The sequence below is a fragment of the Diadema antillarum genome, unplaced genomic scaffold, assembly GCF_040938485.1.
Source record: "Diadema antillarum isolate AM-2024a unplaced genomic scaffold, OU_Dant_1.0 seq00001028_RagTag, whole genome shotgun sequence".
Lineage (NCBI taxonomy): Eukaryota > Metazoa > Echinodermata > Echinoidea > Diadematoida > Diadematidae > Diadema > Diadema antillarum.
Window position 1 is genome coordinate 872,494 of NW_027271862.1, and position 144,179 is coordinate 1,016,672.

Sequence of the window (144,179 nt, forward strand, 5' to 3'; positions counted from 1 at the left end):
ATCAGACCACCAGATTTTTCTTTTCCAGTTGCCACTAAAATGAGCTGAACTGAACTGAAAATGTGCGCAGCTACGAGGATGATGTGAGGGCAGACAAAAAGGATTGCAAAAAGACTTTCCTTTAAATACATTATGACCCCGGGATTACGACTCAATACCAATTTGTAATTCAAGCTGGCATGATCCTACTGCCGCTTTAAAGTCGATTCTACGCCCATAAGTATAAATTCATCCACGTCATGAAAACGTCACTCGATATTGCAAAATTGAATCAGTTACTACCACAGATAGACTATCATTCATCTTCTGCAAAGAAAAAAAATACAGAGGAAAAAACACTTGCCTTATCGGCCAATTCTCCTTCGCCTCATAGTTGTAACCGAATCTTTTACGAATAACAAGACATCTTGAAATATTTGGAATATATAGTGTTTACATTTAGAATCTGCAGAAGATAATTATGATTACTTCTTTATAGTTACCGACTACTGTAACGATTTTAACAGTTCATAACATATCGTCGGGTTAAGTTGTAAAATTTTTTATGTCATGCTCATAACTATATTAGGCTACTTTTCAGTTTTAAAATCCGAGAACCCCGTTCGTTTGTAAATCAGTTAACCCATTATCAACGGCGAACTGCTAAAAAAAAAAATGTGGAGAATTCAGAATCTCAACTGGAAAGGATTAAAGGACAAGTCCACCTTCATATACATAAGGATTGAGAGAATGCAGCAATATTAGTAGAACACATCAGTGAAAGTTTGAGGAAAATTGGACAATCCGTTCAAAAGTTACGAATATTTTTAGTATCTGCGCAGTCACTGCTGGAAGAGAAGACTACTACAGTGTATGATGCCACATGCGTACAACTATATAAGGAAAATAAAAAGAGAATTTCACAAAACTTTACTTTTTGAATAAAGTGCACAGTTCTTCGACTTGCTACTGACGTATGTTAAGGGTAATATTATTCCCCCTGCCTTCTGAAAGAGAGAAGTCGAGTGTTCTTTTGTTATGCGAGAAAAATTGAAATATGTTGAATTTTCTTTATTCTTTCTTTGTATCGTTGTACTCATGTGACATCACAAGCTATAGTAGTCTTTTCATCCAACCGTGACTGAGCAGAAACTTCAAAAATTCATAACTTTTTAACGGATTGTCCGATTTGCTCAAACTCTCACTGATGTGTTCTACTAATATTGCTGCATTCACTCAACCCACATGTCTATGATGGTGAACTTGTCCTTTAAGCTTGAATAATTCCTTCCTGGGATTCAGCAGTTGACTCATGTTGAAGCATATTTCCTGTGAAAGGAATATACTACGTGAATTCATTTGATAACGATGATGCTGTTTTGCATCTATTGATATGTTCATCATGTATAACTTCACAACTCCAAATCAAATTTTGCTATCTAGGAAGTTCCGTCTGAATGCTATATCCAGCAGCAATCTGGTACTACTTTTAGTTATCATTATACACTTCTGTACATCTGATGTGAATTATTGTTTATCTCTGTGGATATGTGAACATTTCGCTTAATGCTTTTATTTATCGTATTTGCCTAACTGTATACACAGTACGTGTCAATTGTCCGTTAACCTCAAGAACCTTTATGCGCACGCACCAATGGTAATCAACTATTGCGCCCTCTATCGTGGGTACAAAATATAGAATATTTGATGACTTGCACAGCTAATGACTCATATATAAAAAAGGGTAATTATTTCTGCAGGAACCTGTTGTAAGAAGAGCAGCGTCAATGTTCTAACTCTTGTGTTTAGCGTATAATTGCAATTTTACTTTAAGCATTATTGAAACACATTTCGAAAATAATATGAAAGTGCAGAAAGCAATTGGCGAGTAATTTCATTGTTACAGAACATGAGGTCAAAAGAGGTGTTGACTGTTACATTTGGAGAGATATTTTCTGTTTTCACTGTGAAGCTTTGTCGCTTAATGAAGTCACATTGAAGTTGTTGTTTAAGTTTCAGCTTCAGTTTGATTTCATTTGTCCACTTCTTAAAATATACAAAATGCGCACAAATACACATTGAGAATGACAAAATCAGAGACTACTAATCCTATTCGTAATATAGTGGAAATGTACAATGCATAGCTCAACATATTTCAAATGTACAATTATATATACACCTGTGTTAGAAGCTATCTAATATAGGCCGGCTAGGTCGCCTATAAATCATAATAAATGAACTTTTCCTTTTAGCAATATCAAGGATATCAAGCAAAAGAAATAAGTATGTGTATTTCATTGCAAGTCGAATCTTAATCTATTTGTAGGTGTCAGCAACGACACCCGTTTAGAACCTTGTTATCATTCATTTACCACAACAATACTAAGATACTCTGCTGCTTCGATGATGCTGTTATAATGTTTATGAGCAATTATTTCGCAAGATATCACACTCTGAGAACAAGTGATCACTTTTTGGAAATCATATCGAAGGCTTATCCCAGCTATGATAATAAAACCCAATATCTATGGAGAAAAATGTAATATCTGAACGTTGCCAAGTTATTTGTTAGATCTTAATTGGTTGTTGTGAATTAAGAGAACTGATCATCACTTCTGCTTTTATAAGTATCAGATAAAGTTGCTAGCACTGTATAAAGGATATGTTGTAGTTTTTTTATTTGACTTTTGACCCTTTTATAAGTTAATGCATAGAGTAATTTTCGAGGTATGGAGAAAAAGTGTAATTTTTGCATTGAATAGTAAATTGTTAACATTTAAACCTGTCTTTGACCCTTGACCTTTGGCCCTATTACCCTAAAATTCACAAGAGAATCACTGTCAGGCAGAACATGTATAAATATGTACTAAGTTTCAAGATACCTTGAACCACTTCTGAGATATGGAGAAGTGCAATTCAGCACTTTCACTTGATCTTTGATCATTTGACCTTTGACCTTTTTGGCAAAAAAAAACTTCCCAGAGAATCTCTGTTGGGTAATTACTGTACATGTATACACCAAGTTAAAAAAAAAAACCCTGCAGGCATTACATAAATAAAAGGGAAAAAGTAACAGTTTGAAGAATTGACCTTGACCTTTGACCCCCCTGACCTTAACCCTATTAAGCCCAAGCTATTTTGACCCCTCGCAGGCCCAAGGGGGGGGGGGGGCACATTGTGCCCCCCCTATATAACTTTTTTATTATTTGATGTATCATCGTCATATTTGGCACATGGGTAGAGTAACTCATACTCTACATGACCGTACATTTGAATTTTCTCAAGGTCACCCATGGAGCGCGCTATTTTCCAAAATATAAAGAAATACATAGGAAATATGCTAAAAACATGATTTTTCTGTATAATTTCTTTATCCTCATTATATATGTCTTATTATAGACCCATCATTTTCATATTTGTCACAAATGATAAGCAAGTGGAATCTTATGATTTGTTACAGTTGAAATTTCTCAAGGTCACCACATGGGGGCGCTATTCATGTCAACATAATAATACATTATGAGACCTGAGATGAAATGTTTCGGATGGGTACATGTATAGTTATGACACTTCATATTTGCATAATAGTGGAATTTCAAGATTGCAAATTGATAATATGATAAACTAATGATATTAGAGGCATAACTTGGGTGAGGGAATCAAAATAACACAAAATAGAAGGGCAATCTTTAGAAAATATTATTTTTTTCAATTATCTCTATTATATCTATTGTTTTATGCCTTTGTCTCATAAAAACAAAGGAAATAATAAGAAAAACTTTCCAGGACCATAATTACTTCAAATTTTGCTCCTTCAACAAATTTCAGCCAAGAAACACCCATTTCATCCACTGTAATGCTGTTAAATAAAATGGGAACAGAAAAAAGATGCAAAATCTGACTGACATGGTTGTCAGTTTATGGTTACCATGGCAACCAGCAACATCAAATATAGCTAAATTATATATCAAAATGTTCGCAATAAGATCTTAGGAAAAGTCACCAAATTTGGTTGAAATCGGATAAAGGGCGAAGGAGTTGCAAATGAAAATCTGGTAGGGGGGGCACAATGTGCCCCCCCCCCCCTTGGGCTTTATAGGGTTAAGCCCCATGACCCCAAAATTCCCATGATAATCACTGCCTATTTACTGCACATGTAGGGCCTACTACGTTCCATGAAGATACCTTGAACCATTTCCGAGATATGGAGAAAAAAGTGACATTTTCACTTGACCTTTGACCTCATGACCTAAAACTCTCACTAGAGAATCTTTATTGGGCACAACATGTATACACTACTAGTAAGTTTCAAGAAAATACCTTCAGGCATTGCACAGATATGGGGGAAATAGAGACATTTTGAGCATTAAAATGACCTTTACCTTTGACCTTGAGCATATGCACCCAAAAGTTGATAGGCATAACTTCACTCCTTCATACATGCCAAATTTCATAGGATACCTAAAAAGTTTTTTTTTTTTTTTCACGTAGGCTGTCCACAAAATTGATTACAGACGGACGGAAGGACGGACAACCCGAAAACACAATGCCTCCGGCACCACTTCGTGGCAGAGACATAAAAATGGCAAAGTCGGATTGATCATTATTATGTTGTTTGTGCTGCCCTCTTGAGGTGCACATACAACACAGGGCCGCTGATGGGGAGGGGGATAGGGAGATGCTGGGGCTGCACTCTCCACATTCATTTCTCTCAAGATAAAAATAAAAGAAAAACTTATGTAAATCGAAAAATAAAGAAAAAGTAAAACACACACAATAGCTGCACTCATGACTCACTGCTAGTACTGCCCTCCCTCCATTATTATGAAACGCCCGCGGCCCCTGTATTGAGCTGTCTGATTCATAACTCACTAACGTCTACGTATATGACCACAAGCGAAGGTGAAGGTATGCGATACATTAAATCTTAACATCTTTATACGACATTGATGTTATAAAACTGTATTCCGAAAAAAAGAAAGTTATGTATATTCCTGCATTTACCGAACTTCACGCATGCCGCATTCTTGAGGCTGCTGTCCCTGTTGGGTTTTTTACAAAAAGAAAGTCTTCAGCTTCCTTCCGTGACACTATAGTAACATAGTACACATAGTAGTTACTAATATTAGTTACATTTACTATTGATTCATTTTTGTTCAAATTGCTTATGGTCTTCACCAATCCTTTGATTTCTAATGGAATGATTTAACACAGTCCTAATACAATGCATTGATTTCGTAACAAAACCTGTATTTTTTAGTTTGGACAAACAACCTCTGAGCATGCCCTCACTGTGACACATACGTTTTGTACTGCATGCTAAGCGGCGTTTATGTCAATCTAGATCATGTTCAAAATGAAGCGTACATAAAGTACTTTGCCAGTTTCAGGCTGCCGCTAATGACAGCAATTGTGACGAGATATTCTTCCTATATAATAGCATAAAAAATCAGCAGCACGCGACAGCAACAAAAATGATGAAAATCAACACATTGTTCTTCATTACTGCAGAACCTCTTCGTTATAGTGACTTTTGTAACGACTCTACGGATCGAGTCACAGAGCCAAAAGGAGACGACTAGGGCTGATCAGAGTAATGTACACAACCATGACAAAGGAGCCCGCCGTTCTCACCATGTATTAACGATTTTTGTTTTCATAATCTCGAACTCCCTTTCATCCTCGATCGAGTTACATACCGAATTTTGCACGAGTGAATACACATCGCCTACGTACATGGATGCAAATCAAAAACACATATGCCTCTCATTTTTTTTCTTAGCTGCGTTGCCAATGTGAGGGTGGTGTATTGACAGTTTCATATAATTTAAAGGTTATGTCATATCATGTCCCCTTCATACATCGGGTCAAGATAAAACTTAGCCTCTGAGTTTGTATTGGGCGCGGTTTATCTACCTTGGGCAGGCTCAATTTATCACATCTAGGTAATGAGGTTTTTAATTGTTTATTGAAGGATATTATGAACATGAAAAAAATGAATTTAATGTTCATTTGCTTACTTCAATGCCGGTATAGGGTTACGTGTTAATTAGGAGTGCAGTAGCTAAGTATGACTCCCGACTCCCAATCGGATAACCCGAGTTCGATTCCCGCCCGGTGCTCGCGTCCTTGGAGAAAAAAAATGCCTTTACTCGCCACGCCCCTCTCGACCCAGGTATGATTACAAATCCATGGGTAGGACTTACCTGGCAACGCTAGGGCAATAATAATGGCAGGACTGTGTGGTAGAGCAGTGGCAACACTGAAGATCGAGGATACCCTGGACAATACAAGGCATAATCAAGAAGATGATAACGGTACTGACAACTTCACATAATAATGTTCGAGCAGGATTTGAACCTACGACTTCTGATCAGAGTGTTTTAGTAGTAGGTTCAAAACCACTAAATATGTACAATTTAGTGAAATACCTGTCGCAATAGTTTTACCAAAGAAAAAATAAAGCATCGACCGATTGTCATAAGTTTCGGGTAATAATTACCGTTAGTACATTGTTAACTAGAACTGCCGAGAATTTGAACATCCAGTTATGATTCTTTCGGAAGTTATGCATTCATAAAGATGGTAAACCCGCCAAAAACAGCATGTCGCAAATTAATAGTTTTGCCGATATGTTACTATTATGCAAATGAAAGCATGATCTTTTTTCATTAAAACTTGTTCTAAGGCAAATTAAGTCATTTGCCAACACGTTAGAATGAAAAGAAATATAATTGAAAACTATTCAGTTGAATTATTTTACAAGTCAAAATTGTCGCAAAGGCCTGTGAAACATACGTTACCATGATTTTAAGTTTTCCTTTAAAACATTCCCTGGGGTTGAAATTGTGAATTATCTGTCCTAAAAACTTAGAAAATGTCTCGTCCAATGCTGTAAACAATAGTTGTGCCACCTGGTTATCTGCTGCAGAGAAAAAGCTTTAAGCACTAACATGTTTCAGACCGTATGGTTAAGAAATGAAACATACGTTACCACCGCTATGGAAAATTAAAAATGAAAATGTTACAAGGAAGATACCAAACATAGGCATACGGTACCCCAATCTCTCCACTGAGTTTTCAATTATGAGCCATTACTAATCGCTTGAAAAAGTCACATCGAAGGTCAGATTTAACTTACGTTACTGAAACATACGTTACCCCCGAAAAAAATAATCTTAATTAGATTCACTAACATTGCAATCATTCATCGATAACAAGTGCTATCTAGAACCATCTTACTCCATAGTTGCTTAGAAACAGTCCTTTCGACAAAATGGCGCATCACGTTGACGACTCACAGGGAATGGACTGCACGAGATCTTTCTCAGTATCTGAGCGAACGGTATATATATTTTCAAAGTCATGTTTAGCGTAATTACGTTCAAATATTGGTACTTTTTTACCATAAGCAAGTACTTTGGTGTTTGCTTTGTCGAGGAGAATAACAAGTTTACATCTCACTCAGATATTTATACAACATTAAGGTACCTAAACATAGGGTCAATGTTGTAACGTAGGTTTCACTTAAGGTAACGTAGGTTTCAATTTTACATCTGCATGTACACTGTCGTACTTTTCACCAAAGCTTTATCCTAAAAAAAGACTAATATCCATAAATAAACAGATGAAAAACACATTTCACTTTTAGGCTCGAACTAACCATTCTTTTTTGGCGATAATCATTGTCAATGAGGCCCTGAATACCCTGGTAACGTAGGTTTCAATCGCTCTATCAAAATCAATCCAATATGTATGTTAATGATATATGAATGATGAAAATAATGGTTTTCATTTTAATTATCATATCATTTACTTCAAAGTTATAGTGATTGTAGTCTACCAAATTCATTATGTGACACTTCATTCCTTGAAATTAGAGGTAACGTAGGTTACGTAATTATGTAAGAATATCTTATTACTGATTTGCAGTATAGATTTTCTTATTTCTCTGTGAAGGGAATCTTATCATTACTCCTTGGGTTCCAAGAGGTCAAAATGGGAAAATCAAGAGCCAAGATTCAGGCCGATTACTGAAGAAGGAAAAAGGAAAAGATTGGAGAAGAAGCCTTCCTTACTCTCTTAAAAAATTGAGTGAAAATATTCACTCTTCATGGAGTGAATACAAAAAAGAGTGAATTTAGAGTAAAATTGGAATGAATTTTGAGTGAAAAAAGTTCATTTTCACTCATTTTGGGGTGAGCTCAGGGATCACTCGAAGATTTAGGAGTGGTCCCTGAGGTCACTCTAAAAAGAGTGAAAATGAACATTTTCACTCTAAATTCACTCTTTTTTTTATTCACCCCGCTAAGAGTGAATACTTTCACTTGATTTTTTTTAGAAAGTAAATCCGAGAAACAACGTGTACAAAAGTATTACGTTCCTGTGGAAAATTTTAAGAGTTGGGAAAACAAGAGCGCAGATAAAAAAATGAAAGAGTTAAAAAGCACAGAGCCTTCGGCAAGAAAATAAAAGAAGACTTAAACCGATCTCAGCAAAGGGTGAATGAAGGTGATAATGTCGACTTGATTGACAAGGATTGACAAGGAAATTGATTCACAAATTTAAAAATTTGCTAGTGATGTATACTTATGTATGCTTTACAATGAAAGGTACTGGATAAAAGTGTTGGCTTGTAGACATCAAATTGAAAGGATGAAATGTATGTAAATTTCCTTGTTTATGCACCGAAAATCATTCATAAAAGTTTCTACCCAATCTAAACTCTTCCGAGATATTAATGAAAATATGATGTTTAACCAAGAAAATAGAAGAAAGCGTCATACTAACGCTCTTATACCAAATTTTATATAATTTCACTTTCATACAACTTGCGACTTTTGCATTATTCTCTCCTACACTGGCTTACCCATTATACCTTGTTGCCTTTTGCAGAAAAATACCAGATTGTGAGTTTACAGTTGTCTTTTACAATGATGTAATATACATTGAAGACATTTTATATGTCACCGAACTTTTATTCTATGTAATGGAAATAGAAGAATTGCAATTTGTTCTTCTGACATTTCTATGTGTTTTCCATTGCCTCTTCCACCCCCCCCCCAAAAAAAAGAACAAAACAAGGGGGCATCCAAATTATGAAAGGTGCGCCTTTTTGTGTTTATCATTGTTGTCTTTATAGACTAGTGTGTCATAGGTCAGTTATACTCTCAATCTAAAACCGTGAGAAAGCTGTCTATTTACGTGACCACTCTTAAATTGTTCATAATTCTGTATTTTTGTGACTATTACCAAAACCATGCATTATTGTTGCTTAAAACTTACCATGGCACATTATTGAATAATGTGCCAAGAAATCTGTACGTTTTAAGCAACACTAATGCATGGTTTGTTCATTAATGAAACTCGTGATAATCATGCATTATTAATCATAAAGCAGTGCTGGTGTTTGCATTTTAAACTTCATGGGCTCGCTGTGATTTATTTCACATTGTTCACTCTTATGCCTGATACCTTATTGATGTAAACTTTGATATGCTAAACAGTTAAGTGCTGACCAGCTTGTGCACTCACACTGTGCAATGTTGTTTGGCGATGCATCATTCTTTTTTAATGCACTTTCCAATGCATCTCCACTTTCGAGTGATAAATATTTCAATCTGGAAACATTTGAAACATACGTTACAATTGTTTAAAGTACACACTGATACATTTAAGGGGTTCTTGACAATGTCTTTAGTGACTCTTATATAAATGCATTCCTTTGGTTTTAAACAGGGCACTTCAACAGGTAATTTTGCAGTGAAACTCATAATATTCAGACAAAATAAACTCTTGAAATTTAAATATCTTATTCCAATTTTTCATATTAGGCCAAATGTATGGTAGATTATACTATAAGGACGATAACCTCAGACGGCAATTAAATAAATCTGCTTCCAGAAGTACTGAAGGTCTTGCAACGCTGGTACTCTTGATATTTATTAGAACTCTTAAAATTTATCTTCTTTTTTAGTGTTTAATATATTTATGTAACATACGTGACTCATATGCGTAACAAACGTTACCAAGGTTTAAACAGTCACATTTTTATTTGTCATATGGTTATTGAGATTATTTGAGAATATGTGTAGGACAAATCCATCTAAAATCATTTGGCAGTTTTCTGCAAGTTCTATGTGTACGAATAAAAAGAATATAGGAAACAATCTAACTTTACATAGTTAACAACCTCCATCATATCTATCAATATCTTAATTCACGGTTACAGTAACTCATCAAATGAATGAAAAATATAGCAGGCACATTGAAATAAGAATGGTCATATCTTCGAAACTATCCACCAATAGAAGGATAGTTGCATTGTCCATCCCTAAACAGAATGAATATGGTCAAAGAAAAATAAGCGCAGTAACGTAAGTTACAGTGGTGAAATTTTCATGTTCAGCTTCAAATTTCAGAACATAAAAAGTTTGCAACATTTGTTGCTCATTTTTGTTTAAGTTGAAATTCAGTGTATCCTCTAGCAATTTTTCGTTGTCGGAATGTTTTTGAGAAAACATTATTTTTTCAAAATTTCAAAACCTGAATTGTACATTTTTAATGGTTTTGGCCCAGTAGCCATGACCGGTAATGAGGAGGTCGCAGGTTCGAATCCTGCCAGAGTATGTAGGCTATGCCCGTGATTTCATTTGTCATGGCCACTACTAAAACACGCATCAATTCAGTACTTATTTACGTCGATGTAGGGCAATTTGTCAATCAGTTGCAATGAAAACAACTTGACGCAAGAATTTCATCAAATTGAATGATTATGCCATTGTTTCGTATGAATTGTTATATAGAATCCAAAATCTATATGTTTACTCATTTGATAAGTGTTTATCAAACGTCCACTTCCTTATCATTTCCCACTAATTGTTTCATAACATTCAAATTTTATATATTGACTTATTTTGATAAGTGTTTATCAGACGCGCACTGCCCTATTGTTTCCCATGGATTGTTTCATAACATCTTATTTGATAAGTGCTCATCTGGCGTGCACTGCCCTATTTTTTACCTTGAATTGTTGCATATAACATCCGAAATGTATATGTTGACTAATATGATAGTTATCAGACGTGAGCTGCCTTATAGTTTCCCATAAATTGTTTTATAACATCCAAAATTGATATGTTGACTTATTTGCTAAGTATTTATCGGGCATGCACTACAATGTTGTTTCCCCTCGAATTGTTTCAAAACATCCAAAATGTATATGTTGACTTATGTGATAGTTATCAGACGTGCACTGGTTGTGACTTTGCAGTCAAAGTGTATAAGAAGTTAAGAAATGCAAGATGCTTGAATATTGAGGAGTGATACCCCAATCAATATCACTCATGATTCGTCTAAACCCAGAGAGCTGTCTTTCAAGTGGAATGGGGGAAGGTGCATATACAATAATTTCTCAGTTCGGCTACACGGATGTATTAACCTTACTGTTTTTTCAGGAATTACGGAAGGAAAGTATTTATGAATATGCAAGCCAGGAACAGTTAGATCATCGTTACTCTCAAATTTGTAGGTCTCTTTACAGGCTACACAAGATATTGGCGTGTGTAAGTGGAAACAGTCAATGACAGCATAATGTGAATTCTGCGCCACGATAATGCTTTGATGCTGCCCATAAGGTGTAGTAATTTTCAAAACCAGGCTATAAGAAGGAAAACCCACCTAAACAGAAGCTTTGGAGATAATGTCGTAGATTTTGATGTTTGAGAAAGTGAATTGCTATTGGCAAATAAGATATTCCTTATTTACTATATAAAAGGAGACAGATGCATGGTGAGGATGTGAATGCTCTTTTACGGTCTTTGGCACGGTCCAAATAAGATCGGCAAACCTAAAGTATAAGTACATGTATTGGGATCTTTTAAACAGTAAGAGTTGTCAGACTATAAGTGCAACCAATGTTTCTTTAACTGAGCTTTTACAAATTATGAATACTCATGGAAGTGGAATAAATCATTATCTTCCGGCGGACGGGCTCTGTGTGGATGCTGACAATGTGACAATACAACATGATTGTTTAAACGCACCATTACATTAGAAGGGGTTGAAATAATGAATAGTATATAGAAAATGCTCACGTATGTAGTAATGATTTGATACAAGATGATTTTTATTTTAATTTTCCTTTGGAAAATGTGCACCATACAATACCATAATTACACACATTTTGTATCAAAGATGCTCGAGACATTATGAAGTATCCAAATTATAGCAGAATTTTATGGCTGTAAACAGGATTGATTAGATGAATGACAAGGAGTTTGCATTTACATTTACATTTACATTGTCAAACCAAATGTAAACCTCATAATATCCTGGAGGAAAAGGTAAGTATTGTGTCTTGTTCAGTACATGCACAGGTGACTGCATGTTTCGTGGTTTGGATAGAGGAAATGGATCTACGGAATACATAAAGCTGAAGGGAAGCAGCCAACGAGGAATTAAAAGTTTCCTTAAAATCTGACCGACCCGGATAATCAATAAAAAAAAATGCATTGATGGTAATCATTTTCATATTTTTACACAACGAGGGATGAACAAATACACAGATGCAAGAACAAAACAAAAGAAATACAGCAATGATATACAAAACACTACATTACATTACGAAGACAGTACAGTACAATCTTAGTACTCGCTGCTTCAACGTCAACAAACAACTCAATTACTTGTCAAGAATGACTGCTATAACTTCTTGTGATTGAGATTGTCCTGCTGCTACTGGTAACATATCACCTTGTTCTACATATATGAATATTTATCAGAGTATAGTAAAAAGTTTTGCCAGGATGTCATGATCTATAGCACATCCGATATGCAAATATTCAGTGGACCTTTCTTGCTCTCGCAAGAAGTCTTTTATGATTGAAAATGAAATATTAAATGTGAATCAGTTTGGCTTTAGGAAAGGATTTTCTACCGATTATGCTATAATTAAATCTGTTGATAATATTATTGATGCGCTTATTAAAAAGGAGCACATAATTGGAGTTTTTATGGATCTTAGTAAAGCATTCGACACTATTGATCATGACATTTTATTTGAAAAATTACATAATTATGGCGTGAGAGGGATTACCTTGTCATGGTTTAGAAGTTATCTAAGTCATCGAAAACAATATGTTGCATTTAAATCCAGTCATTCGTTCCATTTGAACGTGTCATGTGGTGTCCCTCAGGGATCTATCCTCGGGCCCCTACTTTTTTTGATTTATATTAATGATATCATTAATTCCTCTCCTCGTTTAAACTTCATTTTATTTGCAGACGACACCAATGTTTTTTATTCCCACAAGGATATTGTAACATTGGTGGATACATTTAACATGGAATTAAGTAATATTTCGAAATGGTTTAGAAGTAATAAGCTTTCATTGAATATTGATAAAACATGTTTTATACATTTTCATACGCTTCAATCTCAACCCACCCTTCCTCAAAGTATTTCTATTGATGATATAAACATTGCTGAGAAACATTCAACCAAGTTCCTAGGAGTGACCCTAGATAACAATCTAACTTGGAATATTCATGTCCAGAATATTATAACAGCAATATCTAAGGCAACTGGTGTGTTAAGGAGAATAAAATACTTAATTAATGATCAAACTTTAATGATGTTATACAACACCTTATTTCTACCATATGTAATGTACTGTAATATTGTATGGGGCAACTGTAGCAAAACCAAATTGAACACAATTTTTCTTCTTCAGAAAAAGGCTCTTCGTATATGCACACATTCAAATTTTTTGGCTCACACTGATCCCATATTTTATCGCCTAAAAACCCTAAAGGCCCATGATATACATTCATATTTAACTGCTATATTTATGTACAAACACATTCGAAATTTATTACCATTTTTCCATAATGCCCTAGTTACTAATGATCATATTCACTCATACCCTACCCGTCGTTCCCATGATTTTCATTTAAGTAATCCAAAGCTTTTACTTGCTCAAAAGTCGATTAGACATCACGGTCCGGATACATGGAACACTCTTCCCGAAGAGTTGAAACAGTGTGCCTCCTTGTTTTCATTCAAAGCAAACTTAAAGAAGCATATTTTATCACAGTATACTTCAAATACGAATTAAGCCCGAATAATTTATAAGACTTATGTTGGTCTCCCGATAGTAGCAACATCGTAAGTCATTCCCTCTTCCAGCAAACCAATTTTATCATTCCAAATCCCAGCCTATCTGCCCCTGTGCACTCTCAAGCACTCGCACGCACATTCACCACCTTCACACATCAGAGTTTATTTTCCCCTGCTATCCTCGCAGCAGAATTTGTATTGTTTACCAATTTACCTACCTACCTTTTCCTCGGGCCGGCCATCTTTTCAAGCAATGCTTACAATGGCGGCCCTCTGCATTATCATTTCCTAAATATAATATTGTTATTGTAATCCCAGCTGCATAGACATGCATACTGTAATATCATTAATTTCCTTTTATATCATTGTTTATGCAAGTCAAACGACTCTGTTTCAAATATACTTTGTATATTTCCCATGTTCACGATTATTCAGTTTATGTACAATGTATATTGATTTGCAGAAAATAAAGTATCTATCAAACATCAAACATCTCTTTTATTTCCTTCCATTTTATTTCATTTCAATCCAGTCCATTCCAACCCATTCCATTCTATTTCATTTCATTTCATTTCACTTTTATTTCATCTCTATCCCAAATGTAATTACAGTGTAACATTTTACAAATATACCTAAAGTAATGCAAATAATTTCATATGATCAAGCAAAAGATATTTTGAAAGGAAATGCAATCATATTACTGTGTAGCATCACTGCATGTACCAAAATCAAAGTTGTTACAAAACGGAGGGGACTGCTGAAAAGATTAAAAAAAAAAAGAACAACAAATAGACAGCTTCGAGGAAGTTTCGGTAAGATATGAAGGCACAATATCTCCTGAAAATGTTTCCGATTGCTGCAACTAGCGCTGTATAATAAAATTACTGGAGGCTACATGATTAGCCGATTCCTTGCAGGAGTCAAAAGTTAATTACACGATGGCTCTTAGCGTTACGGCAGCTAGTCGAGAATAAAAGCTCATCCCACGTTTGTCTGTACGTGCTTCATTGGGCGTGACCAGTGACATCCACTTCAAATTTTGCGCGCACGAACTTCAAAGGACAACTGCCTGAATTCGATGTTATACAATTGAAAATATTTCAGTCACCATTTTTTATTGTCATTTACGTTGATGCGGTTTTGAATGAATGGAGGAAGGGAGGGAATAAACCAAAAAGAGCGACAGTATACACAAAACATCCGCGTCGAAATTACCCAGCCCGTGGCAATTTGCCCAAGCACATACATACATACATTATGCATACAAACATGCTTCCATATAAGTATCATAGGTCTTTGATTCAACAACAATTCTCATTATCTTATTTTGATAATTATATATTATGTAAAACCTGATTTTTTTTTGCTAATATGTTCCTTTAAGTTTATCACCATTTTTTTTTCGTCATGCTGTGATCTAATTTACCTTTAACACATTTGGAAATGCATGATCTGCCAATGGCCCTGTGATTATTGTTGGGGCTTACGCCAGCGTTCACAAGTGCCATATCTTTCCCAGCTAAAGATGCCTGCATTAGGCAAGATGCAGCCTCAGAATATCCTCAAAATGAGTCCTTAGACTCTTATCGACTCACACCGCGGTGTTCCCACAAGAACACAACAATAACATGTCTATCGTGAGTGGAGATCAACTTACAAAGTAACACGAACTGACTCAAGATATTTCTTTCAAAGGAATGTGGCCAATGTATAAGGCTATAGTAGATATGAAGATCCACTTTTCTAAGTGATTCGTGGAATCAACAACAATTCTTTATTGATGCATAATAATGCTTTCTTTGAAGATGAAGTCGGGGGATTAACGGCTATTGATGAAGCATATGATTTTGTTTGCTTTGCATGTCTTCGTTTGTTGTTTACATGGATATTTTACAAACAACATTCTGTCAAAATCACTCCGGCACCAATAGTAGTTGTCACATCTGAGTATTTGCTCTTTTAAATCAGTTTCGTGTTAACTCATTTTCCCAGTAATTCTATGGATTTGAGTGTGGATGTGTCATCCGATAACACCAGATGAAATCGTGAAAATACAGTCCTTCACACACATATAGAAGCACCCGGTCGTGTACAAATGTCACATACATTATAAATTGGCGATGATTCTGATAGAGAAGATAATTATACTCTTATGACTTTTCAATCATATTATGAAAATAATTCCCAGCTGCGGTGAAACCAACGACGAATCAATTCCTCGAACTTTTTTTAGATGGTCAACTCTAGCATTGTCTGGACAGGCAGCAATAAAATGATTAAGTCAGATCTGGCCAAATAAGATAAGAAGTAGACAGCTTTGTAAAATACATAGAGTAAGAACATTGGCAATGCCCATTACATTACAAGCTAAAACTCAGTTAAATGCTAAATTTGATTCTCTCTCTCTCTCTGTTCCTTATTTTCCTTTTTTTTTTTGAGGGGGTCATTTTGTTTTGTTATAAAACGTCCTATATAGATGATAATAACCAATAGAGGTCAGGTATGTATATATTCACCCCATTTACCTTGTGAGATGAATTGTCATATATTTTTTTCTTTTTCTGTTTAATTTCCAATCCGTAGTGGAACGTGTTTGAATGGTATATGAAGGCCATAAACATGGCGAATTTAGCTCGAAGGCTTACTTGTTCGCTGCCAACGAAAGGTCCCTTTTAACGACTGTCAAACAATCCAGGTACTATTGAACGCCCAGTAAAGCTTTATATGAAGTGGGGGAGTAAGGAATGAGATGAAGAATAGATATGAGGCGTACAATAAACACGGTTTCTTTTTATGAGTACGAAATTCTGTATTCTAAAGTAGATTCAAATCGAATGGCTGGTTGAGAGCGTACACGTGACCAGCTATTTATTTTGCCTAACACGTAATTTTGCTTATGACAGGTCATTAGTTAAGAATAATGACTGGTCATTAGCACTTTCACGTCATGATGCATGGTGGCCGAGCGAAATGTCATTATCTTTCAATATTTACGAACGATAAGGTGGGTTTATCAAACGACAAGGATTTAGTTAATCATTCACTTGTCTCATATTACTTGACTCATCATCATTTAATAAAGCAAATATTGTTCATTAATTTGTTTGGACTTAAGTTAATGAAAGAAAAATTACACACACCCGGTACCATCGAAGAAGTCTAAATGTGTGCACGTCACGAGTTCGACACCCATGAATCCTACAGCCCACGAGTCCGACACTACGCAAACAAGACCATTCACGATTTTGACACTAAGCGAACAAACTTTCTCCCTCTGCAGAGCTGCTTACTATTCTTTCTACCTTCATAAACGCCAATAATATGAGTATTTAAATTCATCCTATCAAACGATGGCAAAATGTCTTTGTGGTTATTCTTGATCTGAAATATCATAACATTATCATATCAATTATCAAAGAAATAACAAATCTAATCTGGAATGGATTTCGGGAAGAAGTTTAGATAAATGTGCGCAATCCATATGTGTAATTTATGTTGCATAAATACGATGAAAATTCCCCATACATCTTGAACTTTATTTCAATACAGGAGTAAATGTGAATATATTCCTCCCAAAATCATGTCAACATAAGTTTAATAGATCTGCCAAAACATATTTTCAGTGGTTGTACTTTGGTGTAAATGAAGCCGTGTAACAACTTATACACCCTGGAGAGTTCTTTGTTTATTCATAAAGTAATACGTCTTATACATGATATATTACTCTAATTTCTTCATCGTTGTAACCGAAAACACTCATACCATCGTTTACCAACGGATTGTAGGAGTTTGCAGGCCATTAACCAACAATGCGTATTTTTAAATAATATCACAGGAATTAATTTTTTTTTTGTCATACAATGTTTAATTCCATATTAATTTGGCATATCCACATTTTGAAATCTATAGAAGACGACTGACCACCAAGAATCTTCAATCTCATTTTTTTCAATTCAAATGAATTATTTTGAATTTTCTGCATTTAATATATATTACAAATGAAATACAGTCACTTCTTTTTGTTTTCAAGACAATAAAACATATTATAGTGTGTACATCCGAACATAACTAAGATATACGTGTACAGATTAAAGAAAAGAATAAGAGAACAAAAAATTAGATTATGAGAATGATATTATGAGATTTTGGGTTAAGCACTTGGGCAAACCTATATTGAATGTCTCAGAACTCGTTATAAAAGGATGCAAGAGTTGCATCATCCAGATTCGGATTGTCACATCAAAAAGCATTGGGCGGGCGGTAAAACAAGGTTTAGCCCCCGGCGCTCAGCCATGGGAACCTATCATATAATTCATTAACGAAGGGCTGCACACCTATAGGCTGTTCCACTTGTAGCCTCTAACTTTATACTTCGTATTTGTTTCACACTTTGTGTAATGATAGCACAAAAAAGAACCCAAATTACAGTAGTTCAGACAACAAGAAACATTAAATACGCATTGACACCAAAGAACCTAAATAATACATAGGTCGATCGTTCTTGGATAGACTGTTTGTTTCGTCTGTCATCAGAAAATGTATTTGATCAACGGCCTACACAATTCTGTGTAATGTTCATATCGGTGGACGTTTCGATGCGAAGTGGAGTATTTACTCTATTAAATCGTACCGATAGCTACTATATTAGGACAAAAATGCCACAAGAGTATTATTTCCAGACTACCATTATTTTGACCTATTGTTAACATGGCTCACTGCCTTCAGCCTTCGAAATTTGTTTTATTCTTACATTTTGTTCTTAACCATCACTCGCGGGGTCGCACCCCGCTGCCAGGATTGTGATATTTGTCAGCTTTCTGTCTGCTATAATTCTGCTATGACCCAGTTTATGATTGAAAAAGCGTGAACAATCTATCACCCTTTTGTTGATAATTTTTAAGTCGCATACACGTAGGAAACGCACGAATCAGTTTAAATATGATATCCTTTCCGGTCGCCTATCAAAACATGGTTGATGAGACTCATGATGACTGTATAATTTAACAAAAACATCCTGTGAAAGTATTGGTTGAAAGCCCATCAAGTATACGTCCTAGTTAATATCTGCATTGATCTATGTATAATGTATATGAATGTGTGTGTGTGTGTTTGTGTGTGTGTGTTTGTGTGTGTGTTTGTGTGTGTGTGTTTGTGTGTGTGTGTGTGTGTGTGTGTGTGTGTGTGTGTGTGTGTGCGTTCGTGATTCAACTATGGATTTTTGGTATCGCTTCGTGATTATGACACATCTCTTATTACATTCACGCATTTGCATCCTGCCACGCCCTAAACCTAGCGGGATCGGGAAAAGATGTAAACGTCATTTTGTTTTCGCCTCCTTTTTAGTAAGTCAGTGTGTGTCTGGACCAGGCAATTTAAACCCCATGACAGACGAATAAGGATGATTAAGATCTATTAAGATCTATAGGATCTATTAAGATTTAGCCAAGAGTTCTCTTTATTAGAAAAAAAAGACGCCGTTAACGAGGTGCGCAAACTTACTGCGCGTTTGCTAATTATGAGTGGGTTATTAGGAGCATTAAAACAAAGGTTTCCGCCAAGTCACCCAGAAAGGCAGGCTATTAAAACGCTCACTATGTGAATACGCCTATAAGCTGATTCTATGTACATGAAATCATCACCAGATTCCGAGGCGTGGCGCACTTAAGTGCGCCGGCCTACGCAGGAAAGGTTAGCGTTGCTCTTTAACCAAAGCCTCCATAGGTGAAGGCGAAATTCAAAGGCAGATCATATCTCTTTGTTCTGCCCCCCAAAATCCTTAATGGCATACAACGCCCAACCCTGTGGGCTTAACAATACCTTCATGGTGTAGTGCACTCTCTGTCAATCCATTGAGGTATACTTCTGTCGAATACAATCGTGTTATCGGCGGTATTGAAGCAGGCATTAGAATAATATGCACGTCAAGGGGAGAGGAAAAGATATACTGCGCAATGAGAGAGAACCCCCCCCCCCCAAAAAAAAAAGAGATTGAGAGAGGGTCATGGATAGATAGACAGATAAAAATTGATACAAAGACGGAAGAAAGACGGAAAGATAGATAGAAAGAAAGAAAAAGGAAGAGGGAGGGAGGGAGAGGAAGAGAAAGGTGAAACTAGACATGCAGTAATTATTAACAAGATACAGTTGTCTTTGAAAAATCATTCGAAATCCCATGCTAGGTAATTATCTTCTTAACGAGAATTTTCCTATGTCATGTTTGTTATCCTCGCAATTTTGTCCATTACCTGCATAAGATTCAAGATTCTTTATCATCTGTTAACATAAAAAAAGGTGTTTTCCAATGGCAGCGAAAATTGCATTTCCTCATCTTCCAGACATGGAATTAATTTCACGCCTTTTTCCTTTCCATCAAATTGGATTGTGTGAATTTAATCAGTAAGTTGGATTATTCACAATAATATCGTACTCGAGATTAAAAAAGTGATAAACACAGCTTTCTAGAAGTGATAATGTGTACGTTTTGAGTGAAATATGTCTAAAACTGACTCTCAAATCCAACAATAGAGTTCAGCTTGCTTTGTGTTGCTAACAAAATATTATCACACGAATATGGTGAAAAACTCGAAATAAAACAAAACAAACAAAAAACGGGCAAACCTCAACTAACCAGGTCTTGCAGAATAAAGGTCAGCATAGATCATGAAGTGCTAGAATAGAGAAAGAACTGAAATAGTAGAAGGAAATGTCACAATACCCGGAGACCTAGCAATTTTGTTTCTTTAATCTTTGATCTCCTGGAGATGATAGGTGATTTAGAACAAATATTTGAATAATGAATACATTTCTAGTGTAAATAATTGAATGAATAGAATTCTGCTGGTGAAAAGAAAAAAATCGGTAAGAATGTCGTTGGAAGATCTGTTCGTTACAGTATTGTCATTTCTACGCACTTTTTTTTCCACACAGGAAAAAAAAAAGTTGATAAAGGATGTGTGCCTAACTCGGTATCAACGCGGGCGTGTTGTTACGATCTCGAGTAATTGACGATGGTCTGTATAGGTGAATGGACTCCAGTACTCGCGCAACCACACCTCTGTCTCGCTCACTGCGCAAGATGAGTCGCATTAGGGGTGCTAGCTCTGATAACACACACACTAATTAGGGGGGCGATTTTGGACTGCCCGTTTAGTAAGAACAGAAGTGCAAGTCCAGTTTGATGTACACCGAAAGATTTGCTGTGAACGGACGAGAAGACTAGCAATTGTTCTTGCTTTGATTAGGGAACTTTACTATCCACCAGCACCGCGCAAAGCGGAATTGTGAAACGTCTGCAGGGCTTATTTTAAACCCGGACTATCGGCAGGGGCGTGGGATACACTGTGCTCCGAGATCTGCTGCAATTAACTCTCCGGCCCAGAAATGAAATTAATTTTACTCACTCTTCTCTGTCTGGCGACTCTGGCGTTGGCCCAAGGTAAGGCTTTAAATGAAATGTTTGTTCAGCTGAGTGAGAGAAAGAAAGGGAGGGGAACCCAGAGAACATAATATCAACGAAAGAAGCATAATTATATGTGTTTTTCTTTACTTAACTGAAACGTTTCTGTCTGCTGAGACTATCAATGTTCAGAGCGTCACTCTCCTCGACCTGCATTCTGTGCGTTCTGATTACGGAGTCTATACCTGTTGTTACGCTTATTTAACTCTGTCTTTTCTAATAGCACCCGTTTCATATAAAATGTTAATGATATTTAATTTTGAAAAAATATAGTGTAGCATTTTGCGGTAGTTAAGCGGTCATAGTTTCACTTGTTGCATAAATTATGGATAATTACAGCCATCTATAGCCCATTACTTTAGACGGATCGTTAACTTACAGTTTATGTTTTGGGAGAATGATAACCATTACATAATTACCACTATCGATAAAGACATGAAGCGTACATGGCTCACCAAAGATCGATAAATCTTAATCTTGGAGAGAAACGTAAATATGGAGAGTTCACATATAAACCTATCATAATTATTTTGCGCAACAGCGCAATTCTTCTGGATTTCCTTTATCGTTTCCCTTTCTTGCCTGTCCCTCTTTTATTATTTCATTTTGTGTCAAGTGCATGTTTAATGTTTCTATTGTGTACATATGCTCACACGCTGATGTATATAGTATATACACATATATATATATGTGTGTATATGTGTGTGTGTGTGTGTGTGTGTGTGTGTGTGTGTGTGTTTGATGTGTATTTGATACCGGTATACATCCATTCATTCATTCATTTGTTGAATGCAAACATAAACACATAATCTTATATTTCATTTTATTACATAATTAATGCAATATCCCTGTGCACTTTAAACACGTTCACGTGTTACTATTATTTATATTCTTTACTGTGATTCAAAGCATATTGCATGTCAACATACTTTCAAAGGCTGATTTTGAATCTTGTCGTTAATGATGCCAACGACTTGTCGAGCTGGAGCCTCGAAAGAGTCATTTATAGAACAAATGAATGAATGTTTCTCTTCTGAAAGCAAGGCACAAACCATATTATTATTCGGGCGCGACTGAATCAGTTTTTTGAGGTGATGCCAAATCTTGCGGTTAATGACATGAACTGTGTCCTATTAATGTTCCCTGTGTCATTTCTTGTATATGTTTGAATAATGTCTTATTTCTCTATCTGAGAGTGTCAGGTCCGGATTATGAATATGAAAAGCCAGGAAGAATACTTACAAACACATGCATACACATAAGAGGACACACACTCATTCTCAAGAGCTTTAAAAAACTAGTGCTTCTGTGTATGTATGGGGAGTGGTTAGATAGACCAGTGCCTAATATCCATAGAGCAAAATTGCTTTGTCTTGAGGTTCCCAGTTCGAATTCATTCGAGTGGATTAATAGGATTTAATTGCTCCCCAGTGGGCACCTGTAATATCAATGATAATGATGATTGTAGACATTCATCCACTAAGATTAGTAAGCAAAGCAGGCGCAATCAATGTTCCCGATAATATAGACTGTCTCACAGTTGTTGTTGTTGTTGCTTTTATTTCCGTCTTCAGATAAAAAATACACACATTACAAGTTGCATATACATTGCATATACGTACAGAAGAAAAGGGAGAATGCCCGTTTAGTGTTATTTGCAAAATATGTCTGTTCTTCCACAGGGTCCCGTGTTGCATGCATATTATGCAACGTGTTCATTTTTAAGCAAAAGTGTTTCGTCCAAATGTGTATATTTTTAAAGCAAAATCCAGGTAGACAAAAAATAGATGTAATGCAGTTGATAGGAAGTCTTATTCAGTTGCCATGCAGAATCCTAACATGTCTAATTTCGTGGATATTCTCTGCATGTTGGTATAATCACCGTTTCTGAGTGTTTCTTTGAGAGAATATAATTACTATCTTGCTACCCCGTAGTGTGTGCTGTTATTCATGCCTGTGCTTTTTAAGCCATTGAAAATGATCGTGCAGAGAGCGGCTACTCAAAAAAAGAAAAAAGAATACAACTTTATGAAACATGATAAGATAATTGATACTGTAGAAAAGGGTGCGTACTAGTACCCAGAAACCATTCTTCATTTTCTTTTTTCGGGAATAGAATAATACAGACTTCGTGTAACATGTCTTGATGATAACTTACGGAAATTCGAATAGCTTACTCTTTTTACTCATATTAAGATGATGATAAGAGACACACTAAAAACTGTGATAGTATAAAAAATGGTAAAAAACAAACTAAAGGCATTTGAAAACAGGGTCATTCTCATAAGTTGCACTTGAAAATAAAACTTTGAAATGTGCAAATACTTGAGCTTTGCAACTGATTGACAAATTGATTGACAGATTGACAAATTTACGTCGATGTAGGGCAATTTGTCAATCAGTTGCAATGAAAACATCTCGACGGAAGAAATTCATGAATTTGAATACTTAAGCTTTCTTTCAACTTGAAAATAGACGTTGGCAGTCAGAATGAAAACAATAAAAAGTTTTACGCGAATATGATGGTTTAAATAATACCTTGATGTTTTCAAACTAATCAGAAATTTCAATATGATTTCATTACGGCTTGGTGTGCTCTTCCTCTGGCACCGAGGACGAATTCTACTTGCTTCAATGACGTCACAGCTGTGAAGTAATTCTTAATCATCCATAAAATACGTCAACTCACTGAATTTCATACCCCCACATCAGAAACCTTCTCATATGTAAAGCAAATGCTATTTTGGACTGTAATGACCCTGTAATGAGACAGTATGTTTGGATGAAGGCTCGAAAACTTTAAGGACCGCAAAGACATTGTTTTGTTTTTCAATGAAACGCATACCCAACACACATCAAAAGGATTTCCTTTTTTTTTTGGGGGGGGGGGGGGGTGAGGGTGTATCTAGACATAGAAGATACTAAAGTGACATCTAATGAATGATTAGAATAATAATATGAATATGAATATACAGTCCAAAAGTTTTGTTTTGTAGTTTATGAAACTCTTCAAAAATGTCTGTTGGATCTAGGTGGAAGATGTAAATTTTGTAACATCCCCCTCATCACAAAACGGAAGTTGACTCTTGCAACACTTGAGGACTGATAAAGGAATATCATTAGAGAAAGTATTTAAGAGGTTTTAACGTACATTGAAAATGGGGAAAGTTAAAACAATTTATTCCCATTAGAGAAAGTATTTAATGCAATTTAAAAAAAGAAAATGATGTACAATAATGATCATATTCACCGTTACTCACTGGAGTTATCTAGATTCATGTTAAGAAAGCAAAGTTAAAAAGAAAAACCTACAAACACACTTTCGAAAAAAAGGGGTCAATATCAAATCTTACTCATCAATTATCTTCTTTTTTTTCTTGGTGCATGATTGAAAGAGACAATTGTAAACAGACACCAGTCATGAACACAAAGGAGGCATGAATTTTGTGCGAGCTAGTGACTTTTTATTTGCTAAGAGGAACGAATCGCTAGGCACAGGCTTATATCCAGACGACCTCGCACTCTGTTTATTTTCTCTTTCTTCCCGACCCAATCAGCAAATAACGATTGTTTCTTTGCGCAAATAGATAGGAAATTCCTGGTTAGGGCATTGACTAACTTTCTCTCTCTCCCTCTCTCTCCCCGTGAGAAGCAGTGGCCCAATGAAGTTGCAAAACAAGTTGCGAATGATGAATTATTTGGGGCTTAATCATTATGATCATGTAAAAGCAGCAAATCGCGTCATGCGCGGCAGAGCCACCCTCTATGGTGAGGTCAAATACGGGGCTCGCAATGCGAGTTGACACAGTTTTTCAACTTGACTGAACTGCCCTCAACTCTATTCGCGGCTAGACAATCTATCATAAACAGTTGTATACTACTCATGAGATCGCAACAAGACCACAATATTTCACCGCAGTATATACATCTAGAGGCAAAAGAAAAATAGGCCTAGAATTGGCCCAGCCCATATAATGAAACACACTTTATAAGCACACAAATAGAAACCAGGACTAGTATCAAACCCAACGTTGCATATAGCATCGAATCACACAGATTTCATTCGTATATTCATTGACCCGCACCTTTGCTTGGTCAAGCACAGAACGATCTCCATACCATCTGGTAACCATGGCAAAGGAATGTGAGCTTCTTATTTATGTAATGAAAAATGCCCACGCAAAGATAAACATTGACATTCTATTGTAAGCCTAAAAAGAGGTGACGGGGATGGAGCATCAGTGGGAAAAGGGTGCGTTGTAACTTCACGGCAAGTTGAATGCACTACAATAATCCGCCAATCGCATAATGAACTGCTTGGAAACAAGCCATGAAATATTTTTTGCTCTTATTTTATTTTTATTTTTTTTGTCTACTGTTCATTTGGTAAAGGCGATTACAATTACGACAAATATCCAATAAAGAGAATTATACTATATCTCGGGGTAACATTATCAAAGTGGCGCGTATAGGGGTGTAGCTTGTCATGAAGAACATTGTTCGCATCGAGGCCCTTTACATCAAAATGGTGAATGTTTAGCTTCAACGCAATGCACGGAGTTGAAGAGGAGCATTTTTAGACGTAAGGTATATACTTATTGTTCCAGGTTAGATTACGGCGCAATCTTACGTTGAATGTTGTTTCTCCACGATCATATCTTTCACCACTCTTTTCTCTCTCTCCCTGTCTAGCCTGTTTCAGGAAGTGAGCATCATTTGTTGTATGATTTTTTTTTTTGTTCTTTTCTCGAGAGGAGGGGGGGGGTGTTCACAGGGTTAGGATGAGAAGTGTGAAGTTTCACAAATTTCTCTTTGTCATGGAAATAAACATGTAGAAATATATATTCATGTACAAAAAAGTTAAAGTATATAATGTAGTACTAAAACAAGTTGTATATATCGTATATATATTATACATATGTATATATATATAATATATATACATATCATATATATACATTGACATAAAACATATACATACGCATATACATGGATATTCTATAGGAGTGCTTCTGAAGTGTGTATGACTTGCCTCATGGCTAGGCTAGGCTCCAGTGAAGTTAAAGGGACTGTACAGTACTGGTTGGGGTGGGGATTCATGTTTTGAAAATTCTTAAGTGAGATAATGAGAAACCTCATATGAAATATGAAAGAGCATGCTATTTTAAGAAGGATTCAACGTTTATTTGATGAAAATTGGTTTTCAAATGGCTGAGACATCCAAAAAAAGTGATAATAGTAAAAGGCGACATGCCACAACTTTAGGATCTCTTTGTTTCACCTTGTTTTTGGATATCTCAGCCATTTCATAACCGATTTTCATCAAATAAACTTTTGATGCCCCTTAGAATTGCATGCTCCTTGACATCTCATAGAGTGGTTACTGAATATCGCGCAAAATGTAAAAGCTAAATCCTCACCTCGACCAGAACTGTACATACCCTTTAAACTCAAATCTCCCAACTTGTGAGTGTCTTAATAACTCAATAATTGGGAATGTCTTTTAATGCATTTCAGTTCTATTATAGGGTTATATCAACTCCATACATATTTATTTCCGTGAAAATTGGCCGTGACCAATGTATATATATATATATATATATATATATATATATATATATATATATATATATTGAAACAAGGAAGGGAAAACTGACCAGAAACAATTGTAATAATAACAAATAGCGAAAACTTTGAGCAAAGAAAATGGGTTTTCATCGGGATTCGAACACGAGACATCCGGATGTCTCGTGTTCGAATCCCGATGAGCTTTGCCATGTAGAAAGGCGGCGATTTGGCAAACCATTTTGGTCGCGGCAACTAGCTGAAAAGCGGGCAGTTATATCAAGGAGAGATAAACAATAAAATCCATGTACACACTCATTGACTTCGTGGCTGTTAATACACACCTTACCGATTTCACGTCCGATTTTGTTCAAACTTCTTTGATATTGTCTTGTTTCAGTTTACTTTATCTTTGTAGGTCAACACGATTACTGAATGTGATTTCACATTTTGGACACTGTTCCACAACATGGCATCTACATAAAACAGCAACAAACAAAACCGAACTTCGCAGCCTGAGATGCAAAATATCACTCAACTTAGTGAGAAACACTCCAGTTCATCCTACTCCAAAATCTGTAAAAATGATTATTCATCCATTATATCATGTTATCAAAGAACAATTATCATGGTATTTATTTACACTATCGTAGTCCTTCCAATCTGGTCGCTCACTTTTATGTCACCTTCATAAACTGGTAATGTTAAACGGCTATTTTGGGTAACACAGTCAGAGACAGGGGCGGATAACAGTTAGTATGTGGGTTCGTGGAGCGCTTATTTGTAGCTCAAATTGATAACACCTGAAGGTATTCATTCCTATTCACACCCATACAGTTTTAGAGCTTGACAATCTCCCGCGCCTAGACAAGATAATCATGAAATGTACAGGAACATAATAGGAAGATGGATCTTAAAGGATGGAGCCATCTTCCAATAGTAAAAAGCTCTGTTTTTCCTCCAAAGGGACCCACATATTACACGCATTGTCTTTTCAGTGGGTCCTTCCGTACATTATTTCGTACATTACATCATTATTCTCCTTCGTGATTGATTACAATTTTTTGTCATTATAATGATATATTATTATGTTTGCAGCTGTTGTACATTCTGACTCTTTCAAACTTTACCGTTTACATTACTTTTGTAATAAAAAAGAGCGAAATGTTTTCTATAGTGTTCTGTCAAAAAAATAAAAAGAAGTTTAGATTGCATTGAAAAATCGTCATGGTGCTCTGCATTTACAAATTTTTCTTAAGATTTTATTAAAATGTTTCCTCTGTTAGTATTTACCTTCAGTATGACATGGCATTACATCTTTACCTTATAACCGTTTCGTACGACCGTACAATATGAAAATGTATATCGATGCATATGTAATTCACATAATTATGCCGACATATGTTACACTGTATTGACAATAGATTACATTATACAAAAAAGTAACTTCCCGTTCATCAAAATAGATTAACTTTTGAAAGAACCCATTTTGAGCAAAATATCTTTGCAGGACTATTTTTACACTTATTGACTAACTTCTGTGTGAAAATGAAATTGATTTGTTTAATCATGCATGAGTAAGCACATATCTAAGATAAAATAGTCACTTCAAAAGAAACAAGAGTAGCTTTTGGAAAATCTATGAAACATTCTGTTTCCGGTGAAAGTTAAAGTACTGTTGTTGTTTTGTCTTCCATTGCTTGACCCTCTGTATACTATTGTAACATTACACTTTAACATTTTTGCTTCATTTTTATGGTGTGTTCTTTCAGCCACAATACAACTCCCTCATGTTCACACAACATAAAATTATGTTTGGTAACAATATCGGATGCTCGTTCTTTATCTCTGAACTAAATGGAGTCTTCTTCTTTTTTTTTTGTCTCTACTGTAAGCAAAGGTCTCTCACCTCGCTCTCGTAAACCGCTGTTGAATACTAGTATCTCAGCTCCCATACGTGCTGTAAATAGCGTTGGTGAACAATTTTGCCATTGATGAGAAAGAGAAAGATTGACAATGACAAAATAGGAGGGGGGGGGGGGGTATGAGAATCAACGAAACACCAACTTAAGCTTACAGATGTATTTCCGCATTTTTATGTGAATTGTAGATTGCTTCAAGAGCAGAATCCTCATTCTACTTACGTAACCACCCAAACACAATAGCTAGTCTCTCACTACTACACACACATACACACACGCACACACGCACCCACCCACCCACACACACACACACACACACACACACACACACACACACACACACACACACACACACACACATTTACTCACATACCGCATTACACACTCACGTAAACTTATACAAAGCTGTCATGATTCAGACATGGGATGGGATACTCGAAGTTGAGTTCATAGATTTCCATCCTATCAAAGCAGGTATGGCTCCTACCCCCTCAAGGCTTTTATGTATTATCTCGTCAGTGAACATGCAACAAGGGATTGCTTCGTGTGCAGGTCTAAATACAAACACAAAGCTTGCTTCATCCGCTTGGGGAAATATTCCAAAATGCACCGACTGTAACACATGCATACGTCTACACCTATAGAATACCTACACATGCATACTAATTGTGGATCCTTTGTTGACAGTGACAATGAGCTGGAATGAATGGCTATGTTGCGGAACAAAATAAAACAACACCACACCCATGGATTATGATTATTAATTGGAATGTGTTGCCATGGTACACTGACAATAAAGAAAACAGCAGAACACAATGTTCGTACGTGCGTGCGGTGTGTGTGTGTGTGTATTGTGTGTGTGCGTATGTGTGTGTTTTGCTCATTTCAAACAGAACACCATTGCTGTACGACATTAGAGCAGTTGGCCCTATGGCTTTCTCTGCAGGCCATCCTGTCATAATAAAGTGGAGCTGGTTAGATACGCGCTCTAAAACCGGTCAAAATCAAGAGATGAAAATCAATGGCAGAGTTGTAAAGAACGGTCATGTTGTATACAATGACATATCCCCCTTTCAAATGTAAAACTGAGTTGAGTCACATCTGAGTACATCCTAAAGGTGCAAACACAGAATTGTTGTATCATATCCTGCCGACATGTTGCGTAAATCTTATATAACTCGGACTTGGTTCCATAATATCACAGGTTTGGGGCGTAGGCCCTACTACTTTGTGAACGAGGTAGTTCTGTAAGAGGACCTCGGGAGGAATCAAAGGGAAGAAAGAGGGTTGTAAAGGATTGAGCAATTGGCAGGGAGATGTATATTGCGATGGAGGTACGTGCAGGAGGAGAAATGATGGAAGAATCGAGAATATTTCGATAGATGGAGGGGTGACAAGAACCGGTCAGGTGGTATCGACATTTCGAATACGTTGACAGCTCATCTCCACCACGTGTGCTTAACATTTTAGATCAATCTGGTATACATTCTGCACTTTTTTAATATTGCAGATGTTTCATCTAACTGTTTTCATTTTTGCATTTTTAACTGTTATTAGTATATAGTTTAGTTTAGTTAATTTATTCTTTATTAGAAATCACACCCGTCACACAGACGGCCGGCCTAAAAAGGCCTATGAGTGATACATATACATCAAACATTATAAGTAATACAAAATATGTAAATGTATCATGTAAGACATACAGACAATAAAAATAATTTAACACAACAAAAGAGAGAATATGGTGGGCTAAATAATACATAAAAGAGATATTCAGTTGTGGGAATATAACAAATTGTTACGGCACGTTAAAATAAGGCTGGCAAAACTGGCTACTTGACAGCACAGTGACTCTGATGACATTAAAAAAAAAGAATTGTTAGTAAATATGTAATCGAGAAAGAAATCCAACAGACAGAAGTCTCCTATTACAGCACAAAAAGTGCATAGTGTATGTAGCAGCTGCGCTTGAGAATTGTACCTATATCATGATAATCAACACAGATTACAAAAAAAAAAAGTTTGCCAGGATACTTAAGAAATTTAAAAAAGATCGCATCATTTTGAATACAATTGAATGATATTCACCTTTGTTGTTCCAGTCCGTGATCATCGAATGGAATGTTTAAATCAACAACGTTCTTATTGTTTCTGTTTTCGAGGGGGTGTCTTCTACCTCTTTGTGAAAAATGATGGCAAAAAATGTTAAATTAATATGCCTGTTTTCTGTTTGTTTTTTGTTTGTGTGTAACCAATGGTTTAAGTCCGTCTTATACCCACTACGCTACTTATTACCGCCATTGTCATGTCAATCTTCATTCTACTGTAGACAAAAAGTGAACATTGCTAGACAAGCGCAATCTGTCTTTCTTGCCTTTCATGCTTGATGTATTTTCTGCTCTTATTGTATTGCTTTATTGATGGCTTTCTTGTGAAATTAACTTGAATCTAATTGAGTTGAAATGAATTGAATTGAACGCTGCTCAGGTATTTTTGTCCAAATAACTGGGGATGGAAACATCCAGTAGGATGGAGTCATAATTGGTGCTTGAGATACTTAGTAAACCGTGACAGTATATCATTACTGCACGTGAGTATTTATTTTCTTCTGACTTCCCTAATTCAATTCCTTTTTTCTATTTCCCCCCACAGAGCCCTGCACGCCGGATTACTGCCAGAACGGGGGCACCTGCGTCGAGCGCTTGGACGAATCCCGAATGTGTCAGTGCCCATCACATTACCATGGCGACACGTGCGAAACAAATGACCCAGGTAAGCGGCTGCAAATGATTGTCTCGTATGTTTGCCGTGCCTCATTTCTACTGAGTTGAACAAACCATTGAAAACTGAATGAAGCTTTAAAATATGATGAAGTACTTTGATTTATATATCATATTTTTTGACTTTGTAGTTTTGACTCTGCGGAGTTTTGACTCTGGAGTTTGTTTCATGTGATTAGCGGTATGGTTACCAGTAAGATATCGTTCTACACTTTAAGAAATGACGATTCTCTAGCAGTTTAACATAGCTACAGTTTTCATGAGTTATCTTGCTCTTTCAGGTACTCTCCTGACACCCCCCCCCCCCCCAACATACTTAGTTCAGAATTTTCCTAGTGACCTTGTTCTCTGTTGCCTCTGGCATACGATTGCTATTGCAGCACTAACGCAAATTATGACAGACAAAATTAATTGCACCAAATTGTTCGTAGGGTTATTAGACTCTCCTACTCAATTACTTAGGATTAATGAAAAAATAGGTTTATAGGGAAGAAAGTGCATGGGAGCTCATCCCCAGTAATTTGAAGTTTGACATCTATTGATAAGCCAGTTCGGGGTTCCAGTTTGAGCATGAACAGAAAAAGGTCATTTGTATCGAGAGACAGGTTGGTTTTTAATTTCACTGAGATAAGCATCTGTAATGTAAAATCCTTGGAAAATGGTGCCTGCCAGTACATCCACCTGACAGCAAACCTGGTATTTGGCAATGTTAACAGGAAAAGTTTGTTAATGTATTCAAAACAGCACAATGAAATGGATAACTGCTTCCCAAAGTGTTGATTGACGAACCATTCTGGTCACTTCATCTACACAGGTTCATTCTTTGTTAGAATACGAGTTCCATGAATTGCTATGTTGGGCAAGCTGCTGCATTATGTCGCTTTGAATAGAGTGAAGTGCCTAACCAAGTGAGAAAAATGAAAGGTCATTTGTACCCATGTGCACATGAGCTATCTCCGAACTGGCTTATTTTATCAAAGTTTGTGACACGTGCTAGCCGAACGTTTGGTATCTTGGAAAATAACTGATAAATAATAATTTAAAGAACAACCATCATTACAGAGCTAGCATAAATTGGATTGAATTTGGAAAGCATGCATTGTTATATAAATGGTACGGAGGGGGGGGGGTGGATGGGGATAATTCGTTATATCTTGCTTCATAGTCAGCAAGGGAACTTTCTATGTTGTCTTCAAACATGACATCCCATTGTGTTTTCCTTTAAGGAATAATGATAATAGCAGTAGAAGTAGTAGTAGCAACAGCAATTATGAAAATGATAATAATGATAATAATAATAATAATAATAATAGAAATAATGATGATAAAATGATAATGATGATGATAATAATAATAATAATAATGATAATAATAATAAGAGAAATAATGATAATAAAATGATAATGATGATGATAATAATAATGATAATAATAACAATAATAACAGAAATAATGATAATTATTTGCATTCAAATAGCGCATAGTAATCTAAAAGATTCTCTTACAGTCTGTAACGCGCATTGAAATTCTCCCTGTAAGCAGTTGTTGAGTAACAAGTAGAACCCGGACTTTGCAAAGTCTTCTGTGCCCCTTTTCCTTTTTTCTTTCTTCTCTCTTCTAGTACCGTGTTGTTTTGTAATATTATTGTTTCCTCTTCCTTGTATAATGTTGCGTCTGTTGTGTGTGTATATGTTTTTTTCTTGGTTTTAATTTATTTCATTTTTACATGAGTGGGCAATCGCATGCGCATGTGTGCATGTATTCACTGTTTAACATTTGAAGATTAGTCTGAAATTGTTTTTTTTTTTTTGTACTCAGTGATTACCGTTTATGATGATGTTGTTTAGCAACATATTAGGTTTTGAGTGATCTAAATAACACAAGCCTTGCTTTTTAGTGGACCATTTTTTTTTCCTTATTTCCTTTTCTGTCAACCTTTCAACGTATGCATTGATGTTCTTAGTTATTCTACTGAATTGTACATAAATATACTTCACGATTCACATTGCATTACGCATTTTTTTTTTCAAACTGATCAAACAATGTTATGGTGTAATGCATGCTTAGTATTTTGTTTTACTCTTTGTTGGATGTTGGATGGAAGATAGACTAAAGCTGAAATGAACTAAAATTAAGTGAAGATATACCATGACTTATACGCTGAGTAAAGAAGTTCATTATGATTTTCTCTTCAGAGAATTCGGAAATTTCAACCTCATAAAATCGAAAACTTGAAAAATATGCTAGCTATCATTTCTTTTGCAAGGTGATATCCAAATTGCCCCTCACACGGACCCTGTTAGATAATGCTTCAATGTACGTTTACCATTTCCTTTCAATTCTCTCATAATCAGGTCGAGGAAACTGCAATGAATATTTCTACAACCAAACAACGGGGAATCTCACCTCGCCTAACTTTCCACTCGAATACAATGATTTTCTTACCTGCAACTATATCATCTACGCCCCGAACGCCGAAAGGATCCGTTTGACGTTCAACTTTATGCATATTGAGCAGTTTAAAGACGTATTGGATGTCGGTCTGGGGACTGATATTGTTGCTGGGGTAATCTCCATCTCCATTGCCTTACTTCGCGAAAAATGCCAACTTGCAAACTGTATTATAAGAGTGTCAAACTGAAGCAAATGCATTTTGGGAAACAGTGTTTCAATCACAAGCCACAAATGATTGCGTCAGATCTTTTACTCGGCTTATGTATTGAAGTTTAACATTTAACATTTAAGGTGTTGCTGTCAAGCCAAGGCTAAGTTGAATTACAATTTGGAAGATGCTGCAAAAAAAAAAAAAAAAAAAATCTGCAAAACCAGCTGCATTTCCCCTTCTGATTGCCAGGCTTTGGTCCCGAAATGCGCGATGCGTGATGCATACCATACTGGCACAGCACACCACTTCCAATGCCACCCCAAGACCGAGCTATATGGGCAACCATTCGAGTGTATATTTCCCCTGTGAAACTATAGTATTGAAACATAACGACGTTGGAGCAAAAGACAATGATGCAAAGATTTCAACTTCATTTCAACAATTTTATCTATGTTCATAATACAAATTTTATGTCAAAGCGTACCGGCTTGATGAAATATAATTTATGCATATCAATATAATACAGTGCGTGTAAAAAGAAGGTAATCCAACTGTAGAGGGCTACGTTTTCATAATTGTGAGAGCGTAATGTTAGTTGAGAGGAAGGGGAAACTCTTCCTCTTTCCACTGATACCAAATTACGTTGACAAAATATTTAATGTCATTCATGACTGAGCACATGAACTTTACAGGCAATCAAAGGAGAACAAATAACCAAATGATTAAGTCGAGTTATTTGACTTGACAATGATGGCTTCCAATAGGTAAACAGATGCTAAATTTTAACCAAATAATTTAACTTGCCTCTGTGTACAATTTGTTGGAAAATTGGACGTGCAATTCATGACTATAGCTATTTCATAACCTCGTCTACTAGCCTACTCAAAGTCGATATTTTGTGAAAATCCCCACAATTCTGTTTGATTTGATTTGATTTGATTTATTTCCGCATTCAATCAGATACAAATTGAATATAAATTTCAAAAGCACAACGACAAAGAATAGCAAGTGAAATAAATCGATAACAGTACACAAATAGACACACATAAGTGATTGCATTGAGCAGTATACATACGCAAAAAAAAAACATAAAATAAAATATGCAGTATTTTTTCAGTAAATAACAGAGATAATTGAATGCAGAAGACCGTCATCGCAATCGATTAAGCTTGAAATGAATGCGCCACTTTTTTTTTTCACTTAACGTTCAGCATGACATACTGTGGAATTACACTGTAAGCCCTTGGTGTTAATGAATTATAGAAAGAAAAAAAATGCGATTCCGGCATGACAGGTTTTCTCTGACGATTATATTACAGGGTGGTCAGTACGAGTTCTCCGACGAGTACGATACCGCAGATTACGGATTACCCATCGTTCCATTGCCGGAGCCAATCACTTTTTTTGGCGATACTGTGTGGGCTAGCTTTTTCACGGACAGGAACATCGTTCGTCTAGGATACCACATCAGCTTTGCTGTTGGTAAGATTTACGTGTGTGGACTTGCCATGATTCTCTCTCTTTTTTTTCTTTTTTTTTGCCTATCCCTAGTCTTTTGCATTGGGTAGTTGTTTGGGAAGTGATGATGTAATATTTTTCATTCGTATTTATATATATATATATATATATATATACATATATATTAGTATAAAACATCCATAAGGGGAATATACGTCGGAAAACGAGGTATCTTAAGGGGAGTTCGTTCCAAAAGGGGAATTTTTGATTCCCCTTAAGGTTTGGACAATGTTTTTCAAAGCCTTATCATTGATCTGGGGAATCAGGACTACTCCTCAGTAGGGCAAAGATGGCGTAGTGTGTGTAGATTGAAGACTGTACCATCAATACAGTTTTAGGGGAGATTGGCAGCGATGCAACAAAGGGAAAAAAAGGTGGGTGTATATATTGAATGTGCATAGAAAACGGAACTTTTTGGGGAATTTTGGTATATCTGCTTTTTCTCAAAAAAGTTTTTCTTATTATTACTTACATACAGAATTTAGTGATATTAGATGCATTTTCTGCTCTTGTCAGTTCAATGCTGCATTGAGCTCATATCAATGCATAATTTTTCAAAAAGGACAATATTTGCATTTTTCCTGAATATTTTGATAATTTTTTAATCAAAATTTCCCCAACTATCATTTAATTGCGCATTTTCCCTTAATGCTGGAAATAGTGTTATATATATATATATATATATATATGATATTGCAAGGATGAACAGTATATCATGGAGAGATGCTGGTATGTGAAGCACACCCCTCCGTTATGACAGATTTCTTCCTTTCTTTTTCTTTGATTCATTCGAATGAATTGACAACGGCACTATAACTATTCCGTTCAACCACACAGTAAAACTTCTTGCACTTGGAATTCGCTTGTACGACCTTTGATAACAGCTCTTTCCTATTATTTTACTATAGTATAATCTCTCCTATTGGTGCCTTATTTTCATTTGAACACAAGAGGGCGGGTTTAGCGTCATGTTTGCCGGAGTGTTGATTTGATTGCGTAGAAAATTTTGTTGTGCTGTTCTGTGACTAGAATATTCTGCATTGAGTAGTATATGGACAAAGACGGTAAAGAGACAAAAGTTTCCATAAGCATGATTAGTCAATAGAGATGAACTTGTGACAAACACATTGATTTCTTGTCGTTAGGACAATGAATTCCAAACTGTCACAAACAGCCGATGCACGACACAAAAGTTCATCGAATGAAGAAGAGCCTTTATTATGCGCAGTCTATTTTCGTATCTCATACTATACTTCTGCAATAAATGTTCACAACCTTTTCCGTCTTTTCAACATATCTTAATTCAATTGCTCCCCCTTTTTTTTTTCTTTCTTTCTTTTCCGCAGATGATGACGCATGTCTCCGGGAAAGCTGTCCTATCGGATTCAATTGCGTGGATGGAAATTTTACCTACGAATGCGTTGGTAAGTGCTGCTGGTCGTTGACCATTGGTTTAATAACTAAAAAAGGTGTTTTGAGTTAATTGTCATATTATGTACTACCTTGAAAAGCTTAGGCTATAAACCTAATAGAAAAGGAGCGCTATATCCTAGCGTTAGATGTAAAAATTCGTTTGTTTCAGAAAATGCTGCACTTTGCTCAAGCACATCTCATCACTATTTTGTTTCTCTCTATGAATGCAGAAATCGATGAATGTCTTTCGGAACCGTGTAACAATGGTGGAACATGTATTGATCTAGTTGGAAACTACACTTGTATGTGCCCCGCAACTCATTCTGGACCTAACTGTAACACTGGTAAGTGTATCGTAACTATTGCGTTTGCGCTCAGATATTGCATATTGAGTTGGTCTTCATCCACGTAAAATCTGGGTTTCTGTTATGTCATTATAGGCATTATCTTTATTCATATTATCCCAAGAAAAAATGGTTATCAGTGATTCAGCCCTGAGATTCTTTCCATTAAGGTTGAGGGGATTAACTTTGACCTAATAAGAATATTTCTACCCCCCCCCCCCCCCCCCCCCCCCGCCAGTGGAGTTTGGGCCGGCACCGTTACATGCTTACCGTCAGTGATTGTGTGTTCCTTCAAACAGTTTTGTATACTAGGCATAGCTATACACTATTGTATAACTATAGTTTCCCCGCACACACAAAAATGACGCTGCCATGAAGTTAGTAGCAAAAGATTGTTTTAATTTTAAGCAGTTGATACACGTACTAGTATATAGATAGTGCAGTTTCATGACCCTCTCGGAAAACGCATAAGACTATAATATGTCTAGGAATATCTCTTATCTTTGAAACCTGGAGATTTTACGCGGTAGCTTTCATCGTAGTCATCACTGTTGTGTTGATATGTTTGCAGCACTTTTTCATCTGATAACACAGACACACACGCGCGCACACGCACACACACACACACACGTACATATATACACATATACAAAATCAAATAAAGTTTTTCTGTTCGGTGCATTTACATGATTTTATGTTACATGATCTATGATATTGCAAATAAGTTATACGTTCCTCCTTTCATCTTCTTTTTTCTGTCAATACGACTTTCTGTTATTTGACTTTCGGTTGTTCTTTCTTCCCAGAAGTTCTTTCTCTAGTTTTATTTTTATGTTCTTTCTCTAGTTTTGAATGATGATTATTTTATGTTGTTTTATACATTGTCAACTGCTATATACGGACTCATTGAAAACAATGCTGTGGCTGGTAGGTTTTCTTCAAAAAAAAAAAACTGGATTTAAATAACACACACACAACAAAACAGATATCTATAATGACTGCGTATTTCATGATGTATGAAACGGATGAGTTCTTCACCTTCACCTTGTATACAGTGGTCGATCCTTGCGTGAGTGACCCTTGCATCGCCAACAACACCGTCGTATGCGAGAACCTTGTGATTGCATATCAATGTAGATGTCGTGATGGGTGGGATGGCACCAACTGCGAAGTAGGTAAGTCAGGCCATGAGTGTGGACAGGATTGGAGTTTTAATCACCCATGGAGGATGACTATCAAATGCATGATCTTTGCAATGACACTCAACAGTTGGCAAAGTAACACGCAACACACACGCTCACACATTCTCACACACTTACACATACAGGTGAAAATTTCATGTAACGGTACTGTACTTTGAGTGGTTACAGTGTTTCCATCCGTGGTTCTGTAATAAACAACAAAGGGACAAAAGACGGATAGGATTAGTTCGGCTTCCAAAGATATTCAGCATGTTTAGTCTGTGCAGTTCCCAAAAGACAAGGAACATAATGATATTATTTCCACCAAGATATCGTTATGAAAAGAACGAGCTCGACATAGGGCTAAAATCATATCATAATCAACAAAGAAAGAAAATTCAGCGTAAGGAGATAACAGCATACAATGTAGAGACTGATTTTGTTAATAAATCAGTATTTGACTGAACATGTTTTCTCACTTTATATCATCCTACTTACAGTATCAATGTATTATGTCGGCTGATCAGCTGTAACTGACACTTTAATTGTCTTACTTAAAGGGTCCTACTAGTTGGGTAATATTATTAAAACATTTCTATGACATTTGCTCCTGCGACAGTTGCTCCGATGAAATGTCTGCACGTTAAGCCAAGCGTAAATTCTACCCCCAAACATAACCCCAACCCCAAACCTAATCCTCACATCAAACTAACCCTAAATCCCTATTAAAACACTAACCCTAGCCCTAACCCTTGGGAAGTTCCTGGAAAGTGCTTGAAAAAAAAAGATAAGACCGGAAAAGCTGTCGCAGGATCAAATGTCGTGTCACTATTATGATATAGAAGTGATGCTCCGAATGACGTTGTGAATACAGTGTGTATTGTATATCTATACAAGCAGTTTAATGGTGAACTCTTCCTTGTATATGGCGTCATTCAGAGATCGACGAGTGTGCCTCGGACCCATGTCTGAACGGAGCAACATGCGACGATTTGATTGCCGCCTTTGAGTGCACATGCGCGCCAGGTTTCAGCGGACCCACATGCAGCATAAGTACGTAAATTTGAGCAACTCCACTTAGTGTTCAAGTTAACTCGAATGAATTGAGCAGGATGATAACAGGGTTAATAAACTGCTTCACAACCGCACTAACGATGTGAAAGTCAATCATGTGTTGAGAAACGGAGGCATTCCGCACCAACTGTTTGACTCAAAGACTAAAAGAATTGTTTTTAGATTTCATACGACGTTAATCCTATATACCGATTGGTATATTCCGTGTTCTGATCCCTTAGGTTGCTTCACTGCTGTTACGTGTAGTCACCTTACTATTCCTTGTACCTACCTTAATATGTTGAATGATTTATGGTAGTCGCTTTCAATATTCGAAATTATATCATTGAAGACGATTATTTGTATTTCATTGTTAAACCAAATTTAAACTATTAAAGTAGAATGTGTTGAAGGAAAGGTCTGACGAAGAATGAAAGACGTTTTGCCTTCCTCGTGTTAACAGACATCGACGAGTGCTCTCCCAACCCTTGCATAAATGGAGGATCATGTACGGATCTCATTAACGGATTCAGCTGCACTTGTCAACCAGGATTTTCAGGGACAACATGTGAAATAAGTATGTTGGCTTACGTAATATTTGATACTTGTATTTCGAGATTTCTTTGACGAGTGTTTGGTGTACGACTTGTAAGACAGTTTTGTTTAAGGCTAGTGAAATATTTATCTATTTATCCAGATCTGTCTTACTTTCAACTACTTACAATTTTTGGATTTGTTGATTATACACATCCCATACTATTCTACTACATAAACACACAAATCTACCTTGTTCTCAGGAAAATGTCTTGAAGGGATGATATATATTATAGTTTTAGTTTAGGCCTATAACTTCAGGTTTCTGACTTTTCATGACATAATGAGAAACATCTTCTGAAATATGACAGAGCATGTAATTCCAAGAAGAATTCAACGTTTGCTTTGATGATACTGGTTTTGAAGTGACTGAGATATCCAAAACCAGCGATATTAGAACCACTTTGTTTTAGTTTGTCAGCCATTTAACATGTTTAAAAACCGATTTTCATCAAATACACTTTGAATTCATGTTAGAATAGTATGCTCTGTAACATTTTATAAGTGATTTTTAAAGCTCAATCCTCATCCCGCTAACACTATACCATCCCTTTAAACCAATTTGCATCCCCCCCCCCAGATATTGACGACTGTGATCCAAATCCATGTCAAAATAGCGGCGCCTGCACAGACCTGATAAACGACTTTGCATGCAATTGTGTTGCGGGTTACACTGGGAAAGACTGCGGAACTGGTATGTACTTTAAATCAACTCAGATATTTAGTAAGAAAAAATATATGTGTAAACGTTTATTACGTCTTTTGTATGGCTTATTCTATATCTTTCTGTATCTCTCTCTCTCTCTCTCTCTCTCTCTCTTTACATCCAAGATGTATTTATTTGTACAAAAAGATTTACAAATCCGACAACCGTGGTTCATATTTTACCTTACTTGTCGATATAATCCCCCAAAACCGTGTTTATCCTTGCCTGAAATGAAGCTTGAAATCAATGTTATTATGTAACAAATGGTGAAATACCCCCCCCCCCCCTTGCACTGTTTTTTTTAAAAGACGTTGCATAATTTCAGCAACATCAAATATAGTTTAACCTCTCCAGTAATGTCAGGCTGGCTATACGCTGAATTAATCTAGCCAATAACAGCCCTTTTACGTTATTATCACATTCTTTCTCGTTTTCTTTTTTAAGGAACTATTTTTTGTTGATTCATGATACCCTCAGTATCCCCTATTTGGCCAATTTACTATTTAGATATAAGTACGTGCGTTAAATCTTATAAAACTTTCCACTATATTTGTCCAGATATGCAAGGAAAGGTGCAAGTTACGATCGCTCTCGTGGATGGTGCATTCCAATGTCTTGTTAATCAGATAGTGCTTTAGCCTGTGAGGTGCCCACATAGTACAAGCACAGTCTTTTGAGTGGGTACCTCCACTTTTTTCGCAGAATGTATAAATATGTTTTTTTTAATGATAAATGCCTCACTTTGTAATGACTTCTGACAAATGTTATTCTTTGCTATGTGCAATTCCTTCAAATGCATATCGAATTTATACTTTTTGTACTCTCTGTTGAAAGAAGTGAAAATAAAACCTTTGAATTTGAATTTGAATTTGAATTGACATAATGATTTAGATGTCACTGGCAGAATGTTAATTGGTTTGAAAGTTTATCGTGAGCGTATCCAAGTTATCTGAAGTAGAATAGTTCAAATATTATTTTCAATTGTATTGCACATATCAAGATATTCTTTTGATCACATAGTAATGATCAGGGAATCATAAGTCAATACAAGTCAACATGCGTTTGCATATTTCTTTAAATCTAATGAAGTAAGAGCATTCCATTGTGCGGTCTTTCCCCATATCTAATTGTTCTTCTCAATAAATTGTACAGAAAAATATGGACTGTTTATGATTCACCAAGTCTTATTTGGTTTCCCTGTTCAATGCGCAGATATCGACGAATGCGCCAGTGACCCCTGTCTCAATGGTGCCACTTGTATGGACCTCGTCAACGGGTTTACTTGCACATGTGTACCCGGCTACACTGAAGTCCTTTGCGATGTCGGTGAGAGTTGTGGGAATTGCTGCTGCTAACACCCAAAACCAGTGATGCTGGGGGTGCATGTCTTGTGCAATGTGTACAGTGCGCGCGCGTTTTTGTATGGGGCCGTGCGTTAACTCCGCGTTAACTGTACTTGCGCGTTTGCTATTGCAGATGCCTATCGTTGATAGAAGTAGAGAGCCGAAAATCAAATGAGGGATAACACTGAATTGTCTCAGATTAGTTTGTCCTCAGTGAAATAGCTGAATTCATTTTTTTTTATTCTGTTCTGAACGCTTTATAACAGCTCATGACTAAACCAGTACTACTGCCCTCACATAATGAAGTTGAAGTTAGTTATCTATCTATATTCACATTCACAGGTATCAGAAAATAGCATGAATGCTAATCAAGTCCGATACCTGTCTGAAACAAAGGTTGTAAAAACGTAATAAGTGCAGTACAATAAACAGTTCTACAATCTTACATTTGTAGTTTGAAAATACATAAAACATGAACATATTTACAAGTATTTACATTACAAAAGATTTAAGTTGAAAACTTGACATGATAGTTCATCTCCTACAATAAGTATGAATAAATATATGTCTAAAATAGTGTAACTATGATAAGCAAGGAATATATATATATATATATATATATATGTACATATGAATATGTTGCTTTATGATATTCAGCTGTAAAATTGGTGACAGCACACATAATAGTATTTTTGGTATTACACAGCCAACAAGTGCGATTTTAGTGATCTACGAAATGAATATGTTAAGCTGCACTCCCGTATGGGTAGCGGCAGATCATTCCATAGAGATACACCAACAAAATGACAATGAAAGCTTTCCGTAATTGGTCTTAATTTTAGGCAAATTCAAATCTTATCTTGTAATACTTCGAGTATTGGGATACAAATGAACAATATCTAGAAGCTGAACGAGGCAGAATACCATTTATAAGATTGTATATACATGAACAGACACACAACTTTTGCAGTTGAGAAATATTGAGAAGCTTTAAATTCTAAAAAAAAAAAAATGGCATTGATGGACTTATAGAAGGGCTTAAAGAAATGACTCTTACTGCCATCTTTTGGGTAATATACAGGCACATTAGATTTGACTTATAAGTACTCCCCCAAACTTCTATTTCATATTCAAGATGAGGTTGCAATAGTGTCTTACACAGTGTATCAAGATATACCTTGGCACATAATGCCCTATTCAAAATAGTATACCAACCTTTTTCCTGAGGTTACTGTTTATCTTTTTAATGTGAGTTTTCCCATTTAAATGTTTATCAATATGCAGGCCAACAAAAGAAACAGCATCTACTTCTTTAATTCCCGTATTAGCTATTGTCGTTTTCCCTTCCGCTTTGACCGGTCGATGTCTTCCTCTAACAATAATATAATTTGTTTTTGATAGATTAATCGTCAATTTATTAACAATACACCACTTAGCTACCTCACAAAGATGCACATTGACTTGAGACACATCTACTCTGCCATCTTTGACTGGGAAAGTATGAAATAAATTATTGTCATCTGCAAAAATTTTGAATTCAAAGAAATTAATTGAATTAGGCAGATCATTAATATGAGTAAGATACAGTGTTGGGCCCAACACAGATCCCTGAGGAACAGCACAAGTAATAAGTCGTCTGCATGGGAGACATTTTTCCCATCATAGCTAACAAATTGATATCTATTACTCAAATAGTCTCGGGACCACTGGAGAGGTGTGCCTCTGTCTCCATAATGTTCTAATTTACTGCACAAGATATCATGATTTATTGTATCAAATGCTCTCTGGAAATCAGTAAACACTCCCAGTGTTACTCTGCCTTCATCTAAGGATTTTGACATCTCATTAACTAAACTAACAAGAGACAACTTAATATTGATGTTAATAATGATGTTGTTTACTTTGACACATTCCCCTTTGCCTTATTGGAAAGCTTTCTGGGGTTTCTTTCTTGCCCACTGGGTGACATGATTAAGTATTTCAATTGCTCTTTTCTTTTTTCTTTATGACCTTACTAGTAATTTATTTGTACTGTTTCAATAGTTACTTGTGTACTAGCAACGTTCACGTCAGATCGCCGCAGTACACGTATAAGAATAAGAACTATATACTGACATATTATGTTTATTTCTTTGTTCCTCCTCAGACATTAACGAATGCAGTTCCGACCCGTGCATGTTCGGATCCTGCAATGATCTCGTCAATAGTTACACATGTGACTGTATCCCTGGGTACACGGGAATGAACTGCGATATAAGTAAGGCACCAAGCACTCCTACTCCTCTCCTCCCATATACCCTTCTCATAATCTTCTTGTATTGCGTCTCATTCCCGTCCACGAGTCTTTCGAGATATAGCAGATATTTTGCACTACACTGGACTAAATATTACTTCCATGTGATTGCCAACCGCGTACTGTGTATATTAAAAGTGCGCTGAAGCAAGTGCCCTTGTGGAAATGAAATGAATGAATGAATGAATCACTATGCTAATGATGATGGTGATATTGATAATAATAATAATAATCATTATTATTATTATTATCATTATTGACATTTATTATTATTATTATTTTCATTATTCTGATAATGTATTATTATTATAAATCTTATCTTTATCATTATTATTATTATTATTATTATCATCATCATTGAATGATAATAATAATAATAGGAACAATCATCATACTAATATTTTCAAAATATATCGTATAAGAAATCAATGATTCATGGCTGAATACACGTTTAACGTAGCATTAAATCTGTTCTTCATATTCCATTATCAAGGTAGGAAATTTTCTTGACGATCGATGCCTTAACAGAAAATTGGATAACCGGTATTAGGATTATGTAATTATGAAACAAACATTAGAAAAAAGTTCGACAAAATATCACATTTACGTCACGTATAGAAACACTTTAGTTTATCCTTAATTGTATAGACATATATATTCAACCTTGTGTTAGTATTATCTGATGTGTGCTTGCCAGGGCAACTTTGCCTATGAATTCCCCGAGGGCATACCTATAGGTGAATCAAATTGGTCTTTTATTCGTGAATTCGTGTAGTACTCTTTCATTACAGTTATCAGGTGATGTGTCAATTTTTATAATTCTGAAAGTTTACAGCTGCAAAACCTTGCCACGGGATCATGGGGTTGATCACATAGGCCTATATAATTCATAACAGGTCCCAGACAAAACATGATACCGACATTATTTCCAATATGTATATATGAAGGGTTTGTTTGCAAAAACCGATAAGTCCATTTTTGAGGACTTTGAAGTACGATCTCTGTCATAAAGTACAAAATAATACCTTTTAGATGATATATTGGTCACTACATATAAAGGTATATTTTTGAAGTTAGGTCAAAAGAAGCGAACATTTTCTTATTATTCTCTTTATTTTTCTTGACCTTTAATCGCAAATATCTCCATTTGGCAAATATGGACTTATCGGTTTTTGCGAACAAACTCTTCATATCTATGTATCTTATGTATGTATGTATTTATGTGTATATATATATATACATATATATAATTATATATGAATTTGTTTGGTGTCAGTGTATGTATTTACATACATACATGTATATTTATGAATGTGTATTATGTTGTTTTTATTCCATTTTTTATACGTCTTAATCTTCTTTGCAATAGATATCGATGATTGTAATCCAGACCCATGCGTGAACGGGGACTGCACTGACGGCGTTGACTCTTTCACGTGCATGTGTGCTGCTGGCTACACTGGGACCCTTTGTGACATTAGTAAGGCCCATTAGCCATATAATAGAATTTTCATGTTTCTATATATAATAGACATTTCTACCCATGCCTTAGCGACCTTTCCTGAAAACTGAATTGTAGACCACTCGTCTTTGTGTCTCTTCCTTTCTTTGTTTTGCCTTATCTTTAGTTTGTTTTCCTGCCTGTTCCGTCCCTGCTTTCGTTGTTGTCCTTGTCATAGTCCTTTCTTTCTGTTTGTTTCGTCTGACGTCATGATATCAAAATGTTCATACATGGCGTCCTTGACGGATCTTGAGAAGCCCTCATCTTCGAGAGTAATTCACAAAATTTGCAAACTATGCTTCGTTTGTGAATTCCTCTTTTCCATGCAGAGTTACGAAATGAAATTGTATTGCTTACTTGTCTATTTATCTAAATACAGAGTTGATGTTACTTAGTTAAAAACTTATGTAATTCAAAGTTCCTTAAAATATTATTTACTCATGTAAACGTTATTTATATTGCTTTGTATTACTTTATGTGGAAATAAAATCACTTGAATTGAATGGAAATTGATTAATTAAATCAATTAATTAACAAAATTAATTTGAAGAAATCATTTAAACGAACCCTGTACTTCAGGCAGTTTCTTGCTAGTAGCATGCACAATGAAAAAGAAAAAGAAATGTAGATATTAATCCAAAAATATTGTTAATGGCCTATTCCTGTAATATAATTATTGAAATCAATGGAAAACTACACTTAGTATCATACAAGGGAATGCAGTCATGTCATCAGCAAAAGTTGCTGCCATCGAAATTCACAGGGATCATACACAATAGGAAGAGAAATATGACGTCATATGTCAGTGGGTTTAAGCGACAAATATTAATTCAGAAGAAGCAATTCAAAATGCTGTTTTAAGACATTGGATCTACCAAGTTGTTTGACGTATAGGTTTTAATGTCTTGCCGATGTTTGAGAGGCAGGCCTGCAATGAATAGGCAAAACCTATTATTGACATATTTTTATTTTCACGGTGCATTAATAGAAGAATGGTGCAACGGAGTTTCTATGTTTGCTTTTGCTTTTGTTTTTGTTCTTATTTTTCGTGTTCATTTTTACTAGATATCGATGACTGTGCGCCGGTACCGTGCCAAAACGGCGGCACTTGCGACGATTTGGTCAACGATTACACGTGTACCTGTTTGCCTGGCTACGCCGGAACTAACTGCCAAATTGGTAAGTCAGATCTATAAGAATTTTGTAGTGTGACGTGAAAACGCATTTCTGTGTTATTTCCCAGTGAATGAAAAAGAAGCCGATTATATCTAAATGATTTTTTTCAATACCTTTAAAACTTCAGTCCACACCACAAGTAGTCATTACTGTTTCGGAGATGAGCCCTCAATGGTCGAGTCAAAAAAGACATCCGTGTTTGAAGTTTTGTCAGGGCTTTGACTGTTTGATCTATTAAAAGATACCAGCTTTGTTAGTCCTTGTATGGAAGTCAGTACGACGAATGCTTTACAAAAAATAGAGAGAAGACGTTAAGAAAATGTACATTTTCAGACGCTCATACCTGACTTATTACCAATTAATTGACCTCCCATGATGAACTGGTAAAATTACACTTAGCGCGAAATGATGAGATAGGGTAAATATGATTTGTTTGTCATGTACCGCTCTTTTTATAATATCCTGCATTAGAGCTGCATATAGCCCGTAGCAATGTGTAATGAATTATGTAAAATACGGTGACGTATTCTCTTTGAAAAAAAAAAATTCCTGCGAGAAATATCTATGTCATGCCCGTTTGTGTTTTGTAACATTTGCCTTGTAATGATAAACATAGATATCAACGAGTGTGACAGTGACCCTTGCCTCAATGGAGGTACCTGCGAAGACAGGATCAACTCTTTCTTCTGCGAGTGTCCAGTCGGTTACCAGGGCGCCACCTGCGGCGAAAGTAAGTTAAATTTGAGCAAAGAAGACTATACAATTATTTTATTGTGTTTAAGTGATATTTTTATAGAACCCCAACCCCCTCAACAGTGAGAAAGATAACACTCTGCTGCGAAGTACAGCGTGCTATGCTGATATAATCAAACCCGAATTTAACTGAAATAAAAAAAAATCAACCTAAAAGACAAAAAAGTGTTTGGAAATACAACGATGAGAAAACAGTTATTTTGAGTAGGTTTGGATTAATGCGCTGAATTTTATTTATTGATGGTAAAATACACCTGTAAAGAATATTGAAAGTCTCAATGGATAGATTTATCTCGATTTTTCCAAAAGAGTATTGCACGTGTACCCATGATAAAAGAGCCTCCATATCTACAAGACAATATTGAGATCAGAAATATTTTCTTAAGATGAAAGATCCCAAAACTACAAATCTTACCCATTCAAATTCCATCTAAAATACATCCTCAAACCAGAATATTTAGCGTTTAACCCTTTTTGTGCCAGGTAGTCAAATGTGCACAGATTTCACACGTATACTGACTAGAATTAGCTGTGACACACAGAAGGTTAAAGGGGATGGCTGGTAACTGATCAGTGGGAATCAGTGGGAATGCTGGAGGATGATTGTTCCAATCCTTGTGGGATTCATTTGAGAGTACATTATTTATCTATTATTGTGTGAAAATTATTTGCTTCAGAATGGTCTCATATTCAAGTAATGAATCCCACAAGGACTGGAACAATCATCCCCCAGCATTCCTACTGATTCCCACTGATCAGTTACTAGCCATCCCCTTTGATAATCATGAGTCATTAAGACATTGGCTCGTATTCAGTTTTGAAATTGCTTATATGGTGCAGTTATATTCATTGTTCTGTCATATTCATATTTCATAATTATGTGCATAGATGTAAACGACTGTCTGACGGACAGTTGTAACGGCAATGGTCAGTGTCAGGACGGCGACAACACATTTACTTGCACGTGCTTCCCAGGGTGGACCGGACAGTTCTGTCAAACATGTAAGTTCAAACATTTGCGTCACGTTTCCTTTAAAAAAATGAATAAACAACTCAATGTCAACAAATTTGAAAATTAAAAAAAAAAAAACCCGTTGAACTGAAAGTTAGCTCCTTGAAAGTGTTGGGACTGTCATCGGAATAGTAATGATGTCGTATGTCTTGTATCCCGCACGTTTTGGGACGCATTCAAGAAATAATACCACTGAAATATATCTACATATATCTACATATATCTATATAGAAAAGATGACGAAGTAGGGTAGTAATGCATTTCAGTCCAACAGTGCTATTTATTCAGATATGATTATATATGATTATGCCACTCAATGGTGTATGTATATTATATACATTCATATTCAGGCACCTACACATATTATATTCATTTATTTGCTTCATCATTTATCTCGTGTGAATTAGTAATTGTATAGACTATTACATTTTTCAATGTTATCAAATCTTGTGTTGCTGGACCCGGTGGGAGAACAACACTTTTCTTGATGTTAAGGAGAAAAAAAAAAACTGTTCATATGATTACTCGTTTGAAGTACACATTAGAGTTCCTGAAACATATTCGCATGCAAAGTCTTTTTACCGATATGTTTCCACTTGGTACTCGAGAGTAGTATGCTGTTTTTTGTGTCACAACTTTCACTGAATATAATGAAGTTTCGTGTTAGTCACCACCACGAACAAAGGAAATTGGATAATGACTTTCTCTAAAATGCGAACACCAATTAGGTGAATAACTTGTTGAGACGTTAGTAACCATGGTAACAGAACTTGACAAAATCCAGGAGGGTAGGTACTTTAAAGGTATTTTCGAATCGATGGATGCATTACTGTAAAGTTGTATGCTGAAAACAATCAGTAGAACGATTCGTGGTCTAGGCCGAGTAATACTAATTTCTTCCATTGTGATTATCTTCTAGCCGTGGATGACTGCAGCCCACAGCCTTGCATGAACGATGCAACCTGCGTCGACCTCCACAATGACTTCCGTTGTGACTGCCCACCCGGCTACACGGGTACACTTTGTGAAATAGGTATGACAATATTATGATACGAGATCACAATTACTTTGCGTTAGATCCATTCGCTGTTGTAGGGCTTCCCTGTGTTTACTCTTTCCTGCCTTGTCTGTTTGCTTGTTTGCTTTTTGTTTTTGAGAAATACTAAAGACGATAACATTGTGGTTTGACTCGTAGACCAAGACAGATCCACTGTTAACGAAATACACTCTAGTAGTTGAATCGCCGCGTCATTAGATGGGCCTTCTTTCAAGTAACCTCGTTAAAACTGAATGTCGCTTTCACGTCAAATACTTCTTCCCCTCACATCGGATTACATTATTAGTTGGGCGAGGCATGGACCAAGGTCCATGGATGGGCGAGGCAACACAGTATCGCCCTGTCAAATCCATAAAACCCATTCGGAAGTGAAAGTTATAGTAGAAGTGTTAACAATTCTCACCACTTCTCGTCCTTTTCTCTAACGACAGATATCAACGAGTGTGCCAGTGGGCCTTGCCGCAACAGTGGATCGTGTGAAGATTTGGTCAACTCATACCGCTGTACTTGCCAACCGGGATGGACTGGGACTGTTTGTGACGACGGTACGTATAGGGCCAGAAAACAATCTGTGTGGGTCGCCCCGATCTCAGAACAGCAATTCGACGCCACATCGTTGTTCTCATGCTAAACACATTATTCTATCAAGGACAAAATTTTCACTTTCAGGATATGTTATTTACTACAAAGTAATCGTGGTATCATTATACTGTAAGTACCTGTTTAAGTACCAACCTATACAAGCCTATTCAGTATTTTCAATTCCAGGATTCTCAGTGTAAGTAGATTACAACAGTACAACAGTATCCATGACTCCAGTGCGTGAGTAGATGTCTTGAATTAGTACTCAGTTAACACCTTAATATAAAAAATTAGTCGAGGTTATGTGACAACAAAGGAAATACGAATATATATGTATATATATATATATATATATATATATATATATATATATAATTATGAGCGTATCTGAGGCGACTGTGGTTACGGCACTACTTCTTATCCTCACAGATTAACCCCAGTGTGGGTGATTTCAGCACTGTGGTAAAGTTGATGAGAACATCGGCTTTAACAGGAAGGAATAATGCTACTGATGGTCATGGTAATAAAACTGGTAAAGATGATAATGATGTTACCGATGATACTTCATCAGAATTACTATGTCAACTTTACAACAAATAAAATTATCTTCTATTGGGTATGACACTGAAACAGATATTGACGAATGTGAAAGCACTCCATGCGACAACCTAGGTTTCTGTGTGGACGCGGTCAACGGATACTCTTGTGTGTGTCAAAATGGCTGGACGGGGACAAACTGTGAAATTGGTAAGGAAATGGAGAGTTTGTTCGCAAAAACCGATAAGTCCATTTTTGAAGATTTTGAAGTACTGTCTCTGTCATAAAGTACAAAATAATACCTTTTAAATGATATATTGGTCACTACATATAGAGGTACATTTTTGAAGTTATGGTCAAAAGAAGCAAACATTTTCTTATTATTCTCGTTATTTTTCTTGACCTTTAATCGCAAATATTTCCATTTGGCAAATATGGACTTATCGGTTTTTGCGAACAAACTCTTCAAATATTACTCACTGTCTCTAACAAGGATCATATCTGGCACCAACCTAAATAAAAGAAAAGCAAATCAAAAAGAAGCCGGCCTATTACGATAGTGATTTTCCTTGTTTTGCGTGTTTGTCAGGTGTTCGTCAGCCGCTTTTGAGACATTCAACACTCTTATTTGCTTCCTTCTTTCACTGATAGGACTTTAATTCAGCGCTTTCAGTAAATGATACAGTAACTGATATTTCACAACATTTTACAACATAAAGCTCATTGGCTGCAGATAGATATAGCTGCAGATAAATGTACTGAGGTATAGAACATTAATGTCAAACTATAACTCAAAACTAAGACAAATAAATAGATTCAAGTTTATCTTGCATTATGAAGGAACATTGATAGCGGTAATAGAAAATGCAGATGGTTGCCAACGCAATCATTGCTTCAAGGAATAAATGGCCGGCCTAATATTTGATATACAAAGAAGTACAAGAGGCTGCATGATTCATAATGCAGCTGCGTGAGGAACTGAATTGTAGTAAAGTGCATGTGGCGTCAGTAATTGCATGAAATATATAGTGACGATGCACTGGGGCATATAAAATGGAGTACACATTTTATAATTATGACCAACATTAGTTATAAAACGTCTTCTAAAAGACCTATACAGTGCAAATGCTCTTTGACCTGTGTTATTATAATATTATATATGACCCCATCATCACTTATATGGAAAAAATTCTGAGTAGGTGCCATAGATTTCATTTTTTCAGCTATTTTTCTTCAAATTACTTAGATCCCGCAAACAACAACTTTCAAAACAAGTTTATGTCAATGACAATTCATCATCTGCCAAGCATTGTTTAATTACCAATTTGATTAACGAAAATGTCGTAATGCACGTTTTCCCATAGCTGATGATGACTTGCATGTTTCCATTCGACCAATATGACTAACAAAAGAAACTCTTATCTCGCTTAACAGGTTCACTATTTCCAAAGATTTCATGTCATGCAAATCCATATGAATCATCACAATTTCTGTGGAATTATGTACTCCATATCAGATATCGACGAGTGCGATTCCTCGCCTTGTCTGAACGATGGTACGTGTATCAACGGTCGTAACGAATATGAATGCGTGTGCGCAGCCGGATTCACGGGAACCAACTGCGCCGAAGGTAATTGCCATTCCCTCCTCAGTACACCCCTCTCCTACTAGCTTTAACCATTGTGTGATGTAATAACGTTCTTACAACTTACGGAATAAAAATGAGCGTTTGACCTAATAATCACTGATTACATGATATCATACATTATGTTCAATTAGACTTACAGAGAAAGTGATGCTTCAGAGTACGTTGCCTGTCATTCCAGCCAAAATTTGATGTTCCGCTATAAGTTCAGGTTACACGAACACAAGATAACATTCCTTAATCTTCACATGGTTTGATAACAAAGTTGCCCACTGTTGGAAGAGGTTTGTTTGATAAAATGAAATGTGAATCCTTTTAAGACTACAGTTCCACATCACATGCTGATAAAAATTGTAAGCCGTAAAAGTATGGAGTGCTTGATTTTATGTGACAATAGAGGATATAAGTGAAGATAGCTAATGTAAAGCAAGACTTGAACTTGACGATCACGTTAGGCAGGGGTATGGGAAGAGAGGGGAAGAGGTACGATAGAGTCGATTTGACCATCGCCTACCGGCTGTTATGGGAGGTTTCACAGTATAGTAAGGAACGGATGACGTTTATCATGCTTAGTGTTTGTCAATGAAGACGACAAACGAAGTAGCTCGTTGAATGAATGCAGCAAAATTAGTAGAGCACATGAATGTCTTTTGAGAAAATTCCGAAAATTCGTTCAAAAGTTATGGATTTTTCAAGCTTTTGTGCCGCCATAGAACAGTACTACAGTTCGACTCATTTACTGTAGAGCAATAACATAAAGAAAATATAGAGAGAATTACAAAAAAAAAAATGAAGGGACACACTCCTTTGACTTGTTACTGAAATAATTATGCTACAGGCAGTATCATTCCCCTTTGAAAGAGGTAAGCTTACTGCTCTTTCATTCTGTAAGAAGAATGAAATTTTGCAGAATTTTCATAATATTTTCTTTAATAATTTCGTTGTTTTGCCATGTCGCCAGGAACTGTTTTAGTCTTCTCGTCTAGCTATGGCGGCACTGCAACTGTCATAACTTTTGAACGGATTGTCCAATTTTCCTCAAACTTCAGTGTGTCTTCTTAAACCTGTATTTTATTTTTGTGTGTTTTCAATATTCAAAATGTAAATATGGAGAAAATTTTCAATTTAATGAAGATGATAGAGAAAGTGTTCTCCTCAAAGTGGTAGTCTTCAATATGGAAATTATTATTTTGCCGATTATCTTCCAAACACAATAAAAGTAGTTTACTGCAATGCTACCGGAGGGCCGCAGAGACTTCATTGTTCACAGACGGGGTCTCTGCCATACAGTCAGTAAAGGAAAACTAGCAAAGAGTGATATAATTTTCTTGTTGTTGAAACAGATAACGATTCTCAATTTTTCTGAGATATAGGTTAAGACTTCATTGTTCATAGAACTGGATCGCTACTGAAGTCAATCAAAAAAAAAAAAAACATAATCTAAAGAATCTCATTCTAGGTTTTCGAATCCGAAAATCAAAATCATCCTTCCTTTTTTTTTAAAGATATCAATGAATGCGCCAGCAACCCATGTGGAGCCAACGGATACTGCCGCAACGACAGGAACTTTTACGAGTGTACATGCTCACCAGGATACACCGGTGTTAACTGCGATCAAGGTATAAACAAAGTCCAGTGTGTGTTAGTGCGTGTGCTTGTGTGCCTGTGTGGGTGTGTGTGTGTACGCGTGCTCGCGCGCCCGCGCACGTGTGTGTTACCCTGTTCAATGCTTGTTTTATGGTTCGAATTTATTGTTTTTCACTGTTGTTGTTGTTGTTTTTTTTGTTGTTGTTGTTGTTGCTCATGCAGCTATTGGAGTGTCCAAGTCCATAATTCAGGATATGTCCTGTCAAATGAATTACTGGACATTTGCAAGATAAAAACAAACTCAATTGAAAATGCTCAACTGAACACCAGACACTGCCCATCTGTGGCCACTCGCAGAAAAGAATTCAATCGACTATCAATTTCATGTAATCAGTAATCCTGCACAATTTTGTTTTCATTCTTTTTCTTCTTATTTTTGTCCGGTTTGTTTAATCTGCAGAAATTGATCTGTGTTTGACCGATCCGTGTCTTAACGGTGCTACGTGTAACAATGAACGAACGTACTACACGTGTATCTGCGCCCCAGGCTTTGAAGGCTACAACTGTGATATCAGTAAGTGTCACAATCCAGGACGTATTTTACAGGCGACGTGCAACATTATAGACTTTTGATGTTCCGTGATATTCAAAATACATACAGAACAATTCAGAAAAAGATGATCTAAGGTTGAGAATGTTTAGAATAGTAATGTTATGGATTATAGGCTCATATAATGGGGAAAGTGCAAAACCTAACAGACTAAGAATCACCGTCCTTCTCTTCATCCAAACAGGAAAAGGAACAGAAATCTGAGTAATTTAGAAAAGGAAAATTGCCATCATTCAGTTAAATCTGTATTCGAATTTGTGATAACTTAACTATACACGTATATCTTTATGAACGATTACAGAAGTAAAGATTAAAAAACAGGAGCACATTGAAGGAACAAAAGGTATAATAAAAAAAAGATTAACTAATAAGGGATATATATAGAGCGTTGAGCTCAATTTCAAAGTTTTGTGTTGGAAAGTGATATTTGCGTAGAAAGTAAAAGAAAACGCTTGCTATAAATTCAAATCCTTTCATAACCATAACAAATTCATGATAACGTCAAGAAGACACATGGATATATTTTTGTAATGTCTTTTAACGAACAAAAACCCCCGATTCATTAGTAAGAATAAACATGACGAACCTTTCTCTGGTTTCTTTCCTGGTAGACACGGACGAATGTATTGGTCTTCCCTGCAACAATGGTGGCACGTGTGAAGACGGCATCGCCTCCTTCACATGTAGATGTCGCGACGGATGGACGGGGACGACCTGTGAAATCAGTGAGTATAGCATAGCTATCGGTACAGGTTGTATAGGTTCGTTATCTTTTTTATTTCCGAGAGAGAACTATGCGATATTTGCGTATGCGAAGAAACAGACGCCGGTCTATATTGCCAGATCTGGCTACAACTGCAGTACCATATAGCTTCTATTCAAATACAGTGTTAGTTCGACCTTCAAATAGTCAGCGTCAATGCCACTCCTAACACTGATAGATCGAGAACTATCTCAATTAATTCTGTCTACAAGATTGCCAAGATGTAATGCTTGCTTCATCCATTTTAACCGTCGCGAATCCACATGTCTTCTTTTTTCTTTTAGTTTTTTCTTCATTTTCAACGACAATTATCATTGCCTTCTCGACTGATGTCAAACAGACATGCTTGAAGAAAAAAAAAAAACAGGTCAATTTTACTGATTAAAATACGTCTGATTTTAGAGCTTCCATATTCAACTACACTTCTTGTATAAAGCGATCCTACGAAGAATAGTGACAATTGACGTAGTGTCACACGATGAGAAAATATGCGTTGTAATATGAATATATTTAGAGCATTGGTCTTATGCCCAAGTAAGTTGTACGTCGTCATGGGAACGGATGGTGATCATTCAGCATTATTTGGGCATTATTATTATCATTATTATTATTATCATTATCATTATCATTATTATTATTATTATTATTATTATATTTTGTTACGACCAAAATCACTCTGAGAATGATCGCACAAAAGAAACAATCAACTGATGTTCAGGCGGTTTATTAACAGTGATATTGTGGGTACAGACTGGTAATCGGTTTCACATCAGCACAATAATGATCAATATAAACAATTACAAATCGGTAATGGAATCACTTACATGCATCCAAATCTTAAATCACAAAGTCCCTTCAGTTCCCTGGTAGTGTCCAGGTACGATGTTTGATGCACAGATGAACGATCCTTGACGCACCGATGAATAATTCCTCCAACGTAACTCCAGAGGCGCAGGTTGCGATAATCCTCGGTATTAATCCAGGTATATGTCCACGTTATAGGTCCACGGTATAATGTCCACAGTGAAATGTGCGGAATCCAACGTTATGACGACCACGTCCAGTCGATGCGGTGAATGATGATTTGCTCAATAATGTTCAGCTAGGAATCCAGCCCGTCACAGCTTTTCCGTAGCAATGTCCATTGACACAAAAATGGAGTCTATCTCCAATGTAGGCAAATTAATTATTTGCAGGCAAAATGTCTCCCAGGCCTTATCTCCACAAACATAACAGGTCAGCAGGTAACACAGGACTGACTATAACAAGTCGCTTAAGAGCCAGAAGTGACGTAACTCTCAGAGCAGAGGTGTTGGGTACTCTGCCTACTGCAGAATTTCTCTGGCTTATATACTATCCATTCACCCCCTTCTAGCACATTCTGTAACTCTCTCCAACCTGGGGCCACACACCTGAACATACTGGCAAGTCCAAGTTCCAGGAATCCTGGATGACTCACTGCATAACATCATTGCCAAAATTAACTACCAATCACATTGGGCTACAGGGACAGTGCCTCACTCAGCCAAATATGTTAGCACTTCCCAGAACATTCTGGAATGGGTGAAATCATTCTAGATTGAGTGAGCTATAATGTATTTCCTGCTACATGCATGTACTGCATGGCCACATTGTATACCACCTAGAAAATTCTCCACTGATCTGGTCAGCCTGTATGTACTATATCTATACCACATAGAATGTTCTCCATTAATCTGGTCAACCTGTGTACATACACATTAAAACAACCATGCATACAGTACATCATACATGTACATAACTACTAGTGTGTACATTTGTGACAATATTATTATCATTAGGCATGTTCGACCAATTTTCAGATCTATCAAATGTAAGTCTATCAAGTGTAGCAACCCTCTAAAAAAATCCATTTGCATGTACTTTTCATTTTTTTTAATATCTAATTAATTTTATCATTTGAAATATTACAAAAGAAAAAAAAAAACTTATAGATGCCAGAATTTACAAATTATAACCCTCACACTTTGTTGATTGCCTTAACTGTTTGTCCATCAGATTTTCAAGTTTGTGGTATATTAAGTATTCATATTTCTCTTTCTCAGATATCGATGAGTGCGATTTGGACCCATGTCTGAACGGTGGTATATGTGTGGATGGAGTCAATAGCTTTGAGTGCGTCTGCCAAACAGCGTACATGGGAGTCTTATGTGAAAATGGTGAGTTCATAATGATCAAGAAAACACGCTTTAGCTCGTCACGTTGATCAATAATAGAAAACATTATTTTGTGAACAGTTCGTTAAAGATATATAAGATTACACAAACTGTGGCAATTCAAATTGTACTAAGTCAGGTTATTGCAGGAGAAATATTTAGAGACTGTAGACTATACAAATGCTTGTGTGTGCAAATGCTTGTGTGTGCAGATTACAGTGTATAGTTACAGTATTGTATTATTGGAAAGTAATAGATAGCGCACGTTGTAATGCAATAACCGGATATTCATCGTACCAAATAAAAGATGTGGAATGATAATTTCTTCAGTATTCGCTGACATGATTTTTTTTTAACGTCAATCAGAAAGGGACGCCTGCCTCTCACTGCCATGCCAAAACAACGGGACATGCAACGACTTCGATACCTACTTTACGTGTGACTGTCTTCCCGGATTCGGAAACTTCGACTGCGGCAGAAGTGAGTATGAACCCCATGGAACCACGGCATTTTCATGGCAATAACATGGCCTGTTTCATGTAGCTTCTGGATATGAGTGCCTGTAGCGGTTATTTTTAAATCCTTTTGCCTATTTGCTAACTTCTGAACAGATACTGATCTGTTTTGGGCCGCCATCAACAAGTAATAGAGTAATCAAATTAAAACTGTCACTAAGCACCATTCGAAGCTATGTTAAGGAAATGCATGTATCATCTAGCACTTTGTTGTATAGGCTAAAAGTGATGGACTGGTCTCACATTTTTGATTATATCGTTTTTGAGCATTTGGAAATTGCCAACGTTATACATGTATGTTATACAACCACTTTTTCTGTAATCATAGAACACACTCAGGAGACCTAATACTCCCATTCCACAGAGATTTTTTTTTTCTCATCGGTCACTCGTCCGAAGTAAAGTTTGTTGCCTTCGGCCACCCACCGAAGTGCATCGGATCGCATGCAGTCTGATGAATCCGACTTGGGTTGGTCAACTATCAGGTCAAGGTCAGACGTGTTGCGCGTAATTTCCGTCGGACGATCTTGCTTCACCGGATTACGCCTGACACGTCTGACATGTCAGATCTCCGCATGGAATGGGGGTGTAAAAGAACTTTAGGATATGACCACTACACTGTTCGCTCTGAATCAGGTCATTCAGCCTTAATTTCTTGTTACTTTCTGATAACGACTTTTCTTTTCAAATATTCCATTCCTGCAGATATCGACGAGTGTCTGAGTTCTCCGTGCCGAAACAACGCCCCTTGCATCGACCTGATAGCGGACTATCGCTGCGACTGTCTCCCAGGCTACGCGGGCAAAGATTGTGGGGAAGGTCAGTTTGTTTTCTGTAGTTGTCATCTGTTACTCTGAAATTATTAGCAGTCTACTGCTTTATTCAAACATGTGAAATATGTCTATGAGAATTCCTCATAATGCCACGACATTTGTAGAAATCTTACACAATCAACAACTCCCCATATCTAGAACGCTCTATCTTATTGTTCTTTGTTTTTAGCCTGTCTGGAGGACGGCAATGTTTTTTTTCATTATGCTACAAAAATGAAAGTATGTTGAATTTTCTTCATATTTCTCTATATTCTCATCATGACGTCATGAAGTGTGGAAGTCTTTTTATCCAACGATGACGGCACCGAAAGTTAACAAAAAATTATAACTTTTAAACCTATTGCCCGACTTTCCTCAAACTTTCACTGATTTATGATGTTCTACATGAATATTGCTACTTTCGCTCAATCTACACCCTTACATTTGTATTTGGCCTTTGGTTTCCTTTATTGAGTCAATTTACGATAGCGCGTAAAGGTAATCCGCAGATTTTTTAAATGAAGTAATTTCTTTCTTCTTCTTTTTTTCCAGACATAAATGAGTGCTTGAGCAGTCCATGTGGAATTGGTGGTCAGTGTACTAATCTCATCAATAGATTTGAATGCACGTGCCTGCCAGGATATACGGGGACAAACTGCGGTATCGGTAAGAGAAACGTTAATTTCGTCACACGAAAAATTGTTTGACCTTGATCGAAATAATTATTTTCTTTTTTGTCTTTGTGTCAGAGATTGCTGCAGATTATCTCCTCTTTTTAGTGGATTGATATTGATCAAAGCGAATGAAACTCTTGTGAAATCCAGTGTACATTTTATACAGGAGACCACTCCTTTTCGCTCCGGCAATTAAAGGGATCGTATAATTTTGGTTGAGACCAAATTTAAGGTTTCTGACATTCTGGTGAGATAATGAGAAACCTGTTATGGAATGTGAAAACGCATGTAATTCCAAGAGTAATTCAACGTTTATTTGATGAAAATATGTTTTGAAATGGCTGAGATATCCAAAAAAGAGTAATCCTAATAAACGCTGGGACCCACCTTTTACTACAATTGGTTTGTTTTACTTTGTTTTTGGATATCTCAGCGATTCCAAAATTTGAATTAGTGGTTTCTTTGTATCTCGCAAAAAGTTAAAAGCCCAATCCTTGTCTCAACCAATACTATACCATCCCTTTAAAATGCGTCATGAGGCAAAAGTTTTTTCGGATTTATGAAGTGATGTCATAAAAATAGTGTGAACATAAAGGGCAAAATACTTCCATTTTGATCCTAGGAAGACTGCAATCTTGTAATGCCACTGACATCCATGCAATAAAGTTTATAGATGTATTGACGGCGTTAGACTTGTCGAGAAATCGGCCGTTGAATGCAATCACGTACCTTTTCGATATCATGCTTTTGACCTCACTTCTGGCGTGGCCAATCAGATATTGATGAATGCGCCAGCTCTCCATGCTTCAACGGTGGCACGTGTACGGATAGAGTCAACGGATTCGTGTGTGCATGCACCGTCGACTGGACAGGCACACTCTGTCAAACAAGTAAGTGGTCTTGAAGAATTCTCAGCCGACAAGGTCCGAGAGACAGAGGTAGATATATATAGGGTGAAAAACAGGCTGACGCTGTACTTCTATATCACCTCTACTCTAGCTCCAACGTCTTTGAGACAAAGTGTCATTTTTATGTGTCATGAGCTTCTGATTTAAACATTTCGATTCTGTTTGTAAGTTAGTCTGCAGTTGTTTAACTCAAATGTTCATGCAAAACTACCTAATATTGCTACGTTCATCAAGTTGTCGCTAAGACTTAAGACTTAAGACTTTGGCGAAATTAACAATTTTTTGAACAGCTTGATTTTCAATGTGTATCATTGTCAGCTGAAATGTAGCCATTGTAATAATAAGTATTATAGTTTATTGTAATGTTGGGAAGGCCTAAGAGGGACTAATGACCAAAAGTGAAAACAAAGTGCAATGTCCATGTGACAAAGAAGGGCCTGACGGAGATTGCATATCTGAATGTCACCTTTCAGGCCTGCGTGTCTGCGGCAGTGACCCCTGTCGCAATGGAGGAACCTGCAATGAAGCCGAAGACGGTTTCACATGTTCCTGTCCCCCCGGCTGGATCGGGTTCACGTGCGACATAGGTAAGAGCCTTATTGGCAGGTGTACTCAAAGACTTGTCTTATGAAGGCTTAAGATTCTAGCATATGATAAAATGAAATATGATGTAACGCAGTATGATAAAGATCAAGATCAACTAATCATCTTAACACAATATAGTATGGTATAGCATAATTTCATATAACATGATTTGATATGATATGATATGATATGATATGATATGATATGATAATGATATGATATGATATATGATGATATGAAATGATATGATATATGATATGATATGATATGATGATATGATATGGTATGATATGATGATATTGTTTAACGATGTATAAGAAAAATATGTGCCCATATGAACAATAATGATCTTATAGCCTGTAATCACAATGATATAGAACCATTAAATTGACAAAATATCTTCCATAATCTAATGTAACTGTTATAATTCGGTGTAAAAACACTGTAGTCTTCTGATTTTTACTCTGTTTGTCACCTTAGTGTCTTTGCTACTTATGACAAGAGAAACTCTATTCTTTAAAGGATATAAAAGCGGTTCAGTGCTCGTTTGAAGCTGTTCTGTAAGCTTTACAGGGCAGGGCAAAGGACGCTTGCATATAAATTATAGTTTCTTTTTTTTTCTACGAAGGAGAAAAAACAATTTATGCCTTTGCGTGAATACGAAGATCGCAAGTAGACCTCGCATATAGGAGAGATTGCCAGTCACCGATTTCTAGCGGCATTGTTCTTGATATTCTTAGAATCTTTATAAGTTGCCTGATGACTGGGTACTGGATGCCAAGAAAAACAGCGGTTTCTTTTCTTTGAGCTAACTTGAAAATAATTTTACGTCATTCTCTTATATCTATTAGATTACAATGAGTGTCTGAGCTTTCCTTGTCAAAACGGGGGAACCTGCCTGAACGGACCTAATACAAACCAGTTCACCTGTCAATGTACTGATGCTTGGACTGGACTGAGGTGCACGGAAGGTGAGTGCAGGTTCATTCAGCATTCATGCATAATGTCCCTTTCCAATTTATCTTACTTCAAAAGACGTCATCATTCATCAGCGATATGCGAATTCCTTTCCTGGGAGAGGTCGTACATATGCCTATATCACCAACCAAACCTGAATGTGTATATTTTCTCCAACTTACCACGCAAGTTTCTATATGACTACGCAGTCACACACGTACTTGCGTTTTGTATATCTCCTGCTCATGAACGAGTCATTGTGTGAATTGTATCTCAATATCCATGCGCAGTGGGGCCCATGTTTCTATCCACGGTTCCTTTCGACATTTCAATCCCCATTTTATGTTGTCCTGCATGTTTGATGTTCATCTCTCTGATTTCTTGTGTCTGGTCTCCACACAACATTATGGACACTGTGAAGACCCTATAACTGTCTAAAAGAAAGTGAAGCCCTTGTGTTCCTCCTGTGCCTCAATAAACGATACTAGTACTATATGGTGTATAAACATTTGTGATTGCTGCGATATTGTATAATAATATATGTTTTGGCAACTGTCTTCAAAGCAGAAAGACAGTATCTTTGGAGGCGTGCTCTTGAGGAATATGCGATGTTGGAAGTGATTCCTTCACAATTCTTCTAATATCGTTTTCTTAGGTATCAACAGCACGGAGAGGGAGGATGATTTTTGAGTAGTATTAAGTGTCTGTCCATAACTCACGTCAACCAGCACTCTAATGCATTGACCGGTCATAAGATGACAGTATTAGTTATGATTGCTGTTTTTGTCTTCACCTCGCCTTGTGTTTCAGAGGTGGATGAGTGTTCGAGCTCACCTTGCAGAAATGGGGGAACGTGCTCTGATGAGATTGGTGGCTACACTTGTGCCTGCACTGCCACCTGGACTGGATCCCACTGTGACGTCGGTGAGAGAAAAAAACAAACTTGTATTTTTGTCTCTTTCAGTGTTGGAAATTGTTGCAAGTTTAGATGTGGAGTCATATTCCAGACATGATATGCGCCAAACAAACGGACATCAACATCTAGTGTAAAATTGCAAAATCACGTCATTCATACCTATCAAGGGTTTGCATATCTTTTACTTTGCAGTTACATACTTGTGGATTTCATTTGAGGCTTCAGCAGATCTTTTTCCTTACTCGAAAACAGAGTTGGCAATTTTACAAAAACAACGAAAGTAGCGACGCCAGTCACAAGAATCTCTTTAAAACTGATGGCTGATCTCATCTGGATGATAATAATAATGATAATAGAGAAATATTTCAACAACCAAGATCGATGGAATTTTATGCTGTGTTATTGTGTGTATTCATTTGTTATGATTATATTTGTTGGAAATGAAAGAAACGAAATGGAATAAAATGAAATGTTCTTTACGTCTTCCTGTGCTGAATTTTAATCTCAATTTTAAATAGTAATTCTCTAGAAGAATGATCAGCTGGTAATGCACGAAAAAAGACTATTCTGAGCTAAAAATAATCAAAATAACATATACCCGTCCAACTATACGTATTCAGAATGATTAACCGTTGTCAAGATGTCTTGAAAATTCTCCACCTGCAGCTGTGGAATTTTGCATCAGCAACCCTTGTGACAACGGCGGAACTTGCCGAGAAGAAATAAACGGCTACTCCTGTTTCTGTGTACCTGGTTACACTGGCACCGAGTGTCAAATAGGTACGTCCGTAAAGGAGAAGATATACCTGCTGTATTGGTCTTTATTGATGACTCAAGGAAATATTATTAATTTATTCTTGCAGTGATATGTTCATATGGTATTATGTATTACTGATTTGTGACTTTTTTCTACGTATCGAGGAGAAAACTATATAGGGAATGATGCTCAAGGCAGGACATAATGTTGTGGACTTGGAATATGCATAATATGCTGTACCTCACATACTCTACGTCTGCTTTCAGGCAGCTGTGATGATACTTTGAATGGGAAAGTTAATTTCCGTTGGTTCCTGCCTGATATTAACAGAGAGGGTAATTGGCAACATAAGACTTGTATTATACATGGGAGCATGGCAACACAGTGAAGTTAGTAGAATTATCATACTTAGCGTTGGTTACTTCTTTAATGCCTTTGCCCTTACTTTATTTTGATTTTAGAAACGAACGAATGCACCCCCTCAAGCTGTAACAGCAACGGTGACTGCATCGACGAATTGAACGGCTTTTCTTGTCAGTGTTACGCAGGATGGACCGGTGCAGCCTGCAATTTCAGTAAGCCACGAGATTAGCTGTTTATGGTTTTAGAACGAATATTAGTAATCATGAAAATGCGAGAAAAATACAATGGTAGTAAGTGTTTTGATGTTATTTAGCTACACATAAAATAACTCTTTCATGTCTTATCGAATCTTCTCTACTTGCATTTCTTTGACGGTAAAGCATATAGAGTATAGTGTACGAATACCAGCTAGATTCATAATGTACTTGCTGTTGAAGTTTATTCTATCATGTGTTGTAAAGGGTTGATTATCACAGAACATGTCTTCATCTTTAATTCTTGTGATCATTTAATTTTTTTCTGTATATGAAAAAGAAACGTGTTAAAAAATGTAACCACGCGTTCTGAGTATCCGAGTAATCATATTGAAGAGAAGGGATAAGGGCTTTAGAACCTCCTCATCGAAGTGCAAATATGACAATATGACATGAAATATCTTAATGACAGTGAGTGGAAGTACGTATAACTGTAACAGAAGACTACAACAGTGAAAGCAATTTGATTACTGTTTGTTCCCGTTTCAGAGACTTTATATCGCAGGACTCTGCGCGATTGGATGACCCATTGATCACGTGGTTTGTAACATTATCTGCATCATATGTCTCTGTCTTTTTCGTCAGACATCGACGAATGCGACAGTTCCCCTTGCGTGAATGGTATCTGCAGGGATCTCGTAAATTCCTACGAATGTATCTGCTCTGTTGGCTTTGCTGGAGTCCACTGTGATGAGAGTGAGTCTCTTCATGTATGCCATGTGATTTAGTTGAAGGCTTTTTTTTTTTTCAAAAGATGTTCCACGTCGTAGCCCCTATGTTTCTGCAGCGGTAATCTCTTAACTAATAGTTATGTACTACAAACAGGATTAAAAACAAAAACAACAACAACTGTTTTTTGAAGGAAGGTGTTTGCATGGTTTAGTACATAAGATACACTAGGTTTGCGGTTCACCATGTATAGTCCTTAGAAGGACTGTTGGAATGACAGGAGAAAGATAGGAAGAAAGGTCGGATGAGAGGTGAGAAGATTGAGTAAGAGTAAGAGCATTCTTTCTGGAGTGAGTGTAGTCCTGAAAAGGACTATGAACCAAGGAAAATAGAAGAGTTTAGAAAGGACTCAACGTTTTGGACAGTTGACTGTCCGTCCTGAGGACTATAGACCTATTACGAGAACCATGCATTATGGTGGAACATACCAGTCGCCACAGCGACATTTCTAGTTTTCAATATGACTTTCATGTGTATCTGTGTTTTTTTTTAATATTTGAAAATAAAAACTGAATCAAAGGTTGAAAAATACTAACCTACAAGTAAATTGAAAAAATAGTAAATATATTTCATCCTGATTTGTGATAAGAAGATTGGATGAGCTAGTTCTTCAAACAATGGAAGCAAAAGTTTAGCTCGCATGAAAATGATCTCTATACACTGTAATTACCATTTTGACGTGAGCAAACATGATTATTATGCTCGTTGATTCAATATTGTCTGAACTGCAGTGCAAATCGAATGTCGTTTCTTGTGGCAGGATTAGTAAAAAATCATCACACCATTACAATACTGAATTTCTTGTATGTTTTGACACAGACGTCGATGACTGCGCTGTGAACCCCTGCCTTAATGGAGGAACGTGCAATGATGGCATCAACTCTTTCACTTGTAGTTGCTTGCTAGGATTCTCGGGAGACAGATGTCAAATAAGTAAGTTCACCTTGACGATGATGTTCATATCATGTTAATGTTGTGGAGGATATCCCTGCTGGAATGAACACAGTGTCCCACTGTGTGAGACACAGTGTGACAGTGTGAACACAGTATGAGCACAGTGTGAAATCATCTTCACACTGTTAAATTCTAGCTTTTCACTTGATCGACTAATTACTATATGAGTAAACTGTTAACACACTATGGGACACTGTGTTCTTCTACTGGAAATTTAAACATGCAGCAAAACGTAATAATTATTGTTATGTCAACACTTTGAATATCTTTATTGTCACAATGCAATTATTACCAATACTGAAATACTTTGCTACGACAGAGTACTTAGAGAGCGTTCAAAAGTTAGTATATACAATGCGTTACACTGAAAGTTAAACTTCTAAATGTATATGTATATGTATATATATATATATATATACATATACACTGTATGTCTAGAAAATCTCTCTCTGTCGGACATTCATACGTATATACACTCATACATAGTGTATCTAAACATATATATATATATATATATATATATATATACAACTTTGAATACCATGTGCAATCAAGAAACCCACTTATGCAGCAAGATTATCATGAAACACTGCACCACAAAGATTTATCTATGCGTGCTTTTCACCAGACGATGATGACTGTAGCCCCAACCCCTGCCGTAATGGTGGCATCTGTCGAGATGAAATCAACGACTTCTCCTGTATCTGTTTGTCTGGATACACCGGCAACCAGTGTGATATAAGTGAGTATGTGTATTTCTGTGTAGTGTCCGTGTGTACCTCACTTATGGGCTAATCCATTATTCAATGGGGGTGGGAGTGAAAAGGGGAGAGAATACCGTCCTTACTGTGGTCCACACTGGAGCTGTCAAGCATCAAATAAAATGTATATAACACATGCACAAATATGAGTTCTAATCTAAAACAGTACTTCCCGCCGTTGCTGCAGTGATCTTACTACATCACTAGTGCGATGATATGCTGGCTCTGGCTCCAAGCGTATTCCGTTGGGTTGGCCAAAATATATATTGGCAAGACACGCATCGTACATTTTTCTTTACAGTCATGTCCTTTGCATCTTTGCCCCTACATAGTGGATTGTTCCATTGCTGATTACATTTAACACAACAATCCCTTTCTTTCCTTATTTTTTTTTATTTTACTTTGTACTATCTACAAACTATCCCTCTCAAAGTCGCCAGCCTTGACACAACCTTGGCGGCAGGTAGTAAACACAGTTCTGTAACTATGTCCTAGTTAATTTCATTATGAAGTTCAGAATTAAAAAGAAAAGAAAACCTTCCACCGATAGTTAGGAACAATCAATCAGGAATATGTATCCTTTGTTGTTGTTGTTGCTGTTGTTGTTGTTGTTGTTGTTGTGTGTGTGCGCGTTTTTTTGTTTGTCAGGAGTTCATGTGATTGAATGTAATACATGATACATATTTTTTCAAGAAAGTTATGCCTTTAATGTGCGTCCATGTGCAGAGTTTAAACCTCGATTTTGTACCAGCACGTTTATATCAAGTGAATATCATCTCCGCAGACATCAACGAATGTGAATCGAATCCATGCGACAACGGTGGAACGTGTGCAGACGATATTAACGGCTATTCCTGCACGTGCGTCTTGGGCTTCAGAGGGACTTACTGCGAAGAGAGTATGACAATATCTTACCTTCCCATTTCCTTCTTCTTCTTCTTCTTCTTTCGCTTAACATGTAAATGGATTCAAATCTGCTTACATAACTCTGCGTAAGCAATGAAGAAAAGTGTTGCATGCTATGTAAAAAATCATATTTCAGTAGAATAAAGTGTCCAGAGAAGAAATGGGGAAATGATAATCGACCCGTTAGATTCTGTAATATGCAGATAGAGAATAAGAAGAATGGTAACACTTTTATTTACAATGAAGAAAAGTCTGTTCGGACAACTACAGTATAGGCCCTACCTACGTGATGCTTCGGATATCTTGGGTAACAAGGAAGAGGGAAAATTTGAAATTGGTCCAACCTATTCACTTTTACTCCTGCAGATATCGATGACTGTGCCAGTAATCCATGTCAGAACGGAGGCTCGTGTATCGATGGTGTAAACAGCTATGTCTGCCGGTGTGCCACGGGTTGGACTGGACTCCAGTGTGAAATCCGTAAGTGATATTTGTGACAAGACTGATTAGTGATTTCTTAGCGCTGATTCGAAATCCATCCCCTTAAACAGATAGAAGCCACTTTTCGAATGGGCCTTTGTGCAATATATCGACTTAATTTGCAACTGCATTGTGACCTTTTACTCTGGAAATGTGTGACAAAAATCGCAGTGTAGAAATAGAATGTTTATATGCTATTATTATACGTTGTTTCATGCAAAACACAAAGTCTGTAATATCGTCAGACAGAATAGTACGTAACGAGTTACTTGTGAAAGGTATGGAATGCGCGTCGTCGTAACACACCTTAATGAGTGCACCCGTTATGGGTATGGGGATACTCGGGTAGTTACTTGTTGTTGTACATTTGTGATTACTGATGAATAGGTGGGGAGTGTAGTCGTAACTATACGCTCACCAACGCCAACCCGACCGTAGTCGTGAGTTCAACCAACTACCCTGCCAATTACCTCAACAACGAAGACTGCATTTGGTTTGTCAGCGCCGAGGCCGGCCACCACATCTACGTCCAGGTCATCACTTACAACACCGAGCTCCTGTACGACTACCTTGCTATCGGGAACCTACTCAACGTCAACGACCTCGGCTCGGCAATCATTCAAACCTCGGGCAACTTGGAACAGACGGGAACGGAGAGGCCCCCACCGTTCCTCTCCACTGGTGAAGTGGTCTGGGCCTTCTTCCGCTCGGATGGCTCCAAGACTGAGTCCGGCTTCGCCGTCAACTTCACCATACAAGCCAATGCTGGTATCTATATTATAGCATGCACCCTTTGAAGCACTATCTTTGGCAAACATGTTCAAATTTGCAATAGAATTGTTCATATAATATATACTATCATTATCTCTAGGCTTGCATAACATTACAACCTATTGAAATACACCCATTTCACCCATTTCGAACTTACAAATCGATAGTTTACCGATATATGTGCATGAAAAATATGTTAACTTGTATATGAGCGTCAGTATGCGTGTGGGTGTTTGTGTGTCTGTGTGTCTGTGTGTGTGTATGAGAGAGAGAGAGAGAGGGGGGGGGGGGGGGAGGGAGAGAAAGAAAATTGCGTTCCAGATTTGGAAAAACGTCAATTTCTGTTCATGGCTGAGAAATGTCGAGTTTCTATATTGTTTCAGGAAGAGAAGACACCCTAAATCATTGTTTGAAAATAATGAAAATAAACACTTAGATCACCATCTGTAATACCATACACTTAAAATGTGATATTAAGAAACTGATCTGTCAAATCTCCAGTTCCTGCTGTTTGCCATATATTGTATCATCATCACGTATCTGTTTAATCGCTGACCTGTATTTAATATATTACTTGTGTGCACGTCATGTAGTAATTTTTCTTTCTCGCCTTGTTTTTGTTCCGCACCAGACCTGGTGGACGAATGTCAGGCGGGACTAGACAGCCCCTGCCTGAACGGCGGAACATGCATCAACTCTATCGGGCGATATGTTTGCCAGTGTGATCGATTTTTTACTGGCACAAACTGTGAAATTTCTGTTGGTGAGTGGTCAGACGAGTTTTTATAATAATTAAAGGTCATCATAACGTCCAAGCCTCGCTTGTAATACTTACTGATGGATTTGGATGTCAGTGTGGATGAAAGTCCTACCTTCGGATCATATCACAGTCATACTGTCTGCTTCTAAACGTCCAGCTGAAGACCAGTCTGTGCATGCAGCAAGGTCCTAAACAAGGTCTCAAACAAAACACCAATAGTGGTGACTATTTCATACAACAGGGAGGGGGCACAGGAAACAAACAACAACAACAACAAAATGAATACACTCGTTCGGGAACAACAGTGCCTGAAAATACATGGGGGAGGGATGACCCCCATAACAACAACAGCAACAACACAACAACAACAACAACAAATAAAAATATGTAGAGGGACACATCACCATATCCCCCTACCCCCTCCCCTTTACTTCATCTCCAATCTCTCGTTCGCAAGTCATCGTTTTGTCTAGAATATATGAGATGTTGTGGCTTGTTATTAAAATAAAACCATGGACTATCAAAATTGAAGTCCCCGGTTCGAATTCCCTTTAAGTAGCAGCTGTCCAAATAGGCAAGGCACTTTGCGTACTAGCAAGTACTCATTGATTCCTCTTTTTTAAGATTCATTTTAACCATCAACAGCCTCTCAGTATTGTTCTCTCATGGGTTCACCCCCAATGTACTTGACAGTCATTTCTCTGTGTTTGCTGTGGTTAATAATTTGTCTACTTCTTACCTCTTACCTCTTTTCCCCACACTTCAGAGAGGAACTTCTGCTTTGACAACCCGTGTCCAGAAGGCACCCATTGTGAGAGTGGCGATGGTTCTTTCATATGTCTGTGCCCTGCCGGAGTCATTGATGACAATTGCGTTATAGAAGGTATTATTTGTGCATCATTTGTATATTATATTTTGCCATTTTTTCTTTGTGCTTTACTTTCAGTCATAATATCGTAGTGCACTTGCACTGTGTCCCACTTGTCTTACAAGGTACTGCAAGTCTACTTGTAAACCTTGTGGGGTATTTTGGGGGAAGATTGAGCACGAACTTGAATACGAACTTGAATTTATATCTTAACATCTCTTCAATCCTATATCTTTCGGGATTGTTACAGTTAGAGGTGAGGGTTATGGTGTCACACATTTGATTTATATCTGCATGCTTAAGCGATGAAGAAGAATTCATAATTAGGTAACTATGAATCGATTCATTCTATTACAACAGTTGTTGCTGAGCGAACTCCGTGCGAATCGAACCCGTGTGCTAATGGTGGGACCTGTGCGGACATCTCAGATGGTAGCTACGATTGCACCTGCACACCTGAATGGACAGACACAAACTGTAATATTGGTAGGTGACCAATGCGGATATCGCATGAACAATAACAACAACAACTACTACTACTACTACTACTACTACTGCTACTACTCTACTACTACTACTACTACTACTACTACTACTACTACTATTACAACAACTGCCTCTGGCGGGAGAACATCTAACGACGATATTCCTGTTCTAATAACGACGATTACAATGATGATTCTATTTGCTGACTGAAAAGTTAGAATGACCAATTCGATAGGTGAAATTAAGAATAGTGATACAAATGTATATCATAATCAATAAGCGAGGCGTGACACATGCCACCGGGTCATATGACGTTGCATTGCATGAAAGCTGCTTTGTCACCTATCACAGCAGAGCTTGTGTTAGTGTACCGCAGGTGAGGATGATCGTCACTTGCCTGTCCGCTCGCCTTCCCGTGGTCTGCATTTCCTATCATTTGGAAGACATTGCTCTCGAGTCAGTGCATTCCCAAGTATTTGAACAATACGATGACTTGATTATGCCCGTTTGTCTATCAAAGCTCCAACCACTTCATATGACATTTTTTTTTTCACTTGTCACTGAACACCTCCCTCAGACGTGGACGAATGCGCTGATTCTCCCTGCCGTAACGGTGGCACCTGCCTCAACCTGGTCGGCACCTATGAATGCCGCTGCTGCGAGACCCTCTTCACGGGACCCCAGTGCGAGATTAGTGAGTATGCCCAGCCTCATAGTGTTGCCACAATAGAAGTTTATTAGGAACAGAAAACCACCTCTCTTCCCGTTTACGTTCAATTATCATATCCACACTAAGATGTGTCTTCTTTCTAATTAGTAGACGTGCCCAAATGTATTAGATGTCCACGCATATTTCAAAGTGTGTTTTTTTTTATCACTCGTTTCAAGACCTAGAACCAGATCTAGATCTAAGCCTAACTGTTTGTCCTCCTCTCAGATAGGCTAAGGTTACATTTATTTTGGTATTGACCAGGCCTATACTGTGTGTTGTATAAAACAAATATCCAATATTTTATCATTCGTGCCAAGGTTCGAATATTACATTCCGTGCAAGTTTAACCGTTCTATTCAACTCGCTTCGCGTCGTTGAAAACTTGTGCGCTCATGTAACATTCGGAACCATCGCACTCATAAACATTGAAAGTTGTATTACATGTACGTATTTGCATCGCTACTCCTTCTTTCTTCAGGTCTTGCCGCTTCTATCTGTGACACCCAGCCATGTCAAAATGGCGGCCGTTGCCTGCCCCCTCAGAGTGAGAGTAATCTCCAGTACATTTGTCAATGCCCGCGAGGATACACAGGGGCCGATTGTGAGATAGGTGAGTTATAGAAGTCCCACGGGAGACTCTTCCCTCCCATAGAATTACTCCTGCCTGGTGTGACTGTGTAGTAATATGTCTGCTACTAAGACGCAACGAATTCGAGAAATTCTGAGAAAGTTACAAATGTTTTGGATGTTAAAGCATCACCCAGTGCGGCATCCCTGTAGTAATGTCTACTATATACACAGACGAGATTGTGACGTCATATGATTCGTAAGCGTCTGCCTTGTTTAACAATCCTGTAGTCTTGAAGAAGTATAGGTAAAAGAAGTACATAATACAAAAGTTTTGTACTGTATACTTCGTGTTCAATTTCTATTGGTTTGATGTCTCCTCAACTTAAAACATGTTAACCTGTACATCAAAAGGAAAAACCTCGCTTGATAGAAGAGCATGCGCAAGATAGGTCCATGTACTTCTACTTCAGAGTAATGATATAAATATATAATACGGCCAATGTTCCTGCTATGTATATCACTGCTGTGTATCATGCGATGCTCTATGCTGCAGATGTAAACGAGTGTGCCAGCAATCCGTGTCTGAACGGCTACCAGTGCGAAGACCTGGTGGACTCATATCGCTGTAACTGTCCGACGGAAATGGGACCCACATGTCGGGGAGGTAAGTCTTGTCTCTTAATGATGAAAACAATGAAGTGACACTATACTATATTGTTGTTCTTTATATTTTCTTCCTCTTTATCATTACTATGATTATTATTATGATTATGATTGTTATCATTATTATCATTATTGTTATTATCATTATCATTATTAGTATTATGATGATGGTGATGATGATGATGATGATGATGATTATTATTATTATCATTATTATTATCATTATCATCATCATCATTGCTTTCATTAGTGTCATTATTATTACAAATTCGCTGTCATCGTCACAAGAAATAACTCCTCTTTTATCATAACACTTCCTGATTCCTATTCTGGTGACATCGGTCCTTTACTCATCGCTAACAGCCAACTGTCCAAAGGATTACGTACAACAATGTGTATTAATGTTTATTTACTACCTTCTATTGTTATCATGCAGTGATCTGCCTCTCTCTTCCGTGCATGAACGGAGCGACATGCCGTGAAGTCCCCGGGGATTTCTCCTGTTCGTGCCCCTCTGGATGGACGGGCAAGACGTGTAACACCCGTAAGTGCAAGATTTTTCTTTTTTCATTTGTTTTCAATTTGTCAAATAATGTCGCCATCCGGTAGTTATCAAACAAAGAAGAGGTGAGATTACAAAAAATAACTATAGTAAACCGTAATCAATTTTGCAACCACACAAAATGGTATAACGACATATTACTTTAAAAAAAAATAAAAGAATCCTAACGTTCATTTCACAATCTGGTAAAATAGGGTTCACCAATAAATCGAAAACATTTTGCGCATTCCTGCTATATAATATAGTTGTATCTATGAATTAATGGGGAACCAGAGGCGATGCTCATAGCAATTATTAGATGTTGACTTTCTGAGATGGATTTTGTACTGTACAGTATGTCCAAAAAATACAATCCACTTTTCGCATTGATAACACCCAATATGATTAAACTGTCTAAATGCTACTTCAGGGTCTTAAACTATGACATCTTAGCTCTATTTTGCAGAAAACCCCATTCAATTTGGTTAAGCGGTCACAGAGAAATGTGGATTGTTGTAAAGCATGTCATGAGTCTGATTCTTCCAAGTTTAGCATTTGGATGTTCTTGGAAGTGCATATTAATGTGCTATGTAGACAGAACTTGGAGGAAGAGATTCCTGACATGCTCTACAAAATTCCTCATATCTCTTTGACCACTGAAGCAAATCGAATGGGATTTTCTGTAAGATGTGGGCAATGAGTTATAGTTTCATACCCTGAATTTGTATTTGGATTGATTCACTATCTTTAAATTTATCGTTGCGGAGGGTACCGTTGTAATTTTTTGGGGGGACATAATGGTATATTGTGACTGGACGTTCCTCTATGGTCATTTCTCAGGTTTGTGTCGTGACTTTTTTTTCATATCCCCGGAGTAGAGTCAGATTACAGCCTTCTGCCACGTGGTTCATTTTCCCCCAGAATTTCAGGTTGCGGTGAAAAGTGCGTAAAACTTTTTGTTGCCTATCTGGGTTTAGCATTTTTGAAAGACTAAACAATGTGTAAATAATGTTTCTTTTCTTTTTCTTCGTTAAATTTTAGTCGAAAACACCATTTGCACTGAAAATGATATCGACTTGTGCCAAAATGGCGCCACCTGTATCAGACAGAATGGAGACACCGTGTGCGTCTGTGCAGCCGGCTATACGGGGCCGTACTGCGAAACGGGTGAGCTGGAGTACCTACTGTTCAACAACCCTTTTCTGTGATTAACTTAAAGTTTCACCTGAAGAGGGATCACTAGGTGCCTTTTAAAACATTTATTTACAACGTGGCCTATGACAGTGTATGTCTTGCCACGGCTTCTTGTGACATCATCAGACTTTTTCTTCTCTCTCTCTCTCTGAAGCAACAATATTTTGCAAAGGAAAATATACGTTTCCTTTTTTCACAATACAAGATTGACGGGAAGCAGTAGAAGAAAATTGTAATATAAAAATATTGAGTTCTGACGCTTTGAGTATGTAATCTATCTATCATTGTAGTCTCTCAGTCCTTGTCAATTTTGGTAATAACAAACTGGTTTGTTCTTATTTCAGTTTTGTTGATATAAACTATCACAACGTTCATCCTTATTCAAGTGCTGAACGCCGCGAACCAAGTTAATCGTGATATCATGCAATGTTGTAATCAACATTATGATTGTAACATGTCGTTTCGATTCTTCAATTGACACAGTCATTGTCGTGGACGTCTGTAACAGCACGCAGTGTCTGAATGGCGGCCAATGTGGAGCGGACGGAAACTGCGTGTGCCTCGAGGGATATACAGGCCAATACTGTCAAGAAAGTGAGAGCCCGAAATAAATACAGACACAAGCACACATGCAAATCAAGAAATGTAGCTATATTAGACATGCATGTATTCATAGTCCATATTGTCAGAGGGGTTTATTTTCTCAGAAATACTTTTGACTATCCTATTTAAACTGGAAGGCATTTCGCTTTTCAAATCGAGTATCATTCGGTCAGTAATCGGTCACCAAACGAGTTTATGGAGACATTCTTGTTCCTAGTATAGTGTTTTCTCTCTTTGCTATGATTCTAAGCAATAAAATACTAAAAATGAAGCTGCTTGGTGTAAATGTCTCCAGCACGGGGGAAAACCAGTCATTCTTTAATTTCTTGTTTGCCGTAAATCTGGTATATGCCTCTTCGTGGTCAGATATGGATGGTTCCCGTTATTTTGTCCTCACCTGTAACGTGCGAACTATTCAGAGCATTTCTCTCCAGCCCCCACCTCCCGATTTTCTTCTTGGTCAGTGCATTTATCTTTGGACAGGATTTGTTGGGGTTTTTTAGAATGTCCGTTGTTTCATGTGTATACATAGGACCATGGTAAAGTTGGTGTAATCATAATGACGGGAACTTGTGGTTGAGCTCATTCACACTAAAGAGTGCTAAAGAACGCTATCCACTTTGTTGACATTATTATATGCGTTCTCTATCTTTCCATCCACGAATGTGGTCACACATACAGACATAGATGAGTGCGCGAGTAATCCATGTGCCAACGGCGCCATTTGTTACGATCGGATCAACGACGTGGAGTGTGAGTGCCTGGAGGGAACCACAGGGCTGCTCTGCAATCAAGGTAATTACACAATCATGCTCACCTACTATCTCAAATCTTCTTTTTTCTGTGCTTGTAGTGCATCCATCGTCCTAGTTTACTTTGTTTCCAGATTTACATGCTTCATATACTCCAGCAGGATTGGCTTATTAGGTTTCAGGTCCAGTTCTCATAGTGATTTTTCTCATCAACAGATAAAAATCACATTTCAAATGCTTGTTCTTACAGATGAAATCGAAACTTCGATTGATGTACCGCTCTATATTTCCCTTCTATTCGTCCTTCAGCCTCTTTCGTATTTCACACAAGGTGGTGCAGACAAACAGAATGTATAGATTATATATTTGATTTCCCCACTTTCCCATTCTCAGAACCAAGGAAAGGCCACCAGAAACCATTCACATAAATAAACAAATGTTGCATTATATTTTGTTGAATAACAAATAAGTAGAGTGCTTTTTAAGGTATTTAGCAAGTTTGGCATTTTTGATATCTTTTTTTTTTCGCTTCGGAATCCCTCACTGCCGTTGTATTCTCACTGACTGTTACGCACATGCACTCCCCTCTTTCACCACGCCTAGTTATGGTGACAGCGGCACCACGAACATCGCAGGGAACGCTGGAGACGGATTGGATCGTCATCTTCGCCGTGCTCGGTGTTCTCGCCTTCATTCTCTTCATCCTCCTCATCATCGGCGCCGTGTACTTCTCAAACAGAGATAAATCATAGTGTCGGGACCGCGCTTATACGGAATAACGAACTGAAATAAATACTAGTAAACCTTCATGTACAACTAAACATGCACAGCCTATAATAACTGGAACTTCCCATACACATTCTACAAAAGCTTAAATCTACGTACGTGCATAGTGGAAAATGGAAAAAAAAAATCCATTGTAATCTACTTATCAGTTCATCGGCATGTTAAATAACACTTCGAGGGCTATCCGATTTTGTGTTGAGTGAAGTCATATAGCAATCTACAAATGAATATCAAAGTCGTAATCACGCGTAACATGAACTATTTCCTCACACGCTTAATGCAACACAAACATATGAATAGATTATCACATACTTAATACAAAACAACACAGGACAGATGAATCCACATAACATATTATACTCAACTCCTGAGTAGGCCCTACGTTGTATTTGCAAACTATATGTATCTGTTTATGTCGTATTCGTTCAGCTACGGCACAACTACCAAAGGCACTTTTCTATGAAATATCAGTCTTTTCATGTGTACTGTAAGCAAAGGTGCCACTTTTGTATCAGATACTTTGCAGTAAGGATTTGATTTTCTTGGGTGCTTTTTCCAATATAAACATTCTTGCTTATGTATGTGTGTGCATTTTGCCTTGACTCCGGAAAGTGTAAGCATTAGAGTATGTTTAATATAAACCATGTTTTCATTGGTTAGGCTTAAAGTTTAACAATGGACTTTATCAGAGCTATGCATGCCGCAGTATTTCAATGAAACTATGCCAATAACGGGATATCTATTTTTTTCATGGTATGCCAAACACACTTTTTGACAGTACATAACTTTGTATACGTAGTATATATGGCTATAGTATTAGTTCTATAAGCTAATCACTTTCTTGGATATGACATAACGTGTTTCTATCAAAAGCATGCTACAACCACCAATGTTTTATTTTGCTACCCAGCTTCCATCTATTTCTTTCTTTCGGCTTATACACAAATATCTTTCTTATAAATATCAGGCTTAGTTGAAAAAAAAAAGAATACTAGTACTTCTTGATTTTGTTTTTCTTTAACAGAAATTATCAAATACTTCGTGACATCGTTGGACCTACAAGGAAAAATGGGGGAAAATAGAACGATATTTTCTTTTCTGAGGGTGATTGTGGGCTTTGGAAACCAAAAATATTCTGCGAATATGCAAAGATTTGATGTGACCTTACAATACTGACATATGACGATGTATCGAAAATAAAACCATGGATTTCTTTTTTTTTTTCTAAAGTAAGTATTATTTCTGTTGTTGCTGTTGTTTTGTTGAAGCTGAAGATGAAGTTGAAGCTATTATATATATATACGTGTTTACATGGCGTAATACATAATGAAAGGCACATGCATGAATACAGGATAAAATGCACCAGAAAATAGGATGAATGCTAATCAAGTCTGATACCTGCCTAAACCTGAAACTGCAGAATACTGACTACCAGGCTTTCGGAAGGGCGTCAGAAGAGTGTACATGTCTGTTTTAAAATCCACTTAATAGTAGTCACGTCAAATACACGATTTAAATGTTAGTGTATGACATTGTAGAATATAAATTTACAATAAATACCATGTCTTTCATGAAGTAGCCATTATTCATCATTACTCAGGATTACGCTGGTATGATTTATTTCTTTTTTTTTCTTGGCGCTCGGGAATATAAACCAATACATACTTGATGAAATCGACATTCGTAGCTATAAACTTGTGATTGTTGCGAGTTTTGCATTCTGATATAATATGTATGCTGAGTAATCAGCGGTTGATTTCACAAGATGTATTTTCTGTCTTTCAAAATTTGATTTCATTTGAAGTTTATACAGCTCATGCTGATATGTTTTATTCTATTGTTTCTTGGAATTGACATTAATGCGTATTTACTCAATATTGAATAAGTTGTCGGTATTACTGATCTGAAATCTAAGGTTTAATATGTTAAACATAGTGGCAACAGGTTAACAGGGTACTTTCGCGAACAACCGTATCACATCGGACTTTCTCCTGGCTTTGAACTTTGCTATTTTATGTCAAATAATCTGTTGCTATGGCAACAGACAGATAAGTACGCATAAATGTTAGTAATATGCAGTACTAAGCATTTACCTACTTTGTAAACTATCGCATTTCATTGCTTTGAATTTTTCCTCTGAAGATATCTTGAAAATGAATATCATGCAAAAAGGTGTCATGGTGAACGTGAATGTTAAGATGTAAAGGGCACTCGCTATTCGATTGAATACTAATCAAGCAAAGCTCGCTTTAGAATGTAAATGCTACATGCATGTGTTCTGAATAGTGCTGTTTACATATCAGGTAATGGTCTTGGGAAGTGTTACGGAGGTCCTGCGACGCTGGGCACTTTCCACGGTTACCTCACCAGGACCAATACTGAAGTTTGTCGTTAATTGATATTTTGATAATGTTATGGAGGATATAGCCTGAATTGCGTATCTTTCGTTCAGACGTTTCTTTGTTCAATAAGTAAGAAAAAGAGATTACCATAATTTGCCGAAGACATTTAACTTTTTTTTTGTTTAAAGAAATAATCCCTTTAACATCATAACATCTACGATCATGGATACAAGCAGGCTAATTATAAGTCTGTGCAATGTGCTCATTGATGTTGTTGTTGTTGTTGTTGTTTCTTCATATTTGTAATCAAACTGTTTGTCCCCATTCAAGAAGAGTAAACAATTACATTGTTTGAAAGAGAATTCTGAGTCAATTCAGTTCCTCCGCCACATCTCCTTTGTTTTCTACATTTATTGGGTTGTCCATCAGATCATCGATCACCATTAGCCCACTCTGTGTCAATGAGTCAAATTGAGTCAAAATGAGTCAAAATGAGTCAACACAAACCTATGGACAGGTAGGCCTAATTAATGTGGCACACAGGGGGGTTAACAGTAAGAAATCTCGAGAACGGCTCTATGTGACTAGACGTCATTTGATTGGTGGTGTCACGCGTGTGTTTGCTTTCTGATTATCATGGGCATCAAAGTTGGACGCAATTTAAAGTATAGATTTTGCACCGATAACACATTGCGACGTGCACATTTGCTGTTGTATAACCGTTTAGGCCCGCTCTGCAGCCATCAGGAAGGCATGAATAATAATTTATTACAATGATGATCACGTTTGCCTTAAAACCAACGGTGCCATCTTATATGTATGGCATTTGTTAAAGAGAGTTTAACTGAAAGTATTGTATGAAGACCAATCGCGTCAACGATTCGTGTGGAATAAACAATATACCATGCTCCGTTATGATCGAAAGTAAATTTTATTACAGTGAGAGACTTCACAATGTAATTTGTTTTAGACCGTTTTCAGGTCAACCATTTGCCCTATAACGAGATATCAGAGTAAATACTTTGTAGACAACAATACCCCCCCCCCCAGTCTTTTTTTCTTTTTCTTTTTCTTTTTTGAAAAATATGTGTCTCGGGCATAAAACGAAAGAGTTGTGTTTGTTTTTCCAACTCTCAATCAGCATGCAAGGTATAATCGGCATGACTAATGTTTACATTCTATTGAGAAACTGAATGTACAATCCTGTATGAATCTAACATCCCTTGCCTACCCCTGGCAAGCATCTTGTCTAAACATGAAGAAATATACCCGTGGAAAGCGCAGTGGGTTCAGCTAATCCTCTTATATATATATATATATATATATATATATATATATATATATATATATATATATATATATAATAGTTTTTAAGAAATGGGCTTCTAAAGAATGAATTAAAGGTCTCCTGCGTTCCAGTTCTGCTAAGGTGAATTGGTCTCCAAATCACAAATTCTGAAACTGTTTGTGTTTGTTTGTTTGCTGTTCGTTTGTTTCATTTTTCCATCTGAGAAGATGGCTGGATAGCCCATATTCAGCTACACTAGCTGGTCTTCCACGGCGCCCAATTGGATGTGAAATGCGTAAGACGTGGATTTGAAATCATTTTCCTTTTTTCTGCTCCCATGGCGTCTGCCCGTGGAAAAAAAAAAATCCTGCCTTTCATCGTCCTTATGATATCCAGCTGAAATAAACTTCACAATCGCTAATGTATTGTACCATACATTTACCACTGCACTAAATCAAAATAGAAAGAAAGGCAATTAGAAAAAAAGTGTCACAGAATAATTGAACACACACACACACACACACACACACACACACACACATTTAATTGAGACGTACAATGTAGCCATGATATCCACGCTGTCTAATAGCGTTAAAGTCTTAATACCAAACAATTACGAGATATTTCGTGTGCGTATGAAGACTTATGTTTTAATTCAGTCTTCTTTTATGATATCATTTTTTTTTCCTGTCAGTTACAATTTGGACAAAATCTCTCCTATTGGTGATTCATTCTTTCAAAGAATCTTAGCAGAATAGTGAATTTTTATTTCTTTGTTATCATTAAGAAAAGTTAGGATTCCAGTGGCTTCTGATTCCTACGGTCCGATTCCTATTAGCTGTTTACACATTTTTAAGTTTCTTGACATTCGACGCACATACAAATTCTGAAAGTCATCAGATTTCGAAAATCAGGGTTGGTTTTTGTAATGCAGGTGGCCTTTGTTAGATAAAGGTTGCTTTTTTATTTTCCCCACGACATTTCTTTGTCTTTATTGTCATTCTGCTCGATTTGAGGCTTCTTTGTTTCGTTGTCCAAACGAAGCTGCATTGTTTGCTTATCATTGTGCTCAACAATGAGCAGGAAATAGCGGTTGTTTGTGCTTTTGTCTGTACGCATTTTTTTTTATCACGATCTCGTCACTGTGCACCCCATTCATAGCACTCGCGCAATGGACCACCAAACAAGACCACACCTTTTCACGCATAGTATCAATCATGCGTGACTCCTCGTTACATATGCAATTTCACATGGGTATTTCTACACTACTTTATCCAACAATTTTCCATAAGCTTTCACCAGGAGTGTAAAGCTTGCCAGCGACACCTTAGAGGAGGTAATGGAACTTACCGTTATAGTCAGTAGAGTTGTTAATTGAATTGATGGCCAGTAAAGCCCAGAGTTACTTCTTTGCGTAGAAGCAGCTGAAGTACTGTTTTGTGTACTATGTAAAACAGCACCTTCGCTTGTAATTTAATTTTATTTTTATTTTTCACCAATTTCAGCAAACTTTATTTATCTTTCGAGAAACATCGTTAACAATTTTTAAGTGTGTCAATGCCTTTGTATGATATGTATTGTACTATACTGAAGGTTTAGCTGAACGAACCACAAAAATTTATATATATATATATTATAAATATATACATATATATGTATATATAAATATGTGTGTGTGTATGTGTGTGTGTGTTTAGAGAGAGAGAGAGAGAAATGGAGACAGAGACAGACAGACGGACAGATAGATGCGAGAAAGCGATGTGTATGTATACATTGTTACGGTCAAGTTCACACAAATGAATGCAAGGCGGTCACAGTGAATTGAAATGAACAAATCTTCCGGATCTTTATTAAGAAACTGCTTAACAATCGGTGTCCGACCGGAATAACAAAATTCTTGTTTAAAACATTACAGCGAAATTAACCATAACAATTGAATGTTAGATCGGATCGTTTCAACAAAAGATAACTCAAAGACAGATTATGTGATACCTGGCCAGGGTTTTACCCTAACAGAACCAACGTCGGGGCCCAACTCATCTGCGACGTGACGGGGAGGCGACGCAAGACGCTATCACGTCGAGATCGCGTCGATGCACAGGGACGTCGTCGAACCAGCGGGCGACGCTATCTCGGCACAGCTTGCCGCTCCGCGACTACGCCGGGTAAAAGGGCGTTGGCTGCCAGGTGCGCGTTGCCACTCACACAGTCTTGACGCCCTGGATCGACCTCGGCGTGGCTCCCACTAGTAGCCGTGTAGCAATCACAGGAATCACAGGTGGGCGTTGGCTCCAGACCGCCTGGTGGTTCGCCTGGCCAAGTCAACGAAAACCTATCGACGCCGTCGTCGTCGAAGGGAAACGGGCAAGAAGCAGGTTGACATCTCCTGGATTACCCTGCTGTTTAGCACTTTAACTCAGTCCGCAGAATACTTGTCTCAGGGAAAGCAATTTCTCCCAAGACCATGGACGGGAGGTTGAGAAAGTTATAACGGTCCTCTCTAACCGGAGTCCGATTGTCGACTGACGCGAGCACTGGATTTTTAACATGAGCAATATTACATACATGGAAAATTCCGTCAGGCACTCCCAGCTTAATATATTCATAACATTAAACTCAACCTGGGCGAAGTGCGTAAGGCTGCGGTTCGAAACGAATGACTCGAAAGGAGATTACGTAACTGGTGGTGTTTACAAACATTCGCGATCGTGCACGTGTGATCGCATACACATGATCATAAAACATAAAGACCACATTGTTAAGGGATTACATGGGCAATTTCGTAACAACATACACATGTGAACAGAATAGCTTTTTAGAAGTGTAAAGGCATATGTAATGCAAAAAGTAGGTCCTACGAATGTAACAGCCGAACTGTGGTTCCAGCCCGATAAGTAGTACTTCTTGTTCTCTCGGACCTATCTAATGTATATACATGTCATTTAAACCCATACTGTCCTTTGAGTGCCGATTGGCCAGATAATCCCATAGCTAGGCCTTATCAATATAGATGTATGCACTGTCAAAAGTCCCTGTCAGAGAAGTGGCTAATCAACTCCGTTATTACAACAACAACAACAACAACAACAACAACAACAACAACCAGAACAACTTGACCATGGATATTTCAGTTGGTGTTCTTAAAATGCTTTGAGAGGAGAACTTCTGAAACCACCCTTTTTCAAGGGCTTGATCTAACTAACGACTACGACAGGTTTTGAGTCACAATCCGCTGCATATTATGATGCACTGTTGAACCCCAAGTCGTTCATGAACCCGTCCTGAATTATCACCAATCATGCCAACAGTGTCATCACTATGCTGCTTTTACTTATACAACTGCTGGTGATTGATTTTGCTGTTGTTGTTTTTGTTGTTGTTGTTGCTATTGTTGCTGTTGCTGCTGTTGTTGCTGCTGCTGAGACTACAAGTAATCATATGTATTTCTGATCTTGATTATACACTTGATGATAAGCGTTGAAATAACGTATATGTGTGCATTATGTTATGAATAGTATACTAGCTAATGTGATGTATAATCAGAAACCCCGTCGTACACTGCAAAAAGTCCGGTGTTAAATAGTGCACACCGAGCTGGTGTTAAATTTTCGGTGCTCATTTATGGTGTTAAATTAACACCTCCGGGTGTCATTTCCAAATTTTAAACTATTTTTGAAGAGTTTCTTAGTAACTGCACTTCTTGTTGATTTTTAATTTAAACAAGACGATCAAGAATTTTAAATTAAAATACTAGATTTTTGAAAAAATGTGAAAATAAATTTACACCAAAGTAACACCAGCTGGTGTGGTCTCTTATTGAAGCTGGACGGGTGTTAAACCATTGATATTAACACCAACAAATATCAAATCAACACCATGTGGTGTCATTTTTGAATTAACACCAGTACAGTGTCAAAATAACACCAGGTACAGTGTCAAATTAACACCACGAAGTGTCAGGTGAACACTTTTCAACACCATCACAGTGCATTTTCAACACCTGTGGGTGTGGTCCTTTATTGAAGTTTGATCGGTGTTAGATTTAACACCCGTGGTGTTAAATCTAACACCAATGTTTTGACAGTGTAATACTTCGCATACTTGCACTATCGTTGGTACCAGTACAACGAGTGATGTTCGTTATTCCTAAGATTCGTTAATCCGAAAATGAAAAAGGGTCCGTTAATCCGAACATCTGTGGCGTTATCCGTAAGTTTTATTAATCCGAAAATGAAAAGAACGTACGTTCGATCCTTTGGACTTGCGAACTTAATTTCGTTTTCGGATCAACGCAGTTTAAAAATAGAACATTTCTTCATTTTGGATTAACGAACTTTCGGAATAACGAATCTCATTTCGTTTTGGAATTAAGGACCTTCGGAATAAAGAACCTTCGGAATAACAAATCTTATTTCATTTTCGAATTTACGACCCTTCGGAACAATGAACTGCAACTAAGTACAAGACTCTATATACTTCTGAAGAACCACCAACACCACCAGTACCTTCAACTGCAACTACTACCACCACTGCTATATGTCCCATCGCCACCACATACAAGTAGACTGCTAGTACGCCCTCACACTATTGATTCCATTTATAATATTATTTCTGCAACGCTTATTCTCTTGATGCTGATAATGGTGTCAAGTGTTGATCAAGTGATAGTGATAATGATTCAGTGATGATTTGATTTCATATGTGACATTACTATGAACATTGACGCGACTGTCAGTATGAACACACCCACAGCGCACGGGTTATCTAAGGTGAGCCAACCACACTGCAGAATAGCAGGAGGAATAACGCAACAAATGTGAAAAGGAAAGTAAGTCCATTTCTATTGCCAGATTTTCCCCGCTTGAACAGCCCCCTTTGATGTCACGCCTAAGAGGGTTAGTTGTTAGCGCAATTGTACCATGACTAATATTATATTTTGTGGTTCAATTTAGGCGAATAATTTAGCAAAAGAGGGATATGCCCACGCAGTTTAGTGGATGGAATGTATAACACTTATGGGCTATTTGTAAGAATAACTACTGGAACTTTGTCGTCTGCGTATTTGCTCAATTGTTCGGCGGTTTGCAAGCTATTCAAACTTACCTTGAACTAGAAACACGTGTGTAACAAATATGTTGTGAAAAAAAGGAGAGGTTGGTGCTTTCTTCTATATGGTAAGCTTGATAAAGAATGAACACGGTGAACCCATGTATCATGCAATCATGCCTTACACACACTCATACATGCTTAATTAAACAAGTAGGCCTGCAAAACACAATTTACATTTCACATCAGATTATCTGAAAACTAATCCTGAAAAGGTCATTCATTGCGTGTCTTACACAACCAACTGAAGACCAAAACAAAACAAAAGAATCGCCTCTTGCAATGACAGAACCCAGTCGGCAATTGGACGGTGAACACTGACAACCGTTATTTTGGCAATTTCCATTTTTTGATAACCTTTGACACGCCTTATATACGATCAGTTGCTAACAATAAACATTCAGTTGTAGAGATATTGGCAAATATAGCCTGCTAGCTTATGTTTGGAGGGGGTTCTTAAAGCCATCACCGCTAATTCTTCGGTACGTGGGGGGGGGGGGAGGGGGTGAGTGGGGTAATGGTAGGGGTCTGTATCCAAATCATACTTTAGTAGGATGAAGACGCATATCATAATCTATACGGGGACTGAAAAGGGAATTACTGATGATATTATGAAGAGAATTTGCAACATCGTTATCAGGCGGGATCACATTGTATATTCCACCTTATATGTCGTAATTGTTGATGTTTGTTTATTCTTTCCATGAGGAATGTTACAGTCATTGTGATTGTATTAACTCACAATATGATAAGAGAAGTAATTTTTTTGCTCCTTCATATTCGCTATTCGTAGAAAAGTCGCTAACTTAAATGCCTTGCTATCCAATCCGCCAACAGTCTTCTATCAATTCCATATTCCTCGTTTTCGTTCCACTTCTTTCAAAATGATTTGTGTTTTACACCCATTCAGCACACAAATTTAGATGCTCACAACTGCTCATGGTAGATAATGCACACCCTGCTGGATAAAACACAGTGTTCCACAATGTGAGAAACACAGTGTGAACACAATGTGAACACAGTGTGAAATATCTTCACACTGTTAAATTCGAGCGTTTTATTAGTGTGAACACATTGTGAATAATAAATTCACAGTGTGACACAGAACATTACCATGTGAACACTCTGTGAAAACCAAACCACAGTGTGAAATCTCCACACTGTTAAGTTCTAGCGTTTTCCCACAGTCGACCATGTGACCACACTGTGAACACACTGTGGGACGCTGCGTTCATTCCAGTAAGGAACTGACATTAAACATTGATAAATATAAACTTAAAAGAATTCTTTCTATTTCATATTATGTCGCTGTCAGTATTTTTCTCTCAATTTATTTCAATACGGTTAAAAAAAACACATCATCTGTCTCAGGGCTGTTTTAAATAAGTCAGTATATATATACATCAGCTTGCAGCACATAAAACAACACGATATGATACAGAAGAAAAATAAAACTTTCCTGAAAGAGAGAAAGAGCAAATTGGCAAAACAACAACAGCATCAACACTAAAGGAAAAAGGTCAAATAGATAGAAAACAAAAGAAGATTATTCAATTCAAAATGCCATTTCATGTTATGGTCACAATAATAACTGACAATATTTAAGAGCCATCTGAATCTAGGTAAATTTTGCTGTTTTTCTGACTATTGTTTGCTTTATTTAATAATCAATTTAACTACTAGCGACAATGTATCAGAAAACATTACATTTCAGCATATCGCATAATCACGGATAAGGTAGAAATTTGTTGAACATTTAAAGGTAGGGAATCCCATTTGCATGCCTTAAATGAAGAGTTGTATAAATACAGTGGTATGTTGAAGAGAGTATCATTTTAGAAACCCCCATAAAGTATTGAAAGTGTAAGGTAACATTTAGTACATTTTTATTGACCGTTAGATTTTGAATTGAATTTTTTTCGGGGCTCACCGTAAATTCCAGTACATTACTAGGCTAGCTTTGCAGACCCATGCACTGCATGTGTGTCCATCATGTATATTTTGTAAAGAAAGCTCATCAAAACTTACAAACATTTCTATATACATTCTTGCCACGCACTCTATATGTTATTACATCAGCTTTTATACATTTAGATTTGTGTTTATAGATAAAAAATATAGAAGACTACAACAAAAAGGCTTAAGTGTGGCTGACACACAGAACTACTGAGTAGTTGAGTTTTGTGCATTATTCAAATTGTAGATAACTGTTGACTTCCAAATTTCTCAGCAGTGGCCTAAACAAGTCCCCTGAGGTTCATATTTAATGTTTTGCTGCATTTTGGGAGGTCTGTAAAAGGTATCCCCTACCTTTAAGACCAGGGCCCTGTTTCATAAAGCTGTTCGTAAAGTTACGAACAACTTACGAGCGACTGGTGATTAGTTCTGATGTGCTATACTTATCAGAATTTCCATAATTCAGCACAAGAACTGATCACCAGTCGCTCGTAAGTTGTTCGTAACTTTACGAACAGCTTTATGAAACACCCCCCAGATCTTCACTGTATTGGAAACAGATAATTCAAGTGATCTAGAGGTTAAAAAAAAGTTTCTGAAGAGTTTTAAAAGAATAGAAGAAAATTAGAAGAACGATTGAACCTAATATTGGATTTTTTCTTTCTTGTCAGGCTAAACCTCAGAGTATTATATCTCATGTTTTTTCTCCTAATCTATCTTGCTCTTTTCCAAAGATACTTCAAAACATTACGTTGATCAAACGACAGTTGTGCCTTCTTTCATGACCAGTTACCGTATCAACAACCAACGCTCCAAGGACTCCAAGAAGTATAGCGTCTTTTTTTTTTCTCCGACAGGTTCACCCGAATACCGCATACAACCAAAACCAAACACGCCCAGATACCTTTTTGCACGCAACAATGGAATGACAGCTTATCCGATGGAATCATTTAAATAACAAAAGGAGTAGTGTCAGTGCTGGTAGCTCCCCACCCCCACCCCTTCGCGTTCTCTCCCCTTCTCGCTTTACCAACACTGTGGTTGGGACACTTTCTTTTGTGATGATGGACTTCCCTTCACCGCGTTCTTCGTAATGCAACGGCGGAGAAAGAGAAAGGCTTGTCATGAATATTGTAAGACGGTCATTCTCCGAGAAGCCCCAAAAATGTCGCCGAGGGTCGTTGCAGGAGTTCTCGTCACAAACACCCCCCCCCCCCAACTCAGAGGGGGAGAGTGGAGATGTAGAACTTCGAGGAAAGTAGATAACTACTAGTACTGAAACTCTTTTCCCTTTTTTCTTTTTACTTGAGAGTGACGAAATATTAATATCAAGTTTATACCTGCCGAGTGTCTGATGTGATCTCGAGAGTGCATATTACTCGGTAATGTCTCAACACTAGAAATATATATAACTATGATATTGTTTCTTCGAGTTACAGACATTGAACAACTTGCAGAGCGTGACAGTCCACGCCTTTCCTTGTCAAAATCATGAAAACAAAATCATAAAGATCCAAACGACAAGCACCTGTTTGACGGTCACGGCCAAAAACTGAGGCAAAAAGCACGCAATACACACCCACCGCACTCAATGTGATTAAGCTCAATGAGTACTGACGTTGTTATTATTGTGTATGATCTTATTGTTTCATAAAGACGCACGCAGCCAATGGAATGGGGCGAGTCCCCACAGCGGAGGAGTTCGCGATAATAGTATTGATGTGCATATGGCTTCACTGACGTTTCAAGCGCATTGAAAGAGATACCCACGGCTTGACTTACGTATGCCGAGAGGGGGGTTTGCTAGATCCAAAGCCTCTTCATATTCGAAACATTCGATCTAATATTGACATCATACATCGGATTGGTGACGGAAAACACTGGGATCAGAGGGAAGAACTAGACACCCCAGGAAGCTTAGGGAGATTCTGGGAGGAAAGATAAAATATAATCATTCCCCGGTGCAGAGGTAAACTACCAGTCAACAGAAGCTTCACCGGGCTTTGGCGTAACACTGATGTCCACTTAGAGAGTAGTTGCGAAACCGCTACCACGGGTTTATTTCTCCGCTTTGCTATTCTCTCCCGAAGATGAGGTCGTGCGGCATATCCCTGCTTGTGGCGCTGTTATGTGGAATAACACATGCCCAAGGTAAGAAAAATGTGTTTCTTGAGAATTTACTGTTACTGAACACTTGCATGATTATTGTGTTTCTGGATAACTTTCAAATACGTGATGTAGAAAGTAGTAGCCTAAGAAAAGGTGTTGTAAACTACAGGCACTATCATTTCTGCCGCTATCATGTTATACTGAGAGTCTTAATGACTACAACTTCTACTATCACTTACTTTTACTACTTACTGCTACTGTTACTATTTGTTCTACTACTACTTCTACTTCTGCTGCTGCTACTGCTACTATCATTGTTATTATTATTATTACTATTACTACTACTACTACCACCACCACTACTACCACTGCTACTGCTACCACCGCTACCACAACTGCGACTGCTGCTACTACTTACCTTGTATACTGCTACATTACTATTACTAAAATAACTTCTACTATTACTCTTTCTATTACCATTACTACTATACTTCTACTACTACTACTACTACTACTACTACTACTACAGCTACTGCTTACTACTACTATACTACTACTACTTCTACTACTACTACTACTACTACTACTACTGTACTACTACTACTACTACTACTACTACTACTACTACTACTACTACTACTTTGACTACTACTACTACTTAGACGACTACGAATACTTCTTACTACCGGTAGTACCATTGCTACAACTTCTACTACTGCACCATCCCACCACCACTGCTACTGCAACTACTACTACTGCTACTATTTTTGTAGAAGTAATTGATACTGCTGATGCTGAAATTATTTCTGGGGCTACTGCCTATCGCATCTCATTTTCATTCCCGTTATTCTGAGTCTTCTGTTACACAGTCGGGGACTTGGGGGGGGGGGTAGGAGAAGGGCTGCAACCTTTCCACACATTTGGGCTCTCAGAAAACACGAAAAATTGAAAAAGACAAGAAAACTTTTTACTTACTTGGTGTCCATCAAGAGATTCTTTTTAATCGCCATCACCAAAATAACCTCGTCGGAGTCATCACCATGACGACGACCACTCAAATCATCATCACTACCATCACCACCACTATGATTATCGTCGTCATCATCATCATCATCATCAACATTTTCATCCCCATCATCATCATCATCATCACCATCACCACCATCGTCGTCATCGTCGTTGTCATCACCATCATCATCATTATGACATCGGCAAGGCACTTTCAACATGGCTATTCTCGATCGCTTATACGCTGTTACCGATACCTCTTCAATCTGTGGCAGTATCATTATTTTCTCCTCTTTTTACCCCTCTCTCTCTGTTTGTGCTTAAACTCGCCCGTTACTATTCATACGTGCACTACTGCTATGCCATCACTCACACGATCACCCTTACTACTGCTGTCTATGGTCGTGATACTACTTTCTATAGCTGTACTATGTATTTCGTGTTTAGTGCGTCTGCTATTACTGTATATAAACATACACCACCACCACCACCATCGCGATTACACTGCTACCATGCTGCTGCTGCCACTACTACAATGTACTACTACTACTACTACTACTACTACTACTACTACTATACTACTACTACTACTACTACTACTACTACTACTATACTGATGCTGCTACTGCTACTGCTGCTGCTGCTGCTGCTTCTATTACTATTTCTACAGTTGCTTCCTTTGTTAAATCATATTATGCATCATTTCGTTACATATTCCTCTCGCATCACGTGTGAAGATAATATGTCCTGCGACGACCTCTTCATAGAGCCTCTTTCTATTGACTTTATCATAATATGTCACTATAGAGGCAAACACGTTTTGTTAGACTGCATAATATATCTTTCGTCGTTGCTGTCAGTATAATACTGAGAGATCAACAATAATCCATTCATTTGGTCACGTATTTGTCACTTGTGTTCCCTATGAAAGTATACACATATAATGTGTTCATCGTTATTGAAGGAGCCAATTCAGTATTCCATGATCAGTCTAGATACGGCTTGATTTGTAACTCATTGGTCTGCTCTATCTTCAGTAAAATCACACGTAATATCAGCTCAATGATCTTGCTGGGTCCAAAGTTAATGACTGGATGTCTAGTCACTCCTCATGACAGCTTGAACACCAGGGACACATTTGTGGTGTACTCATTTGTTCGGATGTCATGCTATGACTTACGATTAGAGAAAATAGTTTTATCTTTGTGACCAAATCAGTGAAATCTTAAAATATATATACATATATATATATATATATATATATATATGAGGAGTTTATTTGCAAAAGGGGCTAGATCCACTTTTAGTACTTCAGAGAAAAACTGGTTTGTTTGTGAGAATTTGTACACAAGCGTATGGAAAATCAAAATCTAATTTTGCATAATTTCTATTCAAATGTTTGTCTGGATTTGAAATTATCACTGTAACTAACTCAAATGGAATTCTGTGCAGTGATGCTAATAACTCAATTTTCATCAAAAATGGATCTAACCCCTTTTGCAAATGAGCTCTTCATATATATATATATATATATATATATATATATATATATATTTCAGCTAAGTGTATTTTTTCTTGTGTCTTCCAGGGCATGACATGTTACACTGTGCATTAAAGAGTTTTAAACGAAATACAATTGTATATCTTAATATTGCTCCTGCATATGATCTCTGTTAAGATATCTTGTCGACTGTTGTTGGTCATTTATACATTTTTAAAAATCTCATTGTAATTTGAAGGCTCGAAAAAAAAATCAGAGGATATAGAGGAAAGAATACATATTGGAAAGGAAGGTTGGAAAAACTTTTAGAATAATAAAGTAAGTGTGACGTACAAGTTGTACATTTACTCCAGGTACTAATTACTTTCTGAAGTGAAAGAGTTGCAGACATCTTGCATTCTCGATAAAAAAAAAAAAAACCGGCAACTATTGAATGTGTTTTGTCCGTCTTGTCATATCGCCACGTTGCAAATAATCGAAACATGAACATGACGATCAACGACAGAGTAGGGTTTTTATGATGCTTCTCATCTTTGCTCATACTCTGTGCTAAACATTCTTTTCTGTCAGAGCAAAGAACCCTTGCATAAACGGACAAGCATGCGCACAAACACTTTTTATCCTCAATCTTTATTGATTTCATTTTCAAATTACGCATGAACAAATAATCTGTTCAACACATACAGCGCTAAATCAACATCTTTTTCAGTGTTTACTGCTACAAATAAATCAATCAAAGTCAAACTAACTCAACAATACTATCGCAACAACTTTTTTTAACAAATAAAATGCATTATATTCCACTTGAATGTATTGACATATGAAACCATATCTCACTTGAATTTGAATGTGTAAGCCTACAACTTAAATTGCGCTTGTGAGAATGTTTATGTATAAGTATATTACGCAACTGAAGAATTAAAATTTTGTATCAGACCCTATCAACCCCCCCCCCCCTCCGAAACGGAAACAAATCTTTATTTCTTATTCTATCCTATTCTAAATAATAAATCATGCCGTATCATTTTTACAATTAATACTTATCCTCTCCTCCAAATCAAAACCTAGTCTCATACACATAATCATACACACACACACATACACACACACACACACACACACACACACATATATACACACATTCGCACACACACACACACACACACACACACACACATATTTACATTCCTGAAACTTCATACTGTGGGAGGAGCCGGTAAGGAAAGTCACCTCACAGCAAGTGCATGGCGCGGAATTTTATCAAATGTTTTGTTGTAAACAACCAGACACGCACTAATTAGCAAGCGACCAACAAAAGCAGAATGACCAATCAGCAACTGTGATGTGGGTGTGTTTAAATTCCTGAATTCTCTCACGTTCAAGTTTGATATGAATGATGATCATTGCAGGTAAAGAGATTATACACACATCCAAACTGTAACGACGCACGTAAGGGTGTCCAAGCTATACAATACTCTGTAGAATTAGTGATAATTTTAGCACAATCGTATTCGGAGTGGCTATAGCCTTTGAAGATTTCAGACCTGATTTGCGAAGCACTTTGGAGGTTCACAGAGGGGGAACAAGTTAATATATGTACATGAAATGCTGACTTATCTGTTAAAAACTAATTTCAGCATTTGATTAATAAGCTTTAGTTAACAAACGTGAACATTCACTCGGGGAAATTAACGCCTTTTGAAATTGGCGCCGGAGAGACTCCTCAGCAAATACAAAAAAGATAAAATGTAATCAAGAGAGCATTACATATTTCTCATTGACATCTGAAGTGACATTTCTTTTTTCTTGTCATGACATATTAGAAGCATAATGTGCGGATTTAGGGAGATGCTTGGATTTGGTCTGCTAGCTTCAACTACAAGCACATGCATATCAAAGGCTATTGTTTCGAGTTTGCTGACGTATAACGTTGTGCTCACAAAGTCCTTGTATAGCTACTCCTTCTCGAGTTCCGGTCCAACTCGACGACCCCCCTCCCATATATATATATATATATATATATATATATATATATATATATAGTCTAGAAATTAGACTTGAGACGAACGTTGCTCTTGATCTTGTTCTCGCTTTTGATAAATCGAGCTTTCGGCCTGTCATCAGATAATAGCAATCTCACACAATTTGCTTTCAATTAGAACATCTCCGCATTACGCATGTTCATTTGGCGTTTTCCTATATGACCTCGACTTCATATACCAGTACTTTGAATTACCAATTCTTCAAACAAGCGTCCCCGGTCAATGACTATTCAAAACACAGTCCACAATTCATACGAAATGCACACAGCGTCTATGTACAATGTATTCGATGCGGCCCAGTTGCGTTCCCAGCTACTGCAGCTTGGGGCACAGCTACATTGTATGCTGAAAGGATGGTGCACAATGCGCCGCACAATGCGTGTAAAGAACACTATCGATCTATCATTCCCCATGCACTTGATTAAGGCCAAACCATTTTCTTTTCTTCAGATCAGGCTATTGTTCAAGGCTGTATATATCAGTATTCAAGCCCGAAGACGTCGGCTAATAGAGGCCCATTGTAAAACTGTGCGGCATTGCTCCACCCTAATGTCAATCGCCACATTTCTCATCATAATTGTAATAACCGTTGAGAGTATACCCAAATCATATTAATATTGATATGGCATCTTCCAGGGCAAAGTGTCGAGAGAAAAAGACTTTGAAAAGTAAACTGCGGTGATGAAAAGTGTAGTACCCATAATAGACGAGAAGAACCAAAATAAACCAAAGAGACTGCATTTGGAACGTTTCAAACCGTTGCGAAATTAATTGTGCATGTCATTGCTTCTTGCTGAATGCACGTAGCTCTTAACCGGGATGTTCTATGATAGTGGAAAGAATAATATGATATTCTTATATACTATAGTATGGCTTGTGATTGCTATTACAGCTGGTAAGACCTACTCCTTTTCTTTAATAGTGCCAACTGTGTCTTTGAAACCAAAACCATTGTTTCTCGATTTGGTGAAAGAATCGACTATGTCAAGGTCTTTAAATTATTTATTTCCTTTCTTCTGTGTGCAGTGGTACCTATAGGAGGCTTTGAATTTCTCTCTCCAGTCATCCATCAAACTTGTCCTTCCTTGATGACGTCGACAAATGGGTCATTTATGGGCATTGATGGGGGAAAAGAGCAAGCGAAGTAATCGCGCTTTTAGTACCAACTGTGCGATCTTTTGTCCGCGATTCCAAAACCGGTAAACGCTGATAAATTGGTAAACCTTCCAGCAAACGCGCGACTGGTAGACCATGTCTGTCGCGTTTCTTTTCTGTCTTTTTTTTTATTTTGAAGCGGACCTTCACTGTTATAGAGGCACGACTCCGCTATATAGGGGCGACACAAAATGAAGCCAGAGTCCGCCATCTTTAGAGTCTTCTGCATGATTTACCCTTGATTCTCTTTCGCAAAGCTCAGGCTCGATCGTTGTGCAACAAGTGGCATAATGGAGACAGGGAGTAATGGGTGACCATTCAGTCCACAACATATACACAAAGGACATGGACACTTTCATTTTTACCGAAGATATGGAAGAAGCAGAACGCTCGATCCTTCGCTCTACCCCACTCTGTCCTCAGCGTCCACATAAACTACACTTATATCCCTGTAGAAGTACGGAACAATTTGCCAGATCGTAAGAACGGAGGTCCAGTGATGTGTTTTAAGAAAACTGTCAAAACTTGTGTTTAAAGAAGAATTTTTGCGGTTTGAGTTGAGTCCTCAATGACAATCTGTACCCATCCTTTGTAATTCTTGATTCTTGAGTACATGATGACTGGAGTGATATGTATACTGCATAAATATTGATTTTATCATGACAACTATTTATATTGTTGTTATTATTGTTATCATCATCATCATCATCATCACTATCATCAGCGTCATTATTGTCGCTATTATCACTGTACCTAACTCAACCAGGCTGCAAAACCTTGCCGACATAATATTTGTGATTCTCTCTCTGATATAATCACCCCGTGTCTCTATAAGTCTACAATTCATGATGGTCCTGAGTATTACATTCCAGTCAGAGTAAACAGTTCCGCCCGCGTCCCCCTATTGTAACGATCCATCCGGATAGCGAACTATAATCGTTTTTTTTTTCTTTCTTTTTTCTATTATATGACAAAACGATATTAAACATTATCATTATACTCTTCTATAGCGTAAATCAGCCGTTCCCATTCATGGGCCGGCTTATACGAAACAAGGCACGTTATGAAATATTCTGATGTGTCAAGCCGACATCCTATATGACAATCTGTCGAGTTTCCGACGATTAAAGAGTCATCAAACAGGTTAACCTGAATCTTGGTTCTGGGGCTCTTCTGGCATTGCTTATCCCCCTCGGTGGGCCTAGATGCTAGTCTCCGGAGCGTGTCGAATAAGATTGCATCAGAACTCATATCATCAGAACACCGAAGTTTTATCCCATTTTGTAGATTAGATGAACCTTCGATTGTCAGTGGAACGGAGGTTTAGACCGCACAGAATCAGACTTGACAAGTGCCACTTCGCATTAGTCATAATAAATGTATATAATCATAATAGCTAGTCTTCTCTAGTAGAGAAGTCGAAAATGACATTGCATTTAACTGAAAACGGAATGTAAACTTTTGCAGTGAAAACACTGCGAATCTGCGTCACATATTATGCTTCCTATACGATTAACTATAGCTTTTCACATTCTGACCTGGATGTTACCGTTACTGTAATTACATCATGATCACTCTTCTGCAGCACTAAATGTATGTATATAGTATTCTGCTTCCATGATACATTTTTTCTTGCTGTTATTGCCAGTGATGATGATGATGATGATCTGTAGGATAGAGTTTCGGTTTTAAGTTCAATTGTTGCAGTTTGCATACAATGAAACTACATTGCAAGCTCTGTTTTCCAGATGTGCTTTTGGTATCAAAAGAGCAAGTTAGTGTCAAAAGCTAAGTCCAACTTAACCAACTGCTGTCATGTTGAAAAATGATTAGTAAGAGGATGTAATTTCTTGTCTTTCCTTATAAAACTGTCGTTTTACAATATGCAGAATGCATGCCTTAGTTCAATGTTAGAGAGAACGTGAGGGAGAGAGAAGGAACGTCTCCACTAGACTGAAACAAATATTTTCCAGGCGTCACACCAATCGTAGACCAAAACATCGCGTACACCCACGCATAGAACAGTCATTTGCACACAATAGCGTATCTTTAAAAAAGCAAACAAACAAAAAAACGCCTCATCTGTTCACGCCCTCCTAACCGAATCGATTGGTATAAGGTGAAAACCTTCCAGCTCTATAAACCGCTCATCGGGTATACTTCTCTGTGAGGAAGGTTTTTGGCACATTCTTTTATCAATTTTGTGCTGCTTAATTGAATTCATTCTCCAGAAGAGCTGGAAGTAGAAAATCTTGCGGAGTTCATGTTAATTCTGTAACGTATATATTTTAAGTAGCTAGCAAATCAAAGATACATCCGGCAAATGCTCTTAGTGATAAGTTCTGATGAAGTCAAATCGATCTGACAAGCTATTCTTTGATTTGTGCTGGTCTATTACATAGAAGTGGTATAAGATTGACTTGTACGTAATCAAATACTTGTAAAGCAAGCAACTACTAAACCAATGGTTTTGATTCTCGGCAGTGACCAAGCGAAAAGGTAGTCATGCGCAGACTATCAACAAACACCCACAGTGGCACAGAGACATACACACGCACACACACACACACACACACACACACACACACACACCATCTATATATACATATTATATATTCATATGTGATATTTGTGGGTGTGTGCGTGTGTGTAAAGGGCTTTTTACACTTGTGTTTCTTAACCCCGGACTTTCTCTGACCCAGGACTATCGTTAGTCCCGTACCAATTTTTTCAGCTTTTTACACTCGCCAATTAGTCCCGTACTATCTCTTGTCCGGGGCTAAGGCGAAAACTGACCTTTTTACACTCGTATTTCTTAGCCCCGGACTTTCCAAACCCCATGAATATACATAATTACGCTGTGTATTGTATACACGTACACGCACGCACCGGCAGCACTCGATTACCTCGTTTCTGATTGGTCAGTGAGGGTCGGACTTCGTCTCCGTCGCTTAGCCCAGGATTATATTTTCGTTCTGTTTACACTCACTTGCTTGGCACCGCAATTGCGGTGCTAACCCCTGCTATTTTGCAGGGCCAGATAGTACCGTACTATTGGTGGGGCTAGCCCACTTTGGCAAAAACGAGTGTAAACAGAAAGTGGGCTAAGGATAGTCCCGTACCAACGGTTGGGCTAAGGCCCCCCCCCCCCCCCCCCCCCCTTAGCCCCACCGTTGGTCCGGGGCTAAGCAAAATTTTACAAGTGTAAAAAGCCCTTTAGAGAATAATTGTGATCCATTAAATTCTACTCCCACTATAATATTTCAATGTGATTAAGGACAGTTTTGATATTTTGTAATTCTCACACTTGAAATCATGCAGTTTGTAGATTTCTTGTTTCAATATAAGAAATGCCCTGGTGCGATGTTTAGGCAAGCATTAGAACCAGCATGGTTCAAGATCCTTTTTGAATTAAGCGGAAACCCTCCAGACTATTATTGACCTATGCCCCATTACCTCCGTATTTCATTGTTTGGCTGGTGTTGCTCATAAAATGCAAGACCAGTAGAAGCAGACACGCGGGGGGGGGGGGGGGAGAGAAACAAACAGACAGACAGACAGACAGACAGACAGACAAAGATATACAAAGAGATCATGGAGGTAGAGGTAGAGAAAGAGGGTGAGCTACTTGGGACAAAACAGTATCAAGACTATCACGCACCATTACTTCTTTTGAGCAGTGGGCGCACGGTCTCACTGAAGTGCAGAAACAATACCAAACATTCTTTAAAAGCGCGAAATAGCAGTTACCACGTTTACAGTTTGTTTCACTGTGTCTGTAGGTTACGTACTGAGCACATTCTTGATATGTCATTCATCAATATGTCAAGAAAGAAAAGAAAATGGAAGAAAGAGTACAATGAGAGTTCTCTAGAAAGTCTTATGCCTATCGCCATTATGTCTTTACGTGATGGAAATGCCTTTACCAGACAACATTATTCTTCAAAGGGATATTAGAATTTGCAAATGACTGCATGATGATGGCGGCAATAGTTCAATAATGTGACGTGTACAATATTATGCTCTGAAAACCAGCTTGGGAAATTTGAAATTGGGTTGACATCCGTAATTTACGTCATATAATAAAACATACGGCATATGTATTTAAAAAAAAAAGATACGGCATAATTATGTAACAAAATCTCATTAGATACACCGTTTAATCTTTCAACAAACTGTTCTTCTTTAAGTCGAAATAATTAGAGTTTTCCTAATAATGACCACTCTATTCACTTCAAAATTAATTCTTATCTATCTTCAGGTAACATCTTTAAAGGGACAGACAGTTGAAAGAGTCTGACTTCTCTATACCATACTGCAGGGTTCTTATAATCTCTTCATAAGAAATAGACTAGTAACGATGTATCATATAAATTGATTTTGGCTCAGTGGCAGCATGTATTGATTCACGCTGTAACAAGATCTAATCTAAACTTCATACTTCAGTTAACATTCACACTGTAAACTGATTTCTTCTCTCTTTTTGGTGTGTTAAAAAAAAAACCCTTTAAGCGCACAATTCAAAATATGCACTTAACAAAGTGACTATTGTCACTCTTCGTGTAAGTTTTGCAATGTGTGAATCACTACAAATCAGAACGCTAAAAAGACTAGCAATAGTTGAAATAATGATAAGGTCAGTATCTTTATATTGCAAGAGGTCCGTGTGCGTTGGAGTGCTTAACGCTGATTAAGAAACCTATTACAAACGCAAATATGCACATGTACACCGCAGATTTCGTATGTACTTAGCGGCATATAAGGGTGTGTGACACACAGCAACAGTGAGCTTTGAGATATGGAAAAAAGGGCTGATTAATTAACCTATCCGAATTGTCCGTTCAGCCGAACGCACAATGCAACCTAGAATTGTGATGATGCTCTGCCATAGATTCTCTTGCGAGCTTTCACCCGCTCGATTCCGGTTGCTATAGCGACGGAACGCCAACCTCAGCAATAGCGATGTAAATCAACATGCGTACTACCATGGACCCAACCCTCGCATTGCAGTAACAACAACCATACTGGATGGAATTACTAATACGTCACGACTGGCTGAGACGCACGGCGGACAAAATGAACGTTCCGTAGCAGAGAAAGGAATGAAAGACGGACAGACAGATATGTAAATTGATAGATGAAGTGAATCAATACATAGGATAAAGATAAGAATCGAGATAAAGAGATAGATACACAAAATGATATGGAACAAAAAGTATAGTAGCAAGAGAAGAAGAGGGGGAGAGAGCGCGAATGAGCGCTAAATGGAATAGGCCTAGAAATAATTGTATGGAGAAGTAATGGCAGATGAATTTTGAAAGTGGACATATGGAAAAGGAAACATAGAGGGATAATACTGCTTAAAACATGACTCTCAGACGTAACAAAATCACAGAAACATGTAGGGTGCACTCTGGACTACTGTGATATGAATTCTGTGATATTCGCTTCTTTATGATCATTAACGGTATCTTTGGGTTGACTATAAGATAAGAGAGGGCACGAACATTATTTGAATAGATGCGCACTCTATCGGAGGATAACCTGTTTGGCCCAAAACTTAAAGCAAGTGTTGAGTTATTCTTCAGGGAACTTTGACAGCACCGTACGTGATCATTTTACGCTTGACGTTTCTGAAAACATAGATTCCCACCTCCCATATTAGACTTCTTAGAATGATGAACAAAGACAAGGGCATTTGTGTTTCTCTTACGTCTCCCAATATTAAGGATGAATAAAAGCCAATCACTACTAGCTCAGCGGTAAACAGGATCTTTCTGCTCTTCATAGGACAGTGACATATTTGTCAATTGTTTAACTTCTATTTTTTACCCTGGATTGTAGTCATCACAAAGAAACAATGAAAATACACCTTCACGCTCAGACAACGTCCCACCGCTCCCATCCCACACGTCATGACCCAACTTGTGTGTTAGAAAGGTGCACACCCTTAGAGCGCACATTCATTCAAGGTCATCCACATTTCCATTCAAAGCATGTGGGAGACATGACGAGATTTGTTTATTGAAAGAAGAAGGGTGCGCTGACATTCTCGTTTATCAAAATTTTTCCTGCGGTTAATTGCAATTATCACTCATGTTTTGTTCCAACCACAAGCCAGCCTTGAGAATGACACCGAAGCACTCAAAGGTTAAAGGGACTGTACAGTACTGGTTGAGGTAGGGATTCATGTTTTGAACATTCCTAAGTGAGATAATGAAAAGCCTATTATGAAATATGAAAGAGCATGTAATTTTAAGAAGGATTCAACGTTTATTTGATGAAAATTGGTTTTCAAATGGCTGAGATATCCAAAAAAGTGCTAATAATAAAAGGCGACATGCCACAACTTTATTAGGATCTCTTTGTTTCACCTTGTTTTTGGACATCTCAGCCACTTCAAAACCGATTTTCATCGAATAAACTTTTGATACCCCTTAGAACTGCATGCTCTTTGACATCTCATAGAGTGGTTTCTAAATATCTCGCAAAATGTTAAAAGCTAAATCTACACCTCGACCAGAACTGTACACACCCTTTAAACACGTGATTGGCGGTTTTACGCCTCATAGCGCGAAACATCATTATAATTTCATTGGTTGTTTTGTTTTTGTAATGTCGACTTAAATGATTAACAAACAAAAAATATGAAATGTCAATGTTTCTCGACTGCCTATCATCCAGACTTGTTCCCGATTTACTGTATCCCTTCCAGCTGAGAATGTCAATTTCATTAATTTCTGCAATGTAGGGACACATTAGGGGATCTAGAACCAGACTCAAAATGCCCACCAGTTATCAAATGCACATCTCTTAGACGTGGACTGTTTTGCAGACATTTGAACTATCTATTCTTCCAGACCTACGTCTATAGGCAGAGACTCTTGGGTAATGATAGCCATTAAAGGTGATAATATCTTGGTATGTATACCAGTGTTTAGATATAGATTATGTCCCAAAATAACAAGGATTTTTTTTTCTTGAAGGAGGGGGAGGGAAACTAACGAGAACATAATGTCAATCATCGATCACTTTTCGGAGAGCCCGTTCAGGCGTAACATGCGAACTTATATCACCCCACAAATGCAAGTGTTGTGCAACAAAGGGAATTCTGACGTCATCAGTCATGGGGGTTCGTTATGAAGGCAGGATGAGCCCTGCGATCGGAATGGTTATGTGACGGCGCTCTCTAGCAAAGTGTATCATTGTTTAAAGAGTCTTACCTCTGTGATTTCAAATGTTGCCGTTGTTGGTATACATGTATGTATATAGTTGTGCGTTATTCGGGGATGAGTGTACGTGTCTTAATAAGACACGGGTACACATGTATGTATACATGCAGTTCACGTCTACGCACTACGCCGAACCCCTCACGGACCAACAGAAACGCGTAAATGCACATGCGTTCAAACATAAGGGTAAATGTGTAACACATATACATGAAACACGGGTATGGAGCATGATGATGGTTTTGAAGAGAAGCCAATGCTCACCGGCCTAGCATGAACTCGTTTAAGTATACCTCTAACTTTGGCAATATTAATGTGTACAATTTACATCCCCTAACTCTACTCATACCTGAATCTGCATAATGTCTCTGTTTGTTCATTTACATTCCTTCTCAGTCAGTCTACCAGTCTTAGGACTTACCCGCAATGCTTCATTCGTTAATCATGTTTTGACATTGTTCATCGCAGGGAAACGGGATGTGGCAAGACTGACGAATATCTGGTTAAAATTAGTAAGCCAGTTGACCACTGTAGGCCTACAATTGATAGATACTTGTATCACAGTGCTGCCTCAACACGTTAAAATCACTACCTGCCATTATGATTAGCGGCAATTACGAGTTACATGATAATTTCGTGGATTTTCATCACATTAAAGATACTATGCATGAACCTCATTTTCCTAAGCTCTGAATTCCCTATATGAAATCAATAGAGGAGGTTATTGTAACTCCTAATCATGGGAATGTGTTCAAGATTAGAAGTTTATGACGAGAAAGCAACTAGTAGACTATCTTCTGCGACCGAAGCCTTCAGCAATATATATAGTACATTGTGTGCCTCCTGTGCTTGCCCCTCAAGTCTTAAGTTTTGGTTCAGGGACGGGTTGAATATAGTGAATTGGAGGAATCTTGAGGGGATAGATAGATAGAGAGATGGAAAGACTGTGACAGATAGATGGATAAACAGAAAGGGAAAGAAAGAGAGGGGGAGTGGAGAATCTTAGAGAATTTAACTTCTTTCACCGGACGCGCATACCATACTCACTGGTCCGCCGCGACGAAGTTCAGGTATCCGGCCCAACCCATTCAAAGATGAGGGCGCGTCTCCACGCCTGAAAACATCTATTCGTGTGTGTGTGTGTCTGTCTGTGTGTGTGTGTGTGTGTGTGTGTGTGTGTGTGTGTGTGTGTGTGTGTGTGTGTGTGTGTGTGTGCGTGTAGAAAAAAAAAAGATGAATGGACGGCATTTTATTGCAGAACAACACGTCCAAACGTTCAAGTGTTACCAAAGCTATTGTTAAACGAATGTTCATTCTTGTTATTAGTGGTTGAGCAGATCCATTCAGCGACTTCGTCAGAAGCATGGTGCAAAACGGACAGTTCCACTTCGGAATGCGGTGTTGTAACTCTGAATACATGCGCACACGCATAGTCATTCACAAACACACACACAGAAACACACACACAGGAAGCTACGCTCATACAGACACAGACACCACACACGTACACACACAAATAAACAACCACATACACGTAACATATTGATACAGATTGTCATGTTACACCATATGACTGAATTTTTTTTCTTATTTTAGGAAATGATATTATGCACATAATCTTTCAGCATAATTATGTCCCTCGTCTTCAAAAAAGTCATAAATAAACAATGCATTTGTGAAAGTATCACATCATTGACACATAATGGACGAAGATTATAAAAAAAAGTCTTTATACTTTTTGCCATTGCTGGGCAGAAAATGTTCGACGTGGTCCAACGACTTTTATAGTTCAATTGATATATTTACATTCAGCTTTTTATGTGCAATTTTCCCATCATCATTACTTTTGAATGACTCCATTCAAAGTCTCGGTGAGCTATATCAGTGTCATTCGCACTGCTCTGAATAGAGTCCCCTCTCGCCTTCATCATACACTGAATGCCAAGTCCACGGTCGCCCGGCAAGACGCCAGAATTTTGATACAATTTGATACAAGTTTGAATATTTTGTTGTTCGTTGACCGAATCTGATACCAGTATGCCTCATTGTTATAAGGTGTTAAGTCGGCGATGATAGCTATCAACCTGCTATCCGAGTGTACCGTTTGTGCACAGTTACCGAATTATACTAAGTTGGCTACTCCTGTGTCCGCTCTGATAATTCTGGCTTACGGAGGTCACGCATTCTTTTCTTTTGTTTGTACTTTGGCCCAGATTTGAAACTGAATTTCTTTTTTCTTCTTTTTTTTTGCGAGACGCAGATTGGACGGCCTCATGCATGAAATGACCAAATAACTCGTACAGATTGTATCTTACACAGGACATTTTCGCATTTCTTCTTCTTCTTCAAAAAAAAAAAAAATCTTGCGAACAATTGGTCTATTCTGCACGAAATGTTTATATATATATATATATATATATATATATATATATATATATATATATACATTTCGTGGAACATTTCGAAATGAATATATATATATGTGTGTGTGTGTGTGTGTGTGTGTGTGCGTGTGTGTGTGTGTATGTATATATATATATATATACATTTCGTGGAGAATAGACCAATTATTCGCAAGATTTTTTTTGAAGAAGAAATACATGTGTGCGCGGGCGAGCACGCGCGCGTTCCCGATCTAAAGAGAGCTTCCAAGATTCCTTTTACATGAAGAGTCTCTTCAAAGGATGAACTCGTTTCACAATCTGCAAGCGTTTTTGTGGTTCTGGTGTGCGATTATTTCTACAATCCTTTCAAACGGCGATAGATGTATACAGAGAAGGAGAACAGACAGTAAAATGGAAAGAGAGGGGAAAACGGAAAGGACAGAGGGTACGTAGCCACCTGCTACACTGACATTTAGTGTGTGCAACTGAACACGAACCGAGAGGGGTGTACGGATAGTATCCATTGTTGTCTTCGACAATGCAACCCTCATCAGCTCGTCTTAACGGGGGATTGCAAATATTGGTTTCAGAGATTGACGAGCTTCGGTCTGTGCTCTGTTTTTCTCTTTTTTACCCATCAGATGAGGGAAGAAAAAGGTCGGTTTTCGAATTGTCATGATCTAAATTTGCTAGCGCGGCCTTGAAGGCTAAAGCAGGGAAGTGACACGAAATCTAGTTAAAGCAAGATGTACTGGTTAGAATAGTATAGGCGGATAATTTGTGTGTGTCTGTGTGTGTGTGTGTGTGTGTGTGTGTGTGTGTCAGTTTTAAAACCGATCCATTGACCTTACAAAGTGGTGATAGCCTTTATGACTCAACCTTCCACTGACGTGATATCAAACACTGCTGCATGTTTATTACAATGACGATGCCAGTCACTGATATTGTTTAAAATGAGAAAAAAAAATATCGAACAAATCCGGGTTCTGAGTCAAAGAGAAGACAGTTTTGGTGACGATAACAGGGACTTATCTATCAATTTGAATGAATGTACTCTACTCATTTTGCAATCACAGTACATAGGCCTACAGTACACTGACATGTTTAAAAAAGCTACTTTAGGCCAGCTGCAGGCGCCACTTCCTTCACGCTCTGGTCCATGTCGAGGTAAAATATCAATGTCCTGCAACACCCAGTTCATCACGGCAATGATTGCCAGGGAATTTTCGAAAATGATATCTATCCTCTGTTTCCTGGTGTAAGGAAGTCTACAAAAACACAATCACAGTCAGTGACAAGTTCTTAGAATCATTCCTCAAGCGATTTTTATACTTTCTCTATCTCTCTCTTTATGAATATTATGTAGGTATATACATATGAATATGTATCTATAAACAAATATACAAGAAATAATAAATAAATTAATAAGAATATATATATATATATATATGAATAGGATTGAAAGCAAATATAAAATCGATGAATATGACTGATTATATTTCCTCTTGTCCCATTCCATCTCACAGACTGTGATCCGAACCCGTGCCAGAATGGTGCCGAATGTGCTCTCAGCGATGGATCTCCATTTTGTCTATGCCCTGGAGATGGGAATGATTTCTATTACGGGGAAACCTGCCAAGAAAGATTGAGTAAGTCTTCTTTTGTGTTCTCTTTGTTTGCCATCAGCACATTCGCAAAGTGGAATATACTTAATGTATTGCCCGATATTGTAATATTGATATCTGTGCAAGGCACGCCTTTATGCTATAAGTATGAATATGACTTTGCTAAACCCCAGCAATTACAACTGTACTATATAACGGTGGTTAGATTGCAAAAAGTGACAACATCCACAACAATAACAACAATATCTACAATAACAATAACAGACAAAAAGATTAGAAAAAAACCCAAACCAATCGTGCTGGCATGGTTAACAGTGAAGCAATCATAATTTCATGCAGTTTTAGTCATACCAACATTGGTTGTTTGTCTTTGAAGGTATCATTAGTTCATAGGGCTTGGCTATCTCCCATGAGTCATTTTCAGCTCACCATGCTACAATATTGCTCAAACAAGTCTTCACTTCTTCAGATACTTAGCAAGTTATCAGGAAACTTCAATTCATGTTCAAAGGTTATGTAGTTATTGAAGTTAATTTCACTCCGTCAAATAGGGTTAATAACAGAAAGCGATCCATGAGTCCATCTAATCATAGGAAAATGAAGTTTTATTTGTTTCACATTTTCAGTGAAACAGTGCTTTTGGTTACAATCACTTTTCGCACGCAAATTAGTTCCGTTTTTCATTAGTTGGTAAAAAAAGAAGAAAGAAAATCACAAATTTCCTTTTAACATGATTTCTAAAAGAACAAACTACACCTTTCATATCAAACGATATTAGATTAGGCAATATGACCCATATCAACCTAAGCATTGTTATGATACTGATTCATCCAAACAAATGGGAGAGATGCCAAGTGATGTCAGTATCATATTGTTGATTAGCAAAAGCAAATATCACCGGATACTGCCCACCTTAAACTTTGCATTTCTTTTTATAATGTCCGATGCAATTTAGATATTTACTATTCTCTGTCTGTTTATATCCACCCTTCGTATGATAACTAACTTGAGCTTAGAGTGTAATTTTCCTTTGATGCACTTATAATCCTGAAATTATCCCAGCACAGTGAACGATTTCCTCAATGCTTATTATAATATGTTTGACGAAATTGTGGAACATTGGCCAACAAAGTCATGTACAGATTTAAAGGCTCTTGTTTGAGTCACAAAACTTGTTCAATAATTTAGATTTCTGTCACAGAAGTCACTGTGAAGTAATTCTCCGATTGACAATGACAATTTCAAACTTTTCTATTTCAACATTTCAAATTTTCTCTTGTCTTTTACTTGTGCCTCTCTTTTCCAATAGCACAATTATGTTGAACATTAGTTTCACATGTATACGTACATATCTATTGTTGTATACATTGTATTTTCCTCTTGAACTTGTATCAACAAAATGTGCTCTTTAAAATAAATTCTCATTTGAATTTTGCTTTGTTTTTTCTCAATTTCATTTTGTCGCCTATGCGCTGAAATTAAATAATCCTTTACTGTACATGTCAATTCGATTCAATTATACTATATTTCACCATCCAACAAGTAAAGCATGATAGTGTATATTTGACAATTGATTTTGTTTAACAATCTTAAAGTAGTACTAGTCATAAAGTATATTATGAATTATTATATAGGAAGGTAATAAGAAAACAATGCACCCTTTGCAATTGCGACAGAACGTAGATATAACAGGCGATGGAATGAGTGATACTCTGAAAAGCGGAGCTTTTAGACGTGGATCGCATTATAAACATGGATCTCACACTAGTAGACAATTTATCATTTTCCATTTACGTCTACGCTACTCTTTCAAACGAAACAAGTGGCATTTCTATCGGTAGTGCACATATCGGCCACTCGTAATTTCATTTCGAATTAACCAGTGATTAACTGAAGAAAGCAAGCGCTGCCATCTTAAAATGACCGTTATAAAAAAGAATCATATAAGGATATGCAACATGTATGTGATGTTGTGGCGTATATTCCCTAATAATAATGAAATTTTTGAGCACTGTGATTTGTATCTATGGACTCACGTATTGTATGATGCCTACATTATGCTTTGAAAGAAATCTAGATAAACATTAAACAAAAAGTGTATTCGCTTTGACGGAAGTGTGGAAACCTTTAGTGCTTCGACTAGTTTGCAGTAATCACTTGGCTTATCCATGACTCACTTTATTTATCCAGATGGCGGTGGGTGCTCGCAGAGTTTCTACACCAAGAGTGGCACGCTGACGTCACCAAATTATCCAAATAATTACGAAGACCGTCTGAACTGCAATCATCTCATCGGTTATCCGGGAGGGAGAAAGGTAAAGTATCTGAGTCTGAAGACTGTAACTCGTGATGATAGACTCACTTTTCTGTAATGCCTTGTGACAGACACTGCCATTACACAAGTTTTACACAGGGACATACGCAGACACGCCAAGTTTTAGATACACTGATACTGTGATACGCGAACAGTCTTGCACACATAGGATGAGAAAAAAAGCGGGACAAGGTAGAATAATACCACAAAATCAGATTAGGAAGAAATAGGTTGCTCACTCATGCAACGTCATGTCATGCATACAAGGCACTTTGTTGTTGAAGTTACATAATGTGTAACTATTATATCATGTACATAATTATACCAAAATATGATATAATAGTTTTAAACTTATAAACGGTTTTGATTTTACCCTATGAATTTTGAATGCACATAGAAAAAATAAATAAATTAAAAGATACAATACCAAACAACGGAAATGTGATTATTTGGCCTTGATGGTTTGAAGTATTGAAGATGTTGCAATTTTTCTTTTGCTTGTAGGTCCGAATTTCTTTTAACGGACCAATCAATATTGAGCTGGCGAAGGACGAACTGGCCATCGGCTCTGGCTCCACCGTGGATTTCACTGCGGCAATTGTATCTTATTCGGGGGATTACAACCCACCACCAGCCGACTTTGAGATCGTTTCCGACTTGATCTTTGCGAATTTCTTCACTGACCGGAATAACCCTGTGGACTACACTGGCTTCTCTCTGTCGTGGCTGTTTGGTATGTTCCTCTTTTTCAATGTACTCTTGTTTTTGTATCATAATCATTCGTATGTGAGTTCTTTTGGTATGATATAGTAACCGTTGTAACCATCGGGAGCAGTGATTTCAAAATATTCGAGTTATCACATTTGATGCATTTATGTGTAGGTCAGTTGTCAGTATCTCTGGCTTCTTCTTTTTCCCCCTTTAAATGGGGGCCAAAGTCTCACATTGTGATGAGCGTTTGTTTGAATGAATGCTAAACTTTCGGCCCGTAGGCATTGATTCTTTCAGCTGATGTGTCCTTGCCAATAATTTTTTTTTTTGACCATTCCATGGACGGCTGTAAAAAGCTTGCAGAATCAGTGAAATTGAAACATGTGAAATATCAACTTAATCAGTGTTAACGAATCTAATAGTAAAAAGGTCTTGCCTGCGTTTCCAAAAGGCGCTGATAAACGTAATGAATGATGATGATAAATAAAATTTCCACAAAATGAGAAAGACACTACAACCAGAACACACCACAAAAACTGACACTCGTAAATTGTGATTTGATATTCAACATGGTTACCTGCATTCTGTGTCTCTAAGTATATTCGAAGAACTTTTTATCCACGATTGGATAATTGAAGAAGTGAATTAATGCGGAATATCTTAGTCATCCATCAATCTAATTTTCGCATTTACGTGGACCCATTTCGACAATACATGTCATGAATGACGGGAGTATTTTGACAGCTCATACAGACGGAGACTCCTTGATAGCAGTGCAGACCGTGTGTACGTGTGTGTATATTATGCTTCAGTATGTGTGTAAATGGATGAAAGTGTGTTTTGAAGGAGAGGGTTGTAGGTCGGGGGGGGGGGGGGTCTTGTGTTAACCATCATGAAGCTGTGTAGTGTTTCCAACTGACATTTTTACCGAGATTGTAATATTTACTATGTATCTTTGCAGATGGTGATGAATGCGAACCTTTACCATGCTCTCCCGGAGAGGAATGCATCGATCTAGAATACAATTTCATGTGCATTGGTAAGACATCCCCACCCTTTTTCCGCCCATAAGCACCACACTACATGGAAATCTCAACAATTCACAACGCTGGTATGACGGCTTAAAAATACTGTTGTAATGTAAAGAAATTACATTGTCTGGATTTTGAACATTTTGAACTATTGGGTTTTTTTTAGTTTGTTTGTTTAAAGCATGATACGAATGTCATTATGGCTTTTGATGCGACCATCCGGACATAAGAGCGCCATATAGTTCAATTCTTCTTGCGTGACTGAAGGTGATTTCATTTAATGTGTGTCGATCACTTGCTGCCTACATCGAAGAAAGATTGGGCAAATCAGCCATTATACAGTGAAACCCAATGTATAAGACAGGGGTCTTTTGATCTTGGTTTACCTACTTTTTTACACGAGTATTATGTGCAAAGCTGGATGTTGTCATAAAGCACGGATTATCGTACTATCAAGCAGAAAAGAAATTCATTTTCTTTCTTGTCAGGAGTCTGCCAGGGGCATACATTGTACATGCTTTCACCTCTTTACCATGACACCATGAATATTCCTAGTCGGTAAGACATTGATATCTTAATGTCTCTCTCAATTCTCTTTCCATTCAAAGACATCGACGAGTGCGCCAGTGACCCTTGCCTTAATGGTGGCACGTGTCAAAACAACGCCAATGCCTTCGCCTGTGTCTGCCCTGAGGGATATTCTGGGGAAAGATGTCAGGACAGTAAGCATACTTTTCTTGCCCATGTCTATCGCACACTTCACCTCATTACTCTTGCTTTCTTCATTGTCCTGTGTATCAATATGTACATGTACATTTTGTATTATGTAGGTATCTATGTATATGCGTGATATAACTCTGGATGCAGCTTATAAGGGGGATAGTGTGTGGAAAATGTGTATTAAGACTTGTCACTGAGGTTAAAGCATGGATTGAATAACGTTTTGTGTTGTTACAAGAAGCATGTAGTATTTTCTGGGGTGACGTTCATGTTATGCATTATATACAGCACATTCTGTACATTCTGTACAGAAAACTGTCCCTACTAAGACAATCTCCTATATCACCTCGCTTCTCGTATAGGCAGTATTATGTAACTCATGTTAAGGTTGTTTGCAAAAGAAAAGAAAAAAAATCAGCACATTACATACATACATTTCAGTAAAATATTTATTTTTAGCCAGTGATGAATCCATGAAGAAAAACTCACCAACATAAATATCGTGTAATAGGAATAATATTGTGTGTGGTTTTTTTTTTTTAAGTATTCATCCAGCGACTGCTATACATTCTAATGTCATGAATATCGCTTTCAAAATATCGCCAAGGATTGGCTGGGTCTTATCACAACATACACCTTCATTGTTCCTCATCTCTAAAGGAATTCGTGAAAATGATATCGACATATTTTGCTCACGAATTAGTGCTATGTTTCCTTTGCGTTTTTTTTTTACCCTCTAGTCATTGACCCCTGTCTTAGTGAGCCTTGCCAAAATGATGGCATATGTCAGTCCGACCAGCTCGAATTCACCTGTTCTTGCGTCAACGGGTGGACAGGACCGACATGCGAAGAAGGTATGTGCCATGGTTACAAGCAGGGCGGATCCAGGTATTCCGTAAAGGGGGGGGGGGGGGGGCTACTTCTGGGTTTCATCTCAATTTTCTTCTTTTTATTTCTTTTGTTTTAACAACAAATAAAGAGAGGGCGCGCGCCCGATGCGCCCCCTCTGTATCCGCCACTGGTTACGAGTGCCGTCTTGCTACATTACTATTTCTGTTGAAGTGAACTTCAGCGAAGAGGAGTTTTTGAAAGTCGTTTCAACCTTTTCAAAGTCAGTGTTTCTTTTCAATATTGAGTGAGGCTGCCTTCTGCTAGACGCAGGTTCACTGGGCATTCCCAGAGACAACAACTTTCGTATTTTAAGTACAATTACCAGAACTCCTGTGTATAATGCTTTTATGGGAATTCTGTTTCTCTAACTTGCACCACTTGCCAATATTGCAATATCCGACTCCAAGTCCAAAAAGTTAGCCGAGCTACGTTGTTTCATGTAATGATTGCCGACTTCCAGCATAAAAGATAATGGGGTACATTTGGCCACATGTTTCAGTGTTTGTTGAATGCATGTGAAAGAGTTCATCATTTACCACAAAAACATCTTTAGAATCACACAAAATGTTTAGACAATCGGACAGTTTATCAATGCACCCTCTCAAATTCTGCATTAGAAAAGAATGGTCAAAAATACTTCAAAGTACCCTTTTTTTGAAGGGCAAACGGCTTGACTATTCTATACTCTATTTTCACAATTAATGATCCCTTAAGTTCATCTAATCTAGTTGATTCTTTTTTTCTCTCAATCAGATTTCGACGAATGCTCAAGTAATCCCTGCGTCAACGGAGATTGTAGCAATGGCCGCAATATGTATACTTGTACCTGTGATCCTGGGTGGACCGGTGTCAACTGCAACACTGGTAGGAAACAAAATATTTACCCGATTTTCTTGATACATTTATAGAATGCTCAAAAAGTTTGTGTTTTCTTTTGATCATTTTAGTTATACTAGTAGGTGGTTTGTTTGATTGCTATTGTCAATGAGATTACGTGTTTCGGCCGAAATGGAAATGTAAAAATGATAATGAATTCATAAGTAGTTTGCAGTTCATTTATTGTTGCCTGCTGATTTCTGAGGCTTGGGAAGACAGCAACGCGTGGAAAGGAGCAGAGACGCACAGGAGGTTATGTTGAGTTCACAATGATCTTTTTTTTGAAATAAAACTTCAGAGTACCTTCTGAGTGTCTTCTTACTTCTTTCATTTTACAGCCAGTTATAGAAACGGATTGTTTCATTGTAATCTGGCACAGTGAGACTTATTTACAAACGATCCGAAAGCTAGTTTAAATACCAATGCAGATAAGCCTTCATGCACACGCATAGATATACTGTATAAAAGATTTATCCACGATTATAGTTATATGGAATATATATCAAGATAACCAATGAATAAGTAGATAATGTATTGTGTAGTTACACATAGTAATGTAGACATCACTACGTTAAGTACATTTGCCAGGTCTGAGATGTTGATATATTATGACATTAAATATCATTTTCTTCTCCAGATATTCTGGAGTGCGCATCGGGACCATGCGAGAATGGAGCAACATGCTTCGAAGGACCGAATGCCTATGCGTGCTTCTGTGCCGCAGGATTTACAGGGGAACGCTGCCAAACAAGTAAGTAGGCCGATACAACGAAATGAACTGTCTCCTTGCACATATACTGCATTAGCATATTTGAGCAGTCCGTACAGACCTTCCCTTATTTTTTTTTATTCAATTCAATTCAATTCAACTTTTTTTTTTTTTTGCTCCTGTCGTATATGATCTTGAGCTGTAGAGTCCCTCTTTTCACTCTGGAACAATACTGTATCCAAACGCATGCTATATCAATGGCAACATGTCCGATGATTTCAGTCAAATCTGACCCGTGAATATAAACAAACAAGCGTTAGTATGACAAAATCAAGGAACAGAACGCTCTGAAGAGCAAAGGAAAATGAGTTATATTTCGAAGCTGGCTAAATGATGCATAGTATGACAGGCGTACCGTGTTGAGGACTTTCCAATCCGCTCTGTTCGTCTGCCTGTCTGTCTGTCTGTCGTATTTCTGTATGTGTACAATTGCATTACGCATTTCTCCTTCTATCCTTGTCTATTTATCCGTTGTTATTTCTATAATAAGATAATGTCCTCTTCCTTTTATACCAATTGACCTTTCAAAGCATTCATCATTATAATACCCTATCAGCAATGTATATATGCCGACTATATAGGTCCCTCAATCTCTTAAATTGAAATGGTTGCTGCTCTTTCCAATGATGATATCTGTGGTACTGTTGATTTGAGGATATGACAGTATATTCATCCGTATGTTTGTGTATTGCTTGCAGACATTGATGAATGTGGCAGTTCACCTTGCCAAAACGGTGCTGGCTGCGTGGATGGTATCAACGGGTACACTTGTTCCTGCCTGCCCGGTTTCGAGGGGACACATTGTGAAAACGGTAATTATTTGGACCAATCTTCGCCAGAAAAACAAACGACAAATGAATTCGCATGACTCATTCAAACCTAACTATATCACTGCAAAAAGCAGAAATCAAAATAGAGAATTATCGACGCTCACCTATATCAGTCTTATTCTTAATCAGGCATTATTATTTTCAAGAAATGTTCACTTACTGTGTTATTTTGTGAAAAGTGAAAAATTTTGATAATTCTGACAATAGTGGATCTCAAATGAATACCAGTCTATATGTCAGAGCTTAAGCTGTTTATCGTAGTCAGATATGTACAATCAAAACCATGAAGTGCATTGGATAGAATAAATCACATTTTCACAGAGATGCAATACAGTTGCGCTTATGATTATGTCACAAAGATCTGCTGAGCATATCAATATCTATACAATACAATTAGAGGCATGTCATGTCTTTCGTGTTCGGAAGTGTTCCTAGTAAATTTGCTATTGGTTTCGATTTTCTTTTCTTTTTCTTTTTTGCAAAATTATGTCGGTTTGCATAAATGAGTTGTTTTCATATTGATGCGTTTAACATATCCTGCAGATATTGATGAATGTGCAAGTGACCCCTGTCTCAATGGTGCGACCTGCATGGACCAAGTCAACAGTTATCTCTGCGCCTGCGCAGCTGGTTACACTGGCACCATTTGTGAAACAAGTTAGTATTCTTATGTATCATTCCCTTGGATAAAATTTCTTTTGTACAAAAAAAAAAGAAATAATATAGGAAATTCATAAGATATTTGTTTTCCTTCGATTTTCTAGTAATCATAGGGTTCTTATTCATCCTATTAATATTGACTGAGGCTACATTTTACCATTTTACATTGTGTTCAGAATAGTCGAATTTCTCGTTTCTGATAAAGGAGGGAACATAACATGTATAAAATGAAAGTATCATTACCAGTTCTCTGCTGGTCAAACATTGTATGATATTTAACGCATGTAATAAAGTGTACTCAAATCCTCAAAGAATCAGCATAATAGCTTTTGATATGACATTTAAAAATCCTATGACCTCATATTGTGATTTATTTAATCTATTCGACGCATCTCAAGACACACCTAACATAATAGGTGTGTGTTTTTTTGTGTGTGTGTTTGCATAATTATACTAGCACACATGCACACAGGCACACAAACACACGCACACACACGCACACACACACACACACACAGACACCTATGCGTGCAAACAATTTGAGTATTCATGACGTGTTGAAATTCTTGCCTGCTTACCTCGGTATTCAGATATCAACGAGTGTGAGTCTAATCCATGTGCCAACGGAGGTTGCGCAGATGAAGTTAACATGTACATCTGCACCTGCAATCCGGGATGGACAGGAGTGAACTGCGACATCGGTGAGACTCATGACCTTTTGGGAACTTACTTCTATTCAAAGTTATCAGAAGCATGGACACAAGAGACAAGTGTTATGGAAATATCAATATGTCAAATTGAATGTGACTGTTGTTTGACACAACGTAATGGCCCCTTGTTATGTGATGCATTGCAAAATCCTTACTCTAATTGAAGAAAAAAGTATAGATCATGCCAATGTGCCATGATGATTTAGGTTGGTTTTCGTTCCTGTGTTTCCTCTACATGAATGCATTTTCGTTTTGATATGTGAAAACTATACCCTCTAACTCATGTATTGATATTTCACAGATTGAATTCTAACATGTATCTCTTAATGATATTGAACAGATATCAACGAGTGTCTCGCCAACGGAGGAGTAAACCCGTGCCAAAATGGAGGAACATGCTTAAATGAGCAGAACATGTACAGGTGTCTCTGCCGTGACGGTTACACAGGCGTAAACTGCGAAACTAGTGAGTACCCCCCCCCCCCCTAAATATAAAATAAGATAAAAACGTTATACAAACAAATAAACATCAAATAGTTGACAACAAACGAAGAAATCAGCAAAACAACCAACTGACACAAAATAGAAACAGAGACACACGTATGCAACACTACCTTTCATACATCACTAGATTTAGCCTTCTGTAGCCCATAACGATTATCTCCATTTACAGACAGAAACCTATCCAGCTTTAGAAATACACACACACACACACACACACGCACACACGCACACACACACACACACACACACAAGTGCATAGACAAATAGAAGATAGTGCAACATATACAAACGACCACAGACAGAGGGGCATCATAAATGTGACAAATATCATCAATGGACTTGGATTTGGAGATGAAATCGCAATTTAAAAAAAGCGACGAATAATATGCTAAACTGGACAGCAAATAATCGCGTTTGGCAGTAAGCAGGCCTTGTACCAAGCTCACGCTAGAATCACTGTTGAGATAAAGGTGAAGCTGTCTATAGGGTGGTGCTACTTCATATTTTGGGGGTGAGATCACAAAATATGTTGCAATCATCTTTTTGCAAAGACAACACACGAATAGACTGAGGAATAAAAAAAAAATCACTAATCAGCTATACACGCCTGTGCCCCGCTTTATGAGCAGCAGCAGCACGTAATCAATGTGATAATGTGAGAAAGGGTATACACCCTGATTAGCTCAGATCTTTATAAGTTTTCCCAATGACTTTTTTTAATGTTTTCATCGGATTCTATAATCTGTAATCTGTAATAAATTTCAATTTCCAACACCTCTGCAGATATCAATGAATGCGCTTCTTCACCATGTGTTAACTTGGGAACGTGTATGGACGGAGTGAACTTCTACACGTGTATATGTCTTCCCGGCTTCGAAGGCACCAACTGCGGCATTAGTAAGACACCGTCCTGCCTCTAATTTCACCAAACAAACATGCAAAAGCTTACTTTAAGTTTTCTTCATTTTTTTATTGTACGAAATTGACTAAAATTCACGTAAACGCTCGAAGACTTTGCTATTTCATGTAGGCACTTTAGATTATTAATTCTGTCTGATTTAATGCTGTTCCATCTTTCACGATTGCTAACGGTGTTGTTCTTTCATTTACCTATCTCTAACATATTACATATGTATATTAATTCTGTGACAGTATTAACGATCTGAAAAATTAAGCAGATTTGTAAGTGTAAGTATACTTTTCTGGCAGGTAAGCGGATCAAGATAAGTTGATAATTCGTTCTGTGATCAATCCTAGATGTGTTGTCAAGTGTAATGAATTGTGGGTCAGTGTTCTACGTTATTACAAATGCATTTTCCTGCTCCCGTCTTTACTACACCAGACATTGACGAGTGTGCGTCCAATCCATGTCTGAACGGCGGAACTTGCGCAGACGAGATCAATGGGTACATCTGTTCCTGCCCAACCGGTTACCAAGGCGACAGATGTCAATTTGGTATGATTACTTTTCGCTCCCCACTTACTTTGTGCCAAAGTTAAGCACTATGCTAAAATGACTTTTACGCAGAACAAAGAAGTAAACGTTTTGGAGAGCAGAAAACGAAGCTCTAACTAAACTTTTAGTTATTTTTTCACAAAGAAATTTTATTCATATAAAGATTCAGGTAAAAAGAAAGTGTCTCATACAATACATAAAGACAAATGATCCAAATTTAACAGGCAACTGCGAAACAACTAAATAATGTAAATTCGATTCCAATTAATATCAGATACAAAACCTTTAGTTTTCTCAGACATATATTCCTCTACTTTCTACGCTTGCTTTAAAAATTGACAAAGATGGGTGTAACGATTTCTTTTTATTTCTTACAGAAAATATAAAGTATTTTGCCTACAAATAAACCACGTTGTAACATTTTGGATTTTCTGTAGAACCAAGTATAAAGGAACTTCTAGTAATTTGAGTTTGATTCTGTAACATGATTTCTTGTACTTGAGAAATAAACCATTGGGCAAACATTTAGTTGCTCAGTGTAACGTCGATTGACAACGTGCATGGTCTCATTTGAGTCGGACTAATACATTGCCATTTCTCTTTCTGTTTGTGTGCTTTTGTGTGTGATATTCAACAGACGTACCGGACTGTACGGACACCACATGTCTCAATGATGGAGTCTGTCAGGATCTCACGAACGCATTCCAGTGTTTCTGCAACCCAGGCTGGACGGGAACCCGGTGTGAAAACTGTACGTAGACCCCGTGGCTAGACGACTCCGCCAAATTTACATTTTTTTTTCCTATTTTCGTTTTTCGACGAAATTTTTTCGTTTATTAGGGGATAAGTAAAGACATAAGTAGCCTTTTCAAGGAAAAGAAGATTCCAAATTGAGTCTTCTTATATCGATGTGCTTCCAACAAATGTTAAAGATTATGTTTAAAAGTAAAACAGTACGGGGCCTCATGTAAATAAGTTTATGAATTGATCATCTTTGAGACAAAATGCTATACTCTCAATGGAACTCAAAATTTTGTTAAAGTGATCTCAAAAATGAGGTCATCTTGTCTCATATTAGATATTCTCAACATATCGGAATTCTGCAAAATTTGGTGCTTTGATTGCCTTCTTTAGTTTTTCCTATATAGTTGAGTCTATGCGCAAAAACAATTTTGATACCATTTGGTATAATAGAAACTCTCTAACATCGATTTTCTCATACATATTTTCATTTTATACTACGAGATCGTAAACAACAAACACTAATGCTCACAAACCTGATGATATAAATGTATTTCACATACTTATGTCAAGTGTTCGATTCTTAAATCATTGCTATTATTTCTGGCAGGGACTACCTTTCAAAATACATATATGAAATCAATATCGTTGTGATTCATTCATTTTTCATGTATCATCACACATTTTCTGCAAACAGCTGTGGATGAGTGTGCCTCGTCCCCGTGTCAAAATGGTGGGACGTGTTTGGATCAACACTTGTCCTACGTTTGCTCTTGCGCCGCTGGATACACAGGCACAAACTGCCAGCAAGGTATGATATATGCGATTGATAGTGGCCTCTGAAAGACCCTTTGCTCTGATAATGTGTTATCTTGTCCATACCAATATCCGTCCCAGACCGAGCACTCCTTTTGTATGTGTGTATGTGTGTGTTTTTTTCTTAAACTCTTCTTTATATAATTATCTTTAACACGGAAGGACACTTTTTCTGTATTTAATTTTGAATAATGCAACGAGCTGACAGTATCTGGATGGACGTTTAAACGGATAATTGTTTGAGATTGTAAACGAGGCAGACGTGTTTACATGCGCAGTACTGGAATTGACATCATAATTTCAATTCATACAAAGCAAACTCGCATTCAGCAGGCACCATGTATATGGCAGGCGAAGCGATTTAAACTTTTTTCACTGTCTCTTTATAGTTCAACACAATGGTTCGCGAAAATGTTGTTTTACAATTTCACGCGACATAGGAAGAAATACTGATAATGACGTCTTTAAAGCTTAACAGGATAAAAAATTTCCTCGATAATTGAGATTTTTATCTCAATTTAGATACTATCGACTATTCTGTTGCTCTCTCTCTTTCGAAATAGATATTGGGCAGTGTGTTCAATGATATGCATACTTATTATGACAGCCTGATTATAATGTCTGGTCTTCTCCTTTTTGATGTTATGTTTGACTTGACACAGACATCAATGAATGGCCAGAGCAATCCGTGCCTTAATGGAGGAAACTGCATCAATGGCATCAACATGTATGAATGTGACTGCCCCTTGGGATGGAGCGGTGACAACTGTGAGATAGGTATAACAACTTTCGTCTTTAGAACGCTATAAATTTCAACACCAGCATTTCAAAGAAGCGATACAACTTTTCGATCTTTCCCTGTTTGTATTATTTGATTTAAACCTTCAGAGTTGCTTCCTAAGGCTACTACATGGAATTTTTAATAACGAGATGATGTATATAAGCATCTCAAAAATATTTTCTTTAATTGTTAATACCATGGTATATATCCAATTCTTAGTGTAGTAGACATACAACGCGTTCTATAAGTTAATGACACGTCTTCTCCTACTGCGCTGTGCTTGTTTGAGAGGGCAGAATAAGAACTTTGGCACGTGTGCTACCGGAGCTGGCGTTAAAGTTCTTCTGAGCCTTTAAAGCCGAATACATTATGAATAACGTATTTTTTTGTATTCGAATACGAAGATTATTTGTCATGGGCAAAGTCTACATGTCAAGAATTTTGGTAGAGCTAAACGTTCATACAAAATGAAACAAAATAAACGCCTTGGAAAGCCGTCAATAAGTATGTGAAACGGTCTTCCGAATTCCTTTTGACCAGTTAGACATCACAGGCTTTATAGATAAGTGATTTTTTTTGTGTGTGGTATTTTCCTTGATTAGGCCTAACTGTTGTTCAGTACAAACTTTACTGTATCATTTTTTCTTATTCTAAATGCTCAAATACAGATCTAGACGAGTGTGCTAGCGATCCTTGCCGTAACGGAGGAAGCTGTCTCGACAGGCCCGACTATGCATTCCAATGCTTCTGTCAGCCGGGCTGGACAGGCGATGTGTGTGACGAAGGTTAGTAACAAGCATTGTTCTAACGTCTGCGGCAAGAGGATAATTCGATCATGAAGTTTTAAAATAGTCTTACATAGTCAATAGAATTGCAAACAGCTCTTAGTTAAACTATCGAAACATTTCAGGTAACAGCAACTGAATTGTGTTTAATGTTGTCTGGCTGAAGATAAAAGATAATCATTCACTAGAATGCAATATTTCAGGATTATTCCGAGCACGGTCGTGCTTAACATTAAATGATGATGTGCATACACATACAGCATTCGTGTGATTTTTTTATGTACGTGTATGTTGACCGTGGGAAACTTTAGTGATATTTACCCCTTTTCGCTCCGACTCGAGGTCGAGTTATGATTATGACACTTAATGTGCCGATTATTATGCTTATGAATTTACGTTTTTCCTTCGTAAATTGTTTTCTTTAGATGTGGACGAATGCTCATCCAATCCATGTCTCCACGGCGCCACCTGCATCAATGGACAGAATATGTACACTTGTATCTGCGCACCTGGCTTCACAGGGACCAACTGCGCAGAAGGTATAGCATGGAGCAGTCTCCCAAGAAATTAATTAAAGGGATCGTATAGTTTTGGTTGAGACCTAATTTTAGGTTTCTAATATCTTTTGGTGAGATAATGAGAAACCTCGTATGTATGAAAGAGCATGTAATTCTATGAGGAATTCAACGTTTATTTGATGAAAATTGGTTTTGAAATGGCTGAGATATCCAAAAAAGAGCGATTCTAATAAAGTGTGGGACCCACACTTTATTACGATCGCTTTGTTTTACTTTGTTTTTGGATGTTTCAGTCATTCCAAACCCGATTTTCGTCAAATAAACTTTGAATTCCTTTTAAAATGGTATGTTCTGTACTATATCATAAGTGTTTTCGTGGTATCTCGCAAAATGTTAAAAGCCCAATTCTCATCTCCATCAAAACTGTACCATCCCTTTGAAAAATAGATTTTTAACATAGATATGTCTGATTATTGTACACTACTCCCTACGTTGGTTAAAGCGATTTCAGTACGACGTCTCCAGATGTCGATCTAAACTTTGAAGAGTGCCAGAACGATGCACGTCACTATCACACCTTTTGTGCATTAAACAATGTAAATGTAAAAAAGTTAATGATAGATATCAAATAATCGGTATGGTACTATGGTAGGTCTCACCGTAGAATATCTTTATTGTTTTCCTCGACAAGATAATAATGGATTGATTCCTCTACAACACAGCGAATTGCAGAATATGTAGGTCTACACCGGCGTACATTGTATGGCATTGCTGCATGTTATGTCACATGACCTGATATCACGTGACATCGAGTAACATTGCGTCATTTCTCCCCCGTTAAAGATATCAATGAGTGCGCCAATCAGCTGTGTAGCGGACGGGGCCAGTGCAATGATCTCGTCAATGGCTTCTCCTGCACTTGCCAGCCAGGATACCAAGGCACAGAGTGTGAGATTGGTAAGCATCTTACGTCCTTCATGCACTCAACCCCTTAGGCTTTATTCAACCCTGCCTCCACGCTGACACTCACTCTATCAAAGTGTCCTCTATTTCGTACCTACATGGATTTCTCTTGTTCACTGGCATCACACAAGTTAACGCTTCTCAAATACGTGCGCATAGCACTTGGCAGACTCCACATTGTCTACCTCCAATGACTCTGTCTATTTGTTATCATGCTATCTACAAATTGCAGATAAGAGAAGCACAAAGCCCCATTTTGAGATGTATTTATCTAATTTAATCGGAGTGAATGAAGACGCGTTTTTTTATCTTAATGTCACTTTAAAAAAAAAGTTTTTGTCGCCTTTTTCCTCAAACGTCTTGAAACGGACAGGATAACTTTGTCATTTGCGTTCATAGTTTTCAATGCACGCTTAATGGTATTCGATTCAAACCAATTCGATTCGATTCAATGCAATTCAATTCAATTCAATTCAATTCAATTCAGTTCAATTCAATTCAATTCAATTCAATAAAGAAATATGTCATTATCTGATCCGACAAAAGATACTTTCTTTAATTTTTATGTAAAACTGGAGGCCCGCATTTTCTGTTTCTTGTATTCATTTCTGATTAAAAAGAATTGACTTTTTCTTCTGTACAGAGATCGACAGGTGCGCCACGAATCCGTGCCAGAACGGCGGGTTCTGCAACAATTTTCCTCACCTTCTACACGTGTACATGCCAACCCGGCTGGGAGGGTGTCAACTGCCAAATAAGTACGTATGCAATTTTTTCATATTTTTCCTTGGGTGGAACCAGTCTTGCAATAGCTGACGTTCATCGTGGCAGAGATGCTTGCTTTTTGTGTTTATTTCATTGTTCTTTCCTATGAGAATGATTACTCGCCGCATGGTACATGACAAGAGAAAAAAATGATCAACAGCGCCTCTCATAACCTGTGAAAACATTTCATATGATTGATCTACTTAAAAGCAGGGAAACTGTCTGTTCGGTCAAACCAGCAAATATACTTTGAGATTTTTTTTTGTTGTTGAAATAAACATGCCGATGTGACAAGCTGATCCCTTATCACCTGCTATCGCCATCTTACATTGATTGCAAATGACTTATGATTAATGAAATAAAAAGAACAACCACTGAAAATACACACGGTTAATGTCTGTCTGTAACGAATGGTTAAATACATCATTAAGAGTACCGTTTATTTTTTTCACTACCTTACAGAGAAGAAATATGTATCAGCAAATCACTCGTCTTTTTAAGAGGGTGCACATCAATTATGTTTTGTGCGGTAATGGATGCTGTCTGTGTTGTTAGTCAGTTCTTAGCATCCCTCCTACCTCTGAGATTTTGTCAACTACGTAGTTTGTATCATTTTAACGCAACCATTCAGGCTAATATGGGGGAGCGACTAGGAAGAGATAACCTCAAACTGGTGGCACATCAACATTTACCATCAACCTTGAACCACAATACAATGAAACATTCCCTTAAAAGAGACTTATGAAAAAAAAATCACTTAAATCTACCGTCGCCGGTCTTTTATTCGTCTCAGCCTAAGACCCTCAAACGTCAGACCTTTCCCTGTAACTCCCCAAAAGAAATGGTTATAATAAAGTAATGATACTTGCGCTACTGCATATGGATGTTAACTTGTCTTGTTTGTGTTTTTTATTTAGATACGGACGATTGTCTTGGCGAACCATGCAACAATGGGGGTGTCTGCTCAGATCTGGTCAATGGCTTTTCTTGTGCCTGTACAGCCGGCTGGACAGGCACACTCTGTGACATCAGTGAGTATCAGAAGCATGTGATGACGTGCATGAGGAGACGCTCATTTGCAGAAATTGTAACTACTCTGTGACTGTTTAATTAACGCCAACCTTTGAAATAGCTCACTCCCTTTTATAGCATGTCTATTTGTTTATATGACACAATTTGGTAGCACCTGCGCGAAGACTTTCGAGTCTGATTTGTTTTATAAAACATAAAGTACGTCACATATCCACTTTGGCTTTCCTTGCTTTCGAAGCTGATCAACGGAGGTGTAGTATTACAAAGAGGGTTTTTTTTTCAAGCACCTTTCTAAAAAAATCTTCAAGTAAATCCTTTTCAAGAAACTTCGAGCTGGTAACATTTAAGGACAAACTGGAGCCCACTACATATCGTGCATCTCACCTCCAATGAATGATGTTGTAAGCTAAGTAGCTCTGATGGCATTTAATGATTTGTGATTGAAATAATAAACATCGAAATCTTTGCTTCTCTTTTCTCAAGGTATCGATGAGTGTGCCAGCAACCCCTGCAATAACGGCGGCTTCTGCGTAGATCAAGTCAATCGATACGAATGTATCTGCGCCAACGGGTTCACGGGGACTCACTGTGAGACAGGTAAGCCCCTCGGGTTTCGCTCAATGTCAGCTGTTTTCCTTAGCGAATTCGTTATAACAGTTCGTGTATGAGGGAACGAGAGTCCCATGCACTCGACCAGATGCTGCCGAAGAACGTCCACCCTGTCACTGAAACATTAATCGAGGTCCGACGTAAAGTGTGTACTCTTGGATGATTCACTAATTGGTTAAACCAGCTTCCTTCAGAAGGGCACGAATGATTTTTGGGTGCTTTCTTGACTTTAATGATTGATGAAATGTTATGAAATTAATTATATAGGTTCCTGGAAAAGCGCCTTTATACCTTCTAATTGATGTAAATCAATAGCCATCAGTAAATACTCCAACAATACATTATCGGCTGTAAGTAAACTAAAACAATATTTTTTTTTAAACCAGAAACTGATAATTTCAAACAAATCAAAAATTTAATTAATCTAATTGAAATAACGCCTTGACACTGAAACGACCTCATTCAACCTAGTTTAGGTTAGATATTACGTGGGATTAGTAAATAATGCTTCTCCTTACTTCGAGAAGTGTTAACTATGTTGTCATATTAGGGGTAACCACTCTTAAAGGGTAAAGATTTCACATTTTCCACTTTTATTTCATGCTGTACGTCAAAATGCTAACACTCATTTCAACTCCAAACAGAGATCGACCAATGCCTGGTGCAACCATGCCAGAACAGCGGGAACTGTATAAACCGCGTAACCTACTTCAATTGTGACTGCGCGCCCGGATACACGGAGTTTGACTGCAGTGTGGGTGAGTGACTTCTACGGGTGAATTGGAAAAGTTTGAGATAACCTTGTACGATTATGAACACACAATGTCCTTGGTACGATCCACACTGCAACATAATTGTTGTCATGCTTTATGATATAATCTTCTCTACACAGGAGGTACAATGCAATATGTAAACACAAGTACAACTTTCCTAAGAAAAGGGAATTTGATAAATGTCGTATGTGTGACAAATTCATAGCATATGGTAAACATAAGCTGCTACCGAAGCTTCTCACAAAACAATCTTTAAAACCGATTGACACACTCTTTTTCACAGAAAGATCTTGTATTTCAGTATTTAATCAATCAGTTGGTGGTTAATTGAAAACATTTTGAATGAAAATACAAATTTCGTCACTTTGCAGAGATCGATGAATGCCGAGACAACCCTTGTCGAAACGGAGGAAACTGCACAGATTTGTTAGCGGATTTCAGCTGCGCCTGTGCGCCCGGATATACGGGGAAGACTTGCAATGGCAGTGAGTACTCAGGTTTTATAGTCATCATGTATGAATAATTTGGACAATCTGCGCAAAAGGAATTTAAAGTTCAAATATTTTAAGTGATGACAGCGTGGAGGGTAAATATAGCATTCTTTCTAAGTCTATAGAAGTATGATAGTAATCGAGAAGCAGCCAAAAATTCCTATGTGTGAAAGGACGAAAAGTAATGGTGATGACAGGCACTTGTTATTTTGAGATAAAGACATAATTACTGATTTGACGCACAGGTTGATGCATAAGATCCAATCGAAAATATTTTTAGGAAAAATCAAATTTGTTGCTCTCACGATTCTTATTATAGTGCAATCCTATGTAAATTGTACCTATTTTGTATGCTCATTTGGAATGCAGTATATATATCTAAGTAATATTGGCAATGCTATCCCCATTACCTTATGATTGTAATCTTCAGTAGCATAATTTATAACAACGTTTATGTGTATTTTGCAAATATTCAAGCTTCAATTAAAATATCTTTCCGTTAAGATATCAATGAGTGCTTAAGCGCTCCCTGTCAAAACGGAGGACGGTGCTTTGATGTCGTCAACGGATACAACTGCCAGTGTCTCCCGGGATTTACCGGGACTCACTGTGAAACCGGTGAGACCTTGACTGTATTTATCTACTTCGTAAGAGTAATGCAAGAAATAGCTGCAACTTGCTACGCTGAAATTGTAGTCACCAAATATGAATCAACAAGGATCACAAACGAGTATTTACATGCAATCCATCCAGTGCAAGTAGATACGGAAAACGACAATGTGTTTACATTTAGATATATCCAGATTTTTTATTCATTTTTTGTGTAGATTTTTCGCTTTTTCTGTTCGTCTTGTGCAGTAAATAATATCTGTTTACTCCAACAAGCAGAGGGAGTTCGTATTCACTTATGTCTTATACATACGTTGTGATAATATTTGAGGAGGAGTTTTGCAGAAATATTAATTTAATCCGAATCCATCTCTAACCATATCACTCATGTACGATTCGAGCGATTTATTAAATCGAGCGTAATCTCCTTTAATAGAATCCGTTTATCTCATACAGACATCGATGAGTGCGCTAGCAGCCCCTGTCTTAATGGAGGTACCTGCACGGATAAGGTGAACGGATATGCGTGTGCGTGCACAGTCGACTGGACCGGCGTCCACTGCGAGACAAGTAAGGGGGAAACACCAATTTATTAAACCCAATATTTACACACAAAGACAGATGCCAACAGGGCAAAATCATTTAAGTCCACGTACGCTGTTCGGTCTAGACGTTCCAAGGGCAGATTATTAAAACCAGTCGATACTTCTGTTGCTGTTTTTTTTTTTTATTTGCTCTGCTGACACGGTATAAGCTTGGTTGGGAAATTTCGTTTTTGTTTCCCTTCGGTTTATCTGATATTGAATATTTTGGGATGCATATTATAAATTATCGGTTAAGTGTGTGAAGGTGACTTTCTTTCGAAGAAATTATTCCTACAATTTCTAATACCTTTGTAACTAGGACCATGTTTTTTACAGTAGAATGATTTAATTTAATTTCGACGATAGTTGCGTTATACAATATTATGCACTGTAATAGTTGAGTATCAGTTTTCTTGACGATTATGTAAGTATTCGTACTCACTTATCAAACTTAGTACTTTCATTACTATGATGTCTTGGTTTTGCAAAACATATAACCTGGTCCAGATTCTGATTAGTATGCATACACACGCTTGACAATCGCAGTCAGTTAAATGACATATTCACCAGAAGTGCATTGAGAAATGTGACAGGGCCAGTGTTTTGTTTTTGGCAGTAGGAATTCAAGTAACTTTTCCTTTCTTCAGGTCTGAGTGAATGCAGGAGCGAGCCATGCGAAAACAATGGAACTTGTGTGGAGGGAGACAACTCGTTTTCGTGTATCTGCGCTTCGGGATGGACCGGCGTAACTTGCGGAGAAGGTAATGGAAGGCATACGGTGCCATCATTGCTCGATACTTTTAATAATGGAATATTCAGGTTGTGACCAATGATCTATCACCACCTTATATCATAAATCGTTCAGATTAACTTTTGTTGTGGTATTTTGATAGTGTTTTTTGCTTTGGAAGTCACCAGTCGACGTGATGATAAATATGGCATTAAGATTTTTCGATTCCTTTCTTGTACATCTTATACTTTTATGATATACTTATGCATGAATAATCATCCATTCACCTAGAGTATTAACTCTCCCTACGTGGTTGCAAATTTTAGTGTGTGTGCATGTAAGCAATTAAGAGTATCTTTAAGATTTTTAGACTTTTTTGTACTCATTTTATTGCCTGGCAACACACAATATTCCTTTAGAAATTGATCAACACATCTTGATTGAATTATGAAAATCATTTACCATTTCTAATCAAAACATCGATCAACTGAAGTGATTGCCAGTTAAGTAATAATTCTTACTGCTGATGCTCACCAGCCAGTGTAGGCCTATATTAGAAGTGATGAGTGAGGGAAATATCAATAAATTTAATGAATTGTCTATACTCTTCCAGATTTCGATGAGTGTCACAGTTCCCCTTGCCAAAACGGAGGGACCTGCATAAATGGCGCCAACGAATACACATGCCGCTGTACTAATATTTGGACTGGACCCCGATGCGAATTATGTGAGTACGATGAAGTGTTGTGATTATTTTTATGACAAATGTGCAGAAAGTAAATGTACACTGGGGTTAGGGTAGGAACTTTCTGCCATTAAAGGAGAACATGAATTGGAATATCCATAGTGTAGGGCTGACGTCTAACCAATTTTATTTATAACATTGCAAAAAGAAAAAGGGAGAAATGAAAATGACAACATAAAATCACTAAACAGCCATATTTGCTACACGAAATATTCTTTTGAGATGCTATCATCGTGTACTGAATAGGCAAACTATTACTTTTTGTTTATACACATAGCTGTTTACTATGTTTTTTGCGCATATATCATTCAGCAGGCATAATGTGCAATTAAAACATATTATGGGCCTCTTTCTGAAAAGGCCAGGGTATTGCTATTAGAAAGAATAGCTTGGCAAAACGTGGACAGCATGCATGATAGAATCAAAGGAATTAAATCATTGGTTGATTGGCGAGAAAATCGCATACACGAGGTGGGTCACATTCCCTGTTTAACCCATAATTATACTCTGTGCATTTATACCTCACCCATGATGAATCCAACATTCAAATCGCTCATATTTGAATTTTACCTTAGGTACTGTAAGTAACATGAATCATAATTGATCTTCCTTTCCCCATATAGCTGTGGATGAATGTGCCAGTAATCCATGTGGGAATAATGGTACTTGCCAAGATGAAATCGGAGGATACACGTGTTTCTGCACTTCAGGCTGGAATGGCCCTCACTGCCTTCTTGGTAAATTGAAAGTTACTTTATTTACTTGAACAATGTGTACCTATTTGAGGTTTGTCACAAGAACAGAGACAAGAGATGTAACATGCGCAAGCTGGTTGATTAAATGATTGTCTTTCGACATTATGTAATTGCACATAATACCTTCTTAAAAGAGCGTGGATCGACATTGGGTAAATGAGTTTTATATTATCAATGTACTCTTATATGTGAATATCAATTTCAAGTTGACTAGAAATAAAAGAAAGATTGTATCGGGTTCTCTATTTCATTGACCATACCGTCATGTGTATATCTCACCCTCAGACATTAACGAATGCCTCAGCGAACGGCGTGGCCAAAACGGTGGGGCGTGTACCCAACCGGCAGAACGGCTACCTGTGCTCCTGTCTTCCAGGATATACCGGGTGTGGAGTGTCAAATCAGTTGAGTTCATAGGATTTGATCCCTGCGTTACATCATACCCATAGTATCTGCTTCTTTTTTACTTTTTCGCTGTTTGTTCTTCTTCATATTCAGAGTCGTTTTTGGTCCGTATGTGGACATTTACTTGCCATTGGATTGTACTATAACAATTAAATCAATGCAACAAACCAATAATTGATTAAAAAAACTTGAATATTGCCGAAATATCGTAACTCATCCTTCCGTTTGTCCTGCTATCTGTACAAGTCTTGAACACATCTCTTCCTTGTACAGTGGTTATATAGTGCCTGGGTCATGAAATTTCCAAAGTTGGCAATTGCAGTCGATTAATTTGCATGAGAGCTGTCAATGTTTTAGAGTTGACTAACTTCTTGAAATGGCTGAAAAGTTCTTACTTTCTGCAGAAAGAGATAACACATTTAAATGATATCTAATTTGTCTTGTATCGTAATCATGTCAGCTGTTCAGAACTCACCACTGGTCCTCGTTTCTTTTTCTTGAATAGACATCGACGAATGTGCCAGCAACCCTTGTGTAAACGGGGAATGTATGGACGAAGTCAATGGATTCATCTGCGACTTGCAGGTCTGGCTGGACTGGAGACCTTTGCGACGAAGGTGCGAATCATAATGGGGGTTATTAATAACAGAACCATTTCCGTGATTTGCAAAGCATTAACTCATTACCAAACCGGGGACACGTTAAGACGTATGCCATAATTTCATGAGATGTATGTTCTCATTCTTGTCTACAATGTCTATCACGTTGATGTTACGAATGAAAAAAAAGAGAAATTAACAAGAATATAAGATTTATACAAGAATGGAATTTATAGATGTTAGGACTAGTCTATGATTTAGTTCCCACGAATACATACTACATCACATGGTAATAGAACTATATATGTTTTGGTCACACAACATGATAAAATGCCATAACGCTAGCTTAAATGTTTCCTTCCAGATATTGACGAGTGTTCCAGTCAACCCTGCCTGAACGGCGCCGGGACGTGTGACAACCTGGAGAATCGCTTCCAGTGTCGCTGTTTGACCGGGTTTTCCGGAGAGAGAGGTGCCAGATTGGTGAGTGTGATGAATCGTGCCAGTGTACTTTCACTTTCTGTATCAAGAGGTAGTGCCCTCCAGTTGTCACTTTGTAAGGAATTGAATGTTTTTCTCCCAATACCACGAAGTGCTGCATAAAGTACGATCAAAGACAGTGGTTAAAGGTCATGGAGTCTTCTGCAGAGGCAATCAAGGTACAATCTATGTACAATCTTTGTAAGCATGGTAAGAGAAGATTTAAAATCCTACCAACAATATTTACGTACAACGCACATTTCCTTTTATTTTTTTCCTTTCATTGATATTCTCATTTTTTTATTTTGTCAACACATTGGCGAAATACCTGTAGAGAGTTCGTATATAATTATCATGACATTGGCTTATCATCTGTATTTACGTGTATTTGTTTGAACAGAGGGAGATGACTGCTCCGGTGATCCGTGTCTCAATGGAGGAACCTGCACTGATGGAGACAATGCTTTTACCTGCGAATGTGCAGCGGGTTTCACGGGGATACGATGTGAAACAAGTAAGCACGATCGAAACCGAATTCTACCACCTTACGATATTCTACCACTTTCATCGTGCTATTTTGTAATCGCCGCAGACATGCGGTCAGATTTTTAATTGAATTGTTCTTTGTTGTTGTTGTTGTAATTATGCTTAAGTTTACCAAGATACCATCAATGACTATACGTAGTGTCTGTAAATCTTATTTTTATGCCTCCGCAACGAAGTGGCCGGAGGCATTATGTTTTCGGGTCGTCCGTCCGTCCGTCCGTCCCGTTTTGTTTTTGTCGATATCTCAAGAACCGTGTGGTGGTTTTACATCAAACTTGGTATGAGGGTATATCCTTGGGGGATAATACTTTGTGTGGATTTTAGGGTCACAGGGTCAAAGTGTTGTGTAGCGGATGTTTTGCTACTTGGGATCGGTTGATATTAATTCTGAGAGGTACACATCATAGTAAAAATGAGTTTCGACACAGTTCATTTGAGTTTCCATACGTGTGCTTTACTTGAGAGGCGTTTTGGAGGCGATCCTCTCTCTTCGAGCGTCAGAATCCAAGTCTTCTTCTCTGCATGTTCTACAACTTGTAATTCACTTCATACATTCAATCATGAGTATTACACTGTTGGTTACACACTATGAATGGATGAATGGGGTGGAGTCTTCATGTTAAAGAGGGGTTTTAATTGGGCAAAACTTTGGTTGTTATAGGAACAAAGGCGGGACTAGTTTTATAAAGGAGGTAGTATTCTTGGATTTGGAATGAACAACAATTCTAAGTAATCAATGGGGGAACGGCAGGATGTTTAGGTTTGGCTTAGCCTGGTCGTAAATTAGGTGGGGCTAGAAGTACCCAAGGGATGATGAAGGTCGATGACTCACTGGATGAGGTGGAGAGTATTGGTAGGGGTCATTGACTGGTGGAGGTGAACTGGTGGTGTATATCCAGTCATCAATAGAATGGGAGGGGGTAGTGATAACTTTGTGTATTATTACACAACATCCCTTTTGTTTGGAAATTAAGACTCCTCTCTTATTTTTTTTTTTTTTGGAGGGGGAATGGGTTTACACACGATAAAGCAGTATCAATACTGGGTGACAAAATTAAAGGCGATTGACCATGTACAAAACATGCTTGTGAAACCGTTTATCATAGTTCCAAACTCTTTCATACTTTCTCTCTTTCTCAAATCCCTACAATAATAATTTACAATTAAATCAATTAAACCAATAACTGTATATGAAATGCACGATGAAGACATTTAAGTTCTTCTTTAAGTTCTGCTTAAAAGACTTAGTCATGCCGAGGAGGTGTATGATACATGAACTTATTTTACCATTGAGTGAAATATCCTTGTCTTGTTTGTATTTTGGGAACTATTCAAGTTACCAAATTAAGATATCATATTCAATAATGTCTTTACCATTTTGAGGATATAGATTTAAAGCAAGTCAAATTAGATTGTGCAGACTTATGCACTATAATAATACATGTATTTACAAAATGTTGTGCAGACTTATGCACTGTAGACAAATCATTAATGTGATCTTGCCTATCATAAAACAATGGCAATTCATGTAACACAAAACAGAGTAAAAACAATTCGCTGGTCATTATTCTGTGTAGTGCGATAAACAATCTGATCCAAATAACAACCTTGAGTGCTTGTATCTAATGCACTATCCATACATATGTCTTCGTAATAAAATCATTGGGAAGATAATAGGAACGCTCAAGGAATAAAAGTCAAGTATATGATCCAGGCAAAATGTCATTCAATTTTGAAGGACTATCATAGAATGTCATGGCTTACAAACCTTTCCTATTTAATCATATATGCAAATTTCCCAATTGATAAAAATTAAAACATGAAATGAACGTGGAAACAAGCACTTTCAAGCTTGCTTTAATTCTAACAAGTATAATCTCAACTTGCAAGTAAATGAATGTTCACTTAATGAAACAATTATCGTTCATGACAAGTACTTTCAAACTTGTCATGTCACATGTATATTACTAGAAACAATCAAATTGAGTCAAATGTCATCCATCAATCCACATTGAACTAGATACTTGATCAAATCTTTCACAAAAGAGTATGCTGAAATAACTTCAAATTTCATCAAACATAGGCTACTGAATATCTCATCAATATGGTGGAAGGTCAACAGGTATACTCAAGGTATTGATAGCGTCTATGTTAAGAGGGGCCCATATACTTCATTTTGAGGTATCAACATAGAATAAATTCACCATCAATCCTATCCTGTTAAGCAAAGGTTTCCTTCCATACTCTTCCATACTAATGTCAAATTGACGAACGATTGAACAAGTACTTTCAAACTTGTTAGTATCATTTAAACGAGTCATTCAAGCTCGTTACACATCAAATTGATGCCACATAATGATTAATATCGTTCAAAACTGAACATACTGTCTTGCAAAAGATATAATCGTAGTCAACATTTAATGGATAGGATGACTATCCTAACATAACCTTTGTTTCACACTAAAAGGAAGTTACATAACATAACAATATAACATAACATAACATGGTCACATAAGAATACGATTTTTTAGTTCGCCTGGAACTCTGTGCTACTTGAAAATAAGAGAAAAATGAGACTATTTACATAATATACAATCATCACGAGAATTGGTCAGTCTTCTATGGTTTTCTCTTTGAATTACAATGGGTGTGTATAGTATCCTTGTATTATCTTATGTCCAACCTGTACTGTAGATGAAGTAATGTTAATTTTGCTTGTGGAGGCTGTCATGAACTGGTCAACCTGTCTTGTCTCTTTTTTTTTTTTTTGGGGGGGGGGGGGGTCTTGTCGATATCATTTTGTTTTGAGCTGTCCAGCTACAATATCCATGTATACAATTTATGTATGGTCAGGAGTGTTAGGGGTGAACGGTTCAAGTACTGTTTCTCTCGGCAATGGTCCTTGGGGGCACATTGCATTTCATTCTGTCTGTCGTCGAGTCTGGGTTCAGTGGAAACGTGATTGGGTCTGTTAGTTTTATGGTAGGACACATTTTATGTCATTGTTACATGGTGAAAATGAAAGGATATAGTTTTGCATGTTGTTGAACCATGCTGGTAGTGATTTTTTTTTATAATAACAGAATGAGAAACTCTTGATTGTTGAAAAAGAGAGTTAAATTATACCATTGAGTTTATCTCTAGTGAGTGCAGCATCCAATGGTATAGAAGTTAGTGCAGAGTGTCAATAATCTAGCCAAATTCTAAATAGGCAGTGTATACTCCATATTCCACTCTTGTGCTCGCTCTCATTCAAATTGGAACAATGAAATTGTGTTTCACTTACCGGTCATAATAAAGGATTTGACAAATGTTGACACATAGCATGCCGAGGATGTGTCGAAAGAAGGTAAAATTTACAAAAAAGAAAAAAGAAATAAGTATGTTCTAATCAAAGTGTCACTGTACAGAAAATCAATTTCAGGGATGAATCAGTCATTCCAAGTGTCAATCTACGAAATTGCTGTGGGTCGCGCTAGTTGTTGTCCGTTGTTGGGGTTGAGTAGATTATTTCGCGTGTCGATGCTAGTTGGCGATGTCCGTGTTGTGCAGCCGTGGTCGCGGAAACATACATCATGGACGTCGTCTGGTAGGTCTGGCTGTCATCAGCGGTGGGGTGATCAGTCTGTCAATCCTGTAGTAATAGGGGTAGTTCGTTGTCTAGGTCGTCGGTATCAATCATCTTCAGTTCTGGTGGATGATTCGTCATGGCAGTGTTTTGTCGAAATTTAAGTTCAGTCAGGCAAAACGGGTGGTTGCTAAATATCATAAATGTTGATCCAGCGGGTCTACTGAAGGGTTGTTACAGAGCTGGCAAATTGTGCAATGATAAGTTTCGTCAATTAGTCTTTGACGTCCACAGTACAGCAAGACAAAAATTTACTGGTCCTGGGAAGATGAAACTTTGCTCCCTTTACTGGTTATAGATAGCAGTTCTCCACAACTTTGTTTTGCTTAGCAGCAGCTGATGTTGATCAGCAGTGTTTCCTTGTTCTCGTAGCAGTCAAGTCAAAGAAACTGGATTCTCCCCAATGTTTTTGTGATGAATTATTCCAATTAAGCCGGATTCTCCACCATGTTGTGTAGCGGATGTTTTGCTACTTGGGATCGGTTGATATTAATTCTGAGAGGTACACATCATAGTAAAAATGAGTTTCGACACAGTTCATTTGAGTTTCCATACGTGTGCTTTACTTGAGAGGCGTTTTGGAGGCGATCCTCTCTCTTAGAGCGTCAGAATCCAAGTCTTCTTCTCTGCATGTTCTACAACTTGTAATTCACTTCATACATTCAATCATGAGTAATACACTGTTGGTTACACACTATGAATGGATGAATGGGGTGGAGTCTTCATGTTAAAGAGGGGTTTTAATTGGGCAAAACTTTGGTTGTTATAGGAACAAAGGCGGGACTAGTTTTATAAAGGAGGTAGTATTCTTGGATTTGGAATGAACAACAATTCTAAGTAATCAATGGGGGAACGGCAGGATGTTTAGGTTTGGCTTAGCCTGGTCGTAAATTAGGTGGGGCTAGAAGTACCCAAGGGATGATGAAGGTCGATGACTCACTGGATGAGGTGGAGAGTATTGGTAGGGGTCATTGACTGGTGGAGGTGAACTGGTGGTGTATATCCAGTCATCAATAGAATGGGAGGGGGTAGTGATAACTTTGTGTATTATTACACAACAAAAGGTCAAAGGTCACAGGTTATTTTGTGAAAAAAAAAATTGAAATTTCATGTTTTTCTCCATATCTCGCAAATGGTTCAAGGTATCTTCATGGAACTTAGTATATATGCTTGTGCCGATGGGCAGTGATTATCTAGGGAAGTTGGGGGTCATGGGTCATAGGTCAGGGGGGTCAAAGGTCAAGGTCAACTCCTCAAAATATCACTACTTTCCTTATATTTATGCAATGAATGAAGGTTTTTTTTAACTTGATGTATACATGTATTACCCAATATATATTCTGTGGGAAGTTTCTTGCCAAAAGGTCAAAGGTCAAAAGGTAAAAGGTCAAGTGAAAGTGCTGAATTGCACTTTTTCCTCCATATCTCAAAAGTAACTCAAGGTATCATCATGAAACTTACATATTTATGCATGTTCAACCTAACAGTGATTCTCTTTGGAACTGTGAGGTCAAAGGTCAAAGGCCAGGTTTAGATAATGCTATTTTCCCATTTGATACTGAAATTATACTTTTTCTCAATACCTTGAAAAATTACTCAATGCATAAACTTATAAAAGGGTCAAAAGTCAAGTAAAAATCATCAGTTCCCCAAATACCTGCACTCTGACATTTTAATCATTCATCCAATTGAACCTAGTTCTAGGAAAGTGAACATTTAGCACATTTGTGTCAAACCTGTCATTTTAATATTTTGTCAATTGTTTGAAACTGTCATCACACATTGTCAAGACATTGTACTATAGACCTATTAGGAGAACCATGCATTATGGAGGAGGCATATCAGTCGCCGTAGCGATATATCTAGTTTTTTTAAAGTTTCCAGTACACCAAAGCTCATTATCAGCGTATGTCGTTAATGTAAACACTATCACCCGCCGAAATCTCGGGGATCGGATCCTTTTGATTAGCACTGAGTCTACGTACAAGAATGATGGCCTATTTGATTTGTCGCTCGTTAAACATTCGTAACGTCTTGAGTCGAAACTATGAATTCGATTCGAGTCGTCACACCGAATGATTTTCTTTACTGCAATGAAACAGCCCACGCAGATACGACAGAGTTTCGCTAATGGCTTCAGTACTGATGCCGCATTGGACAGCCCAAGATTTCTACACTCGACATGTCTTTAGTAACAAGAACTTTTGAATCTAAATCCTTCACTTGGAAATGTCATGAAAATAATGTGACATATTTATTTCCCTCTAGATATCAACGACTGTGAACAGAACCCTTGCCAGAATGGAGGAATATGCGTTGACATGGTGAATGGATTCTCTTGCATCTGTTTATCAGGCTGGACTGGGAATCTCTGTGATACAGGTAATCTACATAATATATACTGCTGTTGGTTACATCTCCTCCCCATCCTTACATGATTACAAATTGTAACGCCAATTGTATACCACATATATGGTATCAAAAAATAGAGTGACTAACATGTATGGGCTCAACCAATTTTAGTTTGTTGGACATGTTTTCCTGAATGAAGACTGGGGTTTCTTCATATATTTCGATTAATATCAATCAAAAAAAAAAAAAAGAAAGCAATGCAATGATATCAACGTTCCGTAGGAAATCTACGGTGATTAAGATGTTTTCAGTCCGTTTTTCATCTCAAAAAGTACGCAAAATACTCACTGATCCACACGTTATCCCTGTAAATATTCTCACGTTGCCTTGTCATTCCGCAAGTTTGCCTACGTAACAAGTATATTGTGTGTCTGTCCTTCGCGATAAGCCAGAAAAGGTACCACATGAAATCTGAGGAATATACAGAGGGAATACAGTTTGAGATATCACAATCTGTTATATTTTGCCACAGAAATCAACGAATGCGACAGCAACCCTTGTGTTTTTGGTGACTGCGTAGATGCTGTTAATAGTTTCACCTGCTCCTGTGCCCCTGGTTACCGAGGAATACTTTGTGATGAGAGTAAGTATGTATAGAGATTGTCTGTTCTCCGAATAAGCACAAAATTGTATTAGTTTGCTCCTCTAGCTCCAGCGTTTGTTTGTTTGTTTGTTTGTTTGTTTGTTTGTTTGTTTGTTTGTTTTGGCCAAACTGAGTTCAGCTGTTTCAATAAATAAATGTCTCATTGCTTTTTCAGCAACAATCCTGACATGGTAGAGGACACACACAAACTGGTTTTTTTTTTTTTTTTGGCATTAGGTGACTCTTTCCTAACACAATCCTGTCTTTTAAGATTTACAGATATCAAACTGCCTTCTGCAAGTATGAATTCATGCTCAGTGTAGTTACAACTGTAATTGATTAGTTTCCTCAGAAATCTAAGAAGACAAAGTGTCATCTCTTTACAAGATGCCAGAATTCCAACTCATGTATCCAGAAACACATAAAAAGTAGAAGTGATGTATTTGACAAAGAATCTTTAATATGTGATTGAGAGTGACGACAAAGAAGTCATATGATATGATGTCATCGGTGGTTTTGATTGTGAATGGAGGGAGAGAACACACTCGAATGTGACCTCTGAATTTAACATCTCTTTTTTTTTCAAGACATCAACGAATGTGCGAGCAACCCCTGTCTAAATGGAGGCTCCTGCATAGACGAAGTCAACGGCTTCATCTGTCAGTGCCCCGTGGAGTGGGGTGGCGACCGATGTGAACTCGGTAAGTTCTCTATATCCCGGAACCATTTCCCATCCGTTTTAGTGCCCTGTGCTACTCTAGACCTTTTGAATGTATCTTTTAGATGGTTCTGTGTTCTGATTCAGGAACGGTTCGGAAAGGCAGAAATTACAACATAAGTGGAAAAGGCAAATTAGATGGTGATTCTTCACAAAGGCAATGCAATAACGTCGATATGAGACGGAGATCTTATTCGCACAATTTGTCTACATTATTTCATAAATTAATGCAATAAGAATGTGCTTATGAGTATTGCATCCTCCGGATCTGAGATTCTATTCTAACCATGAATATATGAAGTGAAAACATTCGCAAACAGACGACTGCATTTCGATTTGACAAATTTAGAGAGGGTAGAATACATGGTATAGCCTTAATATGTTATGATACTGACCAAGTTTTTTAACGAATGTCTGCCGTGAGGATATCACTTTAAATTTGCGATTTGCATTCGAATGATATTGATATCTTGTGATGATGTTTGTGGGGGCCAAGGCCAAGATCGACAGATCTGATTATAGGATATCAGAGCGTGAGGAAGTTATCATATTAGTCATATACTCTTTCGTGCATCTATAGCTGGCAGCTGCAGTCGAAACTACACCCTCACAGCCGACCGTCAACTCACCCTGAGCTCTCCCAACTACCCGGCCAACTACGACAACAATCGCTACTGCCTGTGGTACGTTACCACTCCTCCAGGCAGCCACATCCTCGTCTCCTTCGACGCAATGGGCACCGAAATCAACTACGACTACGTGTCCGTTGGCAACGGGTTGGACGTCAGTGATCTCGGCTCGCGCGTGGTGTACGCGTCGGGCTTCGAGTTGCCGCCTTCTTTCCTAACGACAGACAACTTGGTGTGGACGCTGTTTACTTCAGACGGGAGCAAAACAGAGGCCGGCTTCAGAGTCACCTATACGGTCGTTGACGATGCCGGTAAGTTGGGATTATGCCAACTCTTCCACGTCACACCTGCTGGTGACCCTTCGATTGGAAAGAGTGGAAGTGTTCCCGTTGAGTGCAAATTACAACATCAAAAAAGATTCTTTCACTGGAAAATAGCATTCCCTTCAAGATGCTTTCACACATCGCCCAGTCTGATAACTCGATCTCAATTGACTTGACCGATTACTACTTACAGTTTGGTGGCTCTCCAAAGAACAGCATTGGGCAATCGTAACTTTCAGTGAGAATCGAACAGAGAGTCAATGAGATTACTTTGATTTATGGTATTTGATTATGATATCAAAAATGTAAATCTAAGAGAGGGTGCTATGGCAAATTCCGGAATCAGTCCCTCATCTGTAGAATATCACAAGATAATGTAATTTGTTAGTATATGATGTGCAGAATGTAAACGCATCCATGGTGGACCATAAACCGAGATGAGTCTATTATTCTTTATGTAAATTCGAAACCTGGTGATATGCTTGAGATGAAAGAACGTCATACCTGGTTTTCCTACTTAGATTGTCAATTAGAATCACACCGAATTCAATAGAGAGCGAGAGTCAAGATGACGTGGGAAGAGAAAAATTTATCCCTGGTTTGAGACATCACTGCATTGTTCTCATGAATTTACAATGTTTCTTATTCCCTAAAAGTGAGAAACACTTGACCTGTTGTCACTTTCACATACATTCTTTCGGAGTCATCATTCATATTGCCTTTGACATTTCGTTTCATCTGCAAACAGATCTTGTTGACGAATGCACCAGCAACCCGTGTCTGAATGGAGGAACATGTGTCAACGGTGTCAACCGCTTTGACTGTCTATGCGATCGATATTACACCGGAATCTTGTGCGAAACTGTAATCGGTATGACGTCTTTATCAACCACTGTTTTCTTTCTTCAATAGAGACCCTAACAATATTATGAGCCAATTACTAAGTGCATCAACACGATCAAGCTTACTTCATAGTTAGAAATGGAACGAAGTAAAAATATTCACTACTCACGTGTTTCATGAATTGAATATTCACTGCTGACGTTATGATAAACATTGACAATTACTCTGTGCCAGTGCATTACAGTACAATATTTAAAGCACGCATTAATTCAAGAAATGCCTATGAATCAAATAATCGCTCATCTGTTTCTCGCATATTTCAGAGATCAACTTTTGTGCCAGCAGCCCGTGTCCGGAGAACACCCAGTGTTTCAGCGATCTAAGCGGGTTTACCTGTCTCTGTCCAGAGGGCTTTACAGATGATGCGTGTTTGGTCGTTAGTGAGTATGCCCAAGGCCATGAAATAAAACTAAATGAACTGCGCTGAACTGAACCATGTAACCGTAAAACATAAACTTCACCATAAAAAGACGCGTAAAAGACACTTGGCTTTTAATTATGGAGAGCTGTTTGAGGGGATCCGTCGTATTGCGATGTATAATGCTACCACTCGTTTGATTTTCTTGTTTCCGTCTCAGAATAAAATGGTAGAAGTCGTGACTCGTACTGGTCACAATTGTAGTAAAAATAGAAGAATTGTGAAAGTAATGACGTATAGGGGTAGAGATGGTAGCTGAAGTAGTTGTGACAGTAAACGCAGCTGTGAAAAGAATAATATCATAGTTGAGGAATGTTATTGTGGCTGTATTAGTAAATTAATGGGAGAAGTGGGAGTTGTAGTACAATTAGTTCAAGTAGAAACAATGAAGGAACTTGGAAAATGATGTGAAAGTATTCTCTGAAGGTAGCACGAGGCATCACACACACACACACACACACACACACACACACACACACACACATAAAAAATAGTTATTTGGGTTTTGATAGAAGAGGAGGAAGGAGTCGGAACAATACGAGTATCACTTACGGATACACAGGAGGTACTGACAGTAAATTACTTGTGAACGTTCCGAAATTTCCTCTGTTACGTGAATTTGAAGTATTGAATAACATCAGTGTGAAATCTGTTGTTTACTGGTTGCTTGAAAAAACGGGCAGTTATCGTGATCATTACACTAAGTTTACAATACAATTTCGAGGAAGCCCCTTAAATGACGATGATCCACTCATTTTCATGTTTAGACGTAGCTGAAAGTGGTCCTTGCGACGACTCCCCGTGCGCCAATGGAGGAACTTGCCAAGTGAACGGTGACGATTTTCAATGCACATGCGCCACTGGCTGGACAGGCGATCGTTGTAATATTGGTAAGCTCCGTGAATGATTATCCTTGCACGATATTCAGTCTTGATGTAAATTCCATGCGTTTTCCCGAATTGCGATAGATTAGAATTTAATACCTTTTTATTTAATCTAACTACACAGACCAGAGTTTAACGCATCATTATTTTGAAGAACATTAGAACAAAGGAAATGTACCATGTGTAACTAAATAGTTGTAAAAATGACTGCATGGGATGACTACTCCTCTTACATTGGTTTTACACTTCTTTGTCGTGCGCTGTGAAACAGATATCAACGAGTGCTTGAGTCAGCCGTGCTTCAATGGTGGAACGTGCATCAATGGCCAGGGGATGTACCGGTGTGAATGTTGTGATATCTTTAGCGGCGATCGCTGCGAAATCAGTAAGTCTGTGACATCTATCATTATAATACAGTAATATGGATGCTGCTGATAATGACGATGCTATTTCTACTGCTACAGTACGCGGTGCTTATAATGGTAATGATTGAATTCGTTCTTATAATGAAAATTATGATCGTAGAAAAAGAAGAGGAAGAATAGGAACATACACGATGATAATTGTAAAATCAATTACAAAAGAAAAGCAGAATATTTTATGTGAGACGCTTTCCCAAAGGCCGTGGTGCCAAAATCACGTTACACGGCTGTTACATAAAAAACTTTATTCTGTATAATTGCTCTAACCAAACCCACCTCTAAATTCAACGGGGTGTCTACTGGACAAGGTTTCCACTGTCACAAAAGGTCAGATTCCAAGGAGTAGAATTACATTGACGTGTTGAACCATTGCAAAGATACTGTGATGATAGAGATTTTGTATCTTTTCTTTAGTACACTGTATAATTTTCATCTCAAGACAAAGAAGAAACCACCTCTCAGCAAACTGGTTTAAACCAAAGATTAAGTTTCATTACATGTGTTTGCAATTCTGCAATTCTCTTACAACCAGTTGTTAATCACAACTGCCTTTTGAAAATCTTGCACCCCATATTACCAAAATTAATCTAATGTTAATTCTTCCCTTTCCATTTCTGTTACCTTAAAACAGGTGCCGGCGAAACTATCTGCGACACCAACCCGTGTAAGAATGGCGGAATGTGTGTACCGCCACAGGACAACGGCATTCAGTACACTTGCATTTGCGAGGATGGCTACATTGGCTCTGAC

At 37.5% G+C, this 144,179-nt stretch overlaps 1 protein-coding gene and 1 pseudogene across 1 annotated transcript; both read left to right on the forward strand.

Annotated features, from left to right (window-relative positions):
- The first annotated feature begins 10,562 nt into the window (after nt 1-10,562).
- Nucleotides 10,563-77,531, forward strand: LOC139742867 (uncharacterized). The gene is made up of 45 exons (XM_071653380.1): nt 10,563-10,587; nt 31,694-31,813; nt 34,175-34,386; nt 35,745-35,907; nt 37,290-37,367; nt 38,756-38,875; nt 39,821-39,934; nt 42,447-42,560; nt 47,437-47,550; nt 48,164-48,277; nt 49,189-49,302; nt 50,232-50,345; nt 50,801-50,914; nt 51,585-51,698; nt 53,005-53,118; nt 54,639-54,752; nt 55,181-55,294; nt 55,942-56,055; nt 58,178-58,291; nt 58,655-58,768; nt 59,509-59,622; nt 60,168-60,281; nt 61,066-61,179; nt 61,671-61,784; nt 62,634-62,753; nt 63,550-63,663; nt 64,322-64,435; nt 64,874-64,987; nt 65,615-65,725; nt 66,578-66,691; nt 67,341-67,454; nt 68,258-68,371; nt 68,746-68,859; nt 69,247-69,627; nt 70,262-70,393; nt 71,157-71,273; nt 71,619-71,744; nt 72,322-72,438; nt 72,935-73,066; nt 73,580-73,690; nt 74,126-74,233; nt 75,272-75,397; nt 75,908-76,018; nt 76,709-76,822; nt 77,383-77,531. The coding sequence occupies exons 1-45, from the start codon at nt 10,563-10,565 to the stop codon at nt 77,529-77,531; spliced, it is 5,523 nt and encodes a 1,840-aa protein (XP_071509481.1).
- Nucleotides 77,532-99,666: 22,135 nt separating this feature from the next.
- LOC139742868 (uncharacterized) overlaps nt 99,667-144,179 on the forward strand; it is a 48,526-nt pseudogene continuing 4,013 nt past the window's right edge.

Coding starts and splice junctions, on each gene's coding strand:
- LOC139742867 (XM_071653380.1), top strand. CDS start 10,563: ATGACCGGTAATGAGGAGGTCGCAG. Junction 42,561..47,436: donor TGAAGTCCTTTGCGATGTCG/GTGAGAGTTGTG, acceptor CATTTTTACTAG/ATATCGATGACTGTGCGCCG. Junction 58,769..59,508: donor AAACTTCGACTGCGGCAGAA/GTGAGTATGAAC, acceptor CCATTCCTGCAG/ATATCGACGAGTGTCTGAGT.